Source organism: Nyctereutes procyonoides, unplaced genomic scaffold (assembly GCF_905146905.1).
Source record: "Nyctereutes procyonoides isolate TBG_1078 unplaced genomic scaffold, NYPRO_anot_genome, whole genome shotgun sequence".
Taxonomy (NCBI): Eukaryota; Metazoa; Chordata; class Mammalia; order Carnivora; family Canidae; genus Nyctereutes; species Nyctereutes procyonoides.
Genome location: NW_026575125.1, coordinates 48590322 through 48695625, shown reverse-complemented (window position 1 = coordinate 48695625; position 105304 = coordinate 48590322). Strand labels below are relative to the sequence as shown.

At 43.6% G+C, this 105304-nt stretch overlaps 3 protein-coding genes and 2 pseudogenes across 5 annotated transcripts; 2 read left to right on the top strand and 3 right to left on the bottom strand.

The window, feature by feature from the left end:
- Nucleotides 1-976: 976 nt before the first annotated feature.
- On the bottom strand, nucleotides 977-1373 carry LOC129517938 (40S ribosomal protein S20-like; annotated as a pseudogene).
- Nucleotides 1374-10065: 8692 nt separating this feature from the next.
- LOC129517937 (suppressor of cytokine signaling 6-like) lies at nucleotides 10066-11185 on the bottom strand (annotated as a pseudogene).
- A 2225-nt stretch (nucleotides 11186-13410) lies between these two features.
- OGT (O-linked N-acetylglucosamine (GlcNAc) transferase) lies at nucleotides 13411-50469 on the top strand. Of its 3 annotated transcripts, none has more exons than XM_055337682.1 (22): nucleotides 13411-13657; nucleotides 16489-16639; nucleotides 17518-17761; nucleotides 24400-24468; nucleotides 27754-27870; nucleotides 30419-30498; nucleotides 31260-31455; nucleotides 31711-31851; nucleotides 32437-32537; nucleotides 32694-32847; nucleotides 32937-33038; nucleotides 33678-33857; nucleotides 34897-35055; nucleotides 35792-35881; nucleotides 38228-38353; nucleotides 38951-39121; nucleotides 39231-39347; nucleotides 39440-39610; nucleotides 41977-42129; nucleotides 43807-44059; nucleotides 44305-44428; nucleotides 48198-50469. In XM_055337682.1, the coding sequence occupies exons 1-22, from the start codon at nucleotides 13621-13623 to the stop codon at nucleotides 48370-48372; spliced, it is 3111 nt and encodes a 1036-aa protein (XP_055193657.1). In that variant the 5' UTR covers nucleotides 13411-13620; the 3' UTR covers nucleotides 48373-50469. The 3 variants fall into 3 exon arrangements, with proteins under 3 accessions (XP_055193657.1, XP_055193655.1, XP_055193658.1); XM_055337680.1 differs by having other exon boundaries at nucleotides 16459-16639; XM_055337683.1 differs by lacking the exons at nucleotides 43807-44059; nucleotides 44305-44428; nucleotides 48198-50469 and adding an exon at nucleotides 43301-43424 and having other exon boundaries at nucleotides 16459-16639.
- A 4282-nt stretch (nucleotides 50470-54751) lies between these two features.
- Nucleotides 54752-73546, top strand: GCNA (germ cell nuclear acidic peptidase). The gene is made up of 10 exons (XM_055338033.1): nucleotides 54752-54801; nucleotides 61873-61919; nucleotides 62305-62341; nucleotides 64110-64192; nucleotides 65087-65173; nucleotides 66419-66494; nucleotides 69510-69654; nucleotides 70875-71013; nucleotides 72306-72510; nucleotides 72836-73546. The coding sequence occupies exons 1-10, from the start codon at nucleotides 54752-54754 to the stop codon at nucleotides 73140-73142; spliced, it is 1176 nt and encodes a 391-aa protein (XP_055194008.1). The 3' UTR covers nucleotides 73143-73546.
- Nucleotides 73547-74580: 1034 nt separating this feature from the next.
- Nucleotides 74581-76016, bottom strand: CXCR3 (C-X-C motif chemokine receptor 3). The gene has a single exon (XM_055338032.1). It carries the CDS (start codon nucleotides 76014-76016, stop codon nucleotides 74892-74894), a length of 1125 nt encoding a protein of 374 aa, XP_055194007.1. The 3' UTR covers nucleotides 74581-74891.
- Between the last annotated feature and the right edge of the window lie 29288 nt (nucleotides 76017-105304).

Here is a 105304-nt window from a genome sequence, read left to right as displayed (position 1 = left end):
AGTAAATAAATAAAATCTTTAAAAAAATTAAAAGAGGGCAGCCCCAGTGGCGCAGCGGTTTAGCGCCGCCTGCACCCCGGGGTGTGATCCTGGAGCCCCGGGATCGAGTCCCGCGTTGGGCTTTCTGCATGGAGCCTGCTTCTCCCTCTGCCTGTGTCTCTGCCTCTCTCTCGCTCTCTCTGAATGAATAAATAAATAAATCTTTAAAAAATAAAAAAATGAAAAGAAATTGCATCTGTGATTACTGGTGTACCAAAACTTTATTATAGATATTTAATGTTATTTATAAAACTGGAGGTTTTTCCTTATCAGACTATTCCATAAAACTGTGTATTGCTGAGTATAATTTCATTTTCAAGTTAAGAATTCACATTTGAGGGGCACCTGGGTGGCTCAGTGGTTGAGTGTCTGCCTTTGGCTCAGGCTGTGATCCCTGGGTCCTGGGATCAAGTCCCTAATCAGGCCCCCCAACAGGGAGCCTACTTCTCCCTCTGCCTATGTCTCTGCTTCTCTCTGTGTGTCTTTCATGAATAAATAAATAAAATCTTTTTAAAAAAGAATTCACATTTGCTTAAAAGACTTTAAAATTCAAATATAGATTAAAATATATTTTGAATCATTCATAAAGCAATCTCATATATAATGTGAAATGCAAAATAATTAAAATAGCCATTTCTGAAAGAATTTATTAAAGATTTATTTATTTATTTATTTATTTATTTATTTATTTATTTATTTTAGAGGTGGGGGAGGGGCCAAGGGAGAGGGAGAAAAAGTCTTAGGCAGACACCCGCTGAGCACAGAGCCTGATGCAGGGCTAGATCTCAGGACCCTGAGATCATGACCTAAGCCAAAACCAAGAGTTGGAAGCCCAACTGACTGAGCCATCCAGGTATCCTTCTGAAAGTATTTTATTTTATTTATTTATTTAATTAATTTTTTAACAACAGATTATCAGTTTATTAAAAAGGTTGATTTAAGGATCTGCGATGGTGACTTCAGCCTCAACTACAGGCTCAATACTGATGGAGGTAATCTGTTTAACAATCTCAGAAGGATTGTGCAGATCAATGAGTCGCTTGTGGATCCTCATCTGAAAACGATCCCAGTCTTAGAACCTTCACCACAAGGAATCTTTCTCCCCCGCCCCGCCCCCCCTTTTTTGCAAGGAGTCTTTCTTGTAGCGATTCTCAGAGTCTTGGTAGGCATCTGCATTGGTCCTTTCATTTTAAGATTCTTTTCCTTCGCAACTCTGATTAAGTCAGCACATACCTTTTCCAAAGATTTTACATTGCAACTGGTTAGAGTAATTCTAATTTGGTGAATCCCACCTCTGGTTCCATGGGTGTCTTACCTGTGTCTTTAAATGCCATGGCTGTGCTGCGGCTTCCTGACCCACTGGGGAGCGAACAGCGGTGAGTCAGGAGCAGGAGCGGGGTGTCCTGGGCTCTGCTGTGGCTGTGACCCCGTCTTCCTTTAATTGCCCTCTGAAAGTATTATTTTTATTTTTTAAATATTTTATTTATTTATTCATGAGAGACACACAGAGAGAGGCAGAGACAGGCAGAAGGAGAAGCAGGCTCCCCACGCGGAGCCCGATGTGGAGCTCGATCCCAGGACCCCAGGATCAGCAGCTGAGCGGAAGGCAGCTGCTCAACCGCTGAGCCATCCAGGCATTCCCCTCTAAAAGTATTTTAAAGAAAATATTTACGGATGCCTGAGGAGCTCAGTCAGTCAAGTGTTTGCCTTCAGCTCAGGTCACCCATCCCAGGAGTTCCCCATCAGGACTCCTTGCTCAGCAGGGAGTCTGCTTCTCCCTCACCCTCTGCCTGCCGCTCCCCAGTGGCATTCTCCTTCTCTCTCTCTCCCTGAAAAATAAATAAAACCTTTAAAAAGGAAAAGAATATATTTAGACCTGTAGATTAGATATTGTGCATAACCTATTTAGAATGTTAGTAACTTTTTTTTTCTGTGCAATAATACTAGCTCAGGGGCGTCTGGGTGGCTTAGCGGTTGAGCTGCTGCCTTCCGATCAGGGTTGTGATCCTGGAGTCATGGGATCCAGTCCTGCATAGGGCTCCCCACGGGGAGCCTGCTTTTCCCTCTGCCTATGTCTCTGCCTTTCTCTGTGTCTTTCATGAATGAATAAATAAAATCTTTAAAAATAATAATACTAGCTAAAAAATTATAACGCATGCTTTATGGTTTATTTCATATATGCCAATGATTTAAACTTTGGTGTGTGACTTTACTAAGATCAAGATGGTCACCGGTGTCCTTAAAAACTATTTTTAGTTCTATGATCATTTTCTGTGACAAATATTTTGACCTTCTAAAATTTCAAATTATTGTACCAAGTCAAAAGAGAATAGTTTTTCTTAGACTGAGAGACAGAGACGGAGACACACAGAGAGAAATTTTCTAAATCCTTTCTATAGCTTTCTTATTTGCAAAAATGCACAATAATTGTCTAGTAAGCCTGACAATAGCTGGGCCTTCATCATGTTTTCTGATGAAACATATGACAAAAACCAATTTGATCCATTTATTATGGTGAAGGGACACATTTTTCCTGTTTTCTTTCCTTTTAGTTTTTGCCTTGATATAAGATTTTTAAAAGCACATATTTAAAAGTCAAGTATGAGGTTTACATATGTCATTTAAGTTACCATTCAATAGAATCCAAAAATATATCCTGAATGTACTTAGACCAAACTGGAGGATGAAATTTTATCTCTCTTTTTTTCTCCTCCATTTTTAACTAGACTGTTTCAGTATCATATAAAGCTAAACTTTCACATTATGTTGTGCTACCTACATCAAATGGCTCTCTTGTATATGAAAGCAGAAAATACTAAAATACCCCTTTCTTTCAAGATTTTATTTATTTATTCATGAGAAACACAAAGAGAGGCAGAGATATAGGCAGAGGGAAAAGCAGGCTCCCCGTGGGGAGCCCTATGCAGGACTGGATCCCATGACTCCAGGATCACAACCTGATCAGAAGGCAGCAGCTCAACCGCTAAGCCACCCAGATGCCCCTGAGCTAGTATTATTGCATAGAAAAAAAAGTTACTAACATTCTAAATCAGGATCACGACCTGAGCCGAAGGCAGACACTCAACCACTGAGCCACCCAAGTGTCCTGCAATACTCCTTTCTTTCTGTTTATGAACTTAGTTTCTTGGCAAATATTTTCATTTTAAAAAAAAAAACACTCGCGATGTTGACATTGATAGGTTTTTTTTAAGATTTTATTTATTCATTCATAGAGACACACACAGAGAAAGAGGCAGAGACACAGGCAGAGGGAGAAGCAGGCTCCATGCAGGGAACCCGATATGGGACTCTATCCTGGGTCTCCAGAATCACACCCCAGGCTGCAGGCGGCGCTAAACCGCTGCGCCACTGGGACTGCCCTCATTTTTATTGATACACTATCAGAACTGAACAATTTCCAATAGCATTATAATGGCATCTTTCCTTACAGTATTTTATATTATGGATATGCAAAGGAACATAAAAATTGGCTTCCCTAATAGAATGATATTAACATTTGTCCCTCCAACCAACACAAAACAGAAAATTTGAAACATTTAGATAAAAAATAAAACATTTACATGAAAATCAGAATAATTTAAACTTGACACTAAATAGCTAGATTTTACTTACATGGTATCACATGAGGAAAACCTGAGGAACAGGCTATGTACACGGGATGAAATGGGGCTTGGGGCAAGTCCAAAGACCTTTGTGTACCATAATTTCATAAATGATACATGTAATTGCTTCTAGAAACATGGAGAAGTTATTTCAGTAGGTGTTATTAATATACAGTGGCTCTCTGTCAATACTTGCCATCTAATATAGATGCACAAGGACTTTTACCTCATCCTAGATATATCTTAAGTTGTTTTAAAAAAAAAGTTGTTTAAGGACCTGATAAGTCCTTTTCCAAAGTTGATGGTACAAACATATAGATGGTGAACAGACACATGAAAAGATGCTCAACATCATTCATTATCAGGGAAATGCAAATCAAAACCACAATATCAGCTTACACCAGTTAGAATGGCTAAGTCAAAATGACAAGAAATAACAAGTGTTATCGAGGATGTGGAGAAATAGGAACCCTCATGCACTGTTGGTGGGAATGCAAACTGGTGCAGCCACTATGGAAAACAGTCCTCAAAAATTAAAAACAGGGGATCCCTGGGTGGCTCAGCGGTTTGGCGCCTGCCTTCAGCCCAGGGTGTGATCCTGGAGTCCCGGGATCAAGTCCCACATCAGGCTCCCTGCATGGAGCCTGCTTCTCCCTCTGTCTCTGTCTCTGCCTCTCTCTCCGTGTGTGTCTCTCATGAATAAATAAATAAAATCTTAAAAAAATTAAAAACAGAGGGGCACCTGGGTGGCTCAGTCGGTTAAGCATCCAACTCTTGATTTTGGCTCAGATCATGATCTTGGGTCATGAGATCAAACCCCACATTGGGCTCTCCATGCAGCAGGGAGTCTACTTCTCTCTCTCTCTCCTCTTCCCCTCCCCTTCCACTCCCACTTTTTCTCTAATATAAATAAATAAACCTTAAAAAATTAAAAATAGAAACATCATATGATCCAGTAATTCCATTACTGGGTGTTTACCTAAAGAAAACAAAAACACTAATTTGAAAAGATATATGCACCCCTATGTAATTTATTGCAGCATTATTTACATTAGGTTATGGAAACAACCCAAGGGGCCATTTTTTTAAACAACAAAAAAATTAATTCCAGTAGAGTTAACATACAATGTTATATTAGTTTCAGGTATACAATATGATTCAACAATTCCATATATTATCCAGTGGTTATCATGACAAGTGTAGTCCTTAATCCCCATCACCTATTTCATTCATTCCCCTCCCCGCTTCCTATCTGGTAACCATCAGTTTGTTCTCTATACCAAGTGTCCATTGATAGATGAATGGATAAAGAAGATGTGACATACATATAATATCTATAAAGAAATAGTACTCAGCCACAAAAAAGGAGATCTTGCCATTTGTGACAACACGCTAAGTGAGATAAGTCATGCAGAGAAAGACAAATACCATATGATTTCACTTATATGTGGGATCTAAAAAAAACCCCAACAGAATAAATGAACAAACAAAACCAGCACAAACAGACTCATAAATACAGAGAATAAACTGGTGGTTGCCAGAAGGAGAGGAGGTGGGAGGAGGAGCAAAATGGATGAAGGGGAGTGGGAGGTACGGGCTTTCAGCTAGGAAATGAATAAGTCATGAGAATGAGAGGTATAGCATGGAGAGTATAGTCATTGGTATTGTTTCCTTTTTAAAGACTTTATTTATTCATGAGAGACACAGAGAGAGGCACAGACACAGGCAGAGAGAGAAGCAGGCTCCATGCAAGGAGCCCAACGCAGACACGATCCCTGGACTCCAGAATCACGCCCTGAGCTAAAGGCAGATGCTCAACTGCTGAGTCACCCAGGCTGCCCTAGTCAGTGGTATTGTAATAGCATTTTATGGTGAAGGATGGTGGCTACATGCGGTGAGCATAGCATAATGTATAGTGTTGTTGAATCACGGTGTTTTACACTTGAAACTAATGTAACATTGTCAACTAGACTTCAAAAAATTGTTTAAAAATAAGTAGCTTTGCAACAGACTTCCATGTGTTGATTGTATATCCTGCAACTTTGCTGAATTCCTGTATGAGTTCCAGCAATTTTTTGGTGGAGTCTTTTGGGTTTTCTATATAGAGTATCATGTCATCTGGGAAGAGTGAGAGTTTGATTTTTCTTTGCCAATTTAGAGGCCTTTTATATCTTTTTGTTGTCTGATTGCTGAGGCTAGGACTTCCAGTACTATGCTGAACAACAGTAGTGAGAGTGGGCACCCCTGTCGTGTTATTGACTTTTGAGGATGATATTAGCTGTGGGTCTTTTGTATATGGCTTTTATGATGTTGAGGTATGTTCCCTCTATCCCTGCAATGTGGAGGGTTTTTATTAAGAAAGGATGGTGTTTTTTGTCAAATGCTTTTTCTGCATCTATTAAGAGGATCACATGGTTCTTATCCTTTCTTTTATTATTGTGCTGTATCGTGTTGATTGACTGGCAGATGTTGAACCACCCCGGCAGCCCAGGAATAAACCCCACTTGGTCGTGTTGAAAAATCCTTTTAGTGTACTGTTGGATCCGATTAGCTAGTATCTTGTCGAGAATTTTTGCATCCATGTGCATCAGGGATATTGGTCTGTGATTATCATTTTTAGTTAGTGGGGTCTTTGGTTTTGAGATCAAGGTAATGCTGGCCTCATAGAATGAGTTTGGAAGTTTTCCTTCCTTTTCTATTTTTTGGAATAGTTTTAGAAGAAGAAGTATTAATTCTTCTTTAAATGATTGATAAAATTTCCCTGGGTAGCTATCTGGCCCTAGACTCTTGTTTGTTGGGAGATTTTTGATTACTGATTCAACTTCTTTGCTGGTTATGGGTCTGTTCAGATTTTCTGCTTCTTCCTGTTTCTGTTTTGGTAGTTTATATGTTTCTAAGAATTTATCCGTAATTGGACAGCCACATGCAGAAGAATGAAACCAGACCACTTTCTTACACCATACACAAAAATAAATTAAAAATGGATGAAAGACCTAAATGTGAGACAGGTGATATGCAGATATTTTGAATGACAAAGTCACAAGTTTGATTTAAGACTCTTAACCGTTGTGTTCACTTGAGAATAGAGAAAACTAATAGAGTTACATTTTTCATCTTAGATAAAAACAATTCCCTTTAAGGCTGTGCAGCTAGAAGCATGTTCTGTGCTGGGTAATCTCAAAGCAGTATTCACTGTGCAATGAATAAACATTCTGCACCTCAAAATAACTAAAAAATACAAGGGATAACCCCACAGACTACTGAATCAGAGGTAAAATGATTAACTAATGATTCCAAATTAATCAAGACTTAGCTAAATTAAAAAGAAACAAAAAAAAATTTTTAAATGGCAGTATAGGGATGCCTGGGTGGCTCAGCAGTTGAGCGTCTGTCTTTGGCCCAGGTTGTGATCCTGGAGTCTCAGGATCGAGTCCCGCATGGAGCCTGCTTCTCCCTCTGCCTGTGTCTCTGCCTCCCTCTGTGTCTCTCATGAATAAATAAAATATTTTTAAAAATGGCAGTATATATGGTAGGCAATAAGACTGCCATATATGTGATATGGTTTTAGTATTTTTCTCATATAATGCTTCACATTTTCCACAATTTTGGAACTAGAGTATCTGGTGGGGGCAGGGGTCAAATCTAGCACATTTTACTAGTAACTACATAAACGAAAAATATGAATCCAACTGCAAAATAATGTTTTCCTTATATCTAAATCAACCAAAAACTTGATAAAAAGTTGACTGTTGTAAAGAGGATCCAATCCATTTATGAAAATGAGTTGAACAATCAGGTTCCACCCGAGAAATTGTTGACTAAGCTGAAGAAATTAAGAGAAAATGTTTGCCAAAGGAAAGTTTCACCAAAAATTGCTATCATAGGAATCTAACATCATGTAATTTTTCTTTAATAATAGTTTCAGTTCCATGGGTCTTTATTTGTTATGGCAATTTGTATCAGAGTTTAAGGACAGAAAAGGCAACAATTTCTAAATTGGTGACATACATTTCTTTAAGATTTTTTAAATGTAAGGCCATTAAAAAATATACAAACCTCTGGTTGAAAATGAAGGCAACAGAAAAATTCAACTTTTCACAACAACAAAAAAAGCACAATCTTAAAAATAATTGAGAAAAGAAAGTCAATTCGCAATTCTAAATCTTTCTAAACTATGATATTGGGCAGCCCCGGTGGTGCAGCGGTTTAGCGCCGCCTGCAGCCTGGGGTGTGATCCTGGAGACCCAGGATAGAGTCCCATATCGGGTTCCCTGCATGGAGCCTGCTTCTCCCTCTGCCTGTGTCTCTGCCTCTCTCTCTCTCTCTGTGTGTGTGTCTCTATGAAAAAATAAACAAAATCTTGGGATCCTTGGGTGGCACAGCGGTTTAGCGCCTGCCTTTGGCCCAGGGCGCGATCCTGGGGACCCGGGATCGAATCCCACGTCGGGCTCCCGGTGCATGGAGCCTGCTTCTCCCTCTGCCTGTGTCTCTGCCTCTCTCTCTTTCTCTCTCTCTCTCTCTCTCTCTCTGTGTGACTATCATAAATTAAAACAAAAGAAAAAATAAACAAAATCTTAAAAAAAACTATGAGATTAAAAATCGTTTTCAGTGTTTATGTAAATTCTGCTTTTTTCCCACATGAATATGTCTCTTTAACGCTATCTTTTGAAAATAGGCCATTTCAGGAGACAACAATTTTTATTCTAAAATTCTCATTTGGGCAGCCTTGGTGGCTCAGCAGTTTAGCACGCCTTCAGCCCAGGGTATGATCCTGGGGACACGGAATTGAGTCCCACGTTGGACTCTCTGCATGGAGCCTGCTTCTTCCTCTGCCTGTGTCTCTGCCTTTCTCTGTGTGTGTCTCTCATGCATAAATAAATAAAATCTTTTTTTTAAATTTTTATTTATGATAGTCACAGAGAGAGAGAGAGAGAGACAGAGAGAGAGGCAGAGAGAGAAGCAGGCTCCATGCACAGGCAGCCCGACGTGGGATTCGATCCCGGGTCTCCAGGATCGCGCCCTGGGCCAAAGGCAGGCGCCAAACCGCTGCGCCACCCAGGGATCCCCAATAAAACCTTTTAAAAAAATAAAACTTTCATTCAACTTTACTTTGGGTTGAATACACAAGCAACGTGCTCTCAATGCATAGAAATCACAGCAGAGAGCAGCAAAGGACAGTGGGGGGTCGTGGATTAAGGAGAATGTGATAATTCACATTGTGATTTTTTTTTTCTGCCCATGATGGAAGATAATTCACACTTCTAAAATCTCAAGACTTTCCTTTGTAAGGAGCTAAAAGGAAGCTCAGGACACCTAGCCTACACTTCCCCACTCCTGAACAAACTGATTAGTCTTTTCGTCAAAAATTCTAAGAGTTGTAGCAGCAAAAGATTTTAATAGCAATGAAAGTTTGTAAATCATATTTCAATTGTTTTCTTGAACTCAGAGTGCAAGATGCAGGGTTCTTCTAATTTTCATTAATGTTTCTCCTGTCATTAATCTTTCATTTTGTTTGGCAAGGGCAGATTTTGAATTAAGTCCATTCTGGTATACAGAAACATAACAAAATGAGACAGGTATTACAAAGAACGCACCTGCATGAATCATGACACTCAACTGGTCGGTCAGTCTGATAGGGTTAATTGCAGATTCAGGCAACCATGGCCCTGAATAACAAAAAGCTCCGTTTTCAGAGTCCCTGGTTGAATATTTAATCAGATCAGCAATTTGTCCATCCACATCTGGTTGTTCATCAAAGTGAAACCTACTGTTTGAGTGTTCAATTCTGGTGTGAAGTGTTTACCATGGGAGCGAAAGCTTGAGCTGATCTTTTTAAAAAAGATTTTATTTATTTCAGAGAGAGAGAGAGCAAGAGCAGGAGGAGAGCGGGAGAGACAGAGAAGCAGCTTCCTTGCTGAGCAGGGATCCAGATGCCGTACAGCACTGTGGGATAATGACCTGGGCTGAAGGCAAATGCTTAACCAACTGAGCCACCCAGGCACCTGAAAGCCCCAGCTTAGAAGGTAACAGTCATCAGAACTATTGAGAACAAGAAAAGAACCATCTGGCACATTGACTAGATTTTCCTTCTGCCTCCCAGTATGTGACTGGTTCCCAGTATCATCTTTATTTCACAAGTTTTTTTCAGCAACACTGTAAAGCTTGTCACAACCATATGACCACTACCTTCCATTGAGTCATAAACTCTTACAACCCCAGGAGCAGAGTCAGGATCAAAATTCAAATGATAGCACATAATTTTAGACACAAGGATGTCTGTGCTGGTGAGTCCACTAAAGTTCCTTTGGATGTGATTATTCTGCATTGGAGGTAGTGATGATGAGCGTTGGGGGGGACATCATCATGACTTGCTCTTGGCCTCTGCTATGTGACACCCATGGTGTCAACAAGCCATTAACAGACCGATCCACAAAGATCTCTGGGGCAATGACTGTAGGCCCTGGTCCACTTGACTTCCATTTTCAGAGAAAGAGTACCCTCCCATCCACTTGAGAAGGAACCCTAGAAACTTCCATGGGAGAAGTGTCTGCAGGCACAGAACATTGAGGTGATTGAGGTGATGATGCAAGTGTCCATTCTGAGATTCTGAACTCTTTTATGAATTATTTTTTTCCTGGCAAACAGTTGCAGGCTGAAGACTGTAAGGAATCTTTTCAAACGTCATTCCGTGCTGGATTTGGATTGGGAGAATGAACCAAAGCTGTGCCTCTTGCCTCCTCCATTTTGATCCACCTCTACTTAGAGTTTGTGGGTCAAGAGGCCACAGGGTAGGACGTTAGTGGTGATGGCCAAGGGCAGTGGACTTTATTGGTCTTTCAGCTCTCAGATCTTTAAAGACTCTCGGGGCTGAGAGAGGAAAAGGTATCCTCAGCTGGCGGAGCTCCCAGAGGGTGTGTTCCCCTCGCCTTTCTGCTTTTGTTCTGCAGAAAGCCCCCTCTTTACCCGTTAAGCTGTGACTCTTTGATCTATTTCCCCCACACCATTTTATTTTATTTTTTTTATTTTTCCCCCCACACCATTTTAATCTCCACTGTGGCCATCACAGCTGGCCAGATGTCCACCTTAGTAGCTACCAAATAAGGAGTGGTATTTTCCCAACACTGGCTAGGGATGGTTATTGTACCACCACGAAGTCAGTTTCCCGGTTACTTTTATTCAGGTTCAAAGATTTCTGGAAGGTTTCAGGGACTACTTCCCGGTTGCGACTCGTTCTCCGATCCCGGGGTGGGGGTGGGGGGGCTCAGTCTCTCTCTGGAAGGTTATTCGCGAACATCTGGAGAGCCTGCGGGGCTCCATGCACCCGCGTGTGTGTCTCCAGCTTCATTTAACCCTTGGAGCCATTTCCGGCGGCGGCGCGGCGGGTGGTGGCGGCGGCGGCCGGCCAGAGCCTGACTCCCGCTCGCTCGCCCAAAGCTGGCGCGAGTGCTGAGAGATGTGTGCGGGTTTAAGCCGCTAAACGTTGTGGTATTCTGCTGCACGTTAACAAAAACCGAATGCGCCATCGGTGATGTTAGCGGGCAAAGTTTGGGGCTGGGGTGGAAGGAGGGCCTGGTTTGTTTCGGATGATTCTGACTTTAGAATCGCTGCACATCACAGGGAGAGAGAAAAAATAAATAACTAGAAATTGGTGTGCAAGAGAATACACCAAAGCATCCTCTCCGATGCCCTGGTCGGGCCTCCAGCCCCAAGTGACTAGTTCCCTCTCCAGATATTTATAGACCTTAATGCATTTTCTCACCTAAATAATACTCTTCTGTTTTATGTTCCGGTGGCTTTTTGTGTCTACCTGACTGGGCTTCGAATTCCTTGGGGGCAAAGATCTCGTCTAGTTGGTTTTTGTGCCCCCCACCGTGCCTTGCACAAAGAGAGAGGCTAGTAAAAGTTACTTGCCAAAGAAGGTGTGTTTGTCCAATGAGTAAGTCCTACAAACTAAACCTTTCAGGTGCTATTCCTGGAAGCTACCTGGAGGGGGTTCTTGAGACCTCAGCTGGGGTTTTTCCCCGATTGAACCCCTGTGAGCCTCACCTTCCAGCCTTTCACAGCAGCAAAATATACCATAATATCCTCTGACACTTCTCTCAGGATAAGGAAAATTAGACCACAAGTATGGATATGCTAAATAGGCTGCCTGACAGGGAACATGATCTCACACTGAACAACAGAGTTTTACTTAATTAGCTAGCACCCACTAATCAGGAAGGCCTCAACATCTGCCAGTGGAATCTGAGAAATCTGTTCTAAGAGTTGAAAAGCTGAATTTATTTGCCACAGATGGGGCACCTGCAAAGGAGAAGGGAGCAAAAAGGTGTTCCCAGTTAAATCAATTTGAGAGAAGAGGTTGGTACCCAATTTCTAGAGAGAGTTTGTGTAGGGAACTTTGTCTTTTTCCCTGCATGTGACTATTAATCATAGGATGTGATGGAAGAAATTTTCATGAATTTTCTCTGCATTCACAAATGTAATGAACAGCTTGTGAACTGTTTTGAAGAAACTGAAGTAGAACTCGAGGGCTTAGGTGGGTTTTTAGATTTTTTTATTTATTTATCATAGTCAAATGACTGGGTAGTAGAAACGTTTTGAAGAAATTCACTGACCTGTTTTCTTAGATCAAGGATAACTTTTTTTTTTTTTCAATAAAAACGCTCTGAGAGATCCAACTTGTTCCCTCCATGGGCTTATAATAATTTCTTGCTGATGTGGCAAGTTACTTTAAATCCTTTCTGCAAGGAGATATATATTAATACCAGTGTTACAAAATATCTGAACAATGGACTTGAAACTATGAGAATTTTAAGAGTTGATTTGTTCAGGGAAGTGGACGCAATTCAGACTCAATCTGGATGTGTGGTTTTAGGTAGTTAGCAAGTGAATTCAACTGTCATTGTTGAACTGCTTTGAGCTAAATGGAATCATTGATGGTTAGTATATACAAAGCTATCTGGTGGCAGTGAAGTTAAGACTCAGGAGAGACTCAAGGATTTTGACGAATACGAATCATCTTTAACATTTTTTATGGTTGCCTTTGGAATGCAAACTCTCAGCATGTCCCTGAGTTATGAAGCATTTGCCCTAATGCTGTGGGAGGAACTACACTGAACACCCAGATGATTTTGAAATTTCGGGCTATATGGCTGCGATCTGAGATGTCTGGGTTCACTTGACCCTGTGAAAGTATCAGTGTTTTTCATCAAAAGTGCTTAAAACCAGTGGTTGGAATCAGAATTAAGACTCGTTCAAATTATAACCTTCTCTGCCATCGTTTTTAACAACAGCTCAGTCTTTGAAATGAAACCTTTAAATGCACTTGCTCAGATTGATCCCTCTACCCTGTAACTGTCAATTTTTACCTGAATAAAGTTGATGAAATATTTTAGACGCCTCTGGCACTGATATGAAAAATCTACATTACCGGCTAGGCAACAGACTATAACAACTCCGACAAAAATATTCCCGTCGTATAGACGGGGTTATTTAACCCTCCGCTTCGCTATTGAAAAACTTGGCCGCTCCTGCCCCAGCCAGTGTCCTAAGCGCCAGTAGGGTTGACAGAGTTGCTCGCATGCGCTCTCGACACAATCGTGTTTGTCGCAATGGGCCCTGGGCGGAAGGTTACACGAGAGCTAGCGACTTTGATTATAGTCATTTTGTCGGTAGCGCTGGTTACCGCGCTACTTCCGCGCTGGTACTTGATTGTAACAGAAAGTAGTTCCGGCCCGTGTTGTTTCGGCCGAGGAGCCGTCGCCGCCATTTCAAGACCGTAAGAGGTAGATGGCCAACCAGAGTTCCTAAGGTTCAAAACTTGTGACTGCTGCCGCCGCTTAGGCCTGCTAAAACACTGGTACGGCTACTGCCCTCTTCCTACTACCTCCAGAAACATTCTTGCCAGTAGTGGCGGCAGCGGGTCAATTACCCTCCTCTCGTTCTCAAGAAGCTCCAGATGGCGTCTTCCGTGGGCAACGTGGCCGACAGCACAGGTACCGGTGTCCGTTCTACCTTGGCAGATGCCCTGTTGGGGTCTCGCGCCGTTCTCTCATCACTCCCTTCCTTCCCCCGGCCATCCTCATTACATCAGTGGCATTGCTGAGCTTTCCGTCGTCTACCGGCATCTGTTTTTGGGTTTTCCGCTGTCGTCCGCTCCTTGTACATTTCCTCATTCTTGCTTCTTTTCTGCTTCCATTTTTTTCTTGTTTAATCCCATCAATTTTCTAGCTTCCTACTCTTTCGGGACGCTTCTATCACACGTGTGCTCTTAGAATGTCTCGGAATGGACTGCATTGGAATCTCTGCCCTTTCACTCTCCTTCGCAGCAGTTTTCTCCCCTCATTCAGGCCACCGTCCCCACCTCTCTGCCCTCCCGACCCCCGTCCAGCCCTTTCCCCTTAGCCGGATTTGGTTCTTCTCTGTCAGTCTAGGGCGGGGGTGCCATTCCGGTGTAATCATGTCCTCACTTTGCATCACCCGAGGACGAGCAAAAGCTCTTTGGTGTGCTGTAAGTAATCTCGAGAAGAGGGGATACTGAACAACACCCCGCTGAGCATCGCCTTTTTGGTGTTCCTTCTGTCGAGCGGCCCCGGTTTAGATTGGAAATTTCCAGGGGTTCCTTTTGCCATCGCCCGATTCTACCCGCGTCCCCCAGCCTGAATTTCCCATCCCGTCTTTCCTCCCCTCCCGCGGGGAACCACACCCTTTCCTTCGCGAGGTTGCCAGCCCTGCGGTCCACTTCCTACCCTTTGGGGAGAAACCACGCTGGAGCTTAGCTGGTGCCTGAGCATTGACCACCCTGCCCCGAATGCCTGCTTTGTGTTACTTTCTCCCTGTATTCCTCCGCCGCCGCCTCTGGGTCTTCCATCCCCATTCTTTAGCTTAGTATCTCTTTATTCATAGGGTGTGTATTTTTTTAAGTTTTCATCCCTGCTTGAAGAGTTTGTAAAGCGACTGGAGTGTAGCTGCACAAGTGCAAGGTGGTTGCCCTTTTAGACAATTCAATCGAGAGCATTCTCTACTAAAAATAAGAGAACCAAATTATAGGAGTGTCCTTCAGCTGCCTTTCCATATTGAGGCTATTTGGGGCGGAAGGGGGGGGAACTGGGCTGCGGTTCTTAGGTTTCTCACGAGGTTATTTAGTTGTTTCTCAGTTGAGACATATCAAGAGTTTTAGTATTTGTGGACATTGTGCAGTAAGTAGTAGGCGAATCTTCAGTTCATCTTATGTGAGATTCTGGGTAGTGGGATTTATAATTTGTGTTCTCCTTTCTGCCAAGGATCCTTAAAGATTGAAGATTTTGTACTAGCTGGCCCTTTTCTGTGTGTATTTTGTTTGAGGACGTTGTCATTTCAGGTGTTAATATTAGCAAATAAGGGGCTTTGAAAAGTTGACAAAGTTATGTGTTAAAACGAGGAGCTAGGAAGTTCAAGAGATTTGTCTAAAATGTGATTAATTCACTAGTTTCTATTTGAGATACTTTACTCGGATTTGGATGGGAGTCTGCTCTTGTGTAGTGGTCAGCTTTACATTCTGTCAGGAAATTTACTTTGCTTTCCTGAGTATACAGATCACTTGCCAGCCCTAAGGGTTTAAGCCCTAAGGGTTTAAGGCTCAAATTTGAGCTTGTCACTGTGACCTTGGTAGAATTTAAATAATTTGTACATGGTTTCCTATTCCAAACTTCTAATGAAAGTGCTATGGTCAAATTCCTAGTAATATATCACTGTTTAAGTGTTTACAGCGGAAACTTAGGCAGTCTGTTGTTTTACTCGCAGTCTCTGGGCTTTAGCTATACTCTTTCTCATTATGAATTTGAATTAAGTCACTTACACAGAGCAAAGTGTTTTTCATTTGTTCATTCTGTCCCACTTTATCGAATGGTTTTATATTTTAGCATTTTCCCATTCTTAAAAATCATTGCAGTTGTAGGTAACTGGTTTATATAGGGTTGTTTGCAGGGTCTTAATCCTTTTAGTGTCAGAGCTTTTTGGAAAATGCTCCTCTTAAACCAGCATGGGTGGGATTTAGATAATTTGGTCTCCACCTTGAATTTGGGATAATAGAAGAGCAGTATAATCTTGGGTCTTTATTTAAAACGTTTGATGATCCCTCTTAAGTATTTTGGTTCTTGAGAGACTAATTTATCTTATCAGCTGTTTTAAAAATAGCACCTTGACTTTTAGAGTTTCCCCCCCTCTTATGCTGGCTTCTAGTATATCCCTTAATTTAAAAAATTAAATTGAGAAAGCTACAAATAATAGGTGTAATTTTAAGAGTTAAAAGGCATCTGGTGCTCTCTCAGGTTAAAAGAGAGATTGTTACCAATACCCCCCCCCCCACAAATCCAACCTGAAACGTGACAGAGTATTATGTTTCCAGTAGGATATTCTGACATTAAGTCTTTGTGACCTTGCAAATCACGTTTTATATTTTGTTTCTGTGTGTTAACTAAGGTATAGGGAATAATGTTTAGTGATCTTCAGATACTCCTTCTGACTTATATGTAATTTAAAAGTACAAAGTATTTTTGTTCATAAAATGTAATCTTATTCGGAAGTGTTTCTATCTAGTCTGGGAAAGAAAAGTTAATGATGTATTCTAAAAATGCCAATTCTGCACCTGACGTTAACTTGGAGGTATAAATAACGTGCAGAACACTCTAGTGCTTTACATAGTTTCAAGCGTTTTCATCTTTAAGTTTAATATACCATATTTTTACATTTTTTTGTTGGCATTTCTAACTTTTTGTTTTCCCCCCTCCTTCCCTCAAATGTTTTGATGATTCTCCAGAACCAACGAAACGTATGCTTTCCTTCCAAGGGTTAGCTGAGTTGGCACATCGAGAATATCAGGCAGGAGATTTTGAGGCAGCAGAGAGACACTGCATGCAGCTCTGGAGACAAGAGCCAGACAATACTGGTGTGCTTTTATTACTTTCATCTATACACTTCCAGTGTCGAAGGCTGGACAGGTAGGAGATGTGGGGGTACCTGCTGGTGATTGCTGCCTCTGGGTGCTGAGCTTAAACAATGATACTTAAATATTTGAACTTGAAATTTTTTGGTACTGGGTTTCTAACTGAGCCACCAACGCACATCTGCTCTTTGCCCACTTGTGACATGCCCAGCTGCCAGTTTTTCTCCCCTGCTTTTGTGGTGATGGTTATATTATCAGTATGACAAGGGACCTTTTCTAGATTTTTCCACTTACATTTGCCTTCTTAACTCTGTTTAGGTAATAAATTATTTTTAGTATATATCTGAGCATCCAGTCTCACCTTTGTAAGATGTGTCAGCTTGAGAAATGGAAATGCTCAGAAATGATGGTATATATTGCTGTGGTAGGAGGTGCATATGTGGTTCAAATTGCAAATCCACACATCATTATGATATACTACTTTTAGCTAATCAGTTGAATTAATCAAAAGGGAAGAATCTGTGTTCTTAGTGTTCTTATCCTTTTAATAAATTGCCATTCTGGCTTGTTTAAACATTTGAAGATGAGTGTCATTACATTTTATCAACAAATGTAAAAAGGATCATGCACATAGCATTTTCATTTTTGATCTTAGTGTTCATGCCTTACAATGTAGCAATTTGGTAAGAAAACTTTAATAAGATTTTATCTCCTAAGGAAAAAGAATTCCAATTTGAGATCTGGGATATCCCTACTTTTGAAAAACTTTGATTTCCAAAATTTTTCCTACTATACAGTAGCTAAAAGATAATGTATTGTTATACAGTTAGCAGTGATGGCGCAGGAGCTTCAGAAACTTAGTTGCTTATGGGCCATACCTTCTTTTTGTAATGTGCATACCCATGTGTCAACACTTCTTTTCGCTTTTTCCAGATCTGCTCACTTTAGCACTCTGGCAATTAAACAGAACCCCCTTCTGGCAGAAGCCTATTCGAATTTGGGGAATGTGTACAAGGAAAGAGGGCAGTTGCAGGAAGCAATTGAGCATTACCGGCATGCATTACGTCTCAAACCAGATTTCATCGATGGTTACATTAACCTGGCAGCCGCATTGGTAGCAGCAGGTGACATGGAAGGGGCAGTACAAGCTTACGTCTCTGCTCTTCAGTACAATCCTGTGAGTAAAATTTTAATGGTTATTATTACAAAAGCCGAGAAAGAAACAGCTTGCTACTTCAGACATTAAATAGGTTTTTGCATGGAGTAAAGAATTTAGAAATGTTCGTTTATTTAACATGGTTGAAATTGCTTTGACTGAATCTGCGTTTTAAAAAATTCGCTTTATCTAGCAAGTTACATGAGGGAGCATGGAATTTATCCTTACTGCAAGAAATTCTACACCTCTTTTTAAAATGCCTGTAAAAGTGCAGAACATATGACATAGTTTCTTTGGGTGGTTTTGTTTCTGTTTTTTTTTTCTTTCTTTGGGTGGTTTTGATTTAAATTTGGGTATATTCTGATAGGTATTTGTAACAGTTAATTGATTTTCAAGGAGTAGTGGATAAAGGGCCTTAATCTGTAATATGAAATAGTTAAGATGCCACTATATGGATCAGTGACATGAAAAGTAGGCTGCAAAATTTGTTCCTCAGTAGCTTATTCTTCCTTTCAACATAATTAAAAGTGGTAGAATTGAGGCAATAGTATCCAAACCAGGTTTTGGATTCGTTCTTAAATTTTTTGGTCTAAATTGCAGATGGTTTTTTTTTTAAGATTTTATTTATTTATTCATGAGTGACAGAGAGAAGCAGGCTCCATGCAGGAAGCCCGATGTGGGACTTGATCCTGGGACCCCAGGATCATGCCCTGGGCTGAAGGCAGACGCTCAATCGCTGAGCCATCCAGGGTCCCTAAATTGCAGATGTTTTCTGGAAAACAAGTGAGGCCCAGCTGGCAGACATTAAGTTCACACTGCGTTAGGGTCTTTGAAAGATACAAAAAAAAAAAAAAAGTAAGACTGGCCCTTAGAACTTTTGATGTAGTTAGGGAAAGAAGATAGATATAAAAAAAAAAAGAAAAAAAAAGAAGATAGATATAAACTTAAGAGGTAATGATGGAGTGTAGGAATCCAGAAAAAAATGAAGAATACATAACCAAGCTAAGTGGTCGGACGTTTAGTTTTGCAACAAGTCTGGAAGTGATTAATTAAAGTAATTATGTTAGCTATCATTTATTGAAAATCCGCTATGTGCTCAGATACTGTGCCAGTTGTTTCAGATGTTGGTCTTAATGCTTACAATGATCCTTTGAAGTAGATGGTATTATTGCCAGTTTTACCAATTAAAAAAAAATAGTCAAGGATCATGTAGCTTTCTTGGGGTCACACAGCCAGTAATGGTGAAGTAAGATATTAAAACCTCATTATAAATATCATTTTTTTTCTCTTGGTAGTCATTTTTAAAAATTCAATATCATTTTCTCTTGGTAGTCATTTTTAAAAATTCAAATATAATTAACATTCAGGTGTACAGCATAGTGACTCAGCAATTCTGCACATTACTCAGTGCTCATCACAGTAAGTGTATCTTAATCCCCTTCACCTATTTACACCACTTGCTCCCCTCTGGCAATCTCTGCTTTGTTCTCTGTTTAAGGGTCTGGGTTTTTGTTTGTCTTTTTTTCTTTGTTTCTTTTGATTGAGCTTGAAATATCTTGAAAGTAAACACAGAAGAGAAGAAATAAAATATTTTAAAAAGGGATGATGTGCCCAGAGGGCACCCGTCCTGAAAGGCAGCCCTTGAGTAGAGTTTGAAAACCATTGACCACATCCTACTCTCCCTTAGTTCCTGTTTTACAGGTTCAGAAACTGCAGCTTAATTTAGTAATTTGTGCAAAAGATCTGAAATCACTTTTTAATTTTGACATCTATTGATTATTTTTCCAGTTAATTTTAAGACTAACATTTATTATTATTTTGTTCATGTATCCTTTCAGAAATACTCAGTGTAATATATAAATTAGAGTGGCTTTTCTAATTTTTATTGCAGTACTATCTAGTTACCCCAAAGAATTATGGGGGGGAACCATGTATGTGCTGCCACTGGGGCTTGGAGCCTGTTCTTGCGAAGGCTCAGAGTTCACTTGTCCACCTAGTTGTCACAATAAGTTCCTTCCCTTAATTAATCAGGGTTGGTTCCACCCTTCTCTTGTTGATTCAGTATGAACTCACTTTTGTCCTCTTACATAGCTGTGGCCCCACATCTTGAACTCTGATCCCCTTGGCTCTGGTTTCCAATTGTTTATATGTGTGGCAGAGCAGTCACTGATGCTGACCTTATATGAAACTGTAAGAGTATGATGAGAAGGGAAAACTAAAGTGGGAGACACAACCGTGTTTTTCAATATCTAACCTGTTAATAGAAAGCTTGTCATTGTGCCCTACCAAAGAAGTAAAACAGTGTTAAAATACATCATGGGAGGGACGCCTGGGTGGCTCAGTGGTTGAGTGTCTGCCTTCTGCTCGGGGCGTGATCCTGGGATGGGGGATCAAGTCCCCCATCAGGCTCCCCGCAGGGGGAGCCTGCTTCTTGCTCTGCCTGTGTCTCTGCCTCTCTCTCTCCCCGTGTGTCTCTCATGAATAATAAATCAGTCTTTAAAAAAAATACATCAGGGATCCCTGGGTGGCGCAGCGGTTTGGCGCCTGTCTTTGGCCCGGGGCACGATCCTGGAGACCCGGGATCGAATCCCACATCGGGCTCCCGGTGCATGGAGCCTGCTTCTCCCTCTGCCTGTGTCTCTGCCTCTCTCTCTCTCTCTCTCTCTCTCTCTCTCTCTATCATAAGTAAATAAAAAAAATTAAAAAAAATAAAAAAATACATCATGGGACTACCCCTTGAACAGTTCTGCATTCCCATCTGGTTCTGTTTCTACTAGTTGAGGGTGCTCCTTTATTTCTGTGCCTTCACCAGTAAGAATAAAAAAAGGATTGTGCAAACTGCTTTGATTTCACCTAAATGACTATAGCAATCATGTTTTATTTCAGGATATCTAGTCTTTTTTTTTAAAGGATTTTTAAATTTATTCATTTGTGGGGGGGGAGAGAGAGAGAGAGCAAGAGTAAGAGCTAGCCCCAGCCCCCTGCCGATCTTTTGCAAAAGCAGAGGTAGAGGCAGAGGGAGAAGCAGAAGCAGACTCCCTGCTGAGTTGGGAGCCTGGATGTAGGCTCAATCCCAGGACCCTGGGATCATGACCTGAGCTGAAGGTAGACACTTAACCATCATAGCCACCCAGGAGACCTGCAGGATATCTAGTCTTTTTTAAAGATTTTATTTATTCATTTATGAGAGAGACACAGAGAGAGACAGAGGGAGAAAAAGGCTCTGTGCAGGGAGCCTGATGTGGGACTTGATTCTGGATCCCAGGATCACGCTGTGAGCTGAAGGCAGACGCTCAACCACTGAGCCACCCAGGTGTCCTGGATATCTAGTCTCAACTAGATTTCAGCTTACTGTCAAATGCCTTTGTCAGTTTGGTTCTGACAGCGTGTCTTGAGGCTATTCCTAAATTGTGCTCTTGTTGGCAAGTAATTGTCCTGAATCATATAGATGCAGTTGGCATTCTATTGAAAATAGTTAAAATCAGGTTAGTTTGGTTTTGCAGCAGTGAAATGTTATGATAATATTCTTGGTAATATGTTTTCAGCAGTGTTTATCTTTTCCAGTTAATGATAGAAATTATTCTGTGACTTGATTATAGAAATTTTGAGACTGAGATGCCTGGGTGGTTCAGCAGTTGAGCTTTCAGCCCAGGGCTTGATCCTGGAGTCCTGAGATTGAGCCCCACATAGGGCCCCCTGCATGGAGCCTGCTTCTCTCTCTGCCTGTGTCTTTGCCTCTCTCTCTGTGTGTCTCTTGTGAATAAATAAATAAAATCTTTAAAATTTTTTTTAAGACTTAGAGCTGTTTTTATGTTCTGAATTGTCTTATTGTCTTCTGTAATGTTGGAGGACTTAATAATTTCACTGAAATTTTAGTCCATTGTATTGGAAGGTGTGATTGCAGCTGGCAGTCTTCTACATGATGGTTCACTACAATTGCCCATACCTGGCAGTCCCTTTTATGATTATGTACAAAATTGTTCTTTGTAAAATGGCTATAACTCTGAGTTGCTCTAAGGATCTCTGTTGGTTGTGGAAATGTTGCTTTGGCTTTGACTGTGGATGCATAATGTTGAGAGCTACTGGCATCCTGACTGTCATGTTACTGTCACATTGTTATGGTTGTGCTAAACTGTGGAAAACCATATATTTCTATTTCTCTCTGCTTTTTATTGTTTGCTGTGCAAATGTCACATTTAAATATTTGAGTGCTTATTGTGTGTGTAGCGCTGTATTGGGAATTGGGGTGATGTGCAGGGAGAAAAAGTTTGAGGATTATAATATGAGCTGGGACCTGACCCATAAAGAGAAAAAGGGCGTAAGTTCCTTGGGTGATTATTGTTAGAGAGTATTAATCAGAAGACTTTCTTGAGTGGGTGCTTATAACCTAAGCATTCTGTAGGGAGGTAAATAGCAAGTAGACTTCCTTGGCTGAAGTGGTGAGTCAAGTAGTAACAAGAAGGGAGTGTAGTAGAGGAGAGTCAATTTGAAGATTTAGAAAGAATAGAGAGGCTGAGGAGGTTAAATTTAATTTGAGAGGCAATTGAGAACTACTGTAGGTTTTTATCAACCTGATTTTACTTTGTATGTGTATATATAGATGTGGGTAGGGATGGGGGCTCTAGGAAGAAAGGCAGGAAATAAATGCTATTTTATTTTAGGAGGGGTGGTTATATATGAAATTCTTACTCATTCTGAAGCAGTCTTAGGTTTTGAACTTTTGGGAGAATAGTGGTATCCTTGAATTTCCTAGAAATCTGCTGTTCGCGCATAGACATTTGGATCCCCAAACGGGAGAATTGGGTTTCAGTATTATATTTAAGATGAAGTGTTTTACCTTTCTCTAAAATTGCCTTGTTGATTATCTTACAGTAATCTTGAAGATAATCTATTTTTAACTGTGGGCATTGTGTTAACTGGATTTAGTATGGTGTAATGGATCAAAATGATATTATTAAATATAAATATAGATAGACAGTGTCAGGACTTGGATGGCATCCACCCAAGAGTTGATAGAAATTAGAAGGTAAAAGTATCCAATAGTTGGCTAAGATATATAGTCCACTAGGGTCACTGTTGGAGAATTACTGCAAGATTTTGATTATTATGGCTCAGAAAAGGCATAGGAATTGGTAAAAGTCCAAAGATAAATAACTGCAATAATCAGGTATGGGTAGAAGGAGCTTGTATGAACAGATCGGATTGTTTAGTTATGTTTGGCCAAAACAGAATGGTAACCCTTAAAGTTTAGGAAGAAAAATTATACGAAGTACATAGCAAGATTATAGAATCATTACTTCTGAGTATAAATGGGTTAAAAATGCTTAGACAGGTTTATCATCCTCTAATAAGATTAATGAAAAAAATAAGATTAATGATACCTATGATTCTTGTTTTGAGAATTAGTATTCTCCTTTTGTATTTGAGATCATGGGAGATAATCATTTTCTCCCAAAACACTATAGGCATTGCTGGATGGACAGGACAGATCAGGTAGATCATGGAACTGACCCAGTATGGGCAACCATAAGGGTGTTCTGTGGCAGCCTGTGTTTTTGCTGGCTGACTTTTTGGTTCACCTGATGGATGATGGTATACAATCACAAAAGCTGTTTATCAGTTAAATTAATCACCTGATTCTGGAAACCATAATACAGTTGTGCATAGAATTATATATATGATGATACTTTGGCACAATTGGGAAAATTTCCCTTACTGGGACTTAATTTAAGGCTCTTTTACCCTTGGAACTGTTTGGAATGATAAGCTTACTCCCTACTGCCATTGTTTATGCTTGTTGACTGATAGATTTGAATGACAAAGGCAAACAAGGACAAATAAAAATTTAAGCTCACTGTTCTGATGAGTCTTTCATACTGATGAACGGACTGGTGAGTCAGATGACTAGCAACACAATTATGCTGCTAATAAAAAGCAGAGTCAACTGCTTTTCATTATTCACCCACTCAATTCTAATGGCACTTAATACTAATGAGTAATCTAGTGGCAGGTGCCAGGATTGAAGCTTTGGTTGGATGGTAATCCTTTTGTCTAATACTGAAATGAAGTCAAGGTTTCTAAATATGCCTGACAGCCTAAGGGTAGATTTGCTGATAGCCAGTCACAGCTAAATACTTTTTTTCCACTATGGAAAATTTTTGGCTCTTGATACTGGAGTGATTCATCATAACCTTTGAACAAATATTTGATGCTTTTTTTTAAGGCGACATTTTAGAGAGAGGAGAAGGTATAGTAAGGTCCATAGTCTTTTATCTGAAACTGGTGGGATCAAATGCATTTCAAAATTGACAATTTTTAAGATTTTAGAAAGATGGTAATACCATGTATAAAACTCCCAGGTGGGTCTGGAACAGCACCTTCTAGTAAAACATTATTATATTTCTGCAGCAGAAAGTATGAGTATTTACACTAAGTAGGATCAATAAATTCTGTAAATAACTTCATGTCAGATCTGGTCAGGTTTAATCATCAGATAAGTTTATGGAATTTGGAATTGAGAATGTGGGATTGTGGTTCTGTAAATTGTCAAGCAGTATCTTTAGTTGGTAGAATAAAAGGACAGTGAGCTAAATGCATAAAAATAACTTCAAGGTATTTTTGGTTGACAGTATAATGAATGAATATCTCTTGGTTTCTAGGATTTGTACTGTGTTCGCAGTGACCTGGGGAACCTGCTCAAAGCCCTGGGTCGCTTGGAAGAAGCCAAGGTAGGTGTTTGATAGAACACATTTAAACATCAGTGTTATGAAAACTTTTACTTTTTGCCAAGTCTTCAACTCTTCATTGAGCTATCTCCAAAAAAAACACTCCTGTGAAACTGAGGAAACTGACGGCATGAATCACCTCAGACTAGAGCAGGGCCAGGCTTTGGCGTATCTGTTCTAAATCTGGGGGTAAAGCAAGAACCTGAACATTTTGGAGCCTTTCTGCTGAGCTAGATCATCTTTATAACAATGGGCTCCATCATGATCTTATGTGGGAATAAGTAACATTCCTTCAAATCTGAGGCTTGCCTGCTGGTGACAAGCAGAGCGCCTGTGATTTGGCTCAAGACTCCTATATGATGCAGGTGCCATTGAAAATGCTGCTCTTCTAAGTCCTTTGTGGCTTGTAAGTGGAGAAGAATTTCATCCAAATGTTACCCTGTAATATTGGCATTTAAAATTCTTACTTAACCTTCCTCCCTTCATCTTCCTTACCCTTTTTACAGTGGAAGAAAGGCTGTTAAAATTATTGCAAATTAATAATTGGAACATCCTGCCCCTTCTTGTCCCCACTTCCTTCCCTAAGTTCCTTTTTCTTCTTTTCCAACCCTAGTTGTCTACCTTCTTTTCTTCCTTACTTTTATTCCTCCCTGCCCTACCTCCTTGGAAAAAAAAAAAAAAGGACAAAGCTGGTTTGTTTGGGAAATGGACTGATCGAAAGAAAACTTGCCAAAGTGGAAAGGTGGCTTTTAGCATTCTGTGTTTCCAAATAATGAATTTGAACACCAGGTTGGGTTATTAAAGCTTTTGGTATAATTGTAAATTAAATTTACAAATGAAATTGTCTTGTTACAAGCCACCTTACGCAACCGCGCTGCAGGGGTGAGGAGTGGGGAGAAACCAGAATGCTTCTGAAACTCCCACCTGTTGCTCTGAGCCCCACGCGCATGCTAATGCGTGGAGTGTATGCGCAGCGTAGCTGTCTGTTTGACTGCTTCATCCAGGGAGGGAGAAGGCTTTTCAGCACCATCTGATGTTAAAAGGCACTAGTTTTAAGTGCATAGCTCATAAATTCTGCTGACACTTTGGATTAATCTTTATGTAGGTTTCCAGCTAATGAATTGTAATGGATTTCAATCTTAGCTGATAAATCTAATTGGTAATTTATAGAACAAATATTTGATAAGCTCCAATTAATTGTCACCCCACCAAGCGGACAGCTAACATGAATTGCACTTCACTGCAGCTTTAGAGATCGGTTTAGGCTGAGACATTGCGCCTGCCTTAGGTTGCTGACTTCTTTATTTCAGAGCTCTGGAGACACCTAGTTTGAAAAATGTTTATTCTGTTTTTGTGAGAACTTAGTGAACAAGAACATACTCTTGAGTGAAATGCAATGTATTTCTTTTGTAATCAGTGCATTTGAAAATTCAAGCCAGCATATTCCTAGTAGATGGAAACAAAATTAAGTTGTCTTTGTAGAAAACGAAGAGCCTTTCTTCCAGCAAAAAATCCCTGCTTATGCAATAGCCCTGATTAACCCTCTCCCTTCTGCATGTTTCCCATGTTACAGACTTGAGACTGTCCTCATTCCCATATGTAATAGACATCCAAAGAATTTCAATTGCTTTGTTGAACTTTTACTAATGATCTTGTTTTTATTTTCTCTCTTGTTTTTGGTTTTTCACCATTGATATTGTATTTAGAAGGTTTCAGGTGGGTGAAACCTCCTATTCCATGCGTAAGGTGCCTCGCTGAAGGGAGCTCGAGGCCTGGATCTAGGGCAGACACACACCTCCTCCTCTTCCAGCAAGGAACGCACCGAAAAGTCACATGATGAGAAATATGGTAACGGGTTTGTAACTGCCACAGCAAAACAATTTGCCTCCATGCCTGAATCTTCTGTCTTGTGGCTTCAGAAACAGCTTAAAATAATTTTATTTACAAGCAAGTTATGTAAGAGAATGTTTTATACTATAGCCACAATTCTGTGAAAGATAAGTAAAAGTTAATTGATATTAAAAATTATTAGAGATAATTTACTAGTAAAAGCTTCTAACTCTTCTTGTTGTTCATTTTTTTCCTTTTTTCTTCTTTGTTTGGATTGCAGCATTCTGCTCTTCTGATGATGCGCTGTGACCCTGCAGTAGCGCAAAGGCTGCGCCGCGTTAATGCGCAATGCGTGCAAATGAGCCCCTGTGAACGGTTGACTAGATGAGTAATCTGATTGACTGGCTCCCTCAGTCCTATTGTGTAGCCTTTTTGGATAAAATTGGGTTTTAACATACCTCGAGTCCAACTAATCTCATTAAACAAATATTCTCTATGGGCCTGTCTAGTAGATTAATGGATCTGGTTGGCCGTTTGCTGCGTCTAGGGGTGTTCTATGTAGCGCAGCAGTTCGCAGCGATTGCGCAGCGCGATGCTGTTAGGTTGCGCAAGCGATGTTTGCGCTCGCATTACAGGGACCTCAACCTAGGTGCAATCCTGTCATATGAGGTTTCAGCTTCAGTCCCCTTTGGGAGTCAGGGACATTGTGAGGATGTAACTTTTATAGCCTGGCTTTCTTATACCTAACATAGCAGAACAACATTTTTCTCCTCAGTAGCATAGTTTTGATGTTAGTGAGGAACATTATCATTTAGAGCAGCATTTCCCAAAATGTGTTTCATAGTTTTCTAATAAAATGTCCAATGAGAAAAAGAGTTCCATGGTCAACTAAGTTGAAGGGAATCCTGTATAAACTATTAAAGGCTAAGGGAAGTTCTGTAGCAAAGAAACTTGCTTTCTGTTTTTCTAATTTATTTGATCATGAAATGCTTTTTTCCAGTGATATCTATTAACATTTTTAGAACATGCTTTGGGAAACTGGTGAGGGGTGGTGGTGGGGTGGGAAAACTTAACTTTGAGTGGCACCCTCTAGATATGACTTGAAAACCTAGCAAAAGGCCTTAGGTGTTCAGATAAGAGAAGTCCAGCATAGAGTTTTAAGGCAACTGACTTCCCAGATAAGTCCCAGTATAAAGGGTTGGCTCTTGGTTAGCAGAACTGAACATGGTGGTTTGCACTTGGGTTCTGGTGGCGCAGGCGCAGGAGCAGCCAGCTGTGGCAGCGCATTAGTTTTGGCGCAAGCGAGCCTATGCTGCAGGGTCACTTTTGGCTGGTCAGAGAAAGAATAATGATATCACCTTCTTCCCCTCCCCAATCTTTTTTTTTCCCTTTACAAATTTTCCCTTTTCCCTTTACCTCCTTCCCCTCCCATCTTCTTTCATTAACCCCTCCTTAAAGGCATGTTATTTGAAAGCAATTGAGACGCAACCGAACTTTGCAGTAGCTTGGAGTAATCTTGGCTGTGTTTTCAATGCACAAGGAGAGATTTGGCTTGCAATTCATCATTTTGAAAAGGTTAGTAATGAAATTAATAATTGGTTACTTGTGAAGTGCTTAAGTGTGCAGGGTGTTTTTACTTAGAACCAAGTAATAGGCCTTTACTTAATCAGTCAATCTCTTTGTTTCTCGGACAGTATTACAGCATTTGCCAAATGGGATATGATATGGCAGTTTTTAGTTTTGTTTGTAAAGATTTTATTTTTTTAAGTAATCTCTACACCTGATGTGGGACTAGAACTCATGACCCCAAGATCGAGATTTGCATGCTTTGCCAACTGAGCCAGCCAGGTGCCCCCTGCTTCCCTGGCAGTTTCCCATTTTGCATTGAAAATGTACTTAAGTAATTAAAAATCCTTTTTTTGAACGGGCAACTTTAAAGGAAAGAAGCCGGGTTTCTTGGTCAAAAGGCTGATTTTAGATTGGGGTAGGAAATGTACACAGTCTGGAGTGCCCTGTCATACCAGAAAGCAAGAAAGCTTTGATACATTACTTCGATTATGTCGAAAGGACTGAAGAGGCAACTGAAAGAGGCTTACCTGGCTAAAGAGCTAAAGATGGGACTTGAACATTAGAAGGAATAGTAGTAACTGAGATATGTTGAAACTTGTCAAATGTGTTTAAATCCATGAGTTTATAAATACATTAAGAAGAAAGTAAAAAAAAGAAAAGTCATTGGTCAACTTTGGAAGATAAGGAGCAATTCATTTTGAAAACTGGTTAAAGTGGGAAGAGTAAAGCATTTGTCTTCCTTCTCTTGTATGAACTGGACCTCAGGGTAACCCAGTAGTTGATAGGGGGAAGTTTCTATTTATAGCAATGTTCCAGCTAGTGAATGAAAAAGGAATACTAGAATCAGAGTATCACCATTAATAGATTTAGGCATTTATCAGTGGCAGAAGAGACACAGCCAGACACTATGTACTTTGTGATAGAAGTAAGTTAAGAGGAAGTATTCTTTATGCTGCTTTAATATATTCACAATTACTCATAACCTTTGCCTTTTCAATATTTCAGTTAAAGTTTGCATTTATTACACTGTAGGAGTATCTACCTCTTGCTCAGTGGTTCTCTACCTTGATTGCCCATGAGGAGCTCATAAAAGATAGGAATGTCCTGGTCCCATCTTCAGAGGGTCTAATTTAACTGGTACGTGAGAGAGCCCAGGCACCCTTTAGGAGGTGAATTCTTAATGTTATGGCAAGGGTTGAGAATCACTGCTCTGTGTATATCTGGCCATATTTTAAGACTACTTCAGATTTATTTGGATGAAATCATTTAATGGTTAGTATCTCCTTAATGTGTCTTACTGCATGTGCAGCTCTAATTACGCATCTTACTAAGGTCTTACTGAATACGTAGTTCCTTTTTTTAAGATTTTATTTATTTATTCATGAGAGACACAGAGAAAGACAGAGACACAGGCAGAGGAAGAAGCAGGCTCCATGCAGGGAGCCTGACGTGGGACCTGATCCCGGAACTCCAGGATCATGCCCTGGGCGGAAGGAAGGTGCTCAACCACTGAGCCACCCAGGCGTCCCTGAATACTTAGTTCTTTTTTTTTTAATTTTTATTTATTTATGATAGTCACACAGAGAGAGAGAGAGGCAGAGACATAGGCAGAGGGAGAAGCAGGCTCCATGCACCAGGAGCCCGACGTGGGATTCGATCCCGGGTCTCCAGGATCGCGCCCTGGGCCAAAGGCAGGCGCTAAATCGCTGCGCCACCCAGGGATCCCCTGAATACTTAGTTCTTATTAATGCGATATATTTCCTTTTTCAGTTTGAGCCTGCTGCATCTTCCTACCATTATGTTTTAAAAGAGGCTTTTTTTTTAAGATTCTATTTTTTATTTAATTTTTTGAAGGGAGGGACAGAGAGGGAAAGAATCTTAAGTAGGCTTCGAGCCCAGTGCAGAGCCCAACATAGGACTTGAACTCACAACCCTGAGATCATGACTTGAGCCAAAATCAAAAGTTGGACACTTAATGACTAAGTCATCCAGATGTCCCTGTAATGTTTTATTTTTAAGTAATCTCTACATCTGACATGAGGCTCAAACCTACAGTACTGAGATCAAGTGTCGCATGTTCCACAGACTGAGCCAGCCAGGCACTCCTGGAAGAATTAGGCTTATTAATCTTGGATAAAATAGGGCCAACCATTAGAAGTATTTAGCTCAGTAAAATTGGAACAGACCTAGTTTAAATTTTTTTTCCCCTCAGGACATGTTTTGCTCTCACATTATACAAGTTATTTTGATAACATTGAGATTTGTGAATAATGAGTGGGTACTGAAATAACTGTTTTTTTAAAAAAGTTTATTTTAGTGATCTCTATGCCCAATCAGTGTGGGGCCCAAACCCACAACCCTGAGATTAAGTGTTGCACGCTCTTCCAATGGAGCCAGCCAACCCCCGACTGGGTTTTTTTTTTAATGAAAGAAATAAGATTTAATTATGTTAGAACATGAAATGGAGACCTAAAATTATCTCAGAAGAAAAAAATTGTAATTAAAAAGTTAACCTGAAATCCTTAGTCCTAAGTAGCTGTCTTGTAATCTTTAGGCTGTTACCCTTGACCCCAATTTTCTGGATGCTTATATCAACTTAGGAAATGTCTTGAAAGAGGCACGGATATTTGACAGGTGAGAGAATGCTCTATTTGATACATTTTCTTGAGTGTGTGTTATATTGACACTTGAGACTTTGGACTAAAGTTATGACAGTAATCCACTGAAATACATTTTCCATTTCTAGTTATGTTGCTTTTCCCTCATCATGTCTGCTGTGTTATTAACCTTTTATTTAGAGCATTGTTGCCTGACTTTTCATTGTTGGCTTTCCTCAAAGCCATTATCCTTCTCACCGGGAATTTTTTTTTAATTTTTTTTAATTTTTTTTAATTTATTTATTCATGAGAGAGAGGGAGAGACACAGGCAGAGGGAGAAGCAGGCTCTGTGCAGGGAGCCCAATGTGGGACTCGATCCCAGGACTCCAGGATCAAGCCCTGGGCCTAAGGCAGGTGCCAAACCGCTGAGCTACCCAGGGATCCCCTCACTGGGAATTTAATTGAAATTTCTTTTATTGTAAAGCTGTTGAAATGGTTACCTTTTAGACTAAATTATTCCTTTGATCTGATTCAGAAAGCTAAGTAAATCCTCACTTTTGACTTTTTTTTTTGTTAGAGGAGAGCTGATTTCTTATGTGGAAATAGGAAATTTTTCAGTGTAGAAATACATATTTTATTAAGGTGAAATTTTGATACGAGGTTAAGTATAGTATAGGTTGGATTAATTACAATTAATTGATATACTTTGGTATAGTATAGCATGAATTAATTGTACCAGAGCATCCATTAAAAGTTAGTTGCATTGTGTGTGTGTGTGTTTTTTTTTTTATTTACAGAGCTGTGGCAGCTTACCTTCGTGCCCTAAGCTTGAGTCCAAATCATGCGGTGGTGCACGGCAACCTGGCTTGTGTATACTATGAGCAAGGCCTGATAGATCTGGCAATAGACACCTACAGGCGAGCTATTGAACTGCAACCACATTTTCCTGATGCTTACTGCAACCTAGCCAATGCTCTCAAAGAGAAGGGCAGTGTAAGGACATGTATTCAGTCTACTTTTTTGTTACCTGGTAGGATTAAAAAGCCATTATTGTACCTATTGTGATTAAGTATTGAAGTGGCAAATTGTTTTACTTTTGAGTTTTGGTTGAGAGGAGAATGGCAAAAATACCTATTCTCTAGAATATTACCAGCCATCAGGCTTAACTAAGCAGTTGTTAGAATAACATCCGTGGTGGCTCTGTGATTCCTCCATTATAGGTTTTGAATAATTTGTTTTGTTTTCTAGGTTGCTGAAGCAGAAGATTGTTACAATACAGCTCTCCGGCTGTGTCCCACCCATGCAGACTCTCTGAATAACCTAGCCAATATCAAACGAGAACAGGGAAATATTGAAGAGGCTGTTCGCTTATATCGGAAAGCTTTGGAAGTATGTTCAGGGTGGTGTGGCTGAATATTTTGTCTATGTGATAAGAGAGGAAAGGCAGTTAAAGATTGCCATGTCATCCACCTCTTTTTGTAAAAATAGTGGTTGAATAATTCATTGACCCAGTAATTGAGTATCTAAGGTATGAGTGAAGGCCTGTGTGACAGTCCAGAAAGTCTCTATATTGCATTCGTTATTTTATAGGTAGATCTGCACAGAAAAATTAACCGTAAGTTACAGTTCAAGAGAGGTTATTAATAAATATATCATTTTAGTGCCTGATGGCTGTAACGGTGGCTGGTGGGTATGGTTGGAGTTTAAGAGCAAGAGATTTCAGAAGAGAGATGCTAGAGTAATCAGCATAAACTAGGATGAGGAGAGAGCTATCTCATCATGTTTTTCAACAAGGAGAGGTACAAAATGAAGAGGGAGAATTTGAGGTACGCAGCTTTGAAGAATGAGTAGACTGGGAGAAGGTAGATAAGTGTAGGGATATAAAGATACTTAAGCAAAATGCTTACTGTGGTAAGTTGTTACTGCTGGTATAGAAGTTTTTTTTAAACCTCAGATACCATCTTGACTCTGTAGGTCTTCCCAGAGTTTGCTGCTGCCCATTCCAATTTAGCAAGCGTATTGCAGCAGCAGGGAAAACTTCAGGAAGCTCTGATGCATTATAAGGAGGCTATTCGGTAAGACCCTCACTGTTTTTTTTTTTTTTTAACGTTTTATAATGTTTGGCATTTGACACATTTGGCTTGTGTTAAATGACTTTTAAGAACAAGAGACTAATATCACAGGGAGTTAACGATTTTTGTCCTAAAGAAAATCTTTGTTTTCTCTTTTAGAATTAGTCCTACCTTTGCTGATGCCTACTCTAACATGGGAAACACTCTAAAGGAGATGCAGGATGTTCAGGGAGCCTTGCAGTGTTATACTCGTGCCATTCAGATTAACCCTGCATTTGCAGATGCCCACAGCAATTTGGCTTCCATTCATAAGGTACTATTGTTTATTATAATACGTGTATCTAAACACCTAATGTTTAATTTTAGGAAGACTTTCAACCATCCCACTTTGTGTATTTCCAGGATTCAGGGAATATTCCAGAAGCAATAGCTTCTTACCGCACTGCTCTGAAACTGAAGCCTGATTTTCCTGATGCTTATTGTAACTTGGCTCATTGCCTACAGGTAAAGAATAATAGGCCAGTAATTGGCTTTCAGTGTTGCAATCACTTTCTTTTTTTTTCTTTTTTAAAGATTGTATTTATTTATTCATGAGACACACACACACACACACACACACACACAGAGAGAGAGAGAGAGAGAGAGAGAGAGAGAGAGAGGCAGAGACAGACCGGCAGAGGGAGAAACAGGCTCCATGCAGGGAGCCCAACGTGGGACTCGATCCCGAGACTCTAGGATCACACCCTGGGCTGAAGGCGGTGCCAAACCACTGAACCACCTGGGCTGCCCTACAATCACTTTCTAATTGTTCTGTGTGCCGCATTGATCCAAACCTGGCTGGAGATGGTTTTTTTTTTTTAAGATTTTATTCATCTATTTATGAGAGACAGTGAGGGAGGCAGAGACACAAGACAGAGGGAGAAGCAGGCTCCATGCAGGGAGCCCGATGTGGGACTCGATCCCAGTACTCCGGGATCATGCCCTGGGCCAAAGGCAGGCATTAAGCCACTGAGCCACCAAGGGATCCCCAAGAGATGGTGTTTTTTAAAGGGTTATCTGATGTTACATTAGGCCAAAGACATATAAAATGTTAAATCTTGGAAAAGGATTTTCTGGATAATAACTTCTTTTTGTCTCCTCTAGATTGTTTGTGATTGGACAGACTATGATGAGCGAATGAAGAAGTTGGTCAGTATTGTGGCTGACCAGTTAGAGAAGAATAGGTTGCCATCTGTGCATCCTCATCATAGTATGTTATATCCTCTTTCTCATGGCTTCAGGAAGGCTATTGCTGAGAGGCATGGGAACCTCTGCTTGGATAAGGTGCGATTGTTTTAATCTTTCTGTTGCAGAGTAAAATACAGATGCGGAAAATGACGCAAATCATATGTATGTAGGTTAATGAGTTATCCACTCATTAGGTGTACACTACCCATGTTGAGAAATGAGACTTTGTCAGCCATCCCAGAAGCCTTTTCCATTGTCTGTCTCGATCGTAACCCCTTCTGTCCCCTAAGGTAGAATCATAACAATAGATAGATGGTGTTTTCCTATAGTTTGAAAACCATAACATTTAATAAGATGTTTGGTATTTTGTACTCTGCTTTGAAAATTAGAGCACTACTTGTGGAAAGGTGGAAATTTGCACAGCAGAATAGATTGGCGTGCTAGATGTAATTCTGTTTAAAAAAAAAAACACTTCTCTACAGAATTTTCTAAAATGCAGGGTTTATCATACTCTGCCTACTGTCTCCAAGTTTTATTTTTTTATTTTTATTTTTTTAAGATATTACTTATTCATGAGAGATACAGAGAGAGGCAGAGACACAGACAGAGGGAGAATCAGACTCCCTGCAGGGAGCCTGATGTGGGGACCCTATCCCAGGACTCCAGGACTGCGCCCTGGGCTAAAGGCAGGCGCTCAACTGCTGAGCCACCCAGGTGTCCCTGTTTCCAAGATTGATTGATTGATTTAAAGATTTTATTTCTTAATTCATGAGAGATACAGAGGGCAGAGAGGCAGAGACAGGCAGAGGGAGAGGGAGAGGCAGGCTCCATGCAGGGAGCCCGATCATGCCCTGGACTGAAGGCAGGCGCTAAACAGCTGAGCCACCCAGGGATCCCCTGCTTCCAAGTTTTAGATCCAAGTTTTAGATTTTGTAGGTCTCAGGAACAGGTCAAAGTATGGAGCATATTATATAAACTGCTAAGTTTGCATTGAATTGGCTGTATGACTTAAAAGAAGTATTCTGGGCAAACCATTCCCAACAAGTGTGAAGTAGAAGTTTGTTTTGTCCTTAATTTTCCTACATGAATATTTATGTACAGATTCAACTGTACTAACATTGCTTTCTGTTGATAGATTAACGTCCTTCATAAACCACCATACGAACATCCAAAAGACTTGAAGCTTAGTGATGGTCGACTGCGTGTAGGATATGTGAGTTCTGACTTTGGGAATCATCCTACTTCTCACCTTATGCAGTCTATTCCAGGCATGCACAATCCTGATAAATTTGAGGTAAGGCTAGTGTTTCCCTAGAGACACCATGTTCTGTTTAAAACAAAAAAACAAAAAACCATTTCTGGTTTTAGCATCACCATTGGGTGTTCAGCCCAGTGTCTTTGAAAGATTTGAGCCAAAGTTTTTACTTAGTTAAAAATTTAGTTTTCTGTTTGAAATACAGTTGACATATGGTATTACATTAGTTTAAGATGTACAACTTAGTGATTTCACAATTGTATTCACTACAAAATGCTCACCACAGCAGTGTGGTTACTGATTATTACCATACAAACTTATAAACATTATTGACTGTATTCCCTGTGCTATACTTTTCATCCCTGTGACTTGTTAAGTTCCAACTGTTAGTTGGAAGTTTGTACATCTTAATCCCCTTTACCTGTTTTACTCATTCTCCTCACCCCCCTCCCTTCTGGCAACCACCAGTTTTGTTCTCTGTACTTATGAGTCTGTTTCTATGTGTTTTTTACTTGTTTTGTTTTATAGATTCTGTATATAAGTGAGAGCATATGGTGTTTGTCTTTGTCTTATTTCACTTAGCATAATATTCTCTAGGCCCATCCATGTTATGAATGGCAAGATTTCATTCTTTTTATAGTTCCATGGCTACACATATATACGCACACACTCTCCACAAATTCTTTATCCATTCATCTGTTGATGGACACTTAAGAGGTTGCTTCCATATCTTGTTGAGCCAAGGTTTTTAAACATATCGTGTGCTGCCTTTCAGGTATTCTGTTATGCCCTGAGCCCAGATGATGGCACAAACTTCAGAGTGAAAGTTATGGCAGAAGCCAATCATTTCATTGATCTTTCTCAGGTAGGTGAAACTCCTACACTTCAGACTTTTAATTTTGAGCAAATAGCGAATGAAACTATTGGTGTGTAGCTTGTATTTTTCATGACAGGTATTTTTATCAGCCACTACATATGGACAATTACTTTGATCTTATTTCCTTCATCATTTAAAATGAGCATGGATTGTGCTGAGGTTGCAAATGAAATAGAAATGGGGTCTCTTTGTGCTTGGATGTAAAACTCTTCTAGGAAATGGTGGCTTGGAAGAGGATTAGGTAGGTTACTTAAAATAGGAACTGTGGTTCATCATGGTTAAATCTATTTTTGTGGGCCTTTGCCTTTGGTTATCTTTATTTCTATACTTGTTCTGTTGCTATTTCTAGGAGCATAAATTTTATGATAAATTAATATTGAAAGCTGTGGAGGAATTAATTTGGTGAGTGTAGAGTTTTTTTATGGACTCTGGGCCACTTTGGTGACTAATAGAGATATGCAGTGTATGGTATATCTAGTAATTGATACATGAATCATTGAAGTTCTAGCAAAAGGGTTGTGAGATTCTTGTCATTTAATGAATGGTGTGTACCAACATCTTTGGCAATGTAACTGTTGCTTTGAGACTATACTCAACCAATGCAGGATTTGGACTCTTCATGACAAGAACCATACTGCCTTCCACCTTTGAGATAATTAAGGGACTCTACTTATTGACTGGAGTCTAAACTCTTCAGCATGGCCTTCATAGTCTTCCCCCCCCCAAATATTTTATTTATTTTAGAGAGGGAAAGTGAGAGCTCGAGCTGGGGAAGGGCCAGTGGGAGAGGATCTCAAGTGGACTCCATGCTGAGCAAGAAGCACAACACAGGGCTCCATCTCACTACCCTGAGATCATGTCTGAGCTGAAATCAAGGGCTGATGCTTAACCGACTGGGCCACCCAGGTGCCCCAGCCTTCACAGTCTTAAGTCTGAGCACAACCATGTTTGCCAATACTTTTCACCTACCATTTGCCCTCATATATACTCTGTACCAAATAGAAGTGATCTACTCAATATTTTAAAAATCTGTGCACTTTACCCGGGTTCTTTATTTGTACTATTTTTTTTAAAGATTTTATTTATTCATGAGAGACACCCAGAGAGGCAGAGGTATAGGCAGAGGGAGAAGCAGGCTCCATGCAGGGACCCTGATGTGGGCTTGATCCTGGGACTCCAGGATCATGCCCTGAGCCTAAGGCAGATGTTCAGCCGCTGAGCCACCCAGGCATTCCATATTCGTACTGTTCTCTATTGAGATTCTGTTCTGTCCAACTGCCTCAAGTGCTTATCCATCTTTGAAGGCCCATTTCAAAATTCAGCTCCTCTATGAAACCTTGTTATTCATGCATTCAATCTAGAAGTAAATTCTCTTTCCTGTGTATTCTATTTCTGTAATGTTTTAGGCCCATTTTAATGGCACTTAAACATATATTTTATATTTTTTACTTTTTTGTTTTTAAAGATTTTATTTTTTTACTCATGACAGAGAGAGAGAGAGGCAGAGACACAGGCAGAGGGAGAAGTAGGCTCCGTGCAGGGGGCCCAACGCGGGACTCGATCCCGGGTCTCCAAGATCACACCCCAGGCTGAAGGCGGCGCTAAACCGCTGGGCCACCGGGGCTGCCCAACATATTTTTTTAATGAAAAATGTTTTATTGATGTTTTAAAAATTTATTTCTTAGGATTTTATATATTTATGAGAGACACATTCATGAGTGAGGTGGAGACCTAGGGAGAGGGTTCTGCATGGGGAGCCTGATGTGGGACTCGATACCAGGATCTGGGGATCACGTCCTGAGCTGAAGGCAGATGCTCAACCACTGAACCACTCAGGCATCCCAACATTTAAAAAATAAATTTATTGATTGATTGATTAATTGATTTTTATTTATTCATGAAAGAGAAGCAGAGGGAAAAGGAGGCTCTGTGCAAGGAGCCCGATGTGGGATTTGATCCCGGGACTCCAGGATCATGCCCTGGGCCAAAGGCAGGCGCTAAACAGCTGATCCACCCAGGGATCCCCACATTTTTTAAATTTAAATTCAATTTGCCAACATATAGCGTAACACTAAGTGCTCATCACATCATATGCCCTCCTTAATGCCTATCACCCATTTATTCTACCCCCCCCACTGACCTCCCATTCTGCAACCCTGTGTTTCACAGAGTCAGGAGTCTCTCATGACTTAACCATATTTTTATACTGCATAAATGTAATTTGTCTTCTTACTGTGTTTTGTACCTGTGACTCTGAACTCTATTTAATGCCATTAAAACTTACTGAATTAATTTGAGATTATACATAGTGAGTTCTTTTTTTTTATTGCATAGATTCCATGCAATGGAAAAGCAGCTGATCGCATCCATCAGGATGGTATACACATCCTTGTCAATATGAATGGTTATACCAAGGGTGCTCGAAATGAACTCTTTGCTCTCAGGCCTGCTCCTATTCAGGTAAAGGAACTAATAGTAATTGCTTACAATGTTTATTAAGCTATAAAGATGGTGATTTTTTTCCACCCTCCAGTTACTTGGCATTTAAAACAATAGGGCAGATATGCTTGACTTAATAAAAGTATAGTTCTTGAAATGCACAGAGACAATGAATTTTATTATTTTTTATTATTTTTAAAGATTTTTATTTATGCATGAGCGACACATAGAGAGGGGCAGAGACATAGGCAGAGGGAGAAGCAGGCTCCCTGCGGGGAGCCTGATGCGGGACTAGATCCCGGGACCCTGGGATTGTGACCAAAGGCAGATGCTCAACCACTGAGCCACCCAGGCATCCCAAGACAAAGAAATTTTAATGTAGAACACAGTGCCCACAGGTACATTTATATAGAGATATGCAATTCATAGTTGAATACGAACAGTTCGGTTTTTTAAATTGGGAAAACGTTTAACACTGAGAAGGTTAGGCTGAAATACTACTTGATTCCTGATTCCTCCTAGCTAAAGAAGTCAACCCTCCTTATTTGTTTATTATTTTGAACTCTTTCAGTGAGGCTTTTTAGATTTTGGCCTGATTTTTTTTTTTTAATCTTTTAGGCAATGTGGCTGGGATACCCTGGGACCAGTGGTGCGCTTTTCATGGATTATATCATCACTGATCAGGAAACTTCACCAGCTGAAGTTGCTGAGCAGTATTCTGAGAAACTGGCTTATATGCCCCATACTTTCTTTATTGGTGATCATGCGAATATGTTCCCTCACTTGAAGGTAGATAGAAAAACAGTGCTATGTGGACATTGCAAAGAACTGTAGTCGTTTATTTCCTTGCTGTTGTCCCTATGCAGCCTAAAAGAGTCTCAAACTTTTTTTTGATTAGAAAAAAGCCGTCATCGATTTTAAGTCCAATGGCCACATTTATGATAATCGGATTGTTCTGAATGGCATTGACCTCAAAGCATTTCTTGATAGTCTGCCGGATGTGAAAATTGTCAAGGTCAGAACCTGGTCAATATCATCATTGAAATAAAGTTATCTGCATTTGGGATCTTTTCCCTAATGATACATCTTGTCATTTTTTTCTTAAAGATGAAATGTCCTGACGGAGGAGACAATGGAGACAGCAGTAATACAGCTCTTAATATGCCCGTTATTCCTATGAATACTATTGCAGAAGCGGTTATCGAGATGATTAACAGGGGGCAAATTCAGATAACAATTAATGGATTCAGTATTAGCAATGGACTAGCAACTACCCAGGTGAGAAGAGAATAATAGAGCGTAATACCACCAAGTATTCATTTATCTTATTTTTTTAAGATTTTATTCATTCATGAGAGAGAGAGAGAGGCACAGACACAGGCAGAAGCAGGCTCCATGCAAGGAGCCCGATGTGGGACCCAATCCCGGATCTCCATGATCACACTCTGGGCTGAAGGTGGCATTAAACCTCTGAGCTCCTGGGGCTGCCCTCATTTATCTTCTTTAAATCTAATAACTCTAGGAGATGTAAGCACCATTATCCCTGTCTTATATTGAGGAAATGAGTTTGGTGGAAATTGACGTCTTACAAGCCTTTTATTTTTAAAGGCTTTTTATTAGCCTTTTATTTTTTTTTTTTTTTTTAAATTTTTATTTATTTATGATAGAGAGAGAGAGAGAGGCAGAGACATAGGCAGAGGGAGAAGCAGGCTCCATGCACCAGGAGCCTGATGTGGGATTCGATCCCGGGTCTCCAGGATCGCGCCCTGGGCCAAAGGCAGGCGCTAAACTGCTGCGCCACCCAGGGATCCCTTTTTTTTTTTTTTTTTAAATTTTTATTTAGCCTTTTATTTTTTAATTTTAATTTATTTTTTTATAAGTTATTGTATTGGAAATTCCTTGGAAGTGCTCTTTTTTTAAAAAAATATTTATTTATTTATTTATTTATCTATCTATCTATCTATCTATCTATCTATTTATTTATTTATTTATTTATTTATTTATTATTTATTCAGAGTGAGAGAGAGAGGCAGAGACACAGGCAGAGGGAGAAGCAGGCTCCATGCAGGGAGCCTGACGTGGGACTCGATCTCGGGTCTCCAGGATCACACCCCGGGCTGCAGGTGGCGCTAAACCGGTGTGCCACCAGCGCTGCCCTAGCCTTTTATTTTAAAAGGCTCTTGGATTCAGTCATTAAGTCACTTAATGAGGGTCTACTGTGTTAATAATATGTTACTTCCTGCCTGTAGCTTTCCTCCTATCAGCGGTGAATTATCTGTAGACCTCGTACAGTTTCTTGCTTCTGTAACTCAATTCTTTCCCTTAGTTAAATCTTATTCCCTTTGAAGACTTTCAGTTCATACAGCTCCTCCAGGAATCCATTCCTGTCCCTATAAGTAATCTTGCCTTCCCTGTTCCATTGGCACCTGTCTTCTCTGCTTTTGTAATATTTGAAATGCATTTTTACATCCAGCACAGCATGTTATAATTCCCTATGTTTGTGTATTCTTCCCTGAATTGAATTACTTTAGGGCCCATACCTTAGCCACAGTAATGTAGTATGTGTTCAATAAACATGTTGCATATTGGAATAAGTGAATATGTATCTCTGTCAAGAGATTATAAGGCAAGGATATCTCTCTTAGGAGTTAACAGTTTTAGTGGTATAACAGTTTATACCACGGATGCTTAAAATGAACTCTTTTTCTCTCAGGCAAGTTCCTGTTAAGATAAAGGAATTAATAATCATTTACAAGGTTTATTGGGCTAAAAAGACAGTGCCATATTTTTTCTTAATCTCTGATTAACTGTCATTTGAAACAATAGGATAGGCGTGTTTGACATAAGGAAAAAAAAAGTATATAGTTCTTGAAATACACAGGGACAGAGAACTTTGGGTGTAGAACATGATGCCCAAATGTATGAAACCTACCTGGAATAGTTAGATAACAATATAAGGCAGTACCTCGATGTATGGGAATTGCAAGGTAAGACTATAATTAATTGTGTACATAGATACTTAAAAATAGTGGTGATCAATGTGAGGAGACACAGTCAAGATGGTTTGGAGGAATAATTTAACTTTCAAGGATGGATGTGATTTAGAAAAGGACATTCATTAAAAAAGTGAGCAAAAGCTTCCTGTTAGATTAATAAGATTTTGAAAAGAACTTTTTGGCTTGAGTGATAAGTTTCAAGGTAAAGTCTTCCGCTTGCCCCCATTAAGATAATACCGTAACGTTTTTCCTTTCTTGAACTTAATATGTCATGAATATTTTCTCACAGTTCAAATGACATGACTTTTAGTGGTTATACTATTTGGCATCTTAAGGATTCTTTTTTTAAGACTTATTTATTAGAGAAAGCATATGTGCGCATGTGCTCGTGTACATATATGCACAAGCAGGGTTGGGGGGTAGAGGGAGAGAGAGAATCCTAAGCACAGAGCTTGATGCCAGGTTTGATCCCACAACCCAGAGATCATGACCTGAGCTGAAGCCAGGAGCCAGACGCCTAAACGACTGAGCCACCCAGGCACCCCAAGAATTCTTTATTAATTTATTTTGTATGTATACCACATACAAAAAAAATACCACATACTGCTGACTTTAAATATAAACATCCTATTGTTTTTTGTGTTCCAGATCAACAATAAAGCTGCCACTGGAGAGGAGGTTCCTCGTACCATTATTGTTACCACACGTTCTCAGTATGGGTTACCAGAAGATGCCATTGTGTACTGTAATTTTAATCAGTTATACAAAATTGACCCTTCTACTTTGCAGATGTGGGCAAATGTGAGTATGTGTAGATTGATTATTCATGTCTAGAGACTAGTAAAGATTACATAGACCCATCTTGCTGAGGCTGCCCTTCACCCCCCTTCAGGAGCTGTTGTGCTCGTTTCTATAAGAATAGTAGATTTGCAGCCATTTTTTATTTCTCCTTCCAGTGTCTAAGTATTACATTATGAACCTTTTTAATTTATGTATTCAAAACCAGGGATCAGCAAATTTTTTCTTAAAGGGCCAGATGGTAAATATTTTTGGTTTTGCAGTCCATACTCTCACATTTGCTTAACTCTGCCATTGGAACAGGAAAATACCATAGACATAATGTAAATGTAGGAGGATAGATGTGTTCCAGTAAAGTTTTATTTACTGAAACAGGCAACATGCCTGATTTGTCTTATAGGTTATAGTTTGCCAACCCGTGGCCTAAGCTTGATAACAGAAGCTGTTATGTATATCCACCCATGTGTGACACTCTCGCAGTATGGTAGAGTTGTAACCAGGAAGGAATTGATTTATGTCGTTACCTCTCAGTTCATCAGACCAGTTTGCATAAATAGGACCTCTGAAAGTTATAAACTTTACTATCCATAACTGGCTCTTACTCCATAGGGTTAGAGATAATTCTTGTTTGTTTTTGTTTTTGATAATGGGGTGGTTTTTTGTTTGTTTTAAGAAGTATGAGTGGGAGAGGAACCAGGTGAGTACAGGCTTACTGTCCCTTAATCTTTACTTCCCAGCATTCAAAATAATCCGAAAACCAAAAGCTTTTTCAGAAGTTTGTGGGAAATTTCTTTGGCAGCAAAACTACCAGAACTGATGTTAGGCTGTCTTTTGGTCTTTTGTATATTCCATTCAGTATGAATATTCCTACATCTCTTGCAGAGGTACTAATGTGTTTGTTTGTAGGGAGCTGCTGCTGAGGATGTTATATATTTGCACTGTACTACTTTTTAAAAATCTAAAGTATCTCGGATTCTGAAATTGCTCTCTTCTCATGCCTTTCAGGGAAGGGATGGTAGACTTGTCTGGTAACATTGAAGAGACATAGATCTGAATCGGGTTGGCAAACTATGGCCTATGGATCAAATCTGGCATTGCCTGTTTTTGTCAATAAAATTTTATTGACACACAGTCATGCCTACTTGTTCACATATTGTCTGTGGCTGTTTTCCAGTGACGGGCAGAATTGAGCAGTTATGACAGACTCCATGTGGCCGCAAAGCCAAAAATATTTGTTCTCTGGTCCTTTCTGTACAGAAAGTCTGCTGATACCTCATCTTGAGTAGGCACACATAAAGTCAGGCAAGTGTGAACTAACCTTATTTGTTGTGTCATGCTGGGGGACTTAAAATTTGAAATGGAAAATTTCTATCTCATCAACAAAAACCCCGGTCAGTAACAATTCCCACAGGACACAGCTGCGTCAGATTTTGCCAATTAGTAACTTGTTTTGTGTCTTACATCAGTCTTCTCTTTCTTTGAACTCTGGGGATAGCTAAGCAGAAAAGGAACCTCTAATTCAGTTGATCTAACTCCATCTATAAGGGAAAGACAAAAGTTCACAGTAGGATCTACCCGGGTGACAAGAATAGACTGGTAGAATTATTAGAGCTCTATGGGAATCCTTCTTGAGAAGGGCAGAGCTGCTATTAAAAATTATTCTCATTTTCCCCATTTTAGATTCTGAAGCGTGTTCCCAATAGTGTGCTGTGGCTGTTGCGTTTTCCAGCAGTAGGAGAACCTAATATTCAACAGTATGCACAAAACATGGGCCTTCCCCAGAACCGTATCATTTTTTCACCTGTTGCTCCTAAAGAGGAACATGTCAGGAGAGGCCAGCTGGCTGATGTCTGCCTGGACACCCCACTCTGTAATGGACACACCACGGGGATGGATGTCCTCTGGGCAGGAACACCCATGGTGACTATGCCAGGTGAGTTGCTAATAAATCATTGGAATCTTCCTTGTTCTTTTCCAAACCTCCTTTGGGGGAAACATTTTTAGGTGAAATTATGTGCTAGAAGCAGCACTAGGGCAAGATGATAAAAAATGAGCTTTGTTCAAGTCTAAGCACTCTGCTCCATTCTCATCAGCATTGGGTGGGTGCTTAGCATAAATACCATTAATAACTGCTATTTGCATTCTCAGACATGCAGTTTGTTCTCTTTTTTATTACAGGAGAAACTCTTGCTTCTCGAGTTGCAGCTTCCCAGCTCACTTGTTTAGGTTGTCTTGAGCTTATTGCTAAAAATAGACAAGACTATGAAGACATAGCTGTGAAACTGGGTACTGACCTAGAATAGTAAGTAAACTTTTCCACAAACAAATTTTATGGTAAAGGAGATTAGATAAGGAAAATTTAGAGAGAATATAGATGTTACAAAATGAAATAGTAAAATACGGATAATATAAAATAGGTGAATTAGTTGTATGATCTCTAGATGAGAAAACTAGTTTCTAAACTTTCATAAATGCAGTGACCAATAGATTTGACTATGGAAAGAGTAATTGCTGAATAAAAGTGAGTCAGGAAAATGAAAAGGCAAGCAAGAGAGACAGAAAAGCTTTTTTTTAAAAGATTTTATTCATTTATTTGACAGAGCACACAAGTAGGCAGAGCAGCACGGAGAGGGGAAAAGCAGGTCCCTGGGAAGTACTTTGTGGGGCTCCATTTGAGGACCCTGGGATCATGATCTGAGCTGAAGGCAGATGCTTAACTAACTGACTGAGCCACTCAGGTGCCCCCAAATTTTTGTTCCTATGTCAAATAATAGCCTGGCTATATAAAGACTGAACATTCACATCATCAACTCCTTAAGAGGAAGCTAAACACAGAAATGTGCAGACAACTCACTGAAGTAGAACTACAAATGGTTAAAAAGTTTCAACCTCTGTAAGTGGAAATGTAAATCTAAAATAACGTTTGTACTATAGCCATTATTTGCCTAGAAAATAAAATATTTTTAGTATTATACCAATGATGAGGGAGCATTGAGGTGCTGGCCTTTTCATACAGGGAGTAAGTTGGTACAACCCTTTCTCAAAGTTTTAAGAGCCTTAAAACACACACACACACCAGCCAGACCTTTGACTCTATTAGTGCTACATTTTCACTGTAGCATAAGGAAAAAACCAGCATAACTTCAGTGCCTCAAGTAGGTGGGAATTAGAGGGGTGGTGCTTAGATAAGCAGTGCTTTAGCCATACAATGAAGTAGTGTGTCTCTTTTAAACGAGGCTTTTCTTTGAATGTTAGGGGTAATTTTTTTCTTTGTGTTTTTCTGAGAAGTAGCATATTCTAGAGAAGCTTAAAGAAGCACCCTGTTTGAGTCAGACTGTCTGGGTTTAAATCCACATTCTCCCCATTTATGAGCTTTGTGACTTTGGGCAAGTTAGTCTCTATGTGCCTTGCCTTTTCCATCTGCAAAATGGAGATGAATGATAGTACATACCTTGCAGAGATGTGAGGATTAAAAAAAAAAAAAGTGTTCCATGTAAACACTTCTAAAAGTTCTTGTTAAGCATTCAAAAGATGTTAAGCATTTATTATTTTCAAAATTTTCTCCATTGAACATCTACACATCTAAGAAAGGTGAGTAAAAATTTTGAGCCCAGCCATTTTTTTAAGATTTTATTTATTTATTTATAGACACACAGAGAGAGAGGCAGAGACACAGGCAGAGGGAGAAGCAGGCTCCATGCAGGGAGCCCGATGTGGGACTCGATCCCGGGTCTCCAGGATGGCATCCCAGGCTACAGGCGGCGCCAAACCGCTGCGCCACCGGGGCTGCCCGAACCCAGCCATTTAAAAAAATTGATTCGTGTCCATCATTCCAGAGATAACTACGTAAATATTTTAGTGTATTTTTAAAAATTTGGGGGCTTAGTTGATTTCATATGACATTTTCCTCCAACATTTTGTTGTAGAAATAAACACTTCTATACCTACTGCCTAGATTTTACCACTAACACTTTACTATACTTGCTTTATCACATATCTATCCATCTATTTATTCCTTTATCCATCTAGTAATCCCTCTTACTTGATAAATTTTGAAGTAAATTGCAGACATCTGTACTCTTAAATATATCAGAATGGGCATTGTTAACTAGTTTATTATTTTTTTTTAAGATTTTTATTTATTCATGAAAGAGACAGAGAGAGGCAGAGACGTAGGCAGAGGGAGAATCAGACTCACTGTGGGGAGCCCGATGTGGGACTCAATCCTAGGACGCCGAGATCATGACAAAGGCAGATGCTAAACACCTGAGCCACCCAGGCATCCCTATTAACTGGTTTAATATTTAGTTTTTGAGGCAGAATTTACATACAGTGGAATACACAAATCTTAAATTTGAGTTTTGAGACCTACCTTTATAACCCAAACCTATAGCAGTATGTAGAACGTTATCATCAGTCCAGAAAAGTTCCTTCGTGTTCCTTTTCAGCTGGTCCTCCACACCAACCCTCAGAGACTACCATTTATTGGCCTGAATTTTTTCCCTATAACTTAGTTTGCCTTTCTAGAAACTTCTACAAATGACACCATACAGTATGCACTCTAAAGGTTTTTTTCACTTAGTATAATGTGAGATTTATCCATGATGTTGACTTTTTTTTTTTAAGATTTTATTTATGTGTTCATGAGAGACACACAGAGAGAGGCAGACACAGAGGGAGAAGCACGCTCCTCACAGGGAGCCCAATGCGGGACTCCATCCCTGGACCCAGGATCACGCCCTGAACCAAAGGCAGACACTCAACCGCTGAGCCACCGCAGGCAGTCCCCATGATGTTGGCTTATATCAGTACTTCATTCTTCTTTATTGCCAAGTAGTATTTCATTATATGGATGTACCACACAGTTCAATCATTCTCCTGTTGACATAGAGAAAACTTAGAAAAATAAAATAGAGCACAGAAGTACTTTTATTTGGAAGATAGAGGAGAATCTCCCCAGCCCCCCGTTCCCAGAAGAATTAATTGCTACTTTTCCCTATTTTTGAACAGAACCATGGCTTTGGTGATACTAGGAGCGCTTTTTGTTAATATCTAAATAATTCATGTATAAGTGGAAAATTATGGCAGTAGACATAGTACGTTTCTTATCCCCTGGAGTATTTTTCCTACTTAGTTAAAATATTCATAAACTGAATACTTCATCTTATGTTTGTCCCTTAGCTGTTGTAAACGATGCTTAATGAATGTCTGCATGGCCAGGTTTATCTGCATCTCTGATGATTTCCTTTGAATAGATGTAAAAGTGTTACTGATCGGTCAGAGGGTTGTGAACATTTAAAGTTTCTTAACAGGGATCCCTGGGTGGCGCAGCGGTTTGGCGCCTGCCTTTGGCCCAGGGCGCGATCCTGGAGACCCAGGATCGAATCCCACATCGGGCTCCCAGTGCATGGAGCCTGCTTCTCCCTCTGCCTGTGTCTCTGTGCCTCTCTCTCTCTCTCTATCATAAATAAAAAAAAAATAAAGTTTCTTAACACACACCTTGCTAAATCACTTAAGAAAAGGGTAGGCAGTATACATTCTAACCAGTAGTACGCAGACACATGTCCTTGCCAATTCTTTGTTTTAAAGGTAGAAGCAAGGGGATCCCTGGGTGGCGCAGCGGTTTGGTGCCTGCCTTTGGCCCGGGGCGCGATCCTGGAGACCCGGGATCGAATCCCACGTCGGGCTCCCGGTGCATGGAGCCTGCTTCTCTTTCTCTCTCTCCCTCTCTGACTATCATAAATAAATAAAATAAATAAATAAAAATAAAGGTAGAAGCAAGGTGCAAGGTGAAATGGAGAGAGCATGGCGTCTCATGGATGTACTTCTTTAGGAAAGAACAGAACGGTTTCAGAGGACATGGAGGTGAACTTGATTATAAGTGTTAGTTAGCATTACCTTAGCTGTGACCCTTTCCTTTTTCAGCATTGAGGTCAGGATGGCCAGGCAGAAGTGAAAAGAGTGTGAAGTCCAGTCATATAGTTTACCACAAAGGTGACTAGGAATTTGTTGAGGGCTGGTACTGAGTGCTCCGATTTTTAAACTTGGTTCTTTTTTGTTTTATTACCTAGCCTGAAGAAAATTCGTGGCAAAGTCTGGAAGCAGAGAATATCCAGCCCTCTGTTCAACACCAAACAATACACAATGGAACTAGAGCGGCTCTATCTACAGATGTGGGAGCACTATGCAGCTGGAAACAAACCTGATCACATGATTAAGCCTGTTGAAGTCACTGAGTCGGCCTAAATAAAGACTGTATGCACAGGAGATTACCCCAATACCTGAGCCTCAACCTTCTGGGGAAAGGGAACTAACTAGATATAACATACTTTTTACTTATCTGTATGGTATCATGTTGCAGATGGGTGACAAATGATAATAGAATAGCACAGCCAGACTTGCTTCCTGCATGATAGGGAGAGACACAAGAGATGGGAAACTGCCGTTCCACAAGGAATCTCCACAGAATTTTGCAGCAACCAGGTGGTGCATAGGCCTGGAAGGTCTGATCTCCCTTGGTCTTCCATGGGATGGTTAGTTTGGAGGGGAGATAGAGATTGTCCAGCCGTTTTGTGATTCCATGGATTGATTGAGTCTTCTGAATTAATTTTTTTCTTTATATTTTGGGTATTGGAGCTTTTAAAAACGTTTGGTTTCAGGTATTTTTATTCATGTGAAGTGTATATGATTCTCTTGAGATAAGGTTTTAAGCTAAAATGTTGCTCCTTGTTTTAGTTTCTGAACTCTACAGATTAATGGGGACTTTGCTGGTGTAGTCTTTTTATAGGTTTTATAAACCACTTGAGCCTATATCAGTCGTTTTAGTGTCTGACCTAATGTTTGGAGCTATCAGTGCATTGTTGGTTTAGATGATGACTCAAAAATTTTTTCTGGTCCGTTTCCCATTTCCTTCCCTTCCCTTCCCCAACTTTAAAGTTTCTCCTGTAACTCAGCTAACAGAGCGAAGTCTGATTTTAAACCTCCCAGAGTGTTTCTCTTAAACACATCATCTGGTGCCAAATGAAAATTCTTAGGAGTGATTATTAATTATGCAGGGCATAGTTGTGGTACTGTCGATGATGATAATGATGATAATATAGATTTTTTTGGGCCTAGTTTTGACCTATTTCACCAGTGTTTTACCTTTGCCCCTCTATGCTGCTTCCAAAAGTGATTAGTGTATGATACGATTTTTACCTTCCTTTCTCAAGTTTTTTTTTTTTTAAGTGAGTCTTGTTCTTCCTATTTCTTTCAGCAGAAATGAAATCCCAGGTAAGTATAAGTATTCACATATTTGATCAGTAAGTCACAGTTCTCTTCAATACATTAAATAACTTTCATCAAAAAAACAAAATAGAGGTAAAAAGCTCTGAAGGACCAGCTGTGTAAATGAGTAATTATTTTTCAGACCTTCTCGGGTATTATATAATAACTGTCTTCTAGACTTGGTCTTGAAGAGTCTGTATGGATCAGCCTCAGTAGTAGCAAACAGCACTGCTACTTGGAGTACAAATTAGACTAGCCCTCCTGGAGCTTGAGTTCTTGGTATTAAAAACCATAGGAATAAAATTATTGAATTACAACAAAGGCTTGAGGCTTAAACAAGCCAACATATGAATATGTTTCGTGTTGCTGTACTGTACTTACGCTATCCAGTAACAGATAATTTTTTGTCTGCTAGTAGTGTTCTAGATTATGTCTTTCCAAAGTGCTGAGGCAGTGCATCTATTTTGTAGTTGCAGCTGATGCCTGAATGTATCCTAGCTGACAAATTATTAAGAACTTGAATTTCTGAAAGATTCTTACTGTTAACCAAAATCTGAGCAAGGAGACTCAAATGTAATTCTTGCCAGAATTACATGTTAATGAACTGTGTACCTTTTAACAATATATAAATCAAGAAACATCAGTTTAGGGATTTAATTTATTTTTTACCCGATGGAACTATCAGTTCAAGGTTGCCAGCATGGTTGCAGATAAACTGATGTTTGAAATTCACCAAACTACTTAATGTGGAATAGGAGAATATATACTTCCAGTGCCCTCAAGGCTGTGACCTTACAGCCATTTTTCATAGCACATCATTCCTCCTATAGGGATGAACTTTTTCCTGGCACGAAAAGTAGCCGCTCTGGTTGAAGCTTTGCTTATTGTAATAGGCTTTTGTTTCCAGGTAACATGTCTGTGGAAGACTTAATTCTGAATAGAGATATAGATATTACTGGAAACTAATTGTTTTTTCTATTATACTCTGCTTTATCAAAAAAGTAAAACATTTAAATTGTGCTACAGAAATCCAGATGTTGTCTTGCGATCTTTAAACAATAAATGATTTGCCCTTAATATGGCTGATGGTTTTTTTTTTTTTGGTGGCTGATGTATTTTGTGTTCTGTTAAATTGAGCATTAGACAGAACAATAGGGTCATCCAGTAACGAAACTTCTATTTTAACAGCTCCAAACAGCTGGAGGACCACCTTTCCCTAGTGTAGCTATGGTCTTAAGGATTATTTTGTTTTCTCAGCCAGGTGTGGTAGAGGGGTGGGGCTGGCATTAAGATGATGACAAAGCCTGTGACCCCCAGCACACCCATCCATGATTGTTTGTATTGGGTCTACAACTGCACTGGCTTCAAACTGCTATAGTCTTTATTTTTCGTGTGGACTGTTCATGCTCTGTGTGGTGGTTGAACTCAGCCACAGGTAGGAGGGAAGATAGTGCAGCAGGGACCAGAACAGGCTGTTTGAGCTGCCTGTTTTCTCAGAGATAATAAATGAGAAAAAATTTTTCAGTAGAATTTCAAGGGTACCTGGCTGGCTCAGTAGAGCATGCTACTCTTGATCTTGGGGCTTGTGAGTTCAAGCCCCATGTTGGGCATAGAGCTTACATTAAAAAAAATAATAATAAAATTTCAGCTCATTTACCTCCCAAGCTCTGGGTTGTGACCCTCAAAGTCCTAATGTGGATAGTTGTTTGTTTACTAAAAGGTCAGGGGAACAGGGTGGAGAAAGGTGTCCAGTAGCCTAATCAAAGGTTCTCACCCCTACCCTCTTTATATGTCACGAATATGCCTCCCTTCTTTTCAGCCCACTTTATCTCCTCCTGCCTTCAATCTAAAGGAGCTGCTTGGGCATCTGGGATAAGGTCGGGTAACATGATTCAATTCCAGTCCTAAGCCACTTTTTACTTGAAGCACATGCCTCTTAATATTAACTACAGCTAACATCAAGGTTCTTTGCCCAAACCTCTGAGGCACACAGTTAAGTAACCCCCATTTTTACAAAAAAAGGCTTGTAAAAGTAAACTTACAAGTTTATTTTGGAGATTTTTATTTTTATTTTTTTATTTTTTAAAGATTTTATTTATTTATTCAGGATAGACAGAGAGAGGCAGAGACACAGGCAGAGGGAGAAGCAGGCTCCACGCAGGGAGCCTGACGCGGGACTCGACCCCAGGACCCCAGGATCGCGCCCTGGGCCCAAAGGCAGGCGCCAAACCACTGAGCCACCCAGGGATCCCAAGAGATTGAGTTTTAATGACAAGCCCCATTTAGGTAATTCCCGACCCATTCAGAAAAGTATCGTTATATATACGTAGGCAGTTTGGTGCTTAAGAGTTTAGGTTTTCTTTTTAAGATTTTATTTTTGAGTAATCTGTATACCCAACGTGAGGCTCAAACTCACATCGAGCACTTCTAGAGTTTGAATCTCAGCTCTGGCACTTTGTAGCCATGTGCTGATCCCTGTAAAATCAGTTGCTAACATTTGCCTACTTATTAAGGCATTTTAAAGTTTAAAACCACATAAAACACTGGGAACAGTGCCTCGCATGAAATAAAAGTATTATTAATATTTTTAAATGCAGAGAGGTTTTATTTGTATTCTGTTGGCTACATGTTTAAATTATGAAATGTCCGGAAGTCTGCCAGAGAAAAGAGTACCTAGAAAGCATTTTACTTCCCTGGTGTCTGTTTTTCTTGGTGTGTTCGGAGTGCGTGCCAAAAAGCCCTCTATCTCCAGGATTTGGAGGATTCTGGAAGCAAACGTCATAGTGAAGTGTTGTCATGCACTGCTGGATCGATGCCTTGCTCTTATCTAGGGGTCTAAGTGACACCCCCACCCCCACCCCCGCTCAGAGTAGTTTGGGAGGGCAGGCAAACAGGCTTAGAGGTTTGGGTGATTCAGGCAAGGGATGAGGCTTGCTTATCGCGTTCTCACAAAAATGAAACTTTGGGAAGATTCAGCCCAGTTTTTCTCTGTCACCCAAAAAATTAACTTAGGAATCAGCAAACCGCAGAAACCTGCCTTGGGGACCAGAGCTCTGCATGAAATGGCGCTTGCCGTGACATAGCAAGCAACACCCGTGGAAGTGATACACTTGACTCCGGAAGCACTCGGGCTGGGCGCCAAACTTGAGTTCCTAGTCGCGAGGTTTAAATTTGCCCCGTGACCACACTGTGATAGGTGGGTACAGGTCCACGTCAGTTCCTATCCCCCACTGAGCCTGGGCTCTATAAAAGGTCTTGCGCCCGTTTTTCCCTCGCAGTTGCTGGAGATTTCCCGTGCTGTTTGTGACTAGCTGGAGTTGAGCAGCAGGCAGCCACACTAGAGGCAACCTGCCTCTAGCGAGGCGGCAGGAGCAGGTAGGTTCCTGGCGGGGCCGAAATGGGTGCCGCAGTGGAAACAATCTTGAAGCTCATCCTAGTTCAGTGGACTTCGTTAAAATCAGGACCACCATGTGCCCTGACTGTCCATGAACCTGGGGACTGAGATTATGGCAAAATATTTTGCCGGTTTCCACTTTTTAAAAATGCTTTCAGAAGAAGCAATTTTATTTATTTATTTATTTATTTTTTTTGCGATAGAACTCTGCTAAAGCAAAGATGAGGAATGGCGGTGTGGAGATCCCGCTGGGGGAGGTGGCGTGCTGTTGGGAGGAGGTCATCTAGGTCTGAGTAGTGGAAGACTGGCTGGCTGAGTGAGATTGGGGGGAGGTGGAGGGCTGGTGAAGGCATAGGGGTGTACGATGCCTGGTCCCGAAAGGCCGGTGGGCCGATTGAGGTCAGAGTAGGGGGGTGGAAATGTGGGCACATGGAAGGTGGGTAGGAGTGCAAGCGGTGGGTGAGGGGTGCCTGTTCCGCCAGCTGCAACGAGAGGGGTGTACGGGTGCCGTGAGTGTAAGCTTTGAAGCTGGATTGGTGTAGCATACAACTCGCTGAGGGTGGGAGCGAGCAGGGGTCTGGGCGGGATGGTGTAAGGGCTGTAAGGCCACATGGAGCTGGGAAAGGCGGAAGGTGGGTGGGGGGGTGGGGTGAGTGGGGGTGACAAGGCCTGATTGGTGCAAGACTGGCTGGGGGTGGAGTCTGGGCCTGTTGCTAGAAGACCTTCTGGGGTTTGGGGAAGGGTGAGAGGGAGGGGGGAGGGGGAAATGGAGTGAGTGGAGGTGTCGAGGCCTGATTGGTGCAAGACTGGCTGGTGGCGGAAGTGTTGGGGGCGGGGTCTGGACCAGAAGAGGGAGCTGGGGTGTGGGGGTGAGTGGAGGTTTGGAGGCCATTTTGGTGCAAGGTGAGGCAGAGGCAGAAAGCGAGAATAGGGAGATAAAGACATTGAGGGAAGGTGGAGAGCGGTTGAGGGAGGGGGTGACCTAATCCGGTGTAAGACCATTGGGAAGTGGGTACGGGAGGGGGAGAGTAGAGGTTGGATGGTGGAATATAGTGCCCTGATCTGTGTAAGACTGCCTGGCAATAGGAGTAGAGAGGTGGAGGGGCGGGAGAGGGTAGAGGACTCGAAGCCTGAAGACTTCCTGAGGCTTTACGCAGCAATAGGAAGAGTGCAGGTGTGACGGAAGTGGCGGACCAGTGCGGACGTGGGGAGTGGGAATCCCCTTTGGGGGCAATATCCCTGGGCCAGGGACTAGATAGTGGGTGCTAAATCCTTACAATAGGAGGAAAATTTCTCTGGGAGCTGATAAATGAATGATTGTCTTCCTTTGCACATCTCTATAATGTGGCGGTTGGGGTGACTGGACATCAGAAGCTGCCATGTGCTTTGGGCTTTTTTTTTTTTAGGTTTTATTTATTTATTCATGAGAGACAGAGCAAGAGGTGCAGACACAGGCAGAGGGAGAAGCAGGCCCAATGCAGGGAGCCTAACGTGGGACTCGATCCTAGGTCTCCAGGACCATGCCCTGGGCTGAAGGTGCCGCTAAACCACCAAGCCACCTGGGCTGCCCATGCTTTGGGCTTTCTGATTGATCTGCAAAGAACCTTGGCAGGGCATGGTGGGAGAGGTGGTGGTACACCCTGTCTCTTGTTTTCTCCATCCAAGAAAAGCCTGCAACAAACATTTAAATACATCTTATTTCAAAAGCAAAGCTTTGGCTTTAAATTAGGGTGACTAGGCTGCTCAAAGATATATGCAGAATGTAGAAATGGTGGTTCTGGGGGCGCCTGGGTGTCTCAGTCGGTTTAGCAGCCAACTCTTGATCTGAACTCAGATCTTGATCTCAGATTTGTGAGTTTAAGCCCCACATTGGGCTCCATGCTGGGCATGGAGCCTACTTAAAAAAAAAGTTGGTTCTGGATTTTGGCTTTCTTTAAAAAGTATACTTTTGTCTTGACTATAGACATGGACATGTCCGAAGAAGCCGGCCAATCTAAGATCCAGGATGATGATTGGTGAGATTGGAAAAATTCTGTTTTCTCTTAGTTTAATCCTACTTGTGTTGGCAAAATGACTCTCAAAAAGTATATGTTTCTTTCATTTCAAGTCTGCAAAGTGTATAACTTGGTTAGTCATAAAATGAGAATTGTAAAAAGGGATCTTAGAATCATACAGGAGTCCAGCCTCTTACTCAATGCATGAATCCTTTATATAAAGTCTCTGTTAGTGGCCAGGAGCATACAACTCCATGAAGCGACACAATGCATTGTTGAGTATGTATAATTTCTAAAAATTTCTTCATTCAAATGAACTTAAAACTTAGGCTACTTCCATCCCATTGTTCACAGTGTTGCCCTCTAGAGATACACAGATGAGGTGTTTTTTTTCTCCATGTTAAGGAGGTGTTTTAAGATCGCTGTCTTACCTCTTAAGTTTTCTCCCCTGAAACACTGCCCTGATTTCCTACTTCACAGGTAAGCTTGTAAGCACATAATAAGGGAGAAAGTAGAAACCGTAGAACAGAGAGTCTGGAAATAGACCCAAATACCCAAATATAAAAATTTAGCTCATGATAAAAAATGACATTTCAAATCAGTGGGAAAAAGATGGATTCATCAACAAATAATTTGAAGGTAATTGGCTAACCATTTGGAAAAAAAGAAGAATTGGATTACTTTATCTTCCTTATAACAAAATAAGTTACGCATGGAGAAAACATTTAAAAATAAAAAGTGAAATCACTAAAAATGTTAGAAAACCAGGTGGATTTAGTTTCCAATTATTTTGGGAGGGGAGAAAGCCTAATTTTGATATCCCACAAAAGCATAAAAATGACAACTGGAAAAGTATTCATATTACCCATGATAAAAAGCTATTTTTCTTAGTCAACAAAGAACTTTTACAAATCAACAATTTAAAAAAGGTAAACACATGAAAAATGGGCAAAAGATATTAAGAGGTAGTTCTCAGTGAAAAAAATACATTTGGCCCATAGACATATTCAACTTTACTTACATTTAAAGAGATGAAAAAAATTTTAACAAGATACCATTTTTTGTATATCAGATTGGCAAAGATTTAAAAAAATCAGTAATAACTGGAATTGGCAAATTTTTAGGAGAACAGACAATTTCTTATAGCCATTGTGGAAATATAAATTGGTGCAACTTTTTTGGAGGGCAGTCTAGAAATAATCAAAATTTTAAATGCCCATGTCCTTTGACCCAGTAAATACTAGGACTTTTTCTTTTCCTGTTAGAACAATTTTATTTCTGTATATACATATTCACGTATACTCAAGTGCATAAATGTGGTTTTGTCATACATTCTTTCTGTGTATTCACACTTTTTCTTGATGCCTTTCCCATTTCTCCCCATAACTCATGTTTATTTAATCATATATAGACATACACAGGCTGATTTGGTCTTTGTTCAGCTCTGGGGAAGAAGGATGTATGACTTTATTTTAAAAGCTGTGTGCATTTGACTTGTGCTGGTATGTGCTTACGTTTAAGAAGAACTTTCTAGAAGAATAAATAAGACGTTGTTTATTCCTGGTGAGTGGGACTCTTGAAGGAACAGGGACAATGTGTTCCTCTTCCTCACTCCTCTTTTCAGTATTCTTTATCACTCAGAAAACTATCTGGTAAACATTATAACAGGATAGTAATTAAAATGAAAGGAGGGATTAGAAAAGGAAGGCAGTGAACAAACATTGGAAAATACATAAATAATAAAAGGAAATGCTAATTGCAATGTTATGTGCCTATTAAATGAGCAAATGAGAAATACTTAATCCTATTCTAGTAATGTTGCTGAACTGTACACTGATCTAACCCTTTGAAAATGATGACGCACTTGTACCAAGAGCTATAAAATTGGTCATACTTTTGATGAATTTGACTTTTGGGAATCAACTTTAGGGAGATCCAATTTATAAAAGTAATTAAATGCACAAAGATGCTTGTTGCAGCATTCAACTGAAAAATTAACGTGTGTTATCAAAAATGCACAGGGTAAAATACTAAGCTCTCTCCCTGACCCTCAGTCACTCCCAAATAGTGCCCTGAGTGGATGGTTGGCATTAGTTCTCCTGAGAAGTAAACTGACAGTCTGGTTTATTAGTTGGTCACTTGCACATTTGGTTAACAGGAGTCATTCCTCTAGCATTTGATGAAGAGTTGAGAGACCTGAGTTCTGGAAATGATACCTGTGAAGACCAGATCCTGGAGTTCTGGTTGGAGATTGCTCTTGAGGCTGGATAGTGACCAGCCAGGCTCTCCACCCACCCTTGCTGCAAGTCGGGACCGACCATTAAGGTTTCAGGATCTGGGCACTGTGTGTTCATTAATGCAGATGACACTGTTAGTTTTTTTGTGTGTTCGTTTTTACTTTGGGCTGACTCCGTACCTCACATAACCTTCACAGAAGGTTCGCATAAATGGGCATGCATAAATAATTTTTTAAATAATTTTTTAAATGGAGAAAATTGTTGGTAAGATCTCATAAGCAAAGTCTTTTAAAAACAGGGTTCTAAAAAAATAAAAATAAAAACAGGGTTCTTTGAGGGCATGGGTGGAAAATAATTAAAGGGGTCCTTCGAACCACTTTTTGAGATTCGTCATTCTTTTATTCAACCAAATAGTCGAGTAGTGACTTTGTACTGAACAGTATGAAACAGGTATACTTTTAAATCCTTGCATGGTTTACTGTCTGGGATGGGAGTTAGAAACATGTAACCAAGCCATTACAGTATAGTGTGATAAATGTAGTGATGGGGGAGAAGTACATGATCCTGTAGGAGAGCAGACATTATCTTGTTTAATTTTCACAGTACCCTATGAGGTAAGTGTTTCTTTTTTTAAAACTTAAGATATATTTATTTTAGAGAGTTGGGGGCAAAGGGTGGGGGGAGAGAATATCTCAAGCAGACTCTCCAATGAGCAGAGAGCCTAGCGAGTGCTCAGTCTCACGACCCAGAGATTACGATCTGAGCTGAAATCAAGAGCCCATCCCTTAACTGACTGAGCCACCCAGGTGCCCCGAAGTAAGTGGTGGCTTTACAATTGAGGCCCGAGAGCATAATTTATAGAAGTCTAGGTGAGAGGTGATGGTGGCTTAGGGGTAAGGTGGTAATAGTAAAGTTGGAAAGATTGGAATGAATTTAGGATATATGGTAGTTTATCAGTTCTGAGGGTTTTTTCCCCCGCAGTTTTGAAATTGGGATGCATCACATGTTTAATAGCATGTCATCATTTGCTAGTGTTTTCTTTTTTTCTTTCTTAGAGGTACATATGCCTTAGGTTAGGTGAGTTGTATTCTAGAGGTAGAGCCAATAGATCTTGCTGATGGATTTGATGTAAGAGGTGAGAGAATGAGAGAAATCAGTGGTGATTGGTTTATGTTGCTGGGTGGATGGTGGTGCCATCAGCTGAGATTGGAAAGTGTCCTAGAAGAACAGGATTAAGGGAAGAAATCAGGAATTCTGTGTTGGCTCTGTGATGTTTCAAATCCTTAGTAGTAAATGTCTAAGAGGTTACACAAACAAGAGGAGTTTGGTGGAGAGTTCGAGGCTGGAAATATAAAATTGGGGGATGTGGGGTCTAGGGATAGTAGAATGAACAATCTAGAAGAGAGGGGACAACAACGCAAAAACAGTATAGAAAATTCCAGGAATAAAATCCTTGAGAAGGCTGGAGGGAGATGAGATCCACAGTGCAGGGGAAGGTTTGGCTGGAGACCATGGTAGAACATTGTGTTCATTGTTAACTCTGGAGGAAAAAGTCGGGCATAGTTACAGATAGGATTCGTTGGTGGGAGGACGAGGCAGTTTCTGTCTGATGGTTTTATTTTCCAGGGACTCATGAGACAAGGTCATTCACAGAGTGGAGGAGGTTTCTGCAGTTTGAAGGCAGAAGTACTACTGAAATACATACTGTAAGGGGCAGGGGACTGGTTTTCATTGATGAACCAAAGCCCACTTAGTACCCTCTGATAGCCTGGCTGCTCACTAGTCTTTTGTAGCCCAAGATTCTTTGTTTTGTGAATGCTACAACAAGATAGACAAGCAGAAATACCATATTTTAAAAATTACCAGGGGCACCTGAGTGGCTCAGTCAGTTGAGTCTCCAACTCTGGTCTCGGCTCAGGTTGTGATCTCAAGGTCCTGGGATAGAGCCCTTTGTCATCAGGCTCTGCAGTCAGCATGGAGTCTGCTTGATATCTCTCTCTCTCTCTCTCTCTCTGCCCCTCCCCCCATGTGTTCTTGATCTCTCTCAAATAAATAAAATCTTTTAAAAAAATTAAAACAATAAAAATTACCATTATGCTAAGTTAAAAAGAACTTGATCACAAAAGCAAAATGGGTCACCTAGTGGGCCAGCTATTGTAGGTGCTCAATAAACGTTAAATGAACAAATGGATGAATGTACCACAGATGTACCCACATTTTATTATAACTTTTTCTAAAAATTTTCAATAATTACCAGGGGAATATGGATGGGCCCATGATAAAAATAAATACAGAAGCATCTCTGGTGAAAAGTGAAAAGTCTGCCCTCACACATACCTGCCCTCCCATTCTTCTGCGGTAATAATGATTGATGTTGGTTCTTCTAGATCATCTTTTCCCCCTACTCCTGTACAAGCATACACCCATCTTTATGGTGTATGGGCCCAGTTTTAAAGGGGAGATCTTCTTTGGATCCTAGAAAGTTTTTGAAGGTTCTTGAGTCATATATTTTCAAAGCCTCTAATGTGATTTCTTAGTCCTTTTGTGGTAGGGTTCTGGTGAAACCAACTGGCTTTTCCCAGGTGAGTATGTTCTCTAATAACTGTGACATGAGCTTTGCAGCACTTGTGAAGAACTTGTACTCCTGGCGGCAGATTTTACTTGGAAAAGGTACCTAACCAAACTTGCCTCCTTTTTGACTATTTCTTCCCTAGAACTTTCCTTGGACTGCTTTTCCCAATGATTACTATCCAACCCAGAATTCGATGTTTTATCTTCAGGGATTAGAGTGAGAGTCTCCCTTGTGTAACCTTTTGTCCCTGATCCCTCTTTTCTTTCATCTGACCTCTAAATGTGTGTGTGTGTGTGTGTGTGTGTAACACAAAAGTATGTAAAAAGTATGTAAAAAGATAGATATGAATCACGTTTTAGTTTGTATATGGTGTTGTATGCTGTATATGGGTTTCGAGGTAACCCCGGTCATGATTTGGCCCATACCTGGGAAACCATACACCCAGCAAGAGTTTTCTTTGCTGATTAAAAAAAAACAAAACAAATTTAAGGCCTTCTACCAAGTATGTCAGTCCAGTGTACAGTGATTGATAAATGAATAGGAAATTGGGATCCCTGGGTGGTGCAGCGGTTTGGCGCCTGCCTTTGGCCCAGGGCGCGATCCTGGAGACCCGGGATCGAATCCCACATCGGGCTCCCGGTGCATGGAGCCTGCTTCTCCCTCTCCCTGTGTCTCTGCCTCTCTCTCTCTCTCTCTCTCTCTGTGTGTGTGTGACTATCATAAATAAATTTAAAAAATTGAAAAAAAAAGGAAATTGAACCAAGGGGGTGAGCCAGCATACATCTTGAAAAAACTGAAAAAGGTGTGTAATCCATCCAGTAACCAACCTCAAGGTTAAAATGAGAGCCCTCAGGAAGTGGTTAGGGTTACCTTGACACGTAAAACCTTTTAACTGTTATGTCCACCTTCTTTAGCACTTTTAGTTTCCCATGTGAGCTCTGTATCGCACTAGCTATTGCTAAAATAACCTATGTTAAGTCCTAGATTGTAGCTGGGCTCCAGCACTGAAGTGATGCTTACTGTAGCATGACTTGTTGGAGCTGGATCGTAGATCCATGTCATGAAGTGGATATCCATTCAGCTGCAATCTGGAGAGCTAAGGGATCCCAAGCCAGAATGCGCTTTGGTGTCACCTCAGGCATTACTGTGCAACTATAAGGGGCGAGGCAGCCTGCCGTGGGAAGGCCGGGAGAGGGTGTGGAGGGGTGAGTGCTAAGGTCTCTGGCATGTTATTAGGGGGGAGCAAAGAAGCAAGAGGCCCCAGCATCACAGTCTGGAGCAGTTGCAGCTTAGAAATCACCCTTCATTTGCTTCCTGAGAAATGGAGTTCAGCATTTGTCCTTCTGATTTTTACCTGTAATCTCTTCAACATTGAGTCCTTTCACCTGTGGCCCATTTCTCAGAATTCACTTTCATATCTTTGTTTTCTTATTTTTTCTTAAAGATTTATTTGTGTATTTTGGAGATAGAGTGGGGGTAGGGAGGGGCTGAAGAGAATCTCTGGCAGACTCTCCATTGAGCGCGGAGCCTGATGTGGGGCTCCATCTCACCTGAGATCACGACCTGCGTCAAGACCAAGAGTTGGACATTTAATGGACCGAGCCCCCCAGAGAACCCCTCACTTTTCATGTCTTTTTTTAAAGATTTTATTTATTTATTAGAGACAGAGACACAGGCAGAGGGAGAAGCAGGCTCCATACAGGGAGCCTAATGTGGGACTCGATCCCTGGTCTCCAGGATCACACCCTGGGCTGAAGGCGGCGCTAAACCGTTGAGCCACCAGGACTGCCCACTTTAACATCTTTTATTTTTTTTTAATTTTTATTTATTTATGATAGTCACACAGAGAGAGAGAGAGGCAGAGACACAGGCAGAGGGAGAAGCAGGCTACATGCACCGGGAGCCCGACGTGGGATTCGATCTTGGGTCTCCAGGATCGCGCCCTGGGCCAAAGGCAGGCCTAAACCACTGCGCCACCCAGGGATCCCCTCACATCTTTTAAATAGAAATAAATCACTTGGCAGAAGACAGGCTTCTCGCCAGTGGCCGATGATAACTAACATTGTTTCCCTGTCTTTGATTCTGCAGTAAATACTGAGCACCTTGTTGCTTCTAATTTTTCTTCACCTCCCCTACTGTGATGTTAATTTTGTAACTCCTAAAAACCTTTTGCATTTCAGAAACACTGATCGGTGGTTCTCTCCCTGTGAGATTTGGACTGTGGGCTTGCCGTTTGAGGTTAATTGCCTTCCTTTATAACTGTGTATGTCTCATTTTTTGCAGTTGCATTATTACTGTGGACTCAAGCAGTGATGGAGAATTTGAGCCCTGTAAGTAGAGTCCCCTCAAAGCATCAATGTCCATTTCAAGGTGTAACTTAATCCTGTCTCTGTGGCGATGACTGAAATGTAATTTTGGACATTTGATGTAAGCTGGATCAGGGTTTGTCTCCCCCAGGGTCTCTCTCCAGATTGGTGAAATGATTATTTCCCTGCTGTTAGGAGCAGAGGCAGTTCTCTGTGCTCGCTTTCCAGTTTGCTACCTTGACTTTTTCATTTTAGGCCTCCTTTTATTTCCTTGGGGTAGGGAGGGATTTAAGAGTCTCCCATCGATTTTAACCAGCCCTAACTTCTGGACTTTGGCTTTAGGGAGTTAAAGATGGGGGTAACCAGATTTTTACCCTGCTTCCTGACCCCCTTTTTTTCTCTGATTTAGATGCAACCAAAAGGAAGGAGCAGAAGGGGAATGTCAGGTGAGTAGGAAAAGTAGTGAAATTGGACATTTTTTGAGGGATGACATTGTGGGTAAGAAGATTTGAGAATAAACATCCTGCTTCCTCTGCACACTGTGTTCAGGGTTATAGTGGGTATCTGATCTCACAACCAGGTTCAAGTATTAAGTTCTTTATGTCAGGCTCATTAACTACATTGGTCGGTTTCTTCCTCAGAATGCCTTTGTGATGATCTGTCTTCTAACTTGCCTTCTCTACTCCTTTTGCCCTTATGGGCCAAAGGGGTGTTGCCCACCTGCCGGACTATAGGAGGTGCTAAGAAAAATTACTGGAATAAATCCAAAATAGGATGCTAGTTAAGTGATGTGTCTACATTGACTCCTTGAATTACCGTAGTGGGTTTGTTGAGGTATGGCATATAACAAAATTCACTCTTTTTTTTTAAATTTATAATAGTCACACAGAGAATGAGAGAGAGAGAGAGAGAGAGGCAGAGACATAGGCAGAGGGAGAAGCAGGCTCCATGCAGGGAGCCCGACGTGGGATTCGATCCAGGGTCTCCAGGATCGCGCCCTGGGCCAAAGGCAGGCGCTAAACCACTGCGCCACCCAGGGATCCCAATTCACTCTTTTTGATATACAGTTTGATGAGATTTGACAAATGTATATGGTAGTGTAAACAGCACAGTCAGAGATGCAGGATATTTCCATCATTGTCATTCATGTTTTACTTCTTTTTAAAAAAGATTTTATTTATTTATTAATGAAAGACACAGAGAGATAGGCAGAGGGAGAAGCAGGCTCCATGCAGGGAACCTGATGCGGGACTCAATCCTGATACTCTAGGATCACACCTTGAGCCAAAGGCACACACTCAACCACTGAGACACCCAGGTGTCCCTTTTATTTTATTTCTTTTTTAAGAGATTTTATTTATTTGTTTGAGAGAGAACAGGTGGAGGGAGGTGCAGAGGGAGAGGGAGAAGCAGATTTCCCGCTGAGCAGGGAGCCTGACAGGGGACTCGATCACAGGACCTTGGGATCATGACCTGAGTCAAAGACAGATGCTTAACTGACTGAGCCACCCAAGTGCCCATTCTTTATTCTTTAATTTTTAAATTTTTGTAATTTGACAATATTTTTTATTTTTCATTTTTAAAAAGATTTTATTATTTTTTTTAAGTAATCTCTACACGTGGGGCTCAGTGAACCCTGAGATCAAGAGTCACATGCTCCTCCGATTGAGCCAGCCAGGCACTCCTACAATATTTGTGGGTAGCACAGGGGTTCTGCCGAGTTTGGCTCCTGCCCAAGCAGTCTGTCAGAGTGGTGCTGGTTTTGGGGTGCAGAGAATGGTACCCGGGAGAAACCTCCCCACTGTCAGGCTGAGTCTCCCAACTCTGGCCCTCTACCCTTCTTGGGCAGCTGGATCTCAACCCTCATAAAGAAAGCTGGCAATTAACTAATGGAAATCAGCATTTCCCTAGTCCCTTTCTGCCTTGCACCTGGACTGCTAGAACATATGCCCTCTGACAGCCCATTTCACTCAGTACTTGACAGATAACCCCTTTTGAAAGGATTGAGACAGATGGAATGGTTTGGTAGAAAGATGGAAAGTCAGGAATAAGGATCGAGCAGTTCCAACGAAGGGGAACAGAGTTATCACAGGAAACAAGCCAACAGACCATTTCTAGATGACCACATTCACGGTAGAGGAGTCAGGAAAGGCTGTGGAAAGAAGACTGCGGTGCTTATGTTTGTCTTTGGTCTTTCCCTGTCCCATCCCTCAGCTATGTGGTGATTGACTCAGACTCTGAGGATGAGTACTTCAGTGATAAAGTGAGATCTCACATATCTGATGTGAGCAGCGAAGGTCGGTATACTCCTTACTAACTGAGGGAAGTGGCTGAGCTCTGCAGCCCCATAACATGGTGGTTTTGGGATACAAGGCAGCAAATGTTCTATTCTAGCTTTTCCACTGGATGTGGATATGGCTGGATTCCCCACCCCACCCTGGTGAATTTCCAGACACAGAAGCAGCTGTTCTTGCTGGTTTAGACCTTGGCCGTCCCCCTCTGTAGAGTTTTTACCTACCAAGCAAGCGCTATATATGGGGCCCTAGGGTGGGAAGGGTGGGGAGAAAAATCAGGAACTGACACTTCAGAAGGTATAAAGATCTCTCTTCTATCCCTCTCACCCCGCTGCCACGACGCTTTTCCTCCTGTGTGTGGGAATGACAAAGCAGGGAGGGGGTTAGGTGAGAAATGTGGGTTCATTTTTTCCAGCCTGTTGGAGACTTAGGTAGGTGATGGGTCTGAGTCAGCCCACCACGACTTCTCAGGAGAACCCTTGCTTGCTCCAGCTAGCTGTTTGTCTTTGCCTTTCACTGTTATCCTCATATTTTCTAGAGATTTTTGTTTTTCTCAGAGCTCAATAATCTGAAGTTGAGTGTGTGGCAGGGAGGTGGAGGGAATATGTGATTATGTCTCTTGAATTTCAGATGAGATTCTAGATGTGCTCTCTGATAATGAGGAGCAGCAGCGTCCTGCCCAGGAGGCTCCAATACTTATTACTGATGATGATAGTAGTGATTTTGAGGGCCCTGTGCTGATAATAGATGAGGATTCGTGTGATCAGGGCCAAGCTGCCTCAAATGGAAATGCGATGGATATCTCTGATGTCTTCCAACACAATTCATCTCATCGTGTTGGTGAGCCGAATCTTGGTGAGAATCTCTGCCAACCACCAAATGTTGCTGAGGCTACAGTGGAGATTCCAGATGAAGAGCCCACCCCTGTGGTAGAACAACCAAGGAAAAGGAAGAGTAAAACCAAAAATATATGTGTGACACCTGGTAAGCCATTCAAATCAAGGATGCCTGAATACGTCTCACCCCCCAAGTGCACCAGCTGTGCCTGCCATGCCTTCCCCCTGGATAGGTCTGTCCTGTCAAGTCTGCCTGTCCTGCCTACCAACCTTATTGCCATTTCATCTTTTTTTTTTCTTATTGCCATTTCAGCAACTTCCTCATGGCTAAGGGAGACAGCCATCCCATTGAGAAGGATCTTTCTGGAAATGGGAGAGGAACACCCACGTCTTGATTTGCCATTCCCTCTGCCTGGCATGCTTTCTCTCTGCACTTTTTGTCCTGAGGAGATCCCATTTTTCTTGGGGCCCAGCCCACTTGTCAGTTCCTATAGGAAGCCAGACATCAGAGATGCTCCTCCCTTCTGGGTCCCCAAAGTTCTCAGACCCCATCTCTACTGAAGCACTGATAACCTGGTTGTCTTAGAATATGTTTCTGAAGCTGTCCCCCATGTAGACAGTGAACCTCTTGATGGGGCAGGACTCTTACTCATTTTTAAGTCTCTCCCAGGGTCTACCCTGGTATTCACATGATAGATGTCTAATACTTTTTTTTTACATAAATGAATGAATGACACTACTGTTAAAGAAGTCTCTGGCTAGAGCAGTTGGCAGTATATGGGTGCTAACCAAAGATGGAAAGATTTGGCTTGTTTATTGAGTGGAGGTCTTGCCTAGAATCTGAGCCACTTCCTTTTTTTTTTAAGATTTTATTTATCTGAGAGAAAGACAGCAGGAGCACGGGATGATGGGAGGGGCAGAGAGAGAGGGAGAAGCAGACCCCTTGCTGAGCAGGGAGCCCAATGGGGGGACTCCATCCCCAGACCCCAAGATTATGGCCTGAGCCGAAGGCAGACGCTTCACCGACTCAACCACCCAGGCGCCCCTGAGCCACTTCCTTTGAGCAAGTGTGTGAGCTATACCATAACATTCCTTATACTTCTTGTGCCTCAGTTGCCTACACAGCCTAACCTCTAGCAGCATGCTCATGTAACCTCATTACATTCCTTGTACCTATGATGGATTCCTACCTGGTGTCCTCTGCTAGCAGCTCTGGGATTCATGTAGGAAGAATCGTTGACACGGACCGATGGAGAGCATGCAGATTTTAGACAGTTTCTGTTTCTGGATGGTGCTCTGGGTGTGGCTGTGGGGGCTCCTCCCAGGTGTACCTCTCTGCCAGTTGCTTGATAGGACTGATTTTCAGGGTACAAACCAACTATTGTCTTTTCAGCTGTGAGAGCATCCAAAAGGCGTGCGCCTTCGAAGAAAAAGCCTGGTGCAGGGAAAATTGAAAAATCCAAGCCTGGGTACGTACAGTTCATGTTAAACTGCATGGGAATCAATTGTACCATTGTCCTGTGTTAAGCAGTCCAACTGGACTTAGGGGAGGGTCTTCAAGGGGATGAAGGAATCTGGTGGGGGAGGAGGGCAAGGTTTCCATCCCTGAATTGGGAGGGGCATAAGAGCAGCAGCAGGAGGAGGAGGAGATAGATCCCTGTACTTTCTCCAGCCAGGCCAGAGCCCTTTTGCTCCCACAGCAGCTCTGGCCTTTCCTTTGTCCTTAAACTCAGATCAAAAAATAATATGTAGCCGAACATGAGAGTTTTCCTCAGGCTGAATACTGCCTGTTGGCATGAAACCAAAGTGAATGGAGCCAAGATGGTAAGAAGGCAGAGTGGACATGTTCCCATCCAATAGAATTGGAGAGAGGGTGGTCAAGATCGCCTTCCAGGTTTTCCTGGTGCTTTGGCCACATCCAGTTACTCCTACTCCCTGTATGTGTTCTTACACATTTCAAAAGCTTAAACATTAGGATGAAGTAGATGGCTTGTAGTTCCTTTATCTTTATGAAGCTAGATGTAATAGATCTATGTAATGGAACCTGAGAACAACAGATCATTTAGCCCAAAGACATGTCAATACTGAAAGGAAGCTAAAAATGAACATGTTTTTTGTTTGTTTTTGCATTCAGATTCCAGGAAGTTCTCATCTTTCCTCTTAAAAATGGGATGTAGTAAGCATAATGTTCTTTGTTCTAACTTGCATCCAGGACTAATAGATCTGAGTTATCTTGTGAAACAAGGGATGTATTCGAAGGACTGTTGATTTTCTTTTCACTTGTATTCTGGAACAATAAATGCATCTTAAAGGGAGGAGAAGGACAATGTGTCAGGCATGGGGGAGGGGGGCAGCAAAGCAACTTGGACCCAGGCATAGAGGCTCTCTTTGTTTCTGCACCTCTTGCTTGGTGAGGCAGCTGATGTAGTTTTATGTTAAATGATCCTTTTGGTAGTTCTTTCTTAGATGGATCCCTGTTCAGCAAAGTGTCTTCTCTGGATTCCTAGATGCACAGTATATAAGCTGCTTTTGCCTCTAGGCACACATGCCTCAGGTAGCACCCGGGTTGCTTGGCTATGGTGTGAGCAGAGAAGGCATATAAGCTGCCCCTTGGTGTCATCCTCGGCGTCCTTCAAAGGAGGCTAGTCTGTTAGGATGCCTCACTGTTGCCTTGGCGCTTCCTGTGGCAGCCTGTAGGCTTCCTGTTGTGCTTCACATTGTTCCTGTGTAGGCTGCTTGTTGGTCATGGTATCTGATGTACCTGCTTGGAGTCTGGTTGGGTCCTCTGATGTGGAGCCACTCTGCCTGCAGTGAAGTGGTACAGAGACATCGAGGGGAAGGCGAGCTAAACCACAAGGCCTGCTTGATGTCAGCGCCAACCTGGGGGGGTCCCCATTCTCTGCTGAGGCCTGCAGATGGTTTGGGCTTTCGCCTGCTACCTTCTCGGATGGAAATTTGCTTTCAGGACAAAGTAATTTGAGGCAGCTGGCATTAGTCACCATTATTGGGCTTTGGGGTCAAGACCCCTACTTTAAGCTGCCTTGGCCTGGTTTGGTTCTTATTTCCTCTCCCAACCCCAGCCCCCTCACAGATGGTTTATTTTGTGACTTAGCGGTTCACAAGTGTCCTGGCAAAATCTTAGTCTCCAGGGTTCTGTGAAGTCAGAAACTCCACGTACCTGTGTCTGCTCCTGTTTTATCTTTCCAGCCCTATGGGCTCATCTCCTGGGACTTGGGGGTTGTTGCGGCCAGGAGAAAAGGGTGCAATGAACAGCTATTACAAATGTTAGTCCTTCATGCACTTAGCACTGTTCTTTATGCATTGGAATTAGGCCTCAAACGATGGAGCAGCAGTAGTGGTCAAAGGGGAAGACCCTGAGATTGGGGTCCGAAGATTCAGTGTCTCTCTGAGCTTTGGGCTATCACCCAAACCCTGGATCTTGGTTTACTCATCTGCCAAGTGGAGATCATACAAATAGTAATCACTTCTTTGGAGGGTAGCTGTTAGGATTAAATATGATCACACAGAAAGCAGTTCTCTGCACATGAGGAAGCACTACACAGATGGTAGTTCTCAGGAGTGGTGGAGATGTGGTCATTCTCAGTCTCATGGGCAAATGGGTTGTGTGCCCAGGCATTGAATTGAACTGTGGGGAATCACACTTCCTTTCCCAAGAACATTCTACTTGCTCGATTTGGCCATGGTGGAAATGGTAGCTGGAAACAGAGCTTGGGACCTGGTTGACCCCAAGGCCTTGAATGGCCAGGCCAAACAGTCGGTACAAGGCTGGGTAGGGACAGAATTGGGATGTGGCCTAGGAAAATGAATCGTAAGTGTTGGGATAGGGGGAGAAAGAAAGAAAGCCTGGAGGTAGGAAAGAGAGAGGAATGCTCTACTAGCAAGGCATCGAGGGGTGACCATGGGGTGCAAAGGAGGGCTGACTGGAAGAGCTGATGTAAAGGAGATCGCGGTCTTTTTTTTTTTTTTTTTTTTTTTAGATTTATTTACTCATGAGAGAGACAGAGAGAGAGGCAGAGACCTAGGCAGAGGGAGAAGTAGGCTCCTCACAGGGAGCCTGACATGGAACTCAATCCCCAGACTGGGATCATGCCCTGGGTCAAAGAAAGGCAGATGCTCAACCACTGAGCCACCCAGGTGTCCCGAGATCGCGAGCTTTGTATCCTGTTTGAATATGGGGTGCGGGGAGAAAGTGGATTTGGAAAGGCCTCTGAGGTTTTCAGCCTGGTAGAACAGAAAAAGTCTAATGACTAAACACGTGGAATGGAAGATGTGCTCAGGTTAATTGGTTGGAAATGTGTTACCTTAGTTTAATATCTGCCCCAGGAGAGAAGGGAAGCGAGATGGTGGATACAGGAAGAGGGCCCAAGGAGTTTTCTGAGTCTCTCTCCATATGACCTGTGTGTGTGTGTTTCTCTTTTTTCTTCCTTTAGCCACACACAACTCAGTTGAACTTACTTTTGCAGGAGGGCTATGTGCAAAATACCTGGATGTTTCTTGCGTGACCTAGAAAATGCAAAGCAGTATTCTGGAAGGAATTTCAAGCAGAACAAGGACAGCCTGGTCCAGAAGATCTACGCCCTGTTTAACAGTTCGGTCTTTGATAAAAAGGTATATTTGATGAATAAGCACTGGATGAGCCCCAGATATATGCTCTTGGGTGCTGTGAGGTGTGCCGATTGGATATTTCCTGCTGTGGAGAGGTGTCAGCTTAGATGGAAAGATGATGTGTGTATAGGTGAAAGAAATAAGAGAGTGTCTATGAGTAATTATCTGTGGTACAGACTATTACCGGCACGGGAGATCAGCAGGGGCAGAAAAAAAAATCACTGAGAACCTGAGTGGTCAGTAAATAAGATTGCCTGCAGGAAGGAAGTAAGACTTCTGGTTCTTGAGGGATGGTAGGTGGAGAGAGCAATAGTGGTGGAGGAGAGGGCGTGTGTTGATCCTTAACTATCTAGAAAGACAGGCTTTATGTTGAAGAGTAATGGGAAGGAGCTCTGTGACCCTGGGCAAGCCCCTTTCTGCCTCAGTTTGCCTCATCTGTAAAACGGGAGCAATGATAGTATCCGCTGCTTCACAAAATTATTGTTAGGCCTTGGGAAGGTAATACACCTGAAGTACCTAGAACAGGGCCTGTGACACAGTAAGCAATACAAGTTGGGCCATTACTTGGTCTCAAGAGCATAGGACTTAAGTAATGGAGGGCCTTGGGCATCAGGTTGGCGGAGCTTAAATTAAGATCAGTAGGCACCACCGCACAGGGATGTGATAGGACATGAAGTGGCTGCTGGGAAGAACTACCTTGTCTAGAACGTGGGGTGTGGACTGCATCAGAGAGAACTTGGAGGCAGAATCTAGAGCCTTGGCGGTCATTAGGGTTTTCAGACTTAAGTATTTCCGCTGATGCAACCATCTGCCAGGCAAGTCCACCAATCTTTCTAAGCGAAAGTGCCTTTGGGGAAGGCACTCCTCATTCCTCATGACTGTGGTGTTACATCCAGTGGCCGATCGGGGGACCAAGGTGCATGTGCAATTTCAGCTTCCTGCTCTTACACGTGGGGCTCCACCTCCCTACCTCAGCAAGTTTTCACTTCTCTCCTTGGCTGCCCCGACCTGTGTCCCCAGGCAGCGCAGCAAGTCCTGCATGCCTGTGCCCTCAGCCCTTTCCCTTGGGTCCCAACTGCCTGTCTGTTGTTTTCACCTGGGCTTCAACCTGGCTTTTACGCTCCTTGGGATGTTTCAATTTGTGGAGCTCTTGAGTGAATAGTCTTTGGTTGACTTAAAACTGCTCGCTGACTCACAGACTCTGCTTGCTGTTTTGTTCCCAGCTGCCTGAGAAGATAGATATTGGCTGGAACAAGAAGATGCTGAGAACTGCTGGCCTATGCACCACTGGGGAGACTCGTTACCCGAAGAAGGAGCGTTATGCGAAGATTGAGATTTCTCTGAAAGTCTGCGACTCTGCAGGTGACCAAGGCAGCTTTCCTTGTGGCACAGGCACAGGTTACTCTTAGGAGCTGGTCTTTTTTGGCAGCCTATGCCATAGCTTTATCTGTCATTCCTGGGTAGAGAGGCCTGCTGGGCATTGCTCTGAGGACATTATTTTTTTTTCCTAGAAATAAAAAAAAAAGATTTATTATTTATTTAAGAGGGTGAGTGGTGAGCATGAGCAGGGGGAAAGGCAGAGGAAGAAGGGAGGGAGGGGAAGGGGCAGACTCCCCTTCCCCCCAGAGCGCAGAGCCCAGACCCTGAGATCAGGACCTGAGCTGAAACCAGGAGTCAGAGGCTTCACCGACTGAGCCACGCAGGCGCCCCTGCTTGGAGGACATCATCAGATGTCTTGCCATCCTTGAGAATACAACTTGGCCATCTTTCCATTGGGCTAACTCTCTCTGCAGCTAGCTCCCCCTCGCCAGCGGTAACATCTCCATTCACCCAGTAACTGAGGTTCAGGACCCCCCTATCCCCTACCTTGCTTAGCTTAGCCAGCCACCAGAGCTTCAAATTGCTCCTCCACCCTTATTCCTTTGCCTCCACCCAGGCATGGGCCCTCAGCACCACGCTCTTCATCTTGCTCTGTTTGGTCTCCAGCACGCTGCCACGTCGCTTTTCTGCTTAGACACATAGGGCTCCAGAGTGCAGAGCCTGGCTTTCCAGGCCTTCCAGTCTGCCTCCCCCCACTCTGCACTCTGCTTGGCCATGTATGTCTCTCAGTATGCTGCTGCCAGCTGTACTCCAGCCAAACTTTCCTTACCTTGGCTTTCAGAACGTGCCACACACCTTCCTGGCCTCAGCCTTTGCTCACATTTTTTACTGTACCTAGAATGGCCTTCCAGACCTTGCAGAGCCAGCCAGTTGTCAAGGGGCCGGCTCAGATCCCATTTTCTCCCTGGAGCTTCTCCTGACCAAACACTACAGCCATGGCCATGGATCCCTGCTCTGTCCACTTCTGTTTATGGAGGGTGGAAACTGGGGCTTGGCTGGATGTATTTCTAGCAGCATCCCACAAGAGAATGAGCACGTTTGAGCTGTTCTGAAAAGACGTGCTCACCTAAGGTCTCTGATGTCAACAAAATCAGTTGAAGTGGGTAGAAATGTTACTTTTCAGTCCTGGGAAGCCACCACTCCTGCTTCCTTACATAGGCTTATAGGAAATGGCTTTATGTGTGGCATGGGCTGAGAGTCTGGGGGTAGTTGGTTAGCAGACTGGAGCGAATTGTTTTAAGTGCTATGATTTTTTTTTCATAACCTCTTCCAAGACCGACTCCGGGATACTTTGATCCATGAAATCTGCCACGCAGCCTCCTGGCTATTGGATGGCGTCCGTGATTCTCATGGTGATGCATGGAAGTATTATGCCAAGAAATCAAATATGGTGCACCCAGAGCTGCCCATGGTCACCCGCTGTCATAACTACAAGATTAACTACAGGATCCACTATGAGTGTACCCGGTGCAAAACCAGGTAAGACCCTTGGCCTCAGATTTTTCTTCAGTGATGCTTTCTACCACAACCTCCAACTATTTCCTTGTGATTTTGTTAGTACATGGCCAGCTGACTTGAGTAAACCTTCTCTGTTCCTTTCCACCTCTTCTTCCTCCATGCTCTCCTATGTGGAGCCAGCTTGGCCTGCCGCCGCCATTTAGGTGTCCCACCCACTCTGAGAGGCCACAGGAAGTGTCTCAATCTGGGCCCCAGGCCAGCAGCTCAGAAAACATGCTGAGGTGCCCGTGACTGATATCATGTGATATCATGTGCCTTTATCATGTGATGTCTTTTGCCTCCATAGGGTTGGCCGCTACACCAGATCCTTGAACACTGATCGCTTCATCTGTGCCAAATGCCAGGGACCTCTGGTCATGCTGCCGCTAACTCGAAAGGATGGGACCCCCATTGCGCCCCATGTGAGACCCTTTGCTAAGTATGTGCAGGAGAATTATAGAACCATTAAACATGAGACGGAAGGGATAAGCCATGGGGATGTGATGAGAAGGCTCAGCAAGGATTATGCCATTAGGCAAGGGCGGGATCGGGATCAGGATCAGGATCCAGATCAGGATCAGGATCAAGATCGGGATCAGGATCAGGATCATTGAGATTATCTGGGAGTGTATTCGTGTGGGCTGAGCACCCTACCGCTGAGAAGTTTTAGAAAAATATCTTTGTTTCTGCTAAGTGACGAATAATAAGATTTAACCCTTTTCATTATAGCCTCATACTGTTAGTGATGATTGTTCTTAAGCAAGGATTCTGTTGCTAAGCATTTTGTATCCTTGATGGTACTCACAAGCCCTTTGGGTATATTACTTAGATTCCATAGTTTTAAGACATAGAACATAAGTGCAAAAGGCAAACTGCATTTTTGGGAGGGGTGGGTAGAAAAAATGAGAATGATGCTGGGAAGAGAACCAGTTTTAAAGGCAGCATTCTCAGGACTGGGGCTGCCAACATATATACCTAGACATAAAAGACATGTTTCGTGAGTTGCTCTTGATATTGAGTAAAGCCATGTAAGCCAATGTAACCATTCATTAACCCGCCCCCCAAAAAACCCAATAAAATGTTTTCTGCAATTTACTGGTTAACAGAGTCCATTCATTGGCAGCCTGTGCCTAGCACAGAACAAACCCTCAGGTCTTTTTGTCCAAGACCCTGGATGTCAGAAGTTGTCCAGAACGTGTCTGCGAGAGCACTCTGGGCCGTTCCGCTGTTCTGGGTTTCTCCCTGATTTTGTGACTGTCCCTAAGCACCTCAGTGCTTTCTGCATGGAGCCTGCTTCTCCCTCTCCCTATGTCTCTGCCTCTCTCTCTGTGTCTCTCATGAATAAATAAAATCTAAATAAAATTGTCCTGATGTAGGACTCGATACTGGGACTCAGGGATCATGCTGAGCCGAAGGCAGACGCTTAACCACTGAGCCACCCAGGCATCCCTCAGGGAGCCTTCCTAAATAGTTCCAGCCCCAGGGCTCTGAGCGCCATGTTCCCCGTGTGCTACGCGTTTGCCTCATGGCCTCAGCTGTTGGGTATTTATTGCTACTTCTCACCACATCGTCCCTGCTGGCCGAAGCTTCTGGAGTGCAGGGACTGTCTTAACTCATGTCTGAAGGCCCTTGCCCCAAATCATGCCTAAACAGAGTCTGGCAGGTCTGGTAACTGTTAGCCCACACCCATGCACCTGGGTGCTTCCTTGAAAGGGGCAAGAGTACCCAGGAGGGCAGAGAGGAGGCTCAACATAGCTGTTAACACAAGCAGTGGCACTGGCTGGCACAGCCCTAGGGCCAGGCAAGGAGAACAGGAAATGCATCCCTGAAGCCTGTGCCGGGGTGGCTCTAATGATGTAATGATGCACGACTGACCTCCCTGGTCCCAACGATCATGTTTATTGAAAAGTCGTAAGCAGAATTTTAGACATGACAATTAAACATGGAGCAACTACAGAGATCTTGGGGACCACAGCTACAGTTGCTGCTGAGTTTGGCGGAGGGCTGGGCCAAGTTCCCATAGGGGCAGCCTCTACTATGCTGTTGGCTTCATACTTCCTGAACCGGGAAAGACCAAGGTCTAGTAACTGGATAAGAAGGGCGGTGGGGGCCCCAAGGCAGCAGTGGGGTGCTTTCTGGAATGGCAGTGGGGCTTGGCAGCTAAGGAGCAGCAATGGCGTAGCTCCTAGAGCTAGTGGGGGGTTGAGGGGGTGGCCCCCCAGGAGAACCATGGGTGCTGGGGCTGCTGGAGAATCCCAGGGGCAGCTTGAGGAGTAAGGCAACAGGGAGAGGGAGGGAGGAACCTGGAGGGTGGGGGCAGCCAGGCTGCTCAGTGAAAGGAGAGGCCGCCCCCCCCTCCAACCTCACAAGCCGGAGTAGGAGGCCTCTGTGGTCTCTGACCAGGATGACTCCCGGCGGGACGATGTTGGATGCCGCTGGTGCCCCCTATGGTCAGGGCAGCCCAGGCGCAGGAGTAGCGTCCACATTCGCTCTCGGAACTTGACACCCACAAAGGCGTAGAGCAGTGGGTTGAGGCAGCAGTGCATATAGCCCAGGCCTGAGGTGACAGACTTGGCCACATCCACACGGCTTTCTCGGCCACAGTTGCGGTCCAAGGCCCCCAGGTCCATGAGGGTGTCTACCAGCACCACCAGGTGGTAGGGGGTCCAGCAGAGGGCAAAGGCCACCACGACCACCACAACCAGCCTCATGGCCCGCAGGCGCCGCTGGCCCCTGGAGACCAGCAGCACAGCCAGGATGCGGGCATAGCAGTAGGCCATGACCAGCAAGGGCAGTAGGAAGCCAGCAACGAGCTGCAGCCCACGCAGGGCCGTGCGGCCCACCTGTGGGAAGTTGTACTGACAATGCGTGGCATTGAGGCGCTCGTCGCGGTTGGCCGACAGGAAAATGAAATCTGGGATGGCAAAGAAGAGGCAGAGCCCCCAGACGACCACACAGGTGAGGGTCACGCGGGCTGGGGGGCCCCGGCGGTAAAGCTGCGTGGCGTGCACGATGCTCAGGTACCGGTCAAAGCTGATGCAGGCGAGCAGGAGGGCCCCCGCATAGAAGTTGATGTTGAACAGGGCCCCGGCCACCTTGCAGAGGCCTGATCCGAAGACCCACTGGACGGCGGTGTCCACCGCCCACAGGGGCAGCGTGAGCACTAGCAGCATGTCGGCCACGGCCAGGTGGAGCAGGAAGGTGTCGGTGCTGCTCCGCGCCGCCCGCTGACTCAGCAGCACTGCTGCCACAGCCCCGTTGCCCAGAAGCCCCAGCAGGAAGAGGAGGCCATACAGGGCGGGCAGGAAGGCACGGTCAAAGTTCAGGCTGATGTCCTGCGGGCAAGGCGGGGAGGCACAACAGGAGTCGCTCTCATTCTCAGCATAGTCGTAGGAGGAGCTACAGTTCTCCAGGAGGTAGGTGAGCTCCGAGGCTTGGAACACCTGGCGTTCACTCATCTGTGGAGGGAGGCACGGGGCGCACTGCATGAAGGCCTGGCGGTGCTCCTTGCTGCTTGGAGCCCGGTGGCTCTGAGGGGCTCCTCTGGGAAAGCAGGCCCCAGGCCTGGGCCGTCCCCTGGAACCGTCCCTGCCTTTCTTCCAAGGCTTTGCCTTTACTGAACTCGGGTCTGCCCAGCCTTGGACCACCCTTACCACCGCCACCCTTCTCTCTCACCCTCTTGGGCCATCCCATCAGCCCAGGGATTGTGGGCCCCAGAGAGGGCTTCCCTCCCAAGTCAAGAACCTTCCCTGCCCCCTCTCCTCTCTCCTGGCTCTTCCTGGTTGGCCGGCTAGCCCTTCTGTTTTCCAGGCCACACCTAGTTTTACTACCTTCCTCCCCAGGCGCCTCCCTTCAGTCCCCCCTCCCAGTCAGCCACTGGCCCTCCACTTCCCTCCTTAGTCCTTGCCTGGGGACCCCCAACTTCCTGCCCCTATGGGGCCTCTACACAGAAGCGCCCCCCCCAATCACGTGCTTTTTGCTCCCATTCTTCCCTTCCCAAACTCCGAGGCCATCTGCCACCCACTGGGGGCTCCCCCACCAAGCTCTAGTGGAAATATTCCTTACCCCGTGACCCTGCAAAGTTGCCCCCTCCCCGGGCTGCAAGCCTTCTCCGTGTCAATTTGGTCCCGCATGGAAGAGTAAGTTCCAAGTCATTGCTGAAGGAAGCCTTAGAGGCCATCCAGTGGTAAGCCTCTACCTCCCACTTTCTGCAGATGAGGCACCAAAGCCAGACAGGAAAGGGGACTTGCCTGTGGTCATACATAAGTGGGGGGCCAAGGTGGGTTCCCAATTCCCTGTCCCGGGGCTCCTTCGGCCACCACCCCTGCCTTTTCTATCTACTCACGCAGCCCTCAGGTGGCCCTGGCTCATGGGCCAGCCCTGACTTTCACCTAGTGTCCTGAGTGACGTTCCCCTAGTGTCTCTACTCTAAGCTGTGCACCGGACCCCTGGGCAGCAGCACTCACCTCAGGGACCATGGCTGGGCTGGTACTCTGGCTGTAGGGCTGTGTGCCGCCTGCCCCCTCTGCTTTGGTGTTTGTGGTCAGGAACCTACACTACACAGAGGAAGTGAGATTTTCACATGATTCTCGGCAGCAACCTCTTCCATGGGGTTGTCTGTACCAGATCTCAGACCCGAGGCCCCGAGAGTTCTCATTCCAGTCATCCTCTACCCGGGCCAGGGGAAGCTGTTCTGGAGTAATTGGTCACAAGCCTGGGACCCAAAAGGCTGGGGCCATGGGGAAGGGCAGGTCCTCTGCGGGGAGATATTTGAAGGAGCAGTGGAGTCTGGGAAGTGGAGGGCAGCCCTGCTGCCAGTGGGGCAGAAGCTGCTTCTCCTGCATTGGGAGAGTCAATGCTCAGTGCACTGGAACTTGTGATCCTCGGACCCAGGCTGGAGCAGATCTGTGCAAAGTTGCAGATTGCATTGCTAATCGTCTTAAGGCTGCAAAATAGCTTAACTGTCTTTAAAAATGAAAATGAGGGGATCCCTGGGTGCCTCAGGGCGCGATCCTGGAGTCCCGGGATTGAGTCCCGGGATCGAGTCCCACATCGGGCTCCCGGTGCATGGAGCCTGCTTCTCCCTCCTCCTGTGTCTCTGCCTCTTTCTCTCTCTCTGTGTGTCTATCATAAATAAAAATAAATAAATCTTTAAAAAATAAATAAAAAATAAAAATGAAAATGATTTATTTTGTTCATTTATTTTTAAAGGTTTTATTTATTTATTTGAGAGAGAGAGGGAAAGCGTGAGCCCAAGCAGGAGGGGAAGGGCCAGAGGAGAGGGAGAAGCAGGCTCCCTGCAGAGCAGGGATCCCATGACACTGGGGCTCAATCCCTAGGACCCCAAGACCATGACCCGAGCCGAAGGCAGACGCCCAGTCGAATGAGCCACCCGGGCAGCTCCCCAAAATGAAAATATTTCAAAGCAGTCCATCACACTGAAACTAGTACTCCACTATTGCCCCACCCCACTAATCACCAGGGGACCAAGAAAGGGAACTACCTACTAGGCATGAGCCTGGTATGTGCTAGACAGTGCTTTGGGCGCTTTCTCTGACACAGCCTCACTTAAACCACACAACTCCCCTGTGAGGTGGGCGGTTATCCCCATGGTTAGTCCAGAATGGGGAGAGACCCTTCAGCAGACCCAACAATTAAGCCTGGGTGGTGGGAATGAAACCACGGCTTCCTCTCTCTTTACCACTCATCCCACTGCCTTTGGTGTTTTTCAGTGGGTAAACTGAGATATAGTCATGCAGTTAAAAACAAATGACCCAAAGCTATATATTTTGACATGGCCACAGCTGGAAAAATCCAATGACAACATGGTGGAAAAGGCCAGTTGCATAATATCATGTAGAGTTGGATACCACTTACGTAAATTCTAGAAACCACACATACGAAGCAATACCGTGTTGTTTGGGATGCAGCTGTTTGTTCTAGGAGTTTCAAACCAGGGCTGGAGGAGCACCTGGCTGGCTCAGTAGGTGGAACACACAACTCTTGGTCTCGGGGCTGTGAGTTCAAGCCCCCACGTTGGGTGGAGAGGTTACTTCAAAAAATGAGAATCTTCACCAAAAAAAAAATTAAAAAAATAAGACAGGGACTGGAGATCCTAAAAATTCACAAGAGCAGTCGCTTCTGGGGCGAGAGGGAGAAGAATAGGGTTGGGTAAGAGGTTGGGCCCTCCTGATTTCAAGGGAAAGCTGTAAACAGCATCCATGGCAAGAGAGTGAGCCCCTTCCCCACTTTCTGTGGACAGAAGATGTGACTTAATCGTTGCTCTAAAGAGCTTGTCAGCTGCAAGTTCTGGGTCACAGGGAACTGAGGGCCTGACGGATGCCAGGAGAAGCACAAGTGGACAGAACTGGTGAGTCCAGGTACCTCGACACTTAAGATGGGTAGGACTTGGCACCGGACGTCCCGCAGAGTGAGGAGGGAGGCTCGGAACTGGGACCACAGTTTCTGGCTGCTGGCCTGTGAAGAGTTTCCACTCACAGGGTTTTACATGTGAAAGAAGTGAGGATGACAAAAACCTCTGTCTGTTCCACTTAACAGCAGGTCTTGTGTTCTGCGCAGATGTCCTTCATCCCCTTTTGGGTATTAAAGGGATCTTTTCTTATGAAATGGCAAAAGAAATAGCCAATAGACCTGGAGATAACTTGTGTTGGCCCAAGTGGATGACCGCCTGGGGTGGGGTGGCTCTGCGTCGAGGTTGGAAAGTCACTGGTCTGTGTGAAATTTAAAAGTCTAGGGATTCCTGGTCCCTTTCCTATGCCCCAGTCCCCATTGGGCACATGGGGACAATGATCCCCACCTGTGCAAGCTGTGGGACCTTGGACAAGAGACAGAGCTGTTTTGTGCTGGTCCCTCCATCAGGGTGGTTCTAAGATGAACTGAGCTCAATGGAGCTCACTGAGTTTGGAAGTTCCCTTCCAGGGCCCAGCACGTGATAGGAGCCTGGCAGAGAACGCCAAGTTGAGAGGGATGTTGGCCACACACGTAGAGTGACTGGGAGCCTCTCAGGTCAAGGAAGCCCCGGGATAGAGTGTGCTGCCTTGTGGGGCATGCGGTGGTGGTAGGGGGTGTGTGTGCGGTGTGTGTGGGGGAGTAGGGGCAAGGATTTGGCCTCCAGAAAGGCTTCCATGCCATGTAAACTCAGGCAAATCATTTTGCTTCTCTGCCCCAGGTTCCTCATCTGAAAAGTACAGATATACACAGTCCCCAAGTGGGAGGGTTGCTGCGTGGACTGTGAATGGTACATGGAGGTGCGTGGCACCCAGTAGGTGCCTGGTGAGCAGCAGGTCCCTCCTCCTTCTGGTCACTTTCCAAATCAGCCTCTCCAGGGGCCTCAGGATGGCAGGGCCATGGTAGGCTCCTGTTCCATGTCGCCACTCAGATGCCTCAGAAGTGCCTTGGCCATAGTGCCTGGCCAAAGCTTTGCCTGCCCCTCTACCTTGGTCCCCTCCTGCCCCAAGCAGGCCCCCACAGCAGGTCAGAGGCAGGTCCAGCCCTCGGGGGCACCCACCTAGCTGGAGTGGGGCAGGGGCTGATGGGGGGGGAACGCCCACACTCAGAGTTTTGCTAGCTGTGCCCTCCTGCTTCTGCCCTCCTGAGCAGCCAGTGGGGAAGGTTCAGGAGGAAGTTACTCAGAGTGAAGCTGTTCCGGGCCCCACCTGCGGTCAAGGTGTGAAATGTGCACCTGTCTCTTCTCTGCCACCCATCCCCCTGTTTTTTTTCTTTCTTTCACACCTCTGGGCTGTGGTTTGGGGAGATGGGAGGCTCAGAGGTCTGAGCCCTGGGCCCAGGTCCTCACAGGAAGGAAGGCACTCTTTTGGGCCAGCCAGGGAAAGGGGCCGTTTCTTCCTCCCCTTCAGTGTCTGCTGCCTCACAGCCTCCCTCCTACAGCTTCACAATGCCACGCCCCCACACCCTGCCCCTGGTTCCAAAAGCCCTTAGCTGTCAGACAAGTGGGCTCAGTGAGGCCCTGGCTTCTTGTGGGGTTCGATTACGGCCTTGGCTGTGGCAGGGCCTTTCTTAACACATGGGTTAAGAATAACACGTGGTTAAGAAGAGGCCTAACTAGCCCCACGAAGGAGTGTGGGTCTGCCCCTAGATGGGGCTGGGACTTCCACCGGCCCTTCTCTCCAAAGAAGAAGAGTTTAAGTCACAGGGAGGCCCAGGTACTGGGATCCCCCTCTTGGGCCCTCTTCCACAGCTGCCTCCTGCAGCTCTGAAACCTACTGGGAGCTGAGAACATTTTAAGTGCTGGGGCCATGCGCTGGTATGCACTCCACGCCCAAGAGGGTGATTTCCCAAGCTGCAAGGCCCTTGTTCCTTTTGGGACCAGAGCAGGAGGATGTTGCCATCATTTGTCAAGGCAGTTCAGGTGATGGGAACAGCAGGTGCCAAGGCAAGGAAATCAGGACTCAAGTGCAGTGACCTTCGTACCATCCTGTTGCCAGTAGTGCCTGGGAACTGGTGCATGAAAATAGCTTCCATTCAGCAAGACTTTTACTTCCATATACATGATCTCTTTATTTTTATTTTTTTAGAATGAGCCAGAGAGGGAGAATCTTGGGGCTCAGCATGGAGCCCAACATGGGGCTCGACCTCATGGCCCTGAGATGATGACCTGAGCTGAAACCAAGAGTTGACACTCAACCCACTAAGCCACCCAGGTGCCCCCACATGATCTCTTCTAAAGAATGGAGATGGTGGTTCAGAGAGGTAAAGTGACTTGTCCCAGGCTGGGAGTGTGACAAGATTCCTATCTAGGCTGCTTTCTTTCTTTCTTTTTTTTAATTTTTATTTATTTATGATAGTCAGAGAGAGAGAGAGAGAGAGAGAGAGAGAGAGAGAGAGAGAGGGGCAGAGACACAGGCAGAGGGAGAAGCAGGCTCCATGCATCGGGAGCCTGATGTGGGATTCGATCCCGGGTCTCCAGGATTGCACCCTGGGCCAAAGGCAGGCGCCAAACCGCTGCGCCACCCAGGGATCCCTCTAGGCTGCTTTCTGATACACTATTCTGACTGCTGGGGCTGGAGACGCCTGCTCCCCTGCCCCCACCAAAGCATACTGCTGCCCAGGGACTGGTTCCTCTAAGAGCCATGCCTTACTCACTACACAGTCCCAACAGGCATCTTGTGTCCTAGAGTATGCTTTGGTAAAGCTCACCACATCCCCATTCATCTTGCCCTGCTCCTCCCCTCTTACCAGGGAGAAGAAATGTCAGAATCTCCATGATGAGAGGCCTGGAGGACTAAGCAAAAATCTGCTAAGTGCCAGACACTTTTCACAATGTCCCCAGGAGAGTCTGTGTTGCTCCTAGAAATCTCCATCCCACAGCAGGCCAGCCCTGGAAGGCCTGGCCTGGAAAGTTCCCCATGTAGGGGGTCAGCATGCATCTGTTTCCACCACCCTACACCCGGGACGACAACCACCTCAGCCCAGGCCTGTCCAGTACAAGTGGCAATGTTGCTGATGCACACAAATCTGGTTATGGAAACCTGATCTTGATGGGTTGTCAAGTTCCAGTTGCTCCCATAGAGAACTGGGAGGATGTCCCTCCACACTGGTGAGCTGGACTACCCCTTGGAACAAAGTCATGGGTGGGCCCAATGTTTGGTCGTTGCATTCCCTTGGGTTGCCCCATGGAGTAAGGTGAACCAGGTTAAGAAGAACAGTTGACATTTACTGATGATGTAACTATGTGCCAGGCACTATTCTGAGAGCTTTATTGGGATGATTTCATTTAATAGCTGCAACTATTTAGTAACTTTGACACTATGGCTCTTATCATCCCTGTTTTACAAATGACAGAGACACGAAGTTTAAGGAGCTCATTCAAAGCCACATGACCAGCAAGTGGCAGAGACCTCCCACCTTTGCTCATCACACTATAATACCTTTTAAGGTATAAGGGACTGGGATCAAGGTGTTCCAAGAGGACCACTTTGGCCTTATCTTAATGGTTCACACAGAGACCGTATTCATGTGTTAGCTGAATGAGTAAGAAGCCATCCAAAAGGAAAATAAAATTAAGCTAAACATTGGGGCTCCTGGGTGGCTCAGTGGTTGAGCATCTGCCTTTAGCTCGGGTCGTGATCTTGGGGCCCTGGGATCGAGTCTTGCATCGGGTTCCCCTTAGGGAACCTGCTTCTCCCTCTGCCTATGTCTCTGCCTCACTTTCTGCATCTCTCATGAATAAATAGTCTTTTAAAAAAATTAAGCTATGAGCAGCCCGCGTGGCTCAGCGGTTTAGCGCCGCCTTCAGCCCAGGGCCTGATCCTGGGGTCCCGGGATCGAGTCCCACGTCAGGCTCCCTGCATGGAGCCTGCTTCTCCCTCTACCTGTGTCTCTGCCTCTCTCTCTCTCTCTCTCTCTTTCTCTCTCTCTCCCTCTGTGTGTGTGTGTCTCATGAATAAATAAAATCTTTTTAAAAATTAAGCTAAAAATCTGAGACGATAGGCAAAATTTGACTATGGCCCAGAGATTTGACTATGGCCCATGCTATTTTGTAGAAATGCGCACTGAGATATTTTAAGGGTAAGGGGCGATCACGACTTCAACTTTCTTACCCAGGACTTGGAAGACAAACAGGCAGAGCGAGAGAAGGTGAGGTAGGGATCAAGCAAACCAGGCAACAGGCAGATAATTGCTGATACATGTGTAAGGGGGTTCTTTGTACTTTTGCAACTTTTCTCCAAGTCTGATACCACATCGAAATGAAAGTTACTGAAGGAATCTTCCTCAAGCAGGATGGGTTTGGTGTCAGATGCTATTCCGGAGACCAGCTTAGAAACCTTGAGTGAAGAAAAGTGGGGGCGGAGGCTGCCTGGGAACAAGGGTTCCCTGGCTGTGGCCCAGCGGCCTTGCCCAACAGCACCGCCCCCTCCATCCCTCCATGTTCTCATTCATTTGGGGAATATAAATAATAGTGAAAGGGAATATAAGGGAAGGGAGAAGAAATGTGTGGGAAATATCAGAAAGGGAGACAGAACATAAAGACTCCTAACTCTGGGAAATGAACTAGGGGTGGTGGAAGGGGAGGAGGGCAGGGGGTGGGGGTGAATGGGTGACAGGCACTGAGGGGGGCACTTGAGGGGATGAGCACTAGGTGTTATTCTGTATGTTGGCAAATTGAACACCAATAAAAAATAAATTTATTATTAAAAAAATAGTGAAAGGGAATATAAGGGAAGGGAGAAGAAATGTGCGGGAAATATCAGAAAGGGAGACAGAACATGAAAGACTCCTAACTCTGGGAAACGAAATAGGGGTGGTGGAAGGGGAGGAGGGAGGGGGGTGGGGGTGAATGGGTGACAGGCACTGAGGGGGGCACTTGACGGGATGAGCACTGGGTGTTATTCTGTATGTTGGTAAATTGAACACCAATAAAAAATAAATTTATTATTAAAAAAATAAAATAAAATGCTGCTAAACTGGAAAAAAAATCCCTATTTAACATCAAGGCTCAGAATTGATTGGCATTGATTAACAATAAAAATGCTCTCCTCCATGTCCAGCCACCAAGCCAATATTCTGAAAGAAGTGCACTGTGGTGTTCTCCTCATTGACCAATCTGAAAAGAGAAATGGCCCCACCGGCACATAAACAATATATTTTAATGTTATTGTAACTGGATGCCGGACCAGCAGTGCAAATTGATTTTATTCGTGTTGTATAAGATAAATATCTTTAATAAAATTCTTTTATTTAGGAAAAAAAAGGAGAGATTTATTTGAAGAAATATTACAACATATAAAAACTACATAAAGTCTTAATTTCCACTCATACAGTGGTAGATTTGATATAATGCATAATAAAAAACTTTTAAAATCCAAAATGCACAAAGTACTGCACAGTTTGATCACTAAGTCATTAGTTGATAAGCAAACCTCACAGAACAGCTCCATGTCAGCCAAGGCCACAAACACTGTGAACGACACATTTGAACTGACAGATTTTGACATGTTAGAAATACAGCATCAGTGCATGTTGGGGATCCCTGGTGCCAGAAACAAGGGCGACGGGAGGGCAAAAGTAGTCCCTAAGTAGTTTCCTCCTCCTTGGTTTTAACCGAGGCACTCTCGAGCTTTGGCCAACATACAGCGCTTGATCTCCAAGCCGATGGCTTTGGCCAGGGGCGGTGGCACAGCATTCCCCACCTGTCGGTGCTTATCTAGGATGTTGCCAAACAGCCGGTAGGTATCCGGGAAGCCCTGGGAACTGGCGCACTCCCGCACGCTCAGGACGCGGTGCTGCTCAGGGTGGAGAACGCGGCCCTGCTTGCCCATGGGCTCAGGGTTGGTGACGGTCGTGCTGAAGAAGCCATCCCACTCCAGACGTCCGTAGAGGCCGGCCCAAGTGGTTGAGCCTGTTCCTGGTGTGGGGCAAGCACCAGGGGATGAGGGTGTTGAACTGTCTAGCCGCGGAGTCACAGGCTTTGCCCGCTTCCACACAGGAGCAGACCCCGCGGAGGGCCGCAGGGCTGCTGCAGCCCTTTTTCTTGTCATGGTATGTGTACCGCAGCTTCCCAGCTCCCCACCGCTGCTCGCTGCTCGCTGCTCGCCGCTCTGTTGGGGGGGGGGGCAGGCTCTTTTTACTTCCGGAATCCTGGGCTTCTTCCCTTTTCCCTCTGCCTGGCTACCTGTGACCTCTCAGCCCTGACTCCCTCCCAACCCCCCCTCCTCCCCGAGGCCTTTTGAACCAGGAAGGGAAATGGGGCCTGCTCTTCTTGAAGCTGCTCAGCACCCCCCCAGAGAACATAGACTGTGCCTGAGGCTTTCAGGCCACACTGTCCTGGGCTCAGAGGCTCTGAAGAGAATTGGGGAGTGCGTCCTTCAGAGGCTGTCACTGGCTGAAAGCCTGGGATTGTCTTTCCTAAATGAAAGTAGGCCCGCCAAACTGGGAGAGGTCACTGTCAGGAGGACTGCTCTCCCTGGACTCTGGGCTAGGGCTCTTGGCTGCTGCTGGGCTCTCAGGAAGAGGAAAAGATGCACCCTGGAAACCCTGGTGCCCATGCCAGAGGTAGTCCACTGAGCAAACGGGGCTGACCAACGTCCCTCCCTGGGTGCTTACCTCGGAGGGTACCCAGTTAGTTGTGTTTTAAGCTGGCCTCCTGGGACCCTGCATGAGGCCCCTTGGTGATGGGCCTGATCTGATCTGACAGTCAGTTTCTGCCTGACTCTTGGGCCTTCTGGGCAAGTCCTCAACTAGCCACACACATTTCCTAAAATCCCAACAGAGAGCTGGCATTGGCCTCAGGGGCTTTTTCCTGTGCAGATGCCGCTATAGCCCAGACCCTGCCTCCTCTGTGTTGAGCCCATAACTCTCCAACTGGGCACCGAGTCATCTGCACAGGCCAGGGCATTGGTGCTTGGTGCTCGGTGGTCAGAGCTGAACTGGCCTTGTATGAGGCAGTGTGGCAGAGCAGGTAAGCACAAGGACAGTGGGACAGACTGGATCGGATTCCCGGCTCTGCCATTTACTGGCCCTGTGACCCTGAGCAGGTAATTTTACTTTGTGCTTTGGTCTCCTCTGTGGATGAAAAGATGCAGTATGCTGTATGTGTACAGATGCCCAGAACCCTGCCTAGCAACGTGGTTAGTACTAGGTGTGACTTGTTAGCTACCCACCTCGGTATGGCTGCCAAGGTGCTCCTGGGACCAGGCACACCCATAGGGGCAGCTTCATTTGCAGTGAGATATGGCACACCAGGCTGGGAGGCCTGAGCCTTGGCCCTGCCTGAGTTGCAGAATTGGTCAAAGTGCCCAGGCCTTTGACCGGGGGGCCTGGGTGCCAGTTTTGACTCCTGTGCCCAAGTTTTCATGGGTAATGAGGTGAGAGATCCCTTCTAGACGAAGAGCTTACCCATCTACTCAGAGCAGTGGGTGCAGAATGCACCAGGCCTTGGAAGTTCGTCCTTGCTTCCAGGGGTCAGGCCTTTAAAGGAGCTTGAGGGGACACCAAATAGTTTCCGTGGTACCCACAGTTTCCTTGCTAACAGAATACCACATTAATTGCTGACTCAGCCAAAATGTCTTGTTGATGATGATACAGATGGGCACCATCAACAATATTAATCAGTCACGCTTAGGTAGAACTACGTATCAGGTGCTGTTTTATTTATTTATTTATTTATTTATTTTTATTTAATTGAATGAGAGAGAGCATGAGGTGGGGGACAGGCAGAGGCAGAGGCAGAGGGAGAGGGAGAAGCAGACTCCCTGCTGAGCAAAGAACCCGATGTGGAACTCAATCCCAGGACCCTGAGATCATGACCCGAGCTGAAGGCAGATGTTTCACCGGCTGAGCCACGCAGGCACCCCAAGTCCTGTTTTAAAGCACCATTACAGAGACGCCTGGGTGGCTCAGTGGTTGAGTGTCTGCCTTTGGCTCAGCGGTGGGGGGGCCGTGATCCTGGGGTCCAGGATTGAGTCTCGCATTGGGCTCCTTGCAGGGAACCTGCTTCTCCCTCTGCCTATGTCTCTGCTACCCTCTGTGTGTGTGTGTGTGTGTGTGTGTGTGTCTCATGAATAAATAAGCAAAATCTTTAGGGAACACCTTGGTGGCTCAATCTGTTGAGCCTCTGCCTTGGCTCAGGTCATGATCTTGGGGTCTTGGATTTGAGCCCCGTATGGGGCTCCTTGCTAGCGGAGAGTCTGCTTTTGTCTCTCCATCTGCCTCTCTCCCTGCTTCTGCTCTGTCTCTCTCTCTCTCAAATCAATAAATAAAATATTTAAAATAAAATAAAATCTTTTAAAAAATAAAGCACCATTACACATACATATCCTCACAAGTCTTTGACATAGGTTCTATTTAAATTCCTATTTTAAAGATGAGGAATCAGACGCAAATAAGTAACTTGCCGTGGTTAAACGACTAATAAGCAATAAGCAGCAGAGCCTGGATTTCAAACCAAGCAGTCTGGCTTCAAAGACCACACTTTTAACCACCCTCCTCTACTGCCTCAGGTTTGAAGAGGTCATCATGTGAATTTAAGAGGAGCAGAGCAGCCTGAAGCTGACCACCCCCACCCTCCTAGCTGGGCCTGGTGGAAGGGTCATTGTGCTGCTCATATGCAAATCCCCAGCCAAGGTCCCAGAGTGGCTAAGCCAGTGCGGGAACTGGGGTGGGGGGGGAACCAAGGCAGGGCCCCTTTCTGGAACTGGGGAGCAAGCTGCCTCTGGCATTTCACAGCTGGGTGCCAGCACAGGAGATGAAGGACAGGAGTCTGGAACAAGGAGTGGTTGCTATGGAAACCAACAGTGTGGTAAAGCTCAAAGCTGAGCCTGTCTGGGTCTAAAAAAAAAAGGCAAATGGTATTTTAAAAAATTCTAGATTGTTTTGGAGGATACCTTAGGACAAACCCTCTGTGGAATTCAGATGAATTTTTAGCATATTTGCTCATGAATAGAGGTCTTTCACATGACTACCCAGAGCGTCTATAAGTTACTGTAGCTTCTAGTATAGCTGGAGAGGCAAGAGCACTTGCCTCTGAAGAGGCCCAAGATGGGAGGGGTGAGGGGAAGGGAGGCGGTGGGGTTAGGAAGTGAATTGGAAGAGGAGAGAGGTTTTCAGGGGAAGTAGGTGCAGGGAAACAGGTTGGAGGGAATGTTAGCTGAAGTGGGGTGGCAGGGAGGGGACAGAAGGTGATTCAGAGCTGGAGTCCACAGCACTGATTGACCACCCCGAGCCCAGCCTGCCTCTAGGGGGTCTCTGTCCACCTTTACCACGAGGATGGCATCCACAGTGGCTTCTCGGCTTGTCCTCTGCCCTCATGTGAAGTCTGGGAAGTCTGGCGGAGATCTGTTTAGGGGTGCTTGGGTGGTGCAGCTGGTTAATTAAGCATGCAACTCTAGATTTTGGCTCAGGTCATGATCTCATGGGTCTTGGGATGAGCCCTGCATTGGGCTTTACGCTCAGTGGGGAGTCTGCTTGAGCTTCCCGCCCCCCCCATGTCAAATAAATAAGTAAATCTTAAAAAAAAGGAGATATGTTTAGTCTCTTTGTACTCCAACCTATTGGCAAGAAACCTCTGCTTTCTCATGTAATGCCCCTTCCTGTCACTGCTATTACTATCCTGAGACAGGTGTTGTCTGCAGCATGTGCTTTGGCCAACACTAGCCCAGAGAGTGAAGGCTGTTCTGTGATCTGGTGCCAGCTTCCTGCCCTTACCTCTGCTTGGGCATCCTATATCCTAGCCAAAGTGCTGCTAGCATACCCCACTGTTTCCAAGGCTTGGCTGGCCTCTGCTTAAGTCCTACCCATGCCATCTAGGACCCAGAAGTGCAGCAGAATCACGAAGCCATGAAAATGAAAGACTCCCTTTATCTGGATCCCATGGCCCTGCCCTGAGGGACCCAGCTGTTGGGGTAGGACAGAAAGGAGAGCTGAGAACAACCAGGGGAGAAAGCAGGAAGCTCCAGTACTCCGTGCCTACCTTCCTGACACAGAAAGAGACTGGAGGAATTCTGTGGGGCAAGTCTCTGAGAGGAGTGCTCCTCGCCATCTGATCTCCAGTCTTCTCACCCTTGGAACTGTTCATTCCACTGGTATAGAGAGGCCAAGGCAGGCTCTGGAGGATCTCAGTGGCAGTCCCACTGAGTACAGACGATCTGTAGCATGCTACTAGTAAATGGACCTTATGAGTGGGCCGTGGTGTCCGTCAAGCCTCAATTTCTTTCTTTCTTTCTTTTTTAGATTTTATTTATTTATTCATGAGAGACACACAGAGATAGAAAGGCAGAGGAAGAAGCAGCCTCCACGCAGGGAGCCCGATGCGGGACTCAATCCCTGTACTCGATCCCGAGACTCCAGGATCATGCCCCGAGCCGAAGGCAGACAGGCTCAACCGCTGAGCAACCCAGGCGCCCCCCAAGCCTGGGTTTCAATCCCATATTAGCCACTTGATAGCTGGATGATCTGGGCGAGTCACTTCACTGCCCTGGCCTCAGTTTCCTCATCTGAAAAATGGAGATAATACGTACCACACATGGCAAAGATGTCATGGTTCTTGAGAGGACTGCATGCGATTAATTTAGGTAATCACCTGGTGAAATGCTTGGCCTTCTCTGCTACCCTCTCTAAAGGAGCCACCCCATCCCTCTCTACCCTTTTAGCTCACTTTTATGTTCTTCCTAGCATTAATAACCACATGCTATTTATTTGCTTCTTTATTTATTGACTTTCATTAGAATATACTTTTCACAAGAGACATGATTTTCGCTCTTTATTTTTATTGTTTTTATGTTCACTGTTTCTTTATTTTTAAAGATTTATTTATTTGAGAGCGAGCGAGAGCAAGAGCAAGAGCGAGGGTCAGAGAGAGAGAGAGAGAATATCGAAGCCGACTCTGGCTGAGGGCGGAGCCTGACTGGGGGCTTGATCTCAGGACCCATGAGATCACAACCTGAGCCAAGAGTCAGACGCTCAACCAACTGAGCCACCAAGATGCCCTTATTTTTGCTTTTTAAATCACTATATGCTTCGTGGCTTGAGTAATTTCTGACACATGGTAGGTGCTCATAAGCATTTATTGAATGAGTTTATAAATGAATGCATAGTAGGTCCTGAAAGCGTAGACACATGATGTATCTGTGTACGGCTTTAACTCATGCGTAAAGGTCTTGCACACACAGAGCCTGCAACGCTGGCTAGCCTGTGACCTAGCACAAGGCACGTTCTAGGGGAGAATTTGTCCAGGGCTAACAATGCTTGTTAGCATAGGAACTGTTATAAAGACAAGAGTTATCAAACTTGTTTGGTCACCATATCAGCTTCCTCGGGCCACCATAACAAATGGCCACATGGAGGTGGAACTAAAAACAACAGAAATTTATTCTCCCACATTCCAAAGGCCCAAAGTTCAAAGTCAAGGTGTCAGCAGGGCCACACTCCCTCCCGAGGCCCTATTGGAGAATCCATTTTTTGCCTCTTCCAGCTTCTGGTGGCTGTTGGCCAGCAGGCCTTGGCTTGTGACTATATCACTCCAATCTTTGCCTCCACCTTCACATGGCCCCCTCTTCTGTGGGTCCAATCTTCCTCTGTCTCTCTCTTATAATGACACTTATGATGGCATTTGGTGCCCACTCAAGATAATCTAGGATAGTCTCCTCATCTCAAAATTTCTAACTTAATTACATTGTAAAAACCTCATCTCCAAACAAGAAAGTAATATAACATCCATGGGTTCCAGGGTTTAGGACCAGACGGATCTTTGGGAACCCTATGGTTTTCTGCAACTCCCCTGCTATGACTGTAGAGTACATTTAGAAAAATAGTGACTTGAGAAAAACGTGCTTTTAGAAAGAAGGGAGGCGGAGATAGGAGTAAAGGAAGAAACAACTCCTCCAAAATTTAAAAGGATACTACAGATTGTCAGTCCCTCCTCAGCATGGGAGGGATCCACCAAGCTCTCCTGCTAATTCTTTTTGTGGGTCAAGGACTGGGATCCATGGCTTACAAAGATGTGAAGAGGTAATTATGTCTGATGGAGAGTAATGACTGCACTGTGCTTCTCATTTAATTAGCCTGGGGAGGGTGTCTGGGTATGGATGGTTTTCAAGAGCCCTCCAGGTAATTGTAATGCATAGCAAGAGTGGAAAACCACTAGACCATACATAGTGTTGAGGAGATGCGGATTTCAAACACTGCTGTTAATGAATATTATCTTTAAGAGTAGTAACAAAGTTCACAGTGTTGACACCAATTATTCACCCTCTTGACCTTCTCTGTGAGATAATAAGGATGCGAAAGTGCCAGGAACACTAGCTGGCTGCCTGGGGGGAGTTAGGAGTGTGGGGGTGGGCTGGGGAGGCGATGCTCAAGCAAGTGTGAGGTGCAGAAAGAAAGCAGAAAAAAAAGAGAAAAAAAAAGAAAAGAGAGAAAAAAAGAAAGAAAGCAGAAAGCATGGCTGGAGCCACCGATGTTCAAGAACTCAGCCCCCAGATGGAGACTCCAGGGCCAAGGCTGGGGGGGGGACATAGGCAAGCAACAGAGAGCCCCCAGGACTTTCCAGGAAGAAAGAGGAAGGTGCTGTTTATTTAAAAAAATTTTTTAATAAAAAGGGCAAACCCTTGGGCTGGTCCCAGTGGTCAGTGGCCTGTATTCCCTCCTGGCTCAGTAGGCTAGGGCCACCCTGCCATCACTGCTGAAGTTGGAGCAGGGGTTGTCAGCAACTCCACTGGCTCTCTTCTCTGAAAGAGAAGCTGGCCTTTCTGATAGGGCGAATGCTTTTGATGCCAAAATATTTTTTTAAGTATTAAATGTGAAGTGCAAGCCAAGTGATATGAAGGCCTCACAAAGGATACACAAGCTCTTTTCTTGAGGTTGGGGCTGCCAAAGAGGAATACTCTTTCCTTTCTCTGTGGTGTATCTATCCAGGGTTTTCTAATATCCCTATGCTCCCCGGGGAGATCAATCTAGCAGGCATTTGCTATTTTTTCTCATTTTAGAAATTACACAAAACTTACCATTTTAACCATTTTGGGGGGACAAAGAACCACAGATACCTTTTTATGATAGGCAGTGCATTCTTCACATATAGAATATCACATGAACCCCAAGATCTCCAATCATTTCAGTATATTGAGAGGATAAAATGGGATGATGGCTTTGAAGCTAGTTTGTGTAAACTTTAAAGTTCTAGAATAGTTGGAATACTTATAATCACCAAGGAGAATACACTAACCATTACCTGTTATGTCTCTCAACCCTCTCCCCCACCATCACAATTATGGGATGGAGTGAGACCTGTATATCAACGTGGAATCAGACTCTGTTTTGAGTTGTTTATTTTTTTATTTTTTAGAAGATTTTATTTTATTTATTCATGAGAGACACAGAGAGAGGCATAGACATAGGCAGAGGGAGAAGCAGACTCCCTGCAGTGGGCCTGATGCAGGACTTGATCCCAGGACCCCAGGATCACGACCTGAGCCAAAGGCAGACACTCAACCACTGAGCCACTCAGGTGCACCTTTACTCTGATATGATATCAATTTTCATAAACCCACTCAGCAGCTAATCAGCTCATCTCTGGAGGCACCTTAGGCTCATGGGCATATTTTGCCTTCTTGTATAATCCTCTTTCTCTTCATACCCCACTAAAGTGAAGCCAGCTCTGCTCTTCATTGCTTCACTACTTTGGTACCTCAGGGAGCGGATTTAGCCTGGTAGGGTTGGAGAGAGAGCACTGTGGGTCCCTGGACCCTGCTTCCTAGCAGTGCTCTGAGGAGCTGGTAATTGCCCAAGGTGTAGTGCCTCCCCCCTCCCCGCCCCCTCAGTTCACAAAGAAACAACAAGGGCTCCCAGCTGCCTGGCAGACTGCCTCAGCTTCCCATGGAAGCAGCTGTGGACAGATGCAGTGAAAGCCTTAGTGGCAATTTACAGATGACAGATAATTGATGACCAGATGGAGCTCCCTAAGATGTCTGGCACTGTGGAAGTTTTCAAGACCTAGTCTTGATCTCAGGGAAGCAGGAACTTCAAGAATGACTCAGGTAGACTTTCTCAACACTCTGCCGAGATGGGGTGCAGAATTGAAACTGAGGTGATTTTGAAAAACAAGAGATAGAGGGAGGGGTAATATTTCTTCCATACCTAGATTTATGATCTGGGACTAATTACAAGCAAGAAACACACCTTTCAATTTGCCAAAGAGCTTGGGTACACAGTTAAAGAGAGATCACCTGCTTAAAATGAAGCTTTTGAGTTTTGTGATCCACAATCAGAGAATATGATCTGCTTCACAGAGCTGTGTATGTGGAAAAGCACTGTAGGAAGACCAAGGGAGAGTGGAAAATAGAGATGCTCTATAGAACTCGCCTGCATAAATTGGCCAGCATTTTTGGAGAGCTGTTGGGCAGTATCTGCTAAACAGGTGCATCTTTTATGATTCAACCCTGCGAGCACAAGTGCTCAAAAATATACATATAGGATATTCTCAAATAGGTTTCATCCTCTCTAGCCCTCATCGAGTGGCTCAAGCCAACATCTTTCACCTGGTCCACCCTGAACAGCCTGCTCTCTGGTTTTCCTGGGTCCCTTCTTGCCTCTCTATGGAAGATTGTTCAGAATACAAACCTGATCACATCACTTTCCTGTTCAGAACTCTACAGTACCCTTCTCCACCAACCTCTGTAAACAGGCTGATGCTCTGAGCTTGCCACACAAGGCCCTGTGACCTGGCTTCTTAACAGTGACCCAGTTTTGCAAGCACACTGCGAGGTTTGTTCACCAAATGGGTCTGCGGGTTCCTATCTGTGTCTCTAGGCGCACTGTTCCCATCTGCTGTACCCTAACTCAGTTGCCTTCTTATGCATCAGGAGGCTCTTTCTGCCACAAGCTGGTCTTCAAAGCCCAGTGCGGTAGTGGCTGCTTCTCCTCTGGGATCCCACAGTACAGCATCTACCAGGATGAAATGGAAGTTAGCATGTTGGATTGTAATTTTAAAAACAATTCATTGGGACGCCTGGGTGGCTCAGTGGTTGAGCATCTGCTTTTGGCTCAGGGCGTGATCATGGAGTTCCGAGATCAAATTCTGCATCGGGCTCCCTGCAGGGAACCTGCTTCTTCCTCTGCCTGGGTCTCTGCCTCTCTCTCTGTGTCTCTCATGAATAAATAAATAAATACAATCTTAAAAAAAATTCTTTCTCCTCCACTGATGAGTTCTTTGAAGGTACAGGCTATGCTGTTATGTCTGTATATTTCTGTCATTTTAGAAGATTCTCAATAGTTCTCTCCATAGATAATAGTTTCAGGCAAGCAGGGCTGCTCCTTTGCCTAGACCACCTCCTTCTGGTCCCAGACAATTCAGACTGAAGGTGCTAGAGCTAGAGATTTCTTCAACACTGAAGGGATGGTTTGGGAGGTGGGGGAGGACAGTAACTCCTGTTTTCAACACCATGTCTGGACTGCACGCCTTTATCTGTCACTTCCTGTGTGATCATGGGCAAATCACAGTCTTCGAGCTTCTGTTTCTCCCCAGGAAAGCGAGCCTAATAATGGTGGTTACCCTCAGAGACTGTCATGAAGGCATCAAGTGATGAAGTGAAAGTGCTCTGTAAGTTGTCATGTGCTGCACATGGATAACCTCCAAAGAATTACTTTTGTGAAAAGTGGCCCAGAGAAAAAGAGCTATAGAAAAATGAAGTCCCCCTCCCAAAAAAGAAAAATGAAGTCCCAAGTTTAGGAACCTGGTTCATACAGACGAAACTCTCCTTTTTAAAAATTAATTAATTAATTTGAGAGAGAGAAAGAGAGAGAGAGCGAGCACTAGCTGGGGGTGGGGAGGAGCAGAGGGAGAAGCAGATTCCCCACTGAGCAGGGAGCCCGAGGCTGGACTCCATCCTGGGACCCTGAGATCACGACCTGAGCCTAAGGCAGATGCTTAACCAATGCCCCCAGACAAAAACCCTCTTTATCCCTTTTCCATTGTTCAAACTAACTTTGTGCTCAATTCTGCCTTCACCTGCCCCCATCTGTGAGACTTTGGCCTCCCTGCATACCATCTGTGTTACTTCATCCCTAGCTGACAGAGAGGACCATGTTCCTTTCATGCTGGCAAATCACAGTCACAGATCTGGGTTCAAATCCAAACTCCACCATGTCTTTGTTGCATGACTCTCCGCCAGTTACTTCACCTCTTTCTGTCCAAGTTTTATCATCTTCTGTGTCCTCAGTGTGTGATGGGGATTAAATGACACTGTATAACTGTTCCTTTCAATTTCAGTAGTTTCCACCTCTACTCTTATTCAGACTCCCATGGGTTTTATCACATCTAGGATGACTTCTTCATTCAACCAAAGTTTCAGATTTTCATTTTCAAATACTTAAATGTGGAAATCCTCTTTTCTGAGTACCACACCTCCATCTTTTTCAGTTCTCTTCCTCCTGCCACTCTGCCTTCAGCTCAGCTTCCGGCCTCTCAAGCCCACCTCATTTTCTCAGACAACCTTGGTCTGCCAAGCTAGAACCTTAAGGTCCGCCGTGTCACCATGCCCTCCTTGTCGCCTGTTTTACCTTCCAAATGTTCACATCTGCTGGACACAAAAGGTTTTTCTTCCTCTGCTGGTGGAGCCCCCTCATCAGCAGAAAGTCTTTCTGCCCTTTGACCTTCTCTTGCCATGGCTGAGGAAGAGTTGCTCACTTCCCTGCCAATAGTCTCCTCTACAGGCACCCTGGCTCCCACCCAATAGCATCTCCTCCAGCCCTTGATCCAACAGTGATCCCCTCTATGATCTGCCTCTGCAGTTCTTCTCTCTCCTTCTCCTCTTTTTCAGCATTTAGCAAACTCAGATCCCCTGCATTCTGAAATGACCTTCTCGGCCTTCCACTCTGGACACCACCTTATATGCATCCAATATACCACAACACAGGTTCTTGTACTTGGTCATGGATTTACCTTTACCAGAGATTCTTCCATTTTGACATGGCTTCACGTAGCTGTTTTACTATCCCTTTGTTTCAACTGGAAAGACTCTCCCTTTTTTCCTCAAAGATTTTATTTATTTATTTATTTATTTATTTATTTATTTATTTGCGAGAGCGAGCGAGCATGAGTGGGGGGAGGGGCAGAGAGAGAGGGAGATGCAGACTCCCTGCTAAGCAGGGAGCCTAGTGTGGGGCTTGATTCTAGGACCCTGAGATTATGACCCCAGCCAGAGGCAGAGGCTTCACCAACTGAGCCACCCAGGCACCCCTCAAGGACTCCCTTTTAGCACATCTTGTATAGCAGGTCTAGTGGTAATAAACTCCCTCAGCTTTTGCTTACCCAGGAAAGTCTTACAGCCTTATTGACATGGGGGCCAGGACCTGAGATGGCTGTGTGAGGGCAGTAATGGCCACTGTCCCTACTCTCTCTCTCTCTGTTTTGCCCCTGTGTCTGCCCAGGAGATCAACCCTTCTGTGTAGACAGGTTAAAAAACACATATGCCTTTTTTTAAAATAAAAATTTATGGGCAGCCCGGGTGGCTCAGCGGTTTAGCGCCACCTTCAGCCCAGGGTGTGATCCTGGAGACCTGGGATCGAGTCTCGCGTCGGGCTCCCTGCATGGAGCCTGCTTCTCCCTCTGCCTGTGTCTCTGCCTCTCTCTCACTCTCTCTCTCTCTCTTTCTGTGTCTCTCATGAATAAATAAATAAATCTTTAAAAAAATTATTTAGTTATTTGGAGGGGGGCAGCGGCAGAGGAAGAGGGAGAGAGAATCTCAAGCTGACTCTACACTGACCATGGAGCCTGACGTGGGGCTTGATCTCACAGTCCTCAGATCATGACCTGAGCGGAAATCAAGAGTTAGACACCCCATATGCAGCTTTAAAAACAGCCTAATTGCCCTATCCTACAGCTTGGGTAGGTACAGAGCCTACTTGCTAAAGTACCACGGACAACATTATTTGACCATATGTTTTACCATCAAATTACTAAGGGTGACAACTTTCTAGTTGGCTATAGTTTTACCATTATGGTTCTAAGCCCAACCCTCCTTATTATGCCAATTCTAAAACTTTAGATTTTATACCTTGCAGCTCCTACTTTGAGGTACTACATTCTAATCAATTAGAATCTGAACCTAGTTCCAGTAATTGGGACTCCAAAAACTGTGGCCTCAACCAAATTAGATAATTTTTTTTACCATCTAAGGAAAACTCCCAAGATTGGTAATCAAGGGCTAAAATGGTATCTTCATGATGTTTTCAGAAATTCAGACTCCTTTTGTATTTCTGCTCAATGTTAGCACGGTCATTTAGCCTTCACAAGATGGCTGCCTGACCTCCAGCCTTCACATTTGCCTTCAAAGCAGCAGAGAAGAAGTTAATGACATAAGGAGATGGGTCAACTGATTCAGCTCTCCCATTCATGTTTCTTTGCTACAAAATATATTTGTATAAGCATTCAGTCACTTTTAGGTGGGAAGGATGATACTCAGATTTCACTGCTAGGTTCAGCAGAATATAATATCAAAGAATGACACATCCAATGTGACACATTGAAAAGAATGTTGAATAAAGAGTACTTTATCTTCAAAGAAATTTATTTATTTATTTTAAAGATTTTATTTTTATTCATGAGAGAGAGAGAGAGAGAGAGAGAGAGAGAGAGAGAGAGAGGCAGAGGGAGAAGCAGGCTTCATGCAGGGAGCCCGACATGGGACTCAATCCTGGGTCTCCAGGATCACGCCCTGAGCTGAAGGCGGCGCTAAGCCACTGAGCCACCCGGGCTGCCCAAAGAAATTTATAATAACAATTTAAAGCTTCATGAATTAGGATTATGCCAATTTAAAACACTAAGAAATAGGACTATCATGAGAAACAAAAGCAACTTCCGAGGGTATGAAAAAGGAATGTAGGGCAAACAAGAAGAAAATTAGCATTTGTTGATTTATGAATATGAGCTTTCCATAAGGTGAATATTAATTATTGTTTGGCAGCAAATCTTGGAAATACAAAATAACATCCAAATTAATGATCATCTAATAAAAAGTCTACTGCAATAAAAGCAACGTTATAGATTCAGGTTCTGGCTTCTCAAACATTTCTTGCACTAACACATCTACGGAAGCATCTGGTCAATTTGTACCCAGCAACTCCTTTTTATTTTTTAAAGATTTTATTTATTTGCGAGAGAGAGAACACAAGAGCAAGCATGAGCAGGGAGAGAGGCAGAGGGAGAGGGAGAAGCAGACTTTTTGTTGACTAGGGACCCCAATGCAAGGCTTGATCCCAGACCCTGGGATCATGACCTAAGCCAAAGGCAGACACTTAATCAAATGAGCCACCCAGGCACCCCTGTACCTAGTGACTCCTTATGCATGCTGAATGGGATTCAGGTAAAATGACACTATATACAAAGCTGTGTAGAGAGCTGAAAGAGTGTTCTCCATTCCCTAGGGGAATTATCAGTGTATAGCAGGAGATCTAAGGGTTCATATCTTTGTTGCCTTATCATAATTCAAATGCATTACAAGATGTGAATTTCATTTTGCCAAAATAAATATATGCCGTGAATATGTGCCTCTGGCCACAACAAGAATAAAGTAGAACTCCAGCTTTGAGGAACTGACACACAGCACCCCAGCTGCAGGACTTTACCTTGTGGGACATACTGAGGTCACCTTGATTCCTGCAGAATTTTCCCAAAAGCTCTATGCACCAACATCTACTTACATCTCACTGGCCAGAATTTAGTCATGTGGTTGGTTATCCCTCTTTCAGGGAGCTTTGGAAATGTAGCTTTCTAGCTGGCACATATTCCTGCCCCAAACAAAATCACGGTTTGCTAACAAGGAGGGGGGGGAAGAAAAGATCTCAAGCGGGCTCTAACTAGTTGAGGCACAAAGAAATTTATCTCCTGCAGAAATGTTAGAAGAGCTATAGAAGCAGGTGTAGGCAAAGCTCTCAGAAACAATACTGCTTCATTCATCTGATTAACCTCAGAAACCCTGTCCCTGCTGTCATCCATGTCTGCAAAACCGATGGCCTCTGCCCAGCTGTGGTCCCCCCCCCCCGTAAATTTCGAATCAAAGCCTTCCATGGGTGAACTTATTAGTAAAAACTATATCGCAGGCCTGCAAGGGATGTTGGGGAATGTAGTTTAAGAAAATTCTATCTGAAGAGGTAGCATTCACAGTAGTGGTTAGTAAGCGTATTTCATGAGTCAAAGACATGCATTTTTTCCCACATTTTTACGTTTCTGAAATTACCATAGTTTTGACAGGTCAGTGATGGCTTTTGGCCATCTGGAAGTTTTGTGATGTGGCTGTCATTGTATGTACATGACACACCCTTATAAGATTGAGAAAGCATCACCGTTGAAACCGTACAAATGGGGGTCTCACTCAATAGCTTGGAAGGAAATCCTGGACCCAAGAATGAAGCATTCTGTTTAAATGCTGTCCCATCAAAGAATCCCATTGGGTACAAAAATCAGCACACAGGCAACTATGAGCTGAAGAGGGATTTATAAGAGTTCTACACTAAATATAAAGCTCTTCTAGAAATAAATGATTTTGCTTTGTTATGCATTCACAAGAGATCAACACCAAAACAAAATAAAAATTCTAAATAAAAAAATATAAATAAGAAAAAAATAGACTATTGACCTAGTTACACCACTCTCAGGAATTTAGCCTGAGAAAATCGTTTAAAAGAAAACAATTCTTGAGATGCCTGGGTGGCTGAGTGGTTGGGCATCTGCCTTTGGCTCAGGGCCTGGGCCCAGAATCCCAGGATTGGGTCCTGTGTCAGGCTTCTTGCATGGAGCCTGTTTCTCCTCCCTCTGCCTGTGTCTCTGCCTCTCTTTCTGTGTCTCTCATGAATAAATAAAAATTTTTTAAATAAAATTTTTTTAAAAATAAAAGAAAACAATTCTCAAGGGGCACCTGGATGGCTCAGTCGATTAGGCATCTGCCTTCGGCTCAGGTCATAATCCTGGGGTCCTGGGATCGAGCCCTGTTCAGGGGGGAGCTTCCTTCTCCCTCTCCCTCTCCCTCTGCTCCTCCCCCTGCTTGTACCCTCTCTCTGTCAAATAAATAAAATCTTAGAAAAAAGTTCTCTGTGTACAAGGAAGTTTGTCCACAGCAGTGTAATTTATAAGAGCAAAACAGACTGATAACAACTTAAAAACTTAAATGTTCAACAATGACAACAATAAGAGCTACTAATATCTGTTCAAACATAACCCTGTGCCAAGTCCTCTACATACATTATTTCATCTGATTCTCATAACAGCCATATGAGGTAGATTCTAACCTTATCCCCATTTTAAGGGCAGGCACAAATGTGTGATAACTTGTCAAAGATCAAACAGCTAATGGTGGTGGAATCAGGATTTAAACTCTGGTTTATAGGTTTATATAGATCTAAACCTGTGCCATGTAACTATTAGAAACTGAAGTATGTTATAATAAATATGCTGCACAGTTCTGAGCACATAAAAGGAAAACAAATTTGTATATGCACTGTATCACAATTATGTAAAATATGTGTATGAAAGGTTAAAAACTCAAGAAGCCTGCAAAATATCTAGAATCATGTCACAGTAAAACATGAATGTCCAGGATGGGTTTCTGGGGACCACTGGATCTATTGGCTCTGGATCTTTTTTGGGTTATGAGACCTGTATTAGTCTAGTCAAGCCATCAAAACAAAATACCACAGGCTAGGTCACTTAAATAATTTATTTTTCTCATAGTTCCAGATACTTAAAAGTTCAAGATCAAAGTGCCAGCAAATTCAATTCCTTTTTTTTTTTTTCAAATTCAATTCCTGGTGAAGGGTTCCTTCTTGGTTTGCAGATGGCCACCTGCTTGCTTGTGTCATCACATAGCATTTTCTCTGCATGCATGTATATATAGATCTCTGGTATCTCCTTCCCTTCTTACAAGGATGCCAGTCCCATCAGATGGTGGCCCCACTCTTATGACCTCATTTAACTTTCCAGAGGCCCTATCTCCAAATACAGTCACAATGAGGGTTAAGGCTTCTACACAGGAATTTGTGAGACAACACAATTCAATCCATAACAAGACCCCTTTGGGAATATGATGAAAGCCCTGTACACCCTCCCGCAGAGCCTGCATACATCGCTTCCCCCCAGCGTTGCACACAATTGCAGGGAGTTCACAGATCCCAGGCTGAGAACTGCTGTTCCAGGCCAACTTCCTCTTTTCACAGATGAAGAAACAGTGGGTCAGAAAAAGGAGGTGATTCTCCATAGATTAGGAGAGAGTCAGGTCTCACAATTCCTCCTCTAGTGCTTGCCCAAGTTTACTCTGCCTTCTTTTAAGCCTGTTAGATCAATCACCCAGGGGCACCCCAGCACACCACAGGTCCTCTGGACAGGGTGGAGGGTGCAGCTGATTCTCCACCTGGGATACTCACGTGAGTTAACAAGGCTCTAGCAGGAACGGACAGCAGGTGGGACGGATTTCAGTACCTCAAATTCGTGGGGAGGTTGTGAAGAAGCTGCACCAACTTCAATATCTGTCCATAAGAGACCTGAGGATGAGGAGACAGAGGGGCTTCTGTCTTGTTCTGACAGGACAAAGTGGAGACTGAAGAGGCAAAACCTTGAACTATTTGGTGGCCTTGACATGGCATTTTCCCTCTAGCTCTGATTCCTCACTTGTACACTGCCCAGGAGTTGGGCGATTTGATTGCTCCAAAAGTTCTTCTAGCTCTCATATTCTGTAATTCTATGATCCTGGGGCAGGAAGCATGGGGAAAAACAAGTTGAGGCACCTGGGTCCTGAAATTATGGGCAAAATAATTTTTTCCCTAAAATGTCTTCTAATGGTATGGTAGAATTAGCAATAAAGAAAATATCGTTTGAGGGAGTGCCTGTGTGGCGCAGTCAGTTAGGCATCCAACTCCTGATTTTGACTCAGGTTGTAATCTCAGGGTTGGGAGACGAAGCCCCATGTTGGACTCCACGCTCAGTGGAGAGTCTGATTAAGACTCTCCCTCTGCTCCTATCCCCCCCAACAAATAAATACTTTTTAAAAAAGAAAAAAAGAAAATGCTGTTTAAAGAGATGAAAAATCAGGGCACCTGGGTGGCTCAGTTGTGAGATGGAGCCCGCATCAGGCTCCTTGCTCAGTGGGGAGTCTGGTTCTCTCTCTCTCTGCTCCTCCCCCACTCTCACCCATGCCCATTCTCTCTCTCAAATAAAAAAATTAATAGAATCTTTAAAAAAAAAAGGAGATGAAAAATCCCTAAGAAGAATCTGAAAAGACTATAAATACTTAGTCGTTTAAGGTAAAGTTTTGACAAAAATCTTTATTTCTGCCTCAAGCCCATCCTTAAGAGAGGTGAATTATGGTAGCTGGACTTTTATTTTTTTTTAACTTTTGAAAAAAATGTTTAAATTAAAAAATTATTTATTCGTGAGAGACAGAGACATAGGCAGAGGGAGAAGCAGGCTCCCTGTGTGGAGCCCGATGAGGGACTCGATCCCAGGACCCCGGGATTACCGCCTGAGCTGAAGGCAGACGCTCAACCACTGAGCCACCCAGGTGCCCCCGATAGCTGGATTTTTAAATAATGGAGCAGTGTCAGAGAATGGAGTATTTATAATAGGAAGTGCTATTTATCTTTAGGCAGAGGCGGTGGGTGCAGAGAATCATTTTGTTTCATCAGTTAGTGAAATAAATAACCATGACAATTCTTCCTACTGACCCTATCAATGCCACAAAGCCATGTGGAGACTAAACTTGGGCCACTTTGGGGGAACACAAGACTAGAAACAAAAGCAGGGGAAACCTGTGGAGTGAGGTCTAACTTTTCAGGAAAATTCTTCTAGCTTTGCTCCCTACAAAACAATAAGGTCACGAAGGGCCACACAGAGCCACCTGCTGTTTCTCTGCCTGGTCAGTGCCCCACGCCTACTGTAACACAACAGTGGTCTCAGTTTCTGTCTAGGGAGAAGAAAGAGGAAGAGTTACTGATGGGGGAGTAGGGGGGAAGGTTGGTGTAAAGAGGTAAGTGCCCACCATTTGCTTCAACGTGGATGGAACTGGAGGGTATTATGCTGAGTGAAGTAAGTCAATCGGAGAAAGACAAACAGTGTATGTTCTCATTCATTTGGGGAATATGAATAGTGAAAGGGAATATAAGGGAAGGGAGAAGAAATGTGTGGGAAATATCAGAAAGGGACACAGAACATAAAGACTCCTAACTCTGGGAAACGAACTAGGGGTGGTGGAGGGGGAGGAGGGCGGGGGGTGGGGGTGAATGGGTGACGGGCACTGAGGGGGACACTTGACGGGATGAGCACTGGGTGTTATTCTGTATGTTGGTAAATTGAACACCAATAAAAATTAATTTATTAAAAAAAAAAAAAGAGGTAAGTGCCAAACAGGCAAGGGAGATGCTGTGCATCAAAACCGCCACCGCTGCCACCACCACCACCACCACCACCACCTTTATTGGCACAAATAATCCCTTCAGTCCCTGTGGTCCAGTGGCTAATCGGCTATTTACAAAGAACAAGAGGAACTCCAAATGTGAGGCATCCACCCCTTGCTATCCAACAAACAGCTTTGAACGGCACTGCCCTCGGCTGGACAAATACATGTATTACAACACAGGCCCTTTGTCTTGGATTTTTGGCCTTCCTTTTTCTCAGGTTCTCTGCCCTCCACCTCTGAGAGGAAGTAGATGGGGATGGTAGAAATCTCTGAAGAACTGTAACCATAGTGCAACACCTTTGTGGGGATTCAGCACAAATTCATAATTACATTCTGAATGAAAATACACCACTCAAAATATGGAAGATTTGTAAAAAAATGAGATGGCTATTATAAATATGGAAACATTGTCTCCATCATTTTTAGTAAAATCTATGACATGTTGAGTATGAGACTATTAATATAAATGACATGAGATTACTAATCTTAATGAGGTCTGTTGTAAATAAAGGAAATCATTTTAGTTTTACTTCTGATTATAATGTGATTACGATATGTTTATATTGCTATGTTATTTCCCTTAGCGTTACTTTTCCCCATTTATGGTGACAGGTAACATAGATAGAGAAGATGTCACAATTGTATGCATATTTTAATGAATGATTATCAAGTTAATGGTAAACTCCCCGGGCCCCCAGAAGAGAACACTGTCAATATCCTCCAAAGCTCCTGAGGCTTCCCTGTCTAGTCTCAGCCCTATTCCTCCTCCAAAGAGGAAATCCACAACCTTACATCTGTGACCACCCTTGCCTCACTTTTCCTCATGGTTTTATACACTATACATTCATCTTTTTTTTGTTTTATTATTGGGGGGGGGGTGGAGAGGGACAGAGGGAGAGAGAGAATCTTGAGAAGGCTCCACGCCCAGTGTGGAGCCCGAAGCGGGGCTCAATCTTACAACCCTGAGATCATGTCCTGAGCAGAAATTAAGAGTTGGACACTTAACCAACTGAGCCACCCAGTGCCCCCTTATAGGCATCTTTAAATGATACATTAGTGCTGCCTGTTATTTACAGTTGTATAAGTGGGATCATTAAGTATATCAGTATTGGGGACACCTGTGTGGCTCAGTGGTTGAGCATCTGCCTTGGGATCAGGGCATGATCCTGGGTCCGGGGATCGAGTTCTACATCAGGCTCCCTGAGAGGAGCCTGCTTCTCCCTCTGCCTATGTCTCTGCCTCTCTCTGTGTGTCTCTCATGAATAAATAAATAAAATCTTAAAAAATAAATATATCAGTATTGCTTCTTGCTTCTTTTATTCATTCTTATATTTGTAAGATTCATTCTTATTATTTTGTGTAGTGGTACTTTGTGCCTTTTTGCTGATGAAAAAGTATTTCCTGGTGGCACCTGGGTGGCTCAGTAGGTCAAGTGTCTGCCTTCAGCTCTGGTCATGATCCTGGGGTCCTGGGATTGAGCTCTGCGTTGGGTTCCCTGCTCAGTGAGGAGTCTGCTTCTCCCTCTCCCTCTGCCTGTCGTTCCCTCTGCTTGTGCTCACTCTCTGTCAAATAAATAAAATCTTTTAAAAAGAAAGAAAAAGTATTCCCTCATATAAATGTGCCACAAATCACTGATTTTGCCCACAAAAGTAGAAATTTGTGTTGCTCCCCTATTTCTAACAAAATGATAAATAAAAACACTACTCATAAACCTTTCTCTGATGCCATTAAAGGAGTACATTTAGTGCATATATTTAAAAGAGGACAGTTAAAAGTTAATGAGGATAGTCAGAAAAAAAAAAACCCGGTAATACAAGCTCAAGAAAAGATGAAGGAAGAAATAAAGGTAAACAGAATTAGTGAAA

Bases quoted from the DNA above. Each gene is read 5' to 3' on its own strand.
- OGT (XM_055337680.1), top strand. From the start codon at position 13,621: ATGGCGTCTTCCGTGGGCAACGTGGCCGACAGCACAG. The intron at 33,858-34,896 runs GTGCGATTGTTT...TTCTGTTGATAG, and splicing joins GGAACCTCTGCTTGGATAAG to ATTAACGTCCTTCATAAACC. The intron at 35,056-35,791 runs GTAAGGCTAGTG...GCTGCCTTTCAG, and splicing joins ACAATCCTGATAAATTTGAG to GTATTCTGTTATGCCCTGAG.
- GCNA (XM_055338033.1), top strand. From the start codon at position 54,752: ATGGACATGTCCGAAGAAGCCGGCCAATCTAAGATCCAGGATGATGAT. The intron at 64,193-65,086 runs GTCGGTATACTC...CTGAGGCTACAG, and splicing joins ATCTGATGTGAGCAGCGAAG to TGGAGATTCCAGATGAAGAG. The intron at 66,495-69,509 runs GTACGTACAGTT...TTACTTTTGCAG, and splicing joins ATTGAAAAATCCAAGCCTGG to GAGGGCTATGTGCAAAATAC.
- CXCR3 (XM_055338032.1), bottom strand. From the start codon at position 76,016: ATGCAGTGCGCCCCGTGCCTCCCTCCACAGATGAGTGAACGCCAGGTG.